Here is a 144179-nt window from a genome sequence, read left to right as displayed (position 1 = left end):
TCACGATAGATCTAAAGGACGCATACTTCCATATTTCCATCCTTCCAACCCACAGGAGGTTCCTGAGGTTCGCTTTCGGGGGCGAAGCGTACCAATATCGGGTTCTTCCCTTCGGCCTGGCACTCTCCCCTCGCACCTTCACCAAGTGTATGGATGCAGCACTGGCTCCGCTGAGACTCCAGGGCATCCGTATACTAAATTACATCGACGACTGGCTCATACTGGCCAGATCGCGCGAGATGGCGGTTCGGCATCGAGATGTCGTTCTGGCCCACATAAGGTGCTTGGGGCTGAGACTCAACACGAAGAAAAGCGTGTTGACGCCCTCCCAGAGGACCACGTTCCTGGGAGTCGTGTGGGATTCCACGTCGATGCGGGCACGTATGTCTCCCGCACGCGTGGAATCCATACTGGCGAAGGTCTCCAGAGTGAAGCCAGGCCGCAGCCTCACTGTGAAGCAGTTCTATAGACTGCTGGGGCTCATGGCAGCAGCGTCCAACGTGATACCTTTTGGCCTGCTGCATATGAGACCCCTACAGTGGTGGCTGAGGGCCAAGGGGTTTTCCCCGAGGGGAAATCCGTTTCGTATGATCAGGGTAACACGCAGATGCCTTCGTTCCCTCGTCATATGGCGGAAACCTTGGTTCCTGTCCCAGGGGCCAGTGCTGGGAGCATCATGTTGCCGGAAAGCCGTTTCAACAGATGCCTCCCTCACTGGTTGGGGCGCGGTCATGGAAGGCCGCTTTGCGAGAGGTCTGTGGGAGACCCGGCATTCTTCATGGCACATCAACTGCCTGGAGATGCTGGCGGTCTACAAGGCTCTGAGGAGCTTTTACCCGGACCTCCGCGGCCACCATGTCCTGATACGCTCAGACAACACTTCGGTTGTCGCGTATCTCAATCACCAGGGGGGTTTGAGGTCGCGCCCTCTATGCAGACTGGCGCATCAAATCCTCCTGTGGTCCCAGGGGAGGTTATCGTCCCTCAGGGCGATATACATTCCCGGGGACCAAAACCAGGGAGCAGACATCCTGTCGAGGCAGGGGCTGAGGCCCGGGGAGTGGCAACTCCACCCAGAGGTGGTGGAGGCCATGTGCGAGAGATTCGGCCCAGTGGAAGTGGACTTGTTCGCGTCTCGAGAGACGTCCCACTGTCCACTGTGGTTCTCTCATGATGCAGACGTGGCCGAGGCTGCGTCTGTACGCATTTCCCCCGATCGCTCTGCTCCCGGGAGTTCTGGAGCGGGTCCGCCGGGAGGGCATCAGCCTGCTCTTAGTAGCACCCCGGTGGCCCACTCGAGTATGGTTCTCAGACATCATAGCTCTGCTAGACGGCTCTCCGTGGCAGGTTCCTCTGAGGAGGGATCTGCTCTCTCAGGCAGGGGGCACAATATTTCACCCCCGGCCAGAGTTGTGGAGCCTCTGGGTCTGGCCCCTGAGGGGGCTCGGTACCTAGAGGCGGGCCTGTCAGTAGAGGTAGTCGAGACCTTACTCAGCTCCAGGGCTCCTTCTACCAGGAGACTGTACAGCCTCAAGTGGAATGTATTTTCCACTTGGTGTAGAGAGCGTGAGGTGGATCCAGTTAACTGCCCAGTGGCTTCAGTGCTGGAGTTCCTCCAAGATCGCTTCTCCGCTGGTCTTACCCCGTCCACCCTGAAGGTGTACGTGGCTGCCCTTAGGGCTTTCCACGCATCTCTAGGTGATGGACCTTTGGGGAAGCACCACCTGGTTGTACAGTTCCTCCGTGGGGCTCGGAGGATGAGGCCGGTAGCTCGCTCCAGAGTCCCAACTTGGGACCTGGCGGTGGTTCTGGAAGGATTGGCTGAGGCCCCCTTCGAGCCACTGGAGCTGGCTGAGCCTAAGAACCTGACCTTGAAGGTGGCCTTTCTACTCGCCATTACCTCTCTGAGGAGAGTGGGAGATCTCCAGGCTTTGGCGGTCACGCCAACCTGCCTGGAGTTTGCCCCCGGCAGAGTAAGGGCCATTCTTCACCCTAGACCGGGTTACATTCCCAAGGTTCCATCTCAGGGAGCCCGGTCTCTGGTTCTTCAGGCTTTCCATCCCCCTCCCCACCTGATGGCGGAAGAGGGGAGACTTCATCTGCTCTGCCCGGTCAGAGCTCTGAGTATTTATCTAGAGAAGTCTTCCCATTGGAGGAGGTCAGACCAGTTGTTGGTGTGCTTTGGCTCACCCAAGAAGGGGCTGCCTGCGTCAACTCAGACGATCAGTAACTGGATCGTCCAGGCTATAGCCACGGCTTATAGGGTGCGCAATTTGCCTTCACCCATGGCCGTGAGGGCCCATTCCACCAGGAGCATGGCTTCATCTGTGGCCCTCCTTTCTGGCGTCTCGCTTCAAGAGGTATGCGAGGCGGCCGGGTGGGCCACTCCGCACACCTTCATACGTTTTTACAGTCTGCACCTCCCGGTGACGCCTGGTGCTCGAGTTCTTGCGTCCTGAGTGTGCCTGGGTCTCCAGCTTCACACTGGGACGTGGGGTGATTTCGGTGTGGCCTAGTGGGTATTAACGTTCCCCAGAGTGTTGTCACTCGACGACGTAGTTCGAGTTCCCTCGAAGGGGAACGTCTCGGGTTATGACTATAACCCTTGCTCCCCGAGAAGGGAACGAGACACTGCGTCTCGTCGCCACACCTATCACGGTTAGAGCGCTTGCTTCATCGCAAAAGAGCTAATGTGTGTTTGCATCATCTTCCTTTTTGTATCTTCCGGGTATGCCGTCATCTACTACGTCATGACGCACCACCAATCAGATTGGCTTGATTTCATTCATACTTCAGATGCGTAACGCTGTGGGCGTTCCCCAGAGTGTTGTCACTCGATGACGCAGTGTCTCGTTCCCTTCTCGGGGAACAAGGGTTATAGTCATAACCCGAGACGTTTTACTGCTAAAGCTTCCTTCTCTATCTAGGCATAGTGTTTTTCTGCTTCTGACAACCCTCAGGAAATGTACACCACAGATTTCCATAGTCCGTTCTCAGGTTGTTTTTTGGTCAGCACTTGGTCAGCGTCATTTTGGTCAGCGTCTGCTGACAGTCTAGTCTCACGTGTTGGGGAGTACTGGCCAACACTGGCATGGAACTGAGACCTTTAGTTTCTGAAAGGCATCTTGCTGAGGTGCATTCCAACACCATTTATTATTTTCTGACAGCAGATCTTTCAATGGACATGTGAATGAAGTCAGGTTTGCCATGCCCATAACCCTCCTAACATCTATGCAGCTGGGCTCAGGCATATCCAGTATTGCTCTCACTTTGCTAGGATCATGTGCAATCTGAGGTAACACTGTGTCCAACAAACATTATCTTGTCCTTGGCAAAGATATTTCTAATTTCTCATTCAGTGTTAGTCCTTTTCAAGTCTGCTCAGGACCTGATGCAATCTTTCATTGTGTTGCTGTAAGCTTTCCCCATACACCAAGATATCGTCTGAATGACAAACTACTCCTGCACAGCCCTCCAGCATTTGTGTCATGCAACGCTGTAAGTATTCTGGGGCCAACTAAATTCCAAACGGTAACCGGTTAAAGGCATACCGGGCCAAATGGCATGATAAATGTGGTCAGAAGTGAACTTTCCTTTGCATCCACTTGTTTAGGCGAGTTAGATCTATGCACAGTCTTATGTTCCCCTGAGCTTTAGGCACAACTACCATCCCTGCATACCATGGAATCAGCTCGGTGACCTTGGATATCACTTCGATGCATGTTGCAGCTCAGCTTTTACTTTATCTCACTTTCCCAAGCCTTTAAAGACAGTTGGATAGTTAGCGACAAAATCTTTTGCTTTAGTCTGCACAGTGTGTAGGTGTGTTAATAACACAGATGTGTTGTTATGTTTGTTATTTCATGTCTTTTTTTGGTATTATTTCATTATTGTTGTATTTTTATGTGTAAATATTTGTATGCGATTAGAATTTGTTAAATAAGCGAGGTGGTGGTTAAGGACTTCAATTCTGACAGAGTATTCACCGAATGCAGTGGATATATGATGTGTATAGTTCATAGCATTTAAGACTAAACAAGGCCCAGATGTACAGTCAATCCACGGAAAGGTCCTAAGGATTTCATAACTTAATGGTTTTAACTCTTGGTTTAAATGGAGAACAAGGTTACAAGGTTAAAAAACACTATCTTTTCATGTTTGTGGGGATTAGTTGTGAGATTAAATGTTTGTTTTTCGAAGGTATCTTGGAAATGATAGTTATGGTTAATTGTACAATGTGCTTATTTGGTTGGTTGGTTTATTTCTTTGTTTCAATATTTATTTTTCAATTTTTATCTTCTAGCTCTTACGTCGGTTCATGGTGTGTTGTTTTGTGACTGATATACAGGATTGTGAACAAATAAATTAACTGTGAATCATCATGGGAGGAGTTGACTATTTTATTAGAACCAGGAAGTTACAAGGTGTGTAATCAAATGTTTTATGTTATGAATGCCACGGGATAAAGACTTTGATTCTGTAACTTCTGACTATTTATTAAGTGAGCACACACATAGCATTCATCCCTCCGGGATGGTGCACTTTCCAGAACTGCCCGGTCCACAACAAAGTACCGGAACCAAAGTTGTTATCAGGCATAACATCGCATTGCTTAACTTCATTGCTTCTTTGATTTTGTTTGCCCCTGCAGGTGTCAACAGGTCCTGGTGGATGGGTAAGTTAGTGCATATCCGTCGACCCATCAGCATTTGGGCTGGGGACAACCCATTTTGAAGCGGAGCACTCCTGTAAATCATTAGACTTCCATGAAAGTCTGTCTTTCCATTGTGACTCTTCTTCATGAGAGCCTTCACAATTTTTACAGAACTCTCCGCTAGCCCGTTGGATCTAGGGTAGTTTGGGCTTGATGTGGTGTGTTGAAATCCCCACTCTTTAGCGAAAGCATCAAACTCCCTACTACAAAATTGAGGACCATTATCAGAAAACACCTCACTGGGAACTCCATGTCTTGCAAAGACTGTCTTCAGAAAAGCAATGACAGCTTGGCTGTATGTCACCTGTAGAGTTGCAACTTATGATGTTTCATTAACAAAGTTCGGGAGGAGCACGTTCAAATGATCTATCCAATCATAATGTCATTCAAACCAGCTGTCAGCAATCAGTAATAAACATGTCTATCCAATCAGCACAAGTGGAGGATCATATAAATACCCAGTCAACCCAACAAAGTTCCTTGACAGGTTTTCAGCATCCCTCCACCACCCAGTCTTCCTCACACTTACCTGGTTACTTTTCTAACCAGAGATACGGGGGGAGTACTCTGGGTTCGGGCCAAATACCGAGCTCAGAGCCCTCTCCTCGGACAGCAGCCCAATACACATACCATTTATTCTATCTGACTTATTTGTAAGTGTGAACTCGTGAACTGGATAGTTGGAGAAATAGTCTGTAACTACAATGTGGCTCTTCCCATTGCAGTCAAACAGGTCTACTCCAAGCTTTTGATATGGACAATCAGGCACTGGATAAGGCATGAGTGGCTCTGCCTGTTGCTTAGACCTGTATGTGAGACATATTTCACATGAAGATGTAGTGTGAGTGATGTCATGGTTTATTCTTGGCCAGTACTTTACCTTACGGGCCCTGCGCTTGCATTTCTCTTCTCCTAGATGTCCCTCATTAACTTTCTGCAGCATTTCTTTGCGCATCGATGCAGGGATGACAAACTTGTTTCCCTTGAAGATGATGTCATTCACCACTGAAAGCTCGGCTCTGCACGACCAGTAATCTTGGATTTGATCATTTTTCTTTACTGGCCATCCTTTCAGGATGGTCTCTTTGAGTTGTGTCATTGTTCCATCCATGTCAGTTGTTTTTCTTATGTTTGGTTTTCTCTGGGGACACAGGAAGAGAGGTTACGATCATGTCAACATACGCTTCTATGTCTGCACTTTTCTTACTGTTATGGTTTTCATTCTTGTCGACTGCCCGAGAGAGTGTATCTGTCGTGAACATACATTTTCCTGGTGTGTAGATCATTTTGACATCGTATTTTTGGAGTCTGAGCATTTGTTGGATTCTCATGGGACAGTCATTTAAGGCCTTGGACATTATGGACACTAGTGGCTTATGATCTGTTTCCACTTCAAAGGACTGTCCATAGACATACTGGTGGAATTTTTCACAGGCATACGTACAAAAAGTCCTTTTCTATTTGTGCATAGTTGGCTTCTGCGCCAGTTAATGCTCTCGAAGCGTAGGCTACCGGCTGCCAGCTTTCACCATGTTGTTGCAAAAGCACAGCATCTAGGCCATATTGTGAGGCATCTGGTGAGATGCGTGTGCTCTTGTGCGGGTCATATCTATATCATAATATCTGAGCACTGGCTCCTCTGTAATGATGCGCTTCAGATTTTGAAAGCACATTTCCTGCTCATGAGTCCACATCCACTCATTCTTTTGTTTCAGAAGACATCTGAGTGGAGCAGAATGCGTTGACAGCTGGGGAATTAATTTGGCCAGGTAAGTGACCATTCCAAGGAATCTTCTCACTTCCTTTTTATTTTGAGGCCATTTCATATTGACTATTGCTGAAGTTTTTCTTGGGTCTGGCCTGACGCCTTCCTCAGACAAAACATCCCCAACAAAAGTTATCTGTTCAATATCAGATTGGACTAAGCTGTAGAACTTGCCTCAGTTGTGCATCGTGTTCTTGACGTTTAGAACCCCACACAATTATATCGTCCATCATAGTCTCTATACCTGTTAGATGCTCAAAGATCATGTGGATTGTTTTGTAGTACACTTCTGGTGCTGACAGAATGGGAGCATACGGGAGACGTAGAAAACAATATCGGCCTTCTGGGGTATTGAAGGTACACAGTTTTGAACTGGCCTTATCAAGTTTCATTTGCCAAAAACCGGACGACGCATCCAGTTTACTGAAGCACTTTGCTCCAGCAAACTGAGACATGATCTCTTCTCTTTTTAGCAGTTTGAAGTGTTCACGTTTTATGGCCCTATTGAGGTCTCTCGGATCAAGACATATTTTCAAAGCACCATTTCAGCACATTGATGAGTAAACTCACCCAGTCTGTTGGTTCATCAATTGTCTTTATGACATTCAACTTCTCCATGCGAGCTAGTTCCTCTTTGAGTTTTTCACGTAATACAAATGGAACCTTTCTGCATGCATGTACCACCGGAGTCACCGAATCATCAATGCTTATTTTGTGCTCCCCAGGAAAGCATCCCAGTCCTTCAAATAGATCTTTGTACTCCTCCATGAATGAAGTTTCCTCTGTTTCAGCATGCGATGTCACAAACACTCTTCTCACCAGGCAGCATCCTTTGCCAGGGACATCCTCACCTGTGTATCCTGTTACTAACATCTTTGTTGAATGTATTTTGTTTTTGACTTTGAGAGTTTTGTAGTCATCCATAGACAATAGGTTAACTTGTCTCATTAATTGTAACTGTAACTAATTGTCTCATTTACAGTCAGTGGAACAATCCATTCAGCTCTGCCTGCCGTGTTTGTCTGAACAGAATCCACAAGGAATTCCTCTGGCTGTTCTTCAACTGCATGTACTTTTTTCTTTGCAACATCAGCTTTGCCACACTTTACATAATGATTATACTTCCCACAGCTATTGCAGGTTTTTCCATAAGCAGGACAAGATCGTGGCATGTGTGTCCCTCCACATCTGCCGCATTTACTTTTTGGAGGTTTCACCCACTGCTGTCTTTGTTTTGTTGACTGTTTTGTGTGCTGCTCCTCTCTTTTTACAGCATGCACAACAGCATCATCTCTATGCAGTTCCTTGGCTTGTGCACATGTTATTTCAGCAGGTCTACATATATTGACAGCAGTCAATCTAATGTCAGAGCTGGTTCACGTAGCAGTCTTTCCCTGAGACCATTATAGGGGATCCCACAGACAATTCTGTCTCTCACTAGTGAATCTCTTAAATCTCCAAAGTCTTGCTCAGTGTGTGCAGTTCAGCAAGGTATTGGTAAAAAGTCATTCCTTGTTTCTGATCAGCAGAGAAAAAAATTGTATCTCTCAAACGTGACATTCTTGCTTGGCACAAAGTTTTCTTCAAACTTTGTCATGAGAACAGTCAGTGTTAAATCTGCCTCGTCAAGTTGAAAGCTATTATATATATCCAGTGCATCCTCACCTATGACATGCAGAAAGATGCCTTTAACTTCTCGTCATCTCCACATGCACCACTGGCGGCAAGATAGATGTTGAATCTCTGCTTGAAACGTTTCCAGTAAGATTACCGACGAGCTGCATAGGCGACGGTGGATTTAACTTCTCCATGATGGAAAAACACTCAGTGTTCTCTTATTGTTTTCTTACTTTTTTTCAACAATGTCTTTTCGACCTGTTTTTGCATAGATTTGTGCGCTGCTCTCCTGCACTCGGCCCACGTGCACTCGTCTCTCATGCTCCCCGCCTCTCTCCGTGCACGTCTCGCTCACCTTGGGTCTGGTCTCGCTGGAATTTTTACACAAACTCTCTGGTGTTCGCCAGTCCCTATTTCTGACACCATGTTATGTTATGAATGCCACGGGACAAAGACTTGCTGTAACTTCTGATTATTTATTAAGTGAGCACACACATAGCGTTCATCCCTCCGGGATGGTGCCCTTTCCAGAACTGCCCGGTCCGCAACAAAGTACCGGAACCAAAGTTGTTATCAGGCATAACATCACAAAATGTAAAGCCTCGATGGCTGGAATCCCAACAGTGCTTCGGACAGTCCTTTCACTACATAAGTGTCCTGTTAGTTTGTTTATTTTTGATGTTCAACTCTGCCCCTGAAAAATCGAGGGCATGGGTCCCATGCCCATAATTTTGCAGGTTGAAGTTTGCCATGAATGGCCGCTGAAAAACTGCTTACTGGGATGTCAGTAACCGCTGCGCCAGTGTCCAGCTTGAACTCTGTATTTTGACCATTCATTCTGACTAGTTCAATCAGCGTGTCTCTATTGAACTCAGGAAAGCAAAGTCTTTCATGCTCTGCTCTTCTCACTCCAGAGTGATTTCATTAACCATTCCATTTTACGCTTTTAGTGACTGTATTGGTTTTGAACTTAAAGCATGAACGTCCCCTGCTATTTGCACCTCACATGAACTTCTACACAGGACAGGCTACTATCTCTTTACAGCCTCGCTTTGCCCAAGATCAAGTTGCAAACTTTCAGACAGTCTTGCATCCTGTATGCCAATGACAAATCTGTCCCTTCTCAGTTTGTCTCCAAATTCCCAATGTTCTGCCAGTGCATGTACAGCAGTAATGAAAGCTTCTATACTCTCCCCTGACTCTTGATTACGTCTGTTAAAACGAGCTTATTCAGAAATCATGTTATGTTTGCTTACACAATGCTGTGTGAATGCCCATTTTCACTGTCTTGTATTACTTTTTCTCCTCCGTGAACAGGGAAAGAACATTCAGGATATCTTCAGCTTCTTCACCTATGGTATACATGAAAGTATTAACCTGATATTCTTGTGACTGATTGTCCGGGCCACAATTCTATAATGCTCAGTGTCGCATCCATTTGGCTCATTCACTCATATCGCTGAAATCCAACTGGCCTGGGAGCGTCAGTGACGGTATCAGATGTGGCACACTTGCTGCTTCATCCTTTGTTACCTTTTTTTTTTTTCCTACTTTCACCAGCTCATCTGTACTCTTTTCTCCATCTCGCTCTCTCGTTACCACTTTAATTTCTGCCTCTTTACCCACAACATGCTTTTCCTCACACTCTCTCCTGAGTATTTATAGTGGTGTCCAGGGTTTGAAATTAACACCCGCCAAATGCGGGTAAAAATTAACATACACGTCACTACGCAACAAATAATGGCATACTTGTTCATTTGCATTGGAGCAATATGGCGAAAATTCCTAAAACCTTAATAATGTGGTGCTCCTTGCCTGGGTTAACTTACCCGAGTGAAAAAATTCAAGCAACGAAGCAGACCCTGGCTTATTCTGAGACCACATGTTTGTTTTGTTCCACGTGAGATCACCAGATCTCAACCCAATAGAGCATCTTTGGGATGTGGTGGAACGGGAGCTTCGGGCCCCTGATGTGCATCCCACAAATCTCCATCAACTGCAAGATGCTATCCTATCAATATGGGCCAACATTTCTAAAGAATGCTTTCAGCACCTTGTTGAATCAATGCCACGTATAATTAAGGCAGTTCTGAAGGCGAAAGGGGGTCAAATACAGTATTAGTATGGTGTTCCTAATAATCCTTTAGGTGAGTGTATATAAAAGCTGTGACGTAGTTAATCGGGTTTATTTATTTTTTGGGTAACACTTTATAATAAGGTTTAATTTGTTAACGTTAGTTAATGTATTAATTAACATTAACCAACCATGAGCAATACATTTGTTACAGAATTTATTCATCTTTGTTAATGTTAGTTAATAAAAATACAGCTGTTCATTGTTTGTTCATGTTACTTCACAGGGCATTAACTAATGTCAACAAATACAACTTTTGATTTAAATAATGTATTAGTAAATGTTTAAATTAAAATAAATAAAGATTAATACAATTTGTAGAAGTGCAGTTCATTGTTAGTTCATGTTAACTAATGTAGTTAACTAATGTTAACCAATGAAACCTTATTGTAAAGTGTTACCATTTTTTTCCCCCATTTGGCTAGTAGAAGGCCGGTAACTTAATGTTGTAGCCAAATTGGCCGGTGAGTGAAAAAGTTAATTTCAAACCCTGGTGGTATCATGACTAACTGGTTTATTTAAACTTCTGACACCATGTTATGTTAACGGGAATCACGAGATGGAACATGGGGAGTAGCCTAGCATAACTTTACTTCCCGTCTGTTCACCATACATATGTGTCCGGGTGACACCACAACTTCAACAATTATTTCCTCTACAGAACCGATATGTATATATTTTTGGTCATCACAACATATGCAGAAAATAAAATTGGAAAAATGTATTCAAACTAAAATTGGAAAAATATGCTTTACAACATTACCTATATCATGTATTGCATGCATTTATGGCAACCCTGCTTTTGCAATTAAAATACATTGATATGATTTGACTACTAAAATTATGATTTTGTTTGGAGACTCCTCAGGGATTCTCTTCTGAAACACTAGAACTGGCTGCATGTTAAGGATATTGGCATGTGTTGTACCTGCAGATACAAATAGGATTCCTGAACTCAGAATAATGTTATTTCTGCTGCTGTAAATGTGGCCCACCACGACACAAAGTCCCCCCAAGAGAAGCAGGATGGTAGTCAGGATGGGGAAGAGACTGGATGCCCGCACCAATCCTGCAACACACAAAGGCATTTTACTGTATTTAAACAGACTTTTAACCTGAAATGTGTCACCAGATGATTCTCATTGTAGAAATGCAAGCAAAGATATGTAGCTCCTAATGGCATACACAAGCCAACATTATTACAGAAATGTCATATTGAAACATGGCCTAAAGAAATGTTCATATATATGACAAATTCAATCTTTGGTGAAATTTAATCAAGTTATGGAATACTAATTTGAATCGTTCTTTGAATGTTATAAAGAAAATTAACTCACGGAGGATGTACTCTGAACTGTCGGTGTCATAGTCATTATCCACAGAAAAATGATTGATCCAGTAGCAGCTCCCATTGTTGATCCCTGTGCCAAACATAAGTGATGCTGAATTTTTTTGTAAAGATTGCATTACCTAATCAGATTCATTTTAAGTTAATTTTCTGCCTCGTTTTTCAGAATTAATCTGCAAAGTCTTAAACTAGCTTCTCAATCAATACTAAGAATATATTAAATATATTTTAAAAGCTAACTCTTTTGTGTGACCTTAGTCTACAATGTCCCTTAATGTAGCCTTTGCAAATATGTAGCCTATGTCTGTTAAATATTTGTACCATAGGTAGCCTATAGTCTTGTTGAGGTCTTTAAATCATATTTTTTTATCATGCACTGCTCTGAGTGACTTTCTTTAAAGGCGCATAAATAGACATAGCCTATTATATGAATTAACATTTAGAAAAAAATCTAATCAATTTAATATTCTATCTAAATCTGACCGTCCGCTTACCTTCGACACAGCATATTCTCCAAAGTCCAGAATGCGTGAGATCGCCTCGTGTTTTCTTTGGCAGCAGAAAGCTTTGGGTTTCATCTGTTGCGTTGCTGGTCGCATTACAGATGTGTGCTCGAGAGTAGAGCCAGTAGTCGGTCCCGATAGCGACAGCCATCAGGCTGATCGCTGCGAACGCGCCCAGGCTCGTCAAAATAATCTGAACTCCACGATCACACCAAGCCATGGCACATAAACTAGACTGAACTGAGCGCACCAAGACAACTTCACAGTACATTTCACATATCTCTGTTGCGTGTTTAAATTTAACCACGCATGATGAGCAGATTAGACGAACTTTTTTTGCGATGGAAACAACGATTTATTATAGCGGAAAAAAGAAGTTGACTTCCAGTAGCGGATCCTGACTGTTTTTAGATAGATCCGTAGCCCACATGACGGTGACATCTGAGTGCAGGTCCTGAACGAATTTTGATCCAATCTCAGGGCACTTTTCTGCACACAGAGACAAACAGTTACTTTCTTGTGCATTCCTGTAGCATTTTGTCGACAAGATAGGCTATACGGAAAATAATTGAATATGTAACTAACTTTCTGTAACGTTCTGATTTTCTTGTAAAGCTAGTGCCCATTGTATTTGGGAACTGTTTGGCTATTTTTGGGTACCACCTTGAATGTTCATTTTGGGTTATTTTTAAATAACTACAGGCTAAGTATAATACAAGTTATTTTAAAAAGACGATTTAGAATGTTCCCTAATGATTATTTTTCAAATTAATTTTTGCAATCATAAAATGCCCAATTGTTATTTTTAGATTGTTTTCCAATATCAGTGTTTTTGTATACCGACCTGTAGAGATTCTGTTCCTGCTTATACACTCACCTAAAGGATTATTAGGAACTACTGTGTTTGACCCCCTTTCGCCTTCAGAACTGCCTTAATTCTACGTGGCATTGATTCAACAAGGTGCTGAAAGCATTCTTTAGAAATGTTGGCCCATATTGATAGCATCTTGCAGTTGATGGAGATTTGTGGGATGCACATCCAGGGCACAAAGCTCCCATTCCACCACATCCCAAAGATGCTCTATTGGGTTGAGATCTGGTGACTGTGGGGGCCATTTTAGTACAGTGAACTCATTGTCAAACCAATTTGAAATGATTCGAGCTTTGTGACATGGTGCATTATCCTGCTGGAAGTAGCAATCAGAGGATGGGGGTCATAAAGGGATGGACATGGTCAGAAACAATGCTCAGGTAGGCCGTGGCATTTAAACGATGCCCAATTGGCACTAAGGGGCCTAAAGTGTGCCAAGAAAATATCCCCCACACCATTACACCACCACCACCAGCCTGCACAGTGGTAACAAGGCATGATGGATCCATGTTCTCATTCTGTTTATGCCAAATTCTGACTCTACCATCTGAATGTCTCAACAGAAATCGAGACTCATCAGACCAGGCAACATTTTTCCAGTCTTCAACTGTCCAATTTTGGTGAGCTTGTGCAAATTGTAGCCTCTTTTTCCTATTTGTAGTGGAGATGAGTGGTACCCGGTGGGGTCTTCTGCTGTTGTATCTCATCCGCCTCAAGGTTGTGCGTGTTGTGGCTTCACAAATGCTTTGCTGCATACCTCGGTTGTAACGAGTAACGGGTTATTTCAGTCAAAGTTGCTCTTCTATCAGCTTGAATCAGTCGGCCCATTCTCCTCTGACCTCTAGCATCAACAAGGCATTTTCGCCCACAGGACTGCCACATACTGGATGTTTTTCCCTTTTCACACCATTCTTTGTAAACTCTAGAAATGGTTGTGCGTGAAAATCCCAGTAACTGAGCAGATTGTAAAATACTCAGACCGGCCCGTCTGGCACCAACAACCATGCCACGCTCAAAATTGCTTAAATCACCTTTCTTTCCCATTCTGACATTCAGTTTGGAGTTCAGGAGATTGTCTTGACCAGGACTGCACCCCTAAATGCATTGAAGCAACTGCCATGTGATTGGTTGATTAGATAATTGCATTAATGAGAAATTGAACAGTTGTTCCTAATAATCCTTTAGGTGAGTGTATGTTTACTTTATTAACATAATCTTAATCTATTTACATGACTGACATTAGTGTCATAAAGCATTAAATAAAATGAAGAAAATAAAAAATTCACGTCAAAACGTGTTTTGGTCTGATCAGTTATTAAACTTTTTGCACCAGTGCACAAAGCAAGGTTCATAAAGACATGGATGAGCGAGTTTGGTGTGGAGGAACTTGACTGGCCTGCACAGAGTCCTGACCTCAACTCGATAGAACACCTTTGGGATGAATTAGAGTGGAGACTGAGAGCCGGGCCTTCTCGTCCAACATCAGTGCTTGACCTCTCAAATACGCTTCTAGTAGAATGGTCAAAAATTCCCATAAACACACTCCTAAACCTTGTGGAAAGCCTTCCCAGAAGAGTTATAGAAGCTATTATAGCTGCAAAGGGTGGGCCAACTCCATATTAAACCCTACGGATTAAGAATGGGATGTCATTAAAGTTCATGTGCATGTAAAGGCAGACGTCCCAAAACTTTTGGCAATATAGTCAAATCACCTTTATTTATACAGCGCTTTTTACAATGCCGATTGTTTCAAAGCAGCTTCACAGTGTTAAACAGGAAAATAATGCAACAGAATTTGATATGGCTATACAGCTGCTCTAGAGAAAATGGTGATGTCGTCCAGCTCATTTCAGTTATCATACAGTGTCAATGCGGGCTGATAAGTAATTTAGTTAAATATTTAGTGTATTTCTGCTTCCAGTTCCATTTTTCACAAAAGCCATGATAGATTAATGTTTAGGACAAATGGAATTTAGACAAATTAATAAAGATTCATGCCAGGCATTCTCAACCCTGGTCCCCGAAGCCCACTGTCCTGCAGAGTTTAGCTCCAACCCTAATCAAACTCACCTGAACCAGCTAATTAAGCTCTTCAGGATTTCTAAAACGATACAGCAGGTGAGTTTGATCAAGATAGGAGCTAAACTCTGTAGGACAGTGGGCCTTGAGGACCAGGGTTGAGAACCCCTTATTTATGCCACGTTTCAGACAAACATAATATGCAGTTGGGACTCCACAAACAGGGAACATTATGATGCATTCAGTAGTTACAATAGTAATATAAAAAATCTATTGGAATGACTTAAGGATTACTTGCAAAACCTTAATAAACTTTATAATCTTTTAGTGTCTGGAGGAAGCCAAAACATGATCAGTAGGAATATTATGTAAATCATGGTAAATGAACACAAACAGAATTATTTCAACAAAAAAAAAAGTTTAATATGCATGCTGGAGCAACATCTGAATACCAATCTTATTATGCTTATCTTTTTGTTCTATAATGTCTGAAAAGAATACAAGGTATTTATTTAATACAAAGGAGAATGGGGTGTCACTGAGACTGGGAGGCTTCACATGGAGTAGAGTGATTTTCTCTGGACATTTAACTATAGTCAAGAGTTAAACACAAAACAGTAATCTTAAGTGCCATGTAAAACTTATGATGGAAACTACTGTGGTTCTCCTTCACCTCGTTGTCAATAACAATTTAAACAGAAGTAATGACAGCAAACGTTTATTTAACATTCGTTCAATCAGATGTTTCAAAAATGTGTACCAAGGCCTCCCTGACTGGTTCTACTGGAGGTTGTGGATCATCTCTTCTTTGGCAATGAGATGAGTGGTTTTGTTGACCAGAGACATGAGAGAGTTCAGTTTTTGAGACCAGTCATTCAGAAGGTCGTTAGGGTCTTTAGGCCTTTGGAAATTAATGATACCAGCGAGCCGGTCCACTTTCGCATAGATGGTCTTGTTGACCACCAGGTTTGATAAGAACTCCTCTGATTCCTACAAGAACAACAACCATGCAAATTGAATACTACAACATTTCTCGAAATGTTAAAATGCTTTAAATTCTGATTAATTATTAAAAGTGAGGTAGGGGTATTACAGCATAAAAAAAATCTAGTCTTAATTAAATAATGTAGTACACCATTAAATCAATTCTTATCACTGTGACTGACAAAAATCCTCCAAACCAAAAATGCTGCATAAAAAAAAAAAATAAATAAAAAAAAAAGTTATTTAATTTTATGACAGAACTCACATCAATTGAGAGGTCGAGCAGTGCTGCCATTCTCCCCATTGTGATGCTGGTGTAATACTTTGCCATTATTCTGATGTTCTGTAAATGGACAGACAAACAAATATCAATTAGCAATTGAATAACAATAATGCAAATAGCTCAAAATACTTAAAAAAAAAAAAAACGGAACTAGATTAATTCACTCATTTATTCACCATATCGTAAAAACAACTGATGTAGAATACACAGGGTGAACAAATTTACAGTTCAATGCATGCAGAAGATGAGTTCATTCCATTTTAACTTTTTTCACCATAAATTAATTTTGCCAGGGAAAAAACACTTGCGATCAAAACTCGGTTCACTACCTATGCTTTTTCAATGTCTTGGCATAATGTTAACCAAATTTGATGACAATGAATTACCTAGGAGGAGCATTTAGAAGTATACCACATTCAAAAACTCCAAAATGTCCAACCTGAGTGAAGCTAATGAATGTGTACAAGTTGTTCTGCTGAATGAGAACAATGTGTACCAATTTAAATATATACAGTCAAAAAAGAAAGTAAACCCTCTTTGAATTTTTAGTTTTACATACAAGGACATAAAATCATCTGGACGTTAGCAGGTTATAAAATTAGGTAAACACAATCTCATGCACATGAAACAACAGCACATGAAATAACAGTGTCATTATTTATTTAACAAAAATAAAGACAAAATTAAGAAACCTTGTGTGAAAAACTAAGTACACCCCATGATTTAATAGCTTGTAGAACCCCCTTTTGCAGCAATAAGTTGAAGGAATCGCTTTCTGTATAACTATCATTCTCTCAAATCATTGTGGAGGAATTTTGGCCCACTCTTTTTTACAACGTTGATTCAATTAATTGAGGTCTGTGGGCACTCTTAATGTTCCGCCACAGCATTTCAATGGGGTTAAGGTCTGGACTTTGACTGGGACATTGCAACACCTTGATTCTATTATTTTTCAGCTATTCTGTTGTAGATTGGATAGTGAACTTGGGATCATTGTCCTGTTGCATGAGCCAATCTTGGTCTCGTCTGTCCAAAGGACACTGTTCCAGAAGTCTTGTAGTTTGTTCAGTTGCAACTTTACAAACCTAAGCAGTGCTGCCATGTTCTTTTTAGAGAGACGAGTCGTTAACATGTAACACTAGGGATGCACCGAATATTCGGCCACCGAAAATTTTCGGCCGAAAATGGCCCAAAAGTGCATTTTCGGTTTTCGTCCGAAAGACTTTTATCACCGAAACAATACTGCCGAAATGTTGTGATGACGCAAACAGAAAACCGCGACCTGCACGTGCTCGTCTGAAGCAACATGTCTGCGGTGTGTACGTATTTCAGTATATCTGAAAAACACCCACGTCTGCTCCATGCACAAGCACTGACAGCGAGAGATCATGTTCTCGATGAGAAGAGGACCAAACTTCACTGTGAAACCGAACAGTTTCCGAATGCAATCTTTAACAGAGGGCATGTTAAGCGCGGACACTTCAATCCGAGTTCCCACACCAACATCGATCAACATGTATCATGAAATTCAAACCATAAATGCCGTTTTGACGCTCTTTAATGTGGCATCACTGATCACATCACAGTTAAAGCGGCGGCGAGCACGCGTGAACGCGATCATCTGTGAGCGCGAAAGATCATCTCTTCCTTAAGAATAAACATGAATGAACATCTAAGATGTGTTGAGGATACAACTTACTGTCATGAATATATGTGGTGTAATCGCTAAATCAGTGTTTCAACGGCGAAAAGACGTCAATATAACTGCTTGTAAACTAAACAATGTCATGTAACTTTAGCATCACATTTACCTCAGGCAGTCATTCAGTGTCCACAGAATTTTATTCACTAGAGTAAATCAACTTTCACTGAATATATGACCTATATTAGCTGTTATATTCATTATATTAGCCGTTATATTCATTATATTCTACTTAACCTGTTAATGATATCTTGATTATTTCATGTATGTTTAAATAAACCTGTCATGAAAATGACAGACACTGTGTATAAATGATTATATTTCAACAACGAATTGGATAAACTATTTTATAATTAGATTTAGAAGTTATTGCAAAAACTGCCTTATGTGAAGTTTACATGTTTGCTATGTTATTTGAGTGTTGATTATTAGACCTAAAAATAAATAGCAACTGAATTTAGGCTAATAGTTTGGGCTCTGTTGTTAACCTTTAATATTAATGTGCAAGTAAGGGCTCCCTATATAGTTTACAGGAATATCTTCAATAAACTTTGTTATAATTTAATTCATTTAAGGACAGATACTTTTTTACCAGTAAACCAATAAAAATAATTGGCAATGGTACTAATGGTACTAATAATTGGCATAATTTCTTTCGGTGTTTCGTTTTCGGCCTTGGTTTCCTCTTTTTCGGTTTCGGCCAAGAATTTTCATTTCGGTGCATCCCTATTTAACACGTTAACTACAGTCGGAGATGTAGCTCTTGGGTTTTTGCAATTTCAATGAGCAGTGCACGGTCTGACCATGGGATGAATTTGCTGGGATGTCCACTCCAGGGAAGTTTGGCAACTGTCTTGAATGTTTTACACTTACTAATCTTCCTCGCTGTAGAATGATGGAATTCAACTTGGAAATGGCCTTGTAACCCTTCCCAGATTGATGGTCAGTAACAATTCTTTCCCTAGATCATTGATGTCTTTCCGCCTTGACATTGTGTTAACACACACCTTAAAGCTCTAGACCAGCAAACTGCCAATACTTCTGCTTTTATAGAGGTGATCACACTTGCTCATGATCAACTAATCAAGGGCATTTGATTAGCAGCATCTGGGTGCTACTTATCCTCTTAATTCATATGGAAGCAGTAAGGGAGTACTTTGGCTGTGTTCGAAATCGCCCCCTATACCCTTAAATAGGGCACTATTTGAGTGAATATCCATTTTTAGGGGTGTCCGAAACAATAGTGGACGTTTTTGAGTGCACTCATTCAATCCCACCATGCACCGCAATAACGAGTGTACATTAGATGTACGCGCTGGAGAATATGCTTGTTCGATGCCCGATCGGCGTATGACAGCAAAGTCCCGCGAGAGCATTTCGAGAGCAAACGAGAAACAACTCCTTATGCTTTTGAAACGTTCTCTCACTCAACCGGACGGTGTACTCTCAACGCACTTTGAGTCGCGCACTGAATGAATGAACTTACCGCTGTCCGATTCGCCCTATTTACCCTCAATCTCCATTACTCCACTACTCCAAAAACGAGCCAACAAGCTTAAAGTTAACCCTATAACTCTTTACTTGTGTGGCACTGAACTTAATTGGAAAGGGGAATAATAAAGTAACTAATAAGCATTTAATTAAAAAAATAACAATAATATTTGTATATACCGTAGTAGGCCTATATATTTCCTATATATTATACTTTATAGTAGGCTACTATTTATATTATGGGCGTCAGAAGCAAAAAAAATGTCGGTGGGTCCTTTAACAGAAACATTTTACTGGAGTAGATGCAATTTACAAAAAATATACGGGCTTGTTTAAACGTCTGGTTGACGTAGACAAACCTACGGAATTCACAATCTTCATCAGCAGCAATAGTGTAGGGGTAAGACGCATGGCATTAAGATTTGACGCAAATTGATCAGAGGTTCGAATCCGCCTTTTACCAAACTCGCACTGATCCTTTTTTCCATCATATATCAGATCGGAAAGGAATTTATTTTCTATGAATATGAAGAAAATATTAGAAAAGTGAAAATAAAGCTACTAACGCGTTTAATCAGTGTTTATCAGGGTATGTAAACAGACGTGCTCAATTAGAGACGATACAAGTGAGTGCGCCCAATATCATTGGTCTTAAAAAGTGTGTGAGTCGATGCCATCTCCTGGCGAAACGCGGGAATTCATTCAATGCACGGCGCGACTCTCGCAGTGCATTATGGGTATTCTCTAGCCGTCGAGCATACATCGGTTGCAAACTCGTTATTGTGGTGCATTGTGGGATTGTATGAGTGCACTTATAACGTCCACTATGGTTTCGGACACCACTAAATGGCTGTTCCCTCAAATAGTGCCCACAGCTGAATCAATCATCCATCCATCTTCCGAACCGCACTGGTCCAGCCCAATATCATGCATACAGGTATAAATGATCCTTTTTAAGATGATTATTATATTGTTTGATTAAGGTTACATGCTAGTTTCCGTAGCAGAGTTCAGGATAAATCTTTTCATTATTACTGGAGCTGCCAAACAGCAAGCACAAACTGCAAAAACGGCAGCCTTTCCGGCGCACTTAGTGTCCGAAATCACTCACTCGTTTTCGAAGTGGACTATATCAGTGGACTAATGTAGGGAATAGTGAATGAGGGTATAGGGGGCGATTTCGGAAACAGCCTTTGTTTTTTTCCACACATGGCTTCTCCATTTTGGCCTAGTTTTTGTTAAATAAACAAATGACACGGTGTAATATGTCATGTGTTGTTGTTCATCTGGGTTGCATTTACCCAATTTTAAGACCTGATTATTTTTATTATGGCCTGATACATAAATCATAGAATTCAGAGTGTGTACTTTTTCACATGACAAGTTTTTTACTTTTATTTTTCTTTAAATTCACCAGATTTATAATGACAAGCCAAAAAAGACCACGCTCAAGTCAAGTATGCTTAATCCGGTTGCTGAAGATCTGCCTTTCTGCAAAATTTAGCTCCAAACCTAATAAAATTCACTTGAACCAGCTATTTAAAATATTCAGGAACACTTGATAATTACAAAATAAGTAAATTTTACAAAATAAAAGCTTGATGGTTTAACATGAAGGCATAAACACTAATTTTAAAGGGACTACATGCAAGGCATTTCATGCATTATCGCTTTTTTATTGCCAGCTTGTAACAAAACTAAAAAACAACAACAACAAAAAACAACTTCCTAGGTTGTCTATGAAAGCCTGTAGACTAATTTATTATGTGAAGGATGTGGATGTGACGGTTATGCGCACTCCCGAGAGCCTCTCTTCACTTCTATGACACATGAAAAGAATGCTTATACAATATTCAGAGCCATTCTGTTCTGTAATGTCAAGTGTCAAGCAAAGGAAAAGGATTAAATCAAACTATAGTTTAATATAGCCAGATCTATATAGTCTCAAATATACCATCATAACAGTGCAATTTAATTGCCTCATCTGTCAACATGATACTGGTGAATTGCAGAGCTTGTGCAAACATATCCACACCAAAATATTGGGAAATGACGGCGTTTCCATTAACTGATGTTATGCGACTAAAACTATTTTTTTCCTCTCATGATAAGTCATTCCAAAAATGATGCCACATATGTTGTCCATTATTTTTAATGGAAAGAGATGTGCGTGTTATCCAAGCACTGACGGCAAGGAAAGCACCTTTACTTGAGCGGCACATATGAGGTGTTTCTCTCTCTTATTTGCTTCAAGGTCTTGATAAATTGTGGCATTTTATATTCTATTGTTTTTTATGAGTTTAATAAAGAACTCTGTCTCGTCTTCTGTCCAAACATACCATCATCTGTAAAGAATGATCGACTTTTACATACGCCAGGTTATTGTGGCGCGTTGCTGCCACATACAGAGAGGAGCAAAAAGTTTGAATTTGGATGGTGGTAATTGAAAGGTTTTTTTTTTTAACCACTTCGTTATTTTGGCTTGGAATTTTGTTTGTTGGAAATATAAACTAAATTTAGAAATGCTTTTGAAATGAAAAACTTAACGTTTAATAAACAAAATATATTTTATAAATGAATAAAGCGTTTGGAGTGGAGTGCAAAATAATCTGTTCCCTGAGTCCACGGTCTTTGCTGTTATTGTGAGTGTACACAAATAAAAGTAGACAGTTTACTGTTTATAATTATATCTTGCACTTATCTGTATGGCTAAAAATTACGGAATATTGTGAGTTGTTTCCGCTGTTATAAAGGAAAAAATCCATCAGAAGGCGCCGACGACTTTGTCGGACAGAGGGTTAAAGAAAACGTAGCCTATTTAGTTTCATAGTTAGGCTATGTTTAAATATTATAATTTTTTTATTTCATATGTTGATTATGAAAAGTGAGCAGCATGAGTAAGGCACATAATCAGATGCGCATATGTCTGGGGACATGGATTTTGAGCACAACATTGAATTTTGTTTTCGAGAAGGTCTTTCTTTAAAATTAATTTCGTTTTGTATAAATTGTATTTTAATTTTGATCAATGTTTAATCAACTATTTGGCTGTATATGTAATAAATAAGAAGCAAACCAAGATCGTCGGGAATGGATTGACTTGCATAACTGGGCTGTTTCCGCGGCCTTTCAGTAAGGCTGAAACTATAACGTCTTTCTGTTTTAATAAATTTTTTGAATATATGTCTTAATTACAGTAGGCCTATAGATAGTTTTGATATTTGTGGCTGCACCAGGGTCTGTCATTAATAGGTTACAGTTACACCACTGTCCTTATTAGGAGAAAATATATGTCGTTTTAACGACCTAAGATCTCGTTATTACGACATACTTGAGTGGAAAAAACAAATATGTAGGCCCTTTGTGGGAGCAATGCGTGACCGTACCAGGGGCCCTGTCAATGCAAAAAAACTGTTTCCATTGCAGTTTTGCAAAAATTTCCTTTTTCGAATTTCACGGTATTGGCATGGAAAAGAGCAACACTTTATAGTCCTTTTGTGGAAGTTTCATGGGTTTGAACATCAACAACTAATAAAAATGTTCCTTTGGAGTGAATCATTATTTTAAGAGTCACAAGAACAGATTTAATAAAGATTTAATAAACAATTTAATAAAGTAAAAGTTGGCTTCCCATATCAGCAAAAATAAGTCTCACTCACATGTTCTACCACTCTGTTTTTCAGATCCTTCCATCTCTTTTCTCCCTCTTCTGAGCAGGTGAAGACATCAGTGTCAGGAGTTCCCATGGAACCCTCCCTCAATTCCTTTCCATAATCCTCCACAACAGATGACCAGCGCATCAGCTCCATGGTGGTGAATTGTTTCAGGAGATCCCTGCCAGGGAAGAACGAAAAAGATAAACACCTATGCTTGTGGCTGGCTGGGTGCTGAGTTATAACTCTGAACTCTTGCCGAAAACTCCAAGTATGTTTTGGCTCATTTACCTGTATTTGGGTATTTCCTCCAGTTTCTTGTCAAGGCTGATTCTATGAACTAAATCAGACTGTTCATTGTCATAAGGAGCCAAAATCACGTAGAGCACCACACTCTTGAGAGCCTGAAATATACATTAGATCTTTTCAGTTTTAAAAAGCACTAGACTGCAAATGAAGTGACTGTAGCTGTGTTACCATCAAAAGTTGTGAGTGTCGGGGAAGCCACTGTGGCTCCTTTATCCTACATCATACTTGCGTCTCAGAGCATGCAGGCAAAATGCAATATAAAAACTGTGTCGTGTTATCTTGTATTCAGATGCCTAGTGTTTGGGAATGCAATCATGTGAGAGACTTCTGGGAGGTTATTATACGAAATATATATACATATATAAGTGCTGGGCAAATTAACGCGTTGACGCGGGCGATTAATTTTTTCAGTTTAACGCATTAAAAAGATTTAGCGTAATTAACGCAGCGCCCGTTTTTATAAAAAAATTTGCCCAGCGTTACATTATATGATCACGCTCTTATTCATGTAATGCTTTTAAACAATCTAAGCACGACAAGACACAAGAGAACACGCTGTATGTCAATGTCCTGTCTGTGTGGGTGCATTTCATGTCAGCTCACTGAGGGACACCCTGACACACACACACGCACACACACACACACACACACGACTAACTCGCGTCAGTCTAATGCACACATCGAGTTTTGCTCTTGAACAAACAATAACAGAATTTTGCCAAAACGCCAGTTTTGTCGCGTATTCTCATATTAGGAGTCTTAAATTAGTTAAATAACGTCTTAAATTAACTTGTGAGAAAATGAGATGCGCGTGATGCGTCATGTTCGGCAGTAGCCGATCTTAAAGTGATAGCAGCACTGATGATGTCTGTCATTAATGTTCATCAAAGAACAACAGGAACGGAGAAAAGTGTAGCTTTAATGATGATTAATCTATATTTCATTTATTATTTATGCAGTTAAGAAAGGTGTTTGATAACTTAATTTTGTAAATGTCTAACAGGGAAGGTCATGCGTAAATATAACATTTATTATAATGGGTTTATGTAAAGATTGTTTTAAGTTCACTTAAACTAATAAATGTTGAAATTGGTAGCTTTCAGTTATACTGTAATATAATGTTATTGATGTTTCATAGAGACATCAGTATCAGTGATACTGACCTTCATTCATAAAAAGATGCCATTACAACAAATATTTAAAATATGCTGTCTTTAAATTGTTTCTATATTAATTTGGAGAGTAACTGAAATTAATACAATATCAAAAACTCGCAAAAAATAAAAACTTTCGATTAATCGCGATTACATAATTTTTTTTAAAATTAATTTGTTAATTTTTTTATCGATTCCCAGCACTAATAAATATATTAATAAATATAAATAAATATATAAATATAAATAAATATATATATATAAATATATAAATATATATATATATATATAATATATATATATATATATGCACATTTTTTGAATTTACACACATAGCCGTTTCCATCCAGCATTTTATGCAGTATCCCACAATGCTCAAAAAAATAGGTGGGTTGAAACATAGCTAATGTTTATTTGTATTACTAAGGTAAACAGCAAAGCTAAAAAGAAAAGGCAAGGATTTATGACGAGACAAGGTACCTGCTGCCATTTGGATGTGTCTTCTAGTATACAAGGAGTGTCATATATGGCTCGGTAATGTTTGCATATGGACAGGTAGGAGCCCTCGTGCAGATCCACTTGAATCATCAGATTATAATATTTCAGTTTCAAATCCTAGACAAGCAAGAAAAGCAAGCGGTTATGTAAATGGAAAAATTTAACGCACCTCCCACCAAGATTATAAACTGAAAATGAAATCAGAGAGATACAAAAGCAGAATAGAAGTATCCTCAAAAAGAGGATGAAAACCTCAGTGCCCTCATCCTGGAAGAACTTAGTGTTGATCTTTTTGCTAATGATCTGTGTGCGAATGTAGTCCTTGACAGCAATGCACAGCCTCATCTGCTCCAGAATGAACTCCGCCTTCTCCTTCTTCTCCATTGAGCCATATGTCTCCACCTGCAGAGAGTGAGAGCATGAGAAATGTCTGTTCAAATCAAGTGCGAAGTGTGAATGCTTCAGGTTAAACGACAAATTAAAGTAAACTGCCTTTTTTATTTTGTAATGCCAAGATTATAATGGTTATATAAATACATAAAATGTTGAACATTAAGAAAGACATCATATAGTTGCATTTTGAAAGAATGTCTAAAAAATTGTAAAACATGTACTGGATCTTGAAATTCCATTGACATTTGAGGTACTTCAATACCCAGAAATACTACAGCAACAGATTACCAATATTCATTTAAAATAACCTTAGTTGCTTCTAGGGCTGCAAACTATGAAGAAGGACAAAGTGGTATGCAAACTGTACGATCACAAGTTCCCATATCACAGCAGCACTACAACTATGAGGGGGCATATTGCAGCTTCTTCATCCAGATGAATAAAAAGACCTAAACCCGGATAGAGGTAGGCTAGTCCTTCAGAGAATTTTAAGTTTTATTTTCAATAAAATAAATTTATTTTCTTTTCATGGGCTACAATCGCCTATGCAGGCGAAATTTGTTTGACATTTCTAATCGTAAACACAGCCATGTTGAAGCCTGCAGTAATGTTTTTCATTGATGTTATTGCAGTCCACTCTGCTGATTATTTTTCGATAATGTTGCACTCCGGTTTGTCATTGTCGGGACTCAAACCGGCGTCTCCAGCATGGGAGGTGGGCACACTAACAAGGACGCTAAAGACAGCAGTCTCTAGTAGGGATGGGGCCGATCCGATCCAGTATCGGTATCGGGACCGATACCAGCTTAATTCACGTATCGGATTTTCCCGATCCAACCTGGGGAGAAATCCGATACCCATGAGCCACGTCTGCGCTTTCCAAAAGTGATTCCCGCCGGCTTGTCTGCAAACTATGGAATGGATTTCCTGAACGGAGGCGCGGCTCAATGAGACACGCCCCACTCAGGAAATCCATTCCGCAGTTTGCAGCAGGATAGCATTGAGCAGCATTGTGGCTAGCCAATGTCAGCTGTGTGGAAATACTTCACACTGGAAACACAGCAGAGAGAGCAAGACAATGTTTACTAAACCGTATTTCAGAGAGGTGGAAGCTCCATCGCGTCGTACAACACAACGAACGCAATCAAACATTTAAAAAAGCAGACACGACTAGGGTGACATTTAAGAGATAATAATTAGGGCTTGACATTGACAATCGCCATCTGCGGTTGTATTTCGGCTGTGTAACACTCACACCAGCCACTTTGAACTTATTATGGTCTTCTCAAAAGCCATCTGTTATAATAACGTTGCGCATTATAACCAATCACACGTGTTTATATTGAGTTTATTAATATAATAATCAGAGGCGTTCAGATTAGCGGAGTCTTGTTCAGAGCGCGCACGGCTCTCACTCTCGCTGAAATCTACACTCAAAGCAGAGATAAACGAGCGATGCACGCAGGAGATTAATTCATCATACAGTGATTGACAGTTTTTGTTCTATTTCAGCACCGAAAATAGTTTCAAACAAAACACAGCAGAACCACAGCGCATTTTATGACTGGCATTAGGTTGGCTTGACGTTCGCGAATCTAGGGACCGTCTCTAAAGTTACATACAACATTGGTAGGCTATACACGTTTCTAACTTAAATGGCATTTGAAGAGAATGACTTAGTCATAAAACTGACTGTAAAGTGTTCATCTAGGTGTTAGGTATGATGCACACCTTTTGGATTTTTGAAATTTAATCAAATAAACTGTCAAATCATATGAAAATGCTTTTTTTCACTAGAATACTGTATGGGCTCTTAGACAAAATATGCTAGATTTAAATGTGTCATAGCTGATAGAACACTGATGAGAATATTGCTTGAGAATATATTTACAGATATAATATTAGAGATTTATGCATTATACGTTGCCATTGACGACAGCCATTATAAGGAAGGAAATCCCACAGAATCTAGCTTAAAAAAAAATGCGTAGAGCTGCTTGATTTATTTTTTGTTTGTTGATTTTCAAATATAAATTGATAACCGTGATAATTTGGGTCACTATTATGTTCATATCATACTTGCCTGTTGAGTGGAGTTTATGTCAGCATCATAAAATCAACAATAATGATAATAATAATATTAAAGCAAACACAGCTCTGGTATCGGAATAGTATCGGTAGATATCCAAATTCAGGTATCGGGATCGGATCGGAAGTGAAAAAATGTGGATCGGTGCATCCCTAGTCTCTAGCATCAGGGGAGAGAGGTTTACCTGCACAGCTCTCCGTTACAGACATGCATGCACAAATTATTAGCAGAAGAGACTGAGGGGGCCATTTTGCCTGAGGGGGCAAATACAAGCAGGTCCAATGCCACTATTCTCTAGTGCTGTTACTGGTTTGATTAAAACCCCTTCATTGCTATGTGCTGAATTGTACAGCAGCAGGTGTCCATCCTAACACTGAACGTTCCAGTTAGTTTGAGGCCTTAAAAAGTATGATGATGATGCAAATGAGTTAGGACTCACTCTTGTTAAGACTCACCTGCAGTTCCTGCAGAATGGCTGCAGCCTCTTTCACCTCTCCATTTTTCTCTTTGATACAGGCCAATGTTTTAGTCAGCCTGGCACGCTCAATCTCCACATATATCTGCAAAAACATTGATATTCAGCATGAATAGAGTAAAGCTGGACATTACAATGGAGTAGAGTGATCCAGCTTTTAAGAATAGATCTGGCATACACAATAATCTAAAAACAGAAGAAATGGAGACCTTTCCAGCAGTGACCGTGCGTAGCGTGTCGATGAGTCGCAGTTTGATTGTCAGGTCACTCTCAGCATCGACATATGTATAGCATTCCTGTACCATCTTTGCAACAGCCTGTAAAGGAAAATTATGAGAATGTTAACCATACATTTCATCCTGGGAAATCAATAATAAAACATCTAAATAGATAATTAGAACACAGATATCAGAGATCAATAATATAATAATAATCAATAATATCATTTTTCAATAAAATATAAAAAATAATGATGAGTGAATTATATATATATATTTATATACCTGCTTCAATTGGCTTCTTCTCTTAGACAGTAGCATGATGTTTTCATTCAAAGCATCCCAGTCTTTGGCTTCATAGCATATCTGAACTATACCCACCAAGATCCTGGAGGTGGACACCATATCTGAAGCCTGGACAGAAGTGGCACAAATGCAAACAAAAAGCAGGGCATTTTAGAGCTAAGAATATTGAACCAACAATTAAACAGAGTACAGTAAAACACTTACAGTTCTTGTTTGCTTCTCTAATGACAGCAGATTCTCGATGGCCTCTTGTAGTCTGCCATCCTTAAAAACAAAAACAGATTATGTTAGGTTTCTCTGTCGCATGTTTTTGCTGAAGCTCATATCATTGTGCATCCAGCAGAAATTATTTATGAAAGGTGAAATATGAGGCATGATCAGTTTAGTATCTAAGTTATGGCTAAAACCCTAGTCAGATAACTAACGTTACTACGACAGCAATTTCCTGGAAAGTTTATGTCTGCATATAAAAAACAATAGTTTTTCATTAAACGCGCTACTGTGGTTTATATTAAATAAACCAATCATATAGTTTAATGCTGAAATGGTTTGATGAACGTTAGCTTTAGCACGCAGCATGACTCAGCCGCTCATTCACACTTACTCTGGCCATTTTCTCAGACTCGGGCAGACGCTGATCTACAGTGACACTGTAGTCAACCTCCATCTTTACTATCCGTCCATCTGATCGTTCAACTCGGTCCTCAGCCATTGTTTCTGCTTACGAAAGAAGAATTCGCAGTGAATCTGATAACTACAACCCGAACAGCTCGCTGTAAATCTTCTTCTGTTTCTTCGATTAGTTTGTTTGGCGGTGGGCATACCGGCTATTAGTGCGCATTACCGCCTCCAGCTGGACAGGAGTGAGAAGGCCCTGTCCCAAATGGCACACTTCATATGCACTTTCGGGCTATGTCTTCGGGCTGTGTCTGAATTCGGATATTCTCTTGCGTAAGTACTTATTTTGAGTAAGTAACTACTTCACAACCACTAAAAAAAAGTGCATTCTATATAGTATTAATGCGTTTAGAATGAATGTTATCGGGACATAGCCATACTACATTCGCCACATGTTGCCCTTATCATGTGACCTACCAGAGTCAGTTGCATCCTGTCACCTCCATTCATAAATCCTCTTCGTGACTTCGTTGCCTACTCTTTTATGAGTATTACTGTGAATTCGGACATAGCCTATTTCTTTTGTCACTTAGCCTACTGTTTTTCGCCTATATGTATAGAAAAGTATGCGATTTCGGATGCAGCCTCGGTATTGTGGACTTACAATGGCTGCCGCGTGCGCATGCCGGCCGCATGTCAATTAATTCCATGACTGCATCACAATGTGCGTAATACTATCCATCCTAAATAGTATGTGACATTAGTAATATTCATTACTATTTAGGCTGGAGTATGCACGTTGGGATGCAGGGTATGAGATTGGCCTTGTCCCAAATGGCACACTTCATATGCACTTTCGGTCTTGTAGACTTACAATGGCTGTTGCGTGCGCATGTCCGTTGAGTCCACAAGACCGTAGAGTGTCCCATTTGTCATTTTAGGTCTCAGAAGGGTGCTCGCGAGCACGTTTGCCAAGCCCGCACTGATGCGAGTGTAACCCCTCCTTTTCGAACTGCCCCGCTCCAAGCGGGACTCAAACCCAAGCGGGACTCAAACCCGGGTCTGTCGGCATGAAAGTCGGACACTCTAACAAGGAGAACCCCTAGCGTCAGTCACTAGAGCATCTCTTGAGATCTCGCCAAGACAGATCTTTTGAAATACTGTAATTCTGTAATGTATATGTGTATATCAGGGTCGTGAGAGGTGTCTTTGTGCGCACGCTTCGGATCTGTCAGTCAGCACGAGTAAGATTGTTTTCATAAACAAAGGAAAGGTACTCCTCTCTTGGAGCATTGGGATCGCTAGACAAGGGCTTAATTAACATTTTTGTGAAAACCTCAAAAAAAAATTACTTGTTTTGCCTATAGCTCGAAATTCTCCTGTCCGCGTTCCGACTCCTACAGTGGCCCAGTAGTGCACAACACAACGAAATCCTTTTGCCAGCACGTGTCACATATGTGGAAGTCTCAAGACCAAAAATGTTCTGTCTAATCATTGCATTCGGTCTGTATTCGGTATCAACCTATGTATTTGCATACCTCCCCGCACCCTGCTCATGTAGACATTACACGTCATCAGCATGCTTCATGAGGCTATGAAGAGTTGTAGACAGTCACTGAGTGCCGCAAACAAACAGCAGTCACCTTTTATAGTTTCTCCAGAACATTAGGTTACTGACGTAACCCCGGTTCTCTGATAACATTTGTTCAGTATCTCACTAAAGGAACGCCTCAGGGAGTGACTGATCGCGGAAGCACCAATACACCACGTCTGCCAACAGTGGCAGATAAATCGCTGCAGTGATCAGGGAGTCCTGTCTCCCTGTATATAAACCACAGCTATCCCTTAGTCTATATCCCATTTCATCATTCTCCACATATCTCTTCTCTGTGCAGGACAGGCAAGGAGGGCAATGTTTGTGAGATACTGAACGAATGTTAGAAAGAGAACGTTAGGTTACTGACGTAAACCCCAGTTCTCTGATAACATGAAGTGAGGTATCTCACAAACATTGCCCTCCTTGCCTGTCCTAAATGGAGAAGAGATATGTGGAAAATGAGGAAATGGGATATAGACTAAGGGATATAGAAAATGTCCGTATTGGCGATATGCTGACAAAGAAAGGCTGTGTAATTATCTGAATCATAGCTCCCGACGGAGGTGAAAACAGAATAATATGAGTAATTCGCCCCTCAATTAATGCTTCGGTTACTAACGTAACCTTGCTTCCCTGAGAAGAGGGAACGAGTATTGCGTTTAGCTAAACGCTAGGGGAATTTCCTTTCCTCGAGATTTTGAAGCAAATTTTTATCCTAAAAATACCATGTAAAACGCAGTGCAGCTGCACAGCTCTCAGCAGGAAGCAGCTGCGTGCTGATTGGCTGTGCCGCTGCAACTACAGGAACCTATGGCGGGAAGGACCAATCAGGTCCCTCTAATATTACCGCCACAAGGGGCAGCAGAATTTGCATAGCCAAGGGTATAAAAGACCCTGTCTCGCCAGGTTCGTCAGGTTAATCGACTGAAGCGACTCCCTGAGCAAGCAAAGCACGGCAAGCAAATGCAATACTCGTTCCCTCTTCTCAGGGAACCGAGGTTACATTAGTAACCGAAGCGTTCCCTTTCGAGAGTACTCTCATATTGCGTTTAGCGAAATGCTCGGGGACCCAATGCAAAACGCCGTGCTCGCTTAACGGCTCTGAAAGCCTGGAGACACCATACCCAGACCGACCTAAGTGGGCCCGTAAATATGATATTCATAGAAGTCCCCAATATGAGCCAGACCTGAGTCGGCCATTTAATGAGAATAACACGCAAAGATACGTGTAGTATATATATATGTATAGACCAGACATGGTCGGGCCAAAGAATATTGAATGACCAGATAATTCGAGTCATGGAAGGAATGTGCTTATGACTTATACAAATACTTAACCCAGACCAGACTGTCGGGCCATAAGGGGTTAATATGTATTACACAGCGAGAAGCCCAGATTGTAAGGCAGGGACATCCTAATTATAAAACCTGATAAAAGTGGACGGGGAGGCCCAGCCTGCCGCTGCACAGATATCATTCAGAGAAATGCCAGTAGACCAAGCCCACGATGAGGCCATGCCTCTAGTAGAATGGGCTTTGATGCCTTTAGGGCAGCTGAGATCTTTAGACTCATAAGCCAGTGAGATAGCATCCACTATCCATCGTGACAAGGTCTGCTTTGTAACCGCACACCCACGGGTGTGGCTGCCAAAAGCACACAAAGAGCTGTTCAGTTTGCCTGAAAGCAGCGGAACGCTCTATGTATATTCTCAGCGCTCTGACAGGACAGAGCAAATTAGCATCTTCCTCATCTAACGATGATGAGAGTGCTGAAAGTGAAATGACCTGTGCTCTGAACGGAGTTGAAAGCACTTTAGGTACATATCCATGTCTTGGTTTGAGGACGACTTTAGAGTCGTTTGGCCCAAATTCCAGACAAGAGGCGCTCACTGAGAGCGTGTGCAGATCACCCACTCGCTTAACTGATTCGATCGCTAGCAGAAAAGCGGTCTTGAGTGATAGGAGCTTTAAGCTCACCGAATACAGAGGCTTGAATGTTGAGCCTTTCATAGCATCCAGGACCGTGGACAGGTCCCATATAGGGACTGAAGGGGGGGCGAGGTGGGTGAAGCCTTCTAGCCCCTTTGAGGAAGCGCACGATAAGATCGTTCTTCCCCAGTGACAGTCCATTCACTTGAATGTGATCCGCTGCTATAGCAGCCACATAAACTTTGAGCGTGGAGGGGGAACGACCCGCGTCCAGTAGCTCTTGTAAAAAAGTGAGCACTTCTGACACTTCACAATTATGTGGGGTCAAGCTTCGTGCTTTGCACCAGTCCGAAAAGACTGACCATTTGTCTGAATAGAGCCGCCTGGTCGCGGGGGCTCCAGCTTCAGAAATAGTGTTTAATACACTTTCAGAGAGGTTCTCATGTACCCGTTGATGTGCCAGACATGAAGCACCCATAGATCGGGACGGGGATGCCAGATCTGCCGTTTCACCTGCATGAGGAGGTCTCTCCTCAGCAGTATTGGCCACGGGGTTGTATCTGACATCCGACTTAGCATTGAGAACCATGGTTGATTTCTCCAAAGCGGGGCTATTAAAAGAACAGTGCATTTGCTCTCCCTGATCCTCTCTATGACCTGAGGTAACATTGAGATTGGGGGAAAAGCATGAAGAGGAAGGTTGGGCCATTCGTGGGCCAACGCGTCCTTGTGCTTGGAGAAATATATTAGGCATTGAGCATTGTCTTGCGAGGCGAAAAGATCCACTTTTGCCTCTTCAAACATGCCCCAAATTGTCTGAATCGTTTGTGGGTGAAGAGACCACTCTGCTGGGGACACTTTGCCCCTGGACAGCATGTCTGGACCCAAATTCAGAATGCCTGGCACATGAGTCGCTCTCAGCGAGCTCAGGTTGTGCTCTGCCCATATTAGGACTTTTTCCGCCATTGTGTGTAAACCAATAGATCTTAGACCGCCCTGGCGATTTATATAGGCTACCACTGACCGGCTGTCCGTTTGGATCAGGACATGGTGGTGCTTTATGTACGGAAGGAAAGCTCTTAGCGATAGTGTGACTGCTTTCATCTCTAGACAGTTTATTTGAAGGCTCTTTTCCGAGTCTGACAGAGACCGGAGACTGGCCTGCCCTCGTGAAGGGCTCCCCAACCTAGGTTGGATGCATCTCTCGAGATAACATTCCACTTCGTAACAGTACCCAAACTCACACCCATCTGATACCAGACAGGATTTTTCCAAGGAGCCAGAGCCAACACACAGCTGTGGTCTACCTTGATTTTTAATCGGACCGAGAGCCATGTGTGAGCTGGAACGCGGCGATTCAGCCAGCGCTGTAGGGGGCGCATGTGTAACAGACCTAGTCTGAGAACTGCCGCCGCCGAGGCCATGTGACCCAACATCCTCTGAAAGTGTTTGAGAGGAGTGTATGCACCGGACCTGAGAGAAACCGCTCGGTTCCGAACAGAGAGCGCGCGCTGTGACGTCAGTCGCGCGTTCATCTGTAGTGAGTCTAACACTGTTCCCAGAAACAAAACATTCTGTGTGGGAGACAATGAGCTCTTTGCCACATTGATTCTGAGGCCCAAACATTTCAAATGGTTGAGAAGCCAAGATCTGTGGTTCAATAACTGTATCTCTGACTGAGCTATTATGAGCCAGTCATCGAGATAGTTGAGAATTCTCATTCCCCGAAGCCTCAGCGGGGTTAGTGCCGCTTCCATGCACTTCGTAAACGTGCGGGGAGCCAGAGATAGACCAAAGGGTAGCACCTTGTATTGGTAAACTTTCCCCTCGAAGGCGAATCTCAAGAATGGCCTGTGATGGGGGGCTATTTGTATGTGGAAATAGGCATCCTCTAGGTCTACAGTGAAAAACCAATCTGCCAGAATGTGCGCGAGGATTTGTTTCATTTTCAACATTTTGAACGGGCGCTTCATAAGGGCCTTGTTCAGATGTCTGAGATCTAGAATGGGCCTGAGACCACCGTCCTTTTTTGGTACAAGGAAGTAATGACTGTAAAAGCCTGACTCGCTCTGTGAGGGGTGTACGGCTTCCACCGCCCCTTTCATTAACAGTTTTGATATTTCGGTTCGAAGCACGTGACTTGTGCGGTGGTCTGCGAGCAAACTGTAGTGAGTAACCTTGTTCTATTGTGTTCAACACCCATTTTGAAATGCCGGGAATGGCCCGCCAGGCCTCGGCCTTCAAAGCCAGGGTCTGAATTAATTTGTGGGGCGAGTCGCTGGGTAACAGGGACTCGGTGGCCCGATAATGTTGTGTTAGAGTGGCGTTCACCAGAGCGCGTTTGTTCACGGGCTCTCTGACTGGGAGGGAATTGTTTCCCGCCGCCTGAGTGCAGGGGGCCGGGGGACATAGAATATTGGTGCTTGTGTACAGGCGAGCAAAGATGTCCCTGCCTTACAGGCTGGTCTGGGTTAAGTATTTGTATAAGTCATAAGCACATTCTTTCCATGACTCGAATTATCTGGTCATTCAATATTCTTTGGCCCGACTATGTCTGGTCTATATATATATATATATATATATATATATATATATATATATATATATATATATATATATATATATATATATATATATATATATATATATATATATACTACACACGAGTTTGAATACGGGCTCGTAGACTGTGAGGATAATGTTTCCAACCACCTGAGTGCAGGGGGCTGGGGAACATGGGGGAGTGATTGAGTGTAGGGGTACATGCTTTAATGCTGGCACACTGCCTACAGAGAAAAAACCCTTTTTGTGATTCATATGGGTCGCCGTGAAAACGGCGTTTGTGTACAGGCGAGCACACTTGTTTGCGGGCTCGTTGGCTATGTATGTAGTGTGCCCAGCCGCCTGTTTGAAGGGAGCTGGGGAACGTTTTGGAAGAAAGTGAGGTGGTAAACTGTGAGGTGGTAAACTGGCCGAAGTGGGTATTATCCACCTTCTCTTTGTGCCTCTGGCTAGGACGGCTTCGGCGGCTCAGGTTTCGACACATTGCTGGGTCGAGGACCTCAATGCTCCGGCGGTCTGCTGCGGCTCGTAGAGCGTGAAGGCTGTCTGGCCTTAGAAGCCGTGCGAGGCTGGTGAGCTGGTGGCGCCGCCTTGGTGGGCTGGTCCAGCCTTAGCGTGATGGCTAGGGGAGGAGCTGGAACGCTTGGGCAGGAAATGTCTCATTGCCTGTGAGGCCTTTTGAGCCTCGGTGAAGCTTTCTGTGAACCCAACCACAGAGGGACCGAATAATCCTGAAGGCGCATGGGCGCATCCAGAAAAGTGGTCTTGTCCGAGTCTTTCATCTCAGTTAAGTTAAGCCACAAATGGCGCTCCAACACGTCAAGTTAGCCATGCATCTGCCGATCGCCTGAGCGTTGGCCTTGGTCGCACGCAGGGCCAAGTCAGTGGCGCCGCGCAGGTCCTTCAGGGCTTCGGTATCAGGGACAGACTCATCCAGGGAACGGAGGAGTTTGGCCTGGAAGACCTGAAGCACCGCCATAGAGTGAATCGCTGAGGCCGCCTGGCCGGCGGAGGCGTACGCTCGACCAGCGAGGCTGGAAGTAGTGCGGCAGGCTTTAGATGGGTGTACAGCCTTTGACTGCCATCCCCTGGCGGAGGGTGGACAAAGGTGTGCAGCGACGGCTTCCTCGAGGGGAGGAAGAGTGTGATATCCCTTTTCCTGAGCACAAACGACCACCGAGAGCGCGGTAGAAAAAGTGGATTTGGTGCGAGATGAAAATGGCGCCTTCCACAACTTGGATAATTCCTCGTGGACTTCTGGGAAGAAGGGAGCGGGTTTTTGAGCGGTCGGGTGGCGGCGGTTCTCGAAAAACCACTCGTCCAGTCTGCTTCTCGTGGGCCCCTGGGGTTGAGACCAGTCAATACCGAGGTCGTCCACAGCCTTAGTGAGCAGGCTGATAAGCTCAGCGTCAACTGAGGTTTTGCCGCCCATGGCAGTCCGCGTCGAAGTAGCGTGCTCCGAGACGGTGTCCGACCACCCACTTTCAGATGAAGCAAGCGAAAGGCTGTCATCCTCCTCCTCTTCTGGTCCGCCGAAGGAAACAGTAGCAGCCGCCAGACGAGGGGAGCTGTGCTCTTCCTCTGCGAACATGACAGGCGATGGCGAGGCACACGGGGAAATGACCGGTGTGTGCTCGTCAGAGCGCTCTGGGGGCCTCTGGTCGCGGTGTTTCTTCTTACGCGGCTCGAGAGGTTGAGCGCAAGGGACGGGATTCGGATCACAACTGGCTAGCCGAGCCCGAAGGGTCTGCAGCGCCAGTTCGTCGCACTCCGGGCAGCCGCCCTGGCTGAGTGTGGCCTGCGCGTGGTCTCGCCCGAGACATGAGACGCAGATGATGTGTCGATCCTCGTCCGGGAGAAAGCCTCTACACGAGGCGCAGGAACGAGACATTTGCAACAACGTCTCGGCTCTTTTCGTGAGTGTGTAGCAACGGCAAACACACGGATTGGTATAAAAGGATATGTGCCGGATGGCACAGCTGGAGGCAGGCTGAAGGCGGAGAATCCGACGTCCTCAGGCTGCAGAGTTCTGCTGGGTGCGTGTCGACGGCAGGCTTCAATCCAGAGCTCAGAGAGGTGAGTCGCTGAAGAAGAAATAATATGACAAACCTGGCGAGACAGGGTCTTTTATACCCTTGGCTATGCAAATTATGCTGCCCCTTGTGGTGGGAATATTAGAGGGACCTTTTTGGTCCTTCCTGCCCAGCGGGCTCAACATAGGTTCCTGCAGTTGCAGCGGCACAGCCAATCAGCACGCAGCTGCTTCCTGCTGAGAGCTGTGCAGCTGCACTGCGTTTTACATGGTATTTTTAGGCTAAAAATTTGCTTCAAAATCTCGAGGAAAGGAAATTCCCCTAGCGTTTAGCTAAACGCAATACGAGAGTACTCTCGAAAGGGAACTGCATTATACCCTAACTACTCACCAGGACTGAGTGGGCTAGAGAGGGTTCTGTCACATCCAGTCTACGAGCAAAAATGTGCACATTTTTTTTATAGAGTTGCCTCTAAACAGAGCCCAGGAAGTAGCCATGCCTCTAGTAGAGTGTGCTCGTAGTCCTATTGGGCTCTAAATTCGCATTATTGTAACATAATACGATAGCCTCCACTACCCAGTGAGAAAGGCGTTGACAGGAGATAGGTCTTTTTCTGTAAGAGTCAGCCCACGAGACAAACAGCTGATTGCTCTTACGAAGTGAGCGGGTTTTCTGAACATACATATGCAAAGTACGAACCGGACATAAACTGTGTAACCCCTCCTCCTCTGGGGATTGAAAGGGTGGTGGATGAAAAGCTAGCAGGTCCACAGATTGGACTGCAGCAGCGTGATCAAACACCTTGGGTACAAACGCAGGGTTAGTTCTAAAAGTGACTTTTTGGCCACCCATAGCGAACATCATATAGGAAGGGTGAACTGATAAAGCATGTAGTTCACTCACCCTTTTTGCTGTAGTGAGAGCAAGTAACAGAGCTGTCTTTAAAGCAAGTAGCTTCAAGGAAATTTTATCAATGATATCGAAAGGGGCTTTTGACAGCGCGTTCAGAACCACGGACAAGTCCCAGGACGGGACCAGCAGCTTCAATACTGGGTGTAACCGACGTGCCCCTCTCATAAATTGACAGACGAGAGGGTGCTGGCCGATAGTACCCGAGTTAAGACCCACATGACAACGCTGAGATAGCGGACAGATAAACCTTAATCGTAGCGGTAAAAGGCTTTGCCCTTATCTAGAAGGTCCTGTAAAAAAAAGACACATCCGAAACTGAGCACAAAAAAGGAACGATGTTCATATCTGCGCACCAGTCCTGAAACACCCTCCATTTGAGATCATTTAAAGAATGCGTTGAGGCAGCCCTCGCGTTTTGAATTGTCTCAATCACTTTCGGAGGTAACCCAGCTGTATTTAGATTTAGCCTCTCATGGGCCAGACCCAGAGAGCTAGTTTCTGAGGGGAGGGATGAAATATTTCCCCCGGTGCTTGTCAGAGGAGATCCCTGCCATGGCTGGTTATAGAGCAGTTGTGCAATCTCCGCAACCCACAGTCTCCCTGGCCAGTATGGCACGATCAGAATAATTACAAGTACGCGTATAGTAACCTGTCTGGCCACACGTGGGCTTGAGCATCCACACCCAACGGTGCATCGATGCCAACCAGAGAGAAGAACAGGGGACATTGCGCGTCTTCGCGCGATGCGAAGAGATCTACGGCTGCCTGGCCGAATCTCTGCCTCACCATGAGCATAACTTGGGGGTGGAGTTTCAGCTTTTACAGCTGAAATTCTTGGAATAACAAGAGAGGAATAACATGGATAGAACTTTTTTCTTGGCAAGGATTAATGGATCACAATCAGGTACAAGGAAGGGAGATGACAGCTTTACGTAGGCTGAGACAAAAAGTTATATTTTTTTATGCAACTTGTTTATTAACTTTTTAATAGCAGTTTATTGTGGAATATGAGACAATCGGGTCCAGTCGGGTCTGTGTCTTCCCGCCGGGTTCGGTTCCAGCTATCATATAATAGACGGTCCAGGTCGGTTCCAGGTACTATATATTTGACATTTCTTGGATCTGCACGGGTCCTGGTCCAGCTTTTGAAATAATAGACGGGTCCGGGTCGGTTCCGTGTAGCACATTACGGGTCTCTTTGGGTTCGGGTTCAAATTTTTTAGACCTCTAGTCTCCACTCCCCATACAGAGGATTCCCTCTGGACAGTAAATCTGCTCCCCTGTTTATTAATCCTGGAACATGCGTCGCGCATAGGGACAGGCAGGTCCTGCTGCTCCACATAATCAGGTCTTTCGCTAACAAGTGAAGCTTGTGAGAACACACTCCTCCCTGTCGATTTATGTAGGCTCTGACCGTTGTATTGTCTGTCCTGACCAATACATAATGATTCTTGAGAAAATGCACAAAATGTCTCAGCGTTAGTAACACTGTCAGTAGTTCTAGAAAATGTATGTGCTTCTCTCTCAGTGCAGGAGACCAAACTCCCCTGACTGTTCTGCCCTCGAACACTGCCCCCCAGCCCATGAGAGATGCATCTGTTGTCCCCACTTTCCTCAATACAACAGGACCCAGAGGGCATCCTGTCCTGAGAAAAGACGGGGCTCTCCAATGACAGAAAGCACTCATGCATTCTGGTGAGACGCGCACTTGGCGACTGAGACAGCTCGTGGGGCAAATGCCCTGTGACGCTGTCCAGTTCTGAAAAGTTCCCAGGGGAACCACTGACACTGTTGAGGCCATCAGACCCATTAGTCGAAGACACATTTCGAAAGAGACTAAACTAAAAAAGAGGGAGAGGCAGCTGAGAAATGTCTTGATGCGTTCCTCTGATAGGAACGCTTGAAACATCACTGAATTCAACCTGAGACCCAAGTAGACTATTTCCTGTGAAGGAATTAGACAACTCTTTGTCTGGTTTGTGTGTGTTACCCAGCGACTTGGGCTAGTGTGTATGTATCGCTCTCTGCTTGCTGTGGGGACGGTGCACAGATGAGCAGATCGTCCAGATATGATGAAACTCTTACTCCTCCATTCCTTAACGCGTCAGAGCCGCTTCCTCACTTTGGTGAAAACCCTGGGCACTAAAGCAAGGCCAAAGGGGATTTATATACTCGTCTGCTGTGCCCTGATAAGCAAACCTCAGATATTTCCTGTAAGCAGGAAAAATATCTATGTGAAAATATGCGTCCTGGAGGTTCACTAAGGTGATCCAATCCACTTTGAAAGTTCTGAGTGAAAGCATTTTGAATTTGTATATTCTGAGGATTTTGTTGAGGACCCGTAAATCTAAACGCGAGGGGTGGCCGACTGATGTTTCGCTGCTGCGGCTGTGAACGACTGTTTCCGTTTCACGAAACCGGGCTTTGACTGAGCCTGCACTTCTCGGCTGTTGTGGTGGAGCAGGACAGGAAGGTTGATATTCAGAATGACCTCCTCTACTTGAAGGCCTGAAATTCGGACGGCTCGGGTGATAAGGTTTTCTGGGGAGACAGACCTTGAATGCTTCTCCCTCTTTTTTCCGCAAGTCACATTGTTGACGCATAGCTGAGACCATCGCGCCCGAAAATGGCCTTTGGATCGATAGGGGCATCTAAAAACTCCACTTTTTCTTTGTCAGAGAGGCCTGACAAACCCAGCCAAATCGATCTCTCTCCCACAACCGCTAAGCCCATATTCCGACCGCAACTTTGAACTACTCCGTGGGACGTGCACAGGTTTAAATCTGCAATGACGCATATCTCCCCCCAGAGCGCTGGGTTGGGAGAACCTGAGTCCAGCTTACGACCCATCTCCTCTAATAACTCCTCTAATAGCTTGATAGGCTGTAAGGAGGGACATCACGTTCAAAGCATGGACGGTCAGTGCAGAAGATTTATAAATCTTTTGAAAAACAGAGATGGCGAAGCGCTCTGTTTTCCCTGGCAGTGAGGCTCCGGCTGACGAGAGTGCTGCCCTGCGACAAGGATGCAAATTATTTGCCACAGATGATTCAACCGGGGGAGGGTCCGCCATCCCTAAATCCTCCATTCCCTGAACATCCAGCCTCGAGAAGCCCTTGACAGGTCCTCGTGGGAAAAAGGCTTATCCCAAAAACTCATCACTTCAGCCACACAAACCGGGACGGCTGGAATAGCCTGCCTCGCTGGAGGGAGGGAAGTCTCTTTCCATCATACACGAGCTGACGGCCTGTGACATGGGTCCGACTTCCCAGCTACTGCAACACGAAGCCTTGTGTTGACGCGTTAGTTATCTTGCTCAACAAAGGTTAAGAATATATTGCGTTTGGGACATTACCTTATGGCTCCGTCTGTAAACTTTTAAAGGTCCCATGGCATGAAATTTTCATTTTATGAGGTATTTCAACTTTAATATGAGTTCCCCTAGCCTGAATATTGTCCCCAAGTGGATAGAAATGTTGATCGGTGTAAAACCGAGTTCTGGCTGTCTTTCTCTGCCTTTGAGAAAATGACAGGCCAGACGAGCCAATCCTGAAGTCTCCTGGTTTGACGTCCAAGCAGGAACGGTTCCCTCCCTTTCCTCCGCCCAGAGAATCTGGCACACCCATGCAAGCGCGAGAGATCATTAACGTTACTTGTGAACGAGTGAAAGCTGGCAGTTTCTCAGTGTTTGGATGTACAAATGAAAACAGAAGTCTTTCTTCAGTTCCTTCTGATCTGTGATCATTGATTTCTTATGTGAAGCTAATTATTTATTATTCTTGCACACACTGCGGCTTCTCTCTCTCCCGACAGAACGGTGTTTTCGTGTTTTCTATCTTGTGAGTCAGTGTTTTTGTACGTCCTCGTCGCGTCTATCTGTTCTTAAATGTGCATACAGTCGTTTCTGCTCAACATCAGCAGAGTAGTCTGTACTAGACTGTACAGCAGCATCTTTAGAGATAAACCTCACACACGCCGAAGCTCGGCCTTCAACATCCCCGACCCCCAGTACTGCATCTGGCCCACAGCGGAGGCACCATACGCGGCGCGAGATTAAGCAGACGGGGGTAAGCGTGAGGGTATCTGGGCTAGGCTAGCCAGCTATCCCCACAATAAACTGGATTACATTCGATTACTGCTGTTGTGTCTTTGTTTGCGCTGTGTAAGTTACTCAATGCGCGTCACTGACGCTTTTCATATAATCGGAACATATCTAGAAATACTGCTTTAATCAACACTTACTAACTCGTTCATCTCGACAGCTGTAATGGTACATTGCATGTGTTACAAAGTTGGTAGAATAATGATGAAGACGATCTCTGCGTGACTGGGACTCGTGTTTATTCAGAACTCTCAGATACAAACACAATAAACTCGCGCTGACAGACAGCGCTCTCACAACTCAGTAGTTACTATAAATAACTTTGTTAGCAATCGCTCCGTCTCCGTGATGTCCGGTTCGCGAACGAATCATTCTTTTGAATCGGTTCTTTTTAGTGAACCGAACCAGTTCACCAAATCGGACTGAATCATTTTAAACGGTTTGCGTCTCGAGTCAGCGCTGATCCATAATTTACTAAAGTTACTAACTTTCTGACATGAGTGACAGCCCCTCCGACTAGAAATAAACTAATAACCTGAAGTATATGCTGTAACTATAACAGTTCACTGAACTGAGACTGACAGAACTGATGTGAAGTGAACTCCGGTCCATCCGTCTCTCTGGCAGCAGCTCGTGCGTCGTAGACCTAATTAAACCACGCCCCCTCCGCTCATTTAAAATGCAAAGATGTCAGCCAATCACAACAGTGGGCGTTTTTACTGAAGTCTCACAGCAGACACGCCTCTTGAATCAGGGCATTCAGCCACAGGGCAAACAGCAGTATAGAAAAAATGCCTTTTATTTCTAAATTATGACATTTTATGATGTAAAAATCATACTAACAATATAAGTACACCTCAGGAAACACTATAAAATAATAGAAAAATGCCATGCCATGGGACCTTTAAGCAATAATTCCCAAAGTCTGCTGAGAACAGCTTCCAAAATCTTCACCAGGAAGAGAGCGAGAATGATGAAATGGCAGGTAGCTGGTTTATATACAGGGAGATGGGACTCCCTGATCGCTGCAGCGATTGGTCTGCAGACGTGCTGTTATTGGTGCTTCCGCGATTGGTGATTGGCTTTGGAGCTTGCTATTTTGGCTTGCTATTGCTAGCCTCTCCGAAATTGCCTACTCTACCTTAAAATGTTTTAATCCGGGGTTCTGAACTCTGGCCCTCGATGTCCACTTTCCTGCAGAGTTTAAGGGTTGGGAAAAAAACATGTTTGCAAACTCTCTGAAGGAGTGACATAAAACAAAATCATTATGTCGTTAAGGTTACTTAAGCCTAATAAAACATAGAGTGGGTCCACATGGGGGCCGACATGTAAAGATCTCATGGCTAGATGAATACCAATTTAGCTCAGAATGAAGAACCCTGTTCTACAATGACATTGGCAGCTAAAATATTTAATTTGTGCAAGACTGCATCCACACTACTTGTTATATAAGTCCAAGAGGATTTTCATATCAGCCAAGGCTGTTTCCCAAAATCTTATAATCCTATAGATCACAGAAACCATTGTCACCCATTTGCTTTTGGGAAATACAGACCTGCACAACAAATAAAGATGTGCATCTGTAATACATTTTGCTGGAATTTTCTGGCCATTCATTTTGCCATATTTTGAGGTACAGTGTCAGTATCTTTGAGGAAATGGCAAAACCCTGATAGAAGCATGTCATGGTCATGTTTGATCATTTCTTTTCAGAGACTTTGATTTTGAAGTTTTCTATTTTGTTTATATCATTTCTGAGTTTGAGTTTCCTGTGTTTATTTCCTATGTTCTTTGTTTCCATGGTGTCTAGTATGTGCTCATCATTGTTAGGCTACCCATTGAGTTCACCTGTCTAGTTGCTTGTTTCCTTTGTGTATTTATACTCCTCAGTTTCCTCTGTTCTTTGTTGGTTATTGTCTTTGTTTAGCTGTGTATTTTCCCCCTCATGCCTGATTGAGTTTTGAGCAACTTTAAACAAATCTCAAATTTTCCTTTCTTAGGCAAGATCATTGAAAAAGTTGTTTTCAGTCAGTAAAATCAATTCAAACAAACCCCAAATAGATAATTGTATAGTTTTGTCAATCTTTCTGACGGCATCCCAAATGGTGTTCATAACGGTAATGATATTTGCTTGAATACAGATTCAGGCATAATATCTAATATAATGTTTTTTAGGGAGATAGCCATGGAAGTGGCTTGTAGAGGTTTTGATCACCATACTAACTTTCATGTGCACGTTCTCCATGAACTCGGGATCAATGCCTGAGTTGACAGAGAAAGTTGATGATCAGCATCATGTTATAAACTTGAATTGGCTCAGTTTTGTCAACTTATCAAACTAATCTCGTAACCTTGAGTTTGTTGAACTACTATCATAGGCCTCAGGTCATACTTGGAAGGGAGGGGAAAGTGGACATGTGTGGAGAGGCCCACAAGGCTCACTTTCTTGCGAAGCTCATGTTCAATTTGTACAATGTTCTACTGGACAAAATGATGTAAAATAAGCATAAAATAAACATCTACCTAACCCTATTGTCACAGAGTCAGCCACACCGTCACAGCCACAATCATGACCGACTCACCAAGACCCGCCCACTCGTTCATAATCTCCAGAATACTGACTCGCTGTACCTGCACCTCATCAGAGACTCACACTCTATATTCACCTGGTCACCATTCACTCAAGGTCTCGTCTCATCTCAGTATACGCGGTTACAACAGACTCCTTACCTCTCAACCTACCTGTGATCATCCCGTTTCATCTCCTGTCTTCCGTTCATCAGCCTGGTTACCGATCGTCATTCTCCGAATCCACCATCACTCTTGAGTTTTCACTGGCTAAGTCACCATTACCATTCCGCAAGTCACCATCTACTTCAATTGCCTGGTTCACGCTGCTACAACCACACTCTAATTTGAATAAAGATCACTATTACTTACCTCTTTGCCCTTCTGTTCCGTGACACCTATCACCTAATGACAGTCTGGTGCATAAATAAATTTTAACAGTTTGTTGTGTGTCTCAACCTACTTCAGTTAAACATTGTAGGCAACAAATATGAAAGTCTCAAGGTGAACACTTGACTCTAGGTCAAAAAGAAACACACACACACACACACATAGAGGAATCTTAAGATCTTGGAGTCTATATTTTTAGTAGATGTGTCAAAACGGTTACTAAATCTGCATACTAGTATCTGCATCTAATGTCAAAATTAGATGTTTCATATGTCAAGAGAAACTTGTTGATGTTTTAATCACCAGCAAGGTGGATTCTTCAATAGACCTTCCCCAAAAGACCAGCAGCTCATACAAAATGCTGCTGCCTGGTGGAAAACAAGGTTATATAAATCATTACTAAGTGAATAAGCACTGTTACTGCACTCATGTTAGGGGTGTGTGATACCTCCAAAATCCAAACAAACGACAACATGTTCTGCTATCAAATGTTTAGCGACACATCACACATCCCTAGGCCAGACCCTCATTTACTCCTCAGACACCAAATACAACCTTTAGAAAACATAAATGAAGAAACAAACAATCAGTGGTTCTACTGATTAAGTAATATCATAACTGGACAGAATCATAAAAAATAATATAGGAGGATAAATATTGATTAATGCTTTGATTATAAATTTTATTAGGATATATATATATAGGTATATTGAAGTGGCAGTGGATTTCAGAATCTGCACCCTTCACTAGACATAAATACATCTCAGATAGGATCAATTACCTAATATCACTCATCATTATGATCAAGTCAGTTAGAAACACCAAATGTTCACTCAAAACATAATCAGATGTGTAGCTAGCCACATTCAAATTATTAACAAAACCCACACACCTGCATGCTTTGCATTTACTGACTGTGCTGCATCCTTCTTATTAAAGGGGTGGTAAAACACATTCTTTTGAAGGCTTGACTGTGTTTGTGGGGTGCACTGTAACATATGTTCATGCTTCGTTTAAAAAAAAATTGCCTTATTTTTCATATATTTGACCTTTATTCTACACTGCTCTGTCCCTCCTTGTAAAACGGTCTGATGCTTTCCGGGTTGAATGAAGCCAGTCCCTCAAAAATACGCGATGGGCTCAGATTGGTTAGCTGGCCCAGTGTGTTGTGATTCGCTAAACGCCCAGTGCACGTATGTCGGAAACGTCACGCCCCTTACCGGAGGCTGTGCTTTGGTCAGTGTTAGAAACAACGGCGTCAATAAAACCATACCAATCTGAGCCCGAATCAGACCCAGAACATTTGAGTGAAGATGATCGAGCAGAACCTGTTCAGTCCTCAAGAGTAAAGACTGCGGATCTATAATGATCGCTACTGAATGGCACTTTAACTTTTGTATTTTTAGAACGATTATAGCCAAATATCTGTCGCAAGAACTAACCCAAAACAAACACTAAGCACTGGCTTTAACTAGTAAGTTAGCCAAATCACACACAGAACCATGTTTAGCATGCCTGTAGATAAACAATACATAAAAGGTCTAATCAAAGAATCATTTACACTAATGTCAGGTTCGCTGTTGAGATTTTAACGTTAGTGTTTGTAACGTTAGGTGTTCGTCGGATAACGTTAAGTATGAATGAGCATTTAACAGACTGGTTTGCAGAACAGTGTTGTCATCTGTTTACTTCCTTGCTACAACCTATTACAGGAAAACACATTGATGAAAAATAAATCAGACTTACAGGTTGTGGCCCGTGAACAGCTTCTGTTTGTAAATCCAGCTTTCAGGACAAGCCGTTGTGCATATCCTGTATTGAACTCGCAAAGTTTGTGGAAGTTTGTGTTGTCCTCCGTGAAATGTGCAGCGCGCGCGTCATGCATCCACGCACCGGCAGTGTTTTTTCACGCAGCTGACGTTGTGCAAATCTGGCATTGAAATCGCGAAGACGGTGGATGTTTTCCTCTGTTAGATGTGCTGCAGGGAGCCCTGCGCGCGCCTGATTCCCCGCTGACTCAAACACACGTGCATATAACATGCTGTATGTTAAACGCTCTGCAACGCACCCCCGTCCCAAGGAAGGCTGAACAGAGCAAGTACCCCAGACCTGCAATCCGGATGAAAATAACAGCGTTTCCTCGGCATCGCGGCAACAACACTCCAGCCTACTATACCACAACAGCACCGCGATACAAAATGGCCTCACCCCCCCTTATTTAATATTCTCGGAGGAGGGGTTTATGTAAATATTGAGCCTGTTGATGTCACCAACCCTGGAGGAATGTGTGTACGTTTGCTGTAGTTCTTAGAAACTGATTTCTTTAAAAGCAAATATCTCCCTTTGCTTTAAACTTTGAACGTTGTAACTTTGCAGATGTTGTTTATGCTCAAGCAGCAACATTACACGTTAGCTAAAGTTAGAATAGTGAAATCGTGGTTTACCACCCCTTTAAAATCTATCACTTTATTTATGTATTATTGTCTTTCCTTCTTATGTATTTTAATACAGTTTTAATTCCTTTTTTTGTTATGTCATTGTTTCTTATGTATGCCTATCTGTATAAATATAATTGTGTTTGAAATGTGCTAATCGTGCTTATTATTATGATTATTGTTATTATTATTCGTATTATTATTATTATTATTAGGCTACCATGCCTATTACGGAGTGTCTTTTTATCCCATGCATTATTTTTGGACCCACTTTATATTAAGTGGCCCTACTTAACTACTATGAAACATTTTAATTAATCATTTGATACAATACACTTATTGTGTACATATACATGTTTTTATACTGTACTTACATTTTTTAAAATTAGCTGCATGTAATTACGTCTATTATTAATTTCAGTAGTTACATTTATTATTACACTGTTGACACTTCCCTTACACCCTTAAACATACCCATACCACCACACCTGTCCCTAACTTTACCAGGATCCCACCTCAATATCAGCAAAAGTGTTTTGAAAAACAATATGAACACAATAAGTACATTGTACTTTTTTATGTAAGTAGCCTACATATAGTAGTTAATGGAATAGCCTTAATATGATAAGTAATAGACCTACAATAGAAATGCATAAATTATGTAGTAGGCTGTGCATGTACTATAATGAAACGAAATACATTCTACGATTCATTTTGACTGGTTGTCCAACGAGAAACATTACTTTTGCCATTGGTGTGTGCTGTACAGTTAGGCTATTTGTTGTGTGTCTGCAGCACGGTAGGCCCCTACGTCAGCGGCCGTCAAAAAAAGATATGCGCCCAACTGCCATGCATAGCCTACATGTATTATAACTTTGGAAAAAAATATTTTCTAGGGACAAAAGAGGGGGAGTGATATGGCTGAATCCGAAATCGCCCCCTAAACCCTCATTCACTATTCCCTACGTTAGTCCACTAATATAGTTCACTTTATGGAGTGAATGAAAATGAGTGCGTGAAGTACACTATGGTATCGGACACCACTACAACTACTGCTGTCCCTTCAAATAATGCCCTATTTGATGGTATATGGGGCGATTTCGGATTCAGCCAGACCAGAGTCTCAGACGTCACGCCCACGGACTGACGGCGCACACTCCTTCACTGACTGAACGTTTGATGCTAAATTTAAGAGGAAAACACTTTCGTGAGTCTGGCTACGCGAGATATAGTAAAATAATTTTCACTCGAATAATAAAATATTTTTCTTTGTTTATACCATCACAGTTTTAACGTAAAAAAAAAACAGAATTCGTTTTTGATGCACCATAATTTAAGAATAAAACGATTATTATATTATATTATATTATATTATATTATATTATATTATATTATCTTATATTATATTATATTATATTAATTATTATATTATATTATATTATATTATATTATATTATATTATATTATATTATATTATATTATATTATATTATATTATATTATATTATATTATATTATATTATTGCTGCTGTATAAATAAGAATAAAAACAGCATGATACAAATACCCATCAAGCCAGACTAGACTAAATAAAATCGTTTGGTTTAAGGTTGGTGTAAGGTTTTGTTTTGCATCAAATCGGACATGACTTTTATTTTGACAGTGAATTTCTTGGCATACGAGTCTAAACGCGTCTGTACAACAAATTCGTCAGTAGCCTACACGTTACGCCTAAAAGAGTATTTAACTGTTAGGCCTATTTCTGACTATGTATCTTTTTTTTAATTAAACGTCGAAGTATCATTGCTTTCTCATTTTGAAAAACGGACAGTCAAGCCTGTAACTCAAGTTAGAGTTTGACTCCATTAGTGTGTTGATTTTTTTTTGTTTTTTGTGGACAGTCCGGTTAAAGCTCTACTGACCATTGCCAAACTGCTTACTTTGATCGAATGGAATCGGAGACATTTCAGACACCGAGATCTAACTGTACCGGACAGTGACATGTGGAAAAGGGTTTCTCATGAACTCTCATGAGTCTTCATGTGTATTTCAAGATCCGGATCAGACTAAGTGTGGACTTGTGATTGAATCTCGACCATGGGCTCCCTAAAAGCTTTGCAGGACTGGTGCAGGAACCAGTGTGAAGGTTACAGTAATGTGAACATTACAAACATGTCTTCATCCTTCAGAGATGGACTGGCCTTCTGTGCCATCATCCACAGACACAGACCTGATCTCATGTAAGCATCTTTGACATTCCATCTTTCATTTGTTTGTATTTTCCACTTCTCTGAAGATGACATACATCCTGAAATATAATAATCTTTAATAAGGCAGGACATCTTTAACAGTTGGAAACGTTGTTTCTTTGCATGATTTGTGGAGATGTAGCTTGTATTGTGCTTATGTGCTATTGTTAGGTGTGACTTGAAATAAACAGGAAGTGACAGGCTGTCTGGTTCACATTAGGAATAGTTCAACCAAGGTGGAAATTTTGTCATAATTTACAAATCCTTATGACGTTCCCTTTTCTTTCTTCTGCAGAACAGAGGAAAATGTGTGAACAATGTATTAATTGTTTTTGTACATCCAGTGAAATTCATTGTGTTGCAAAAAGTAATAAAAATTAAAACGGTGAAGTAAAATTAATTCCAGTGATTTAATCCAAATCTTTGTATGATGAGAACATGCAGGTTTATTAGATTTAAAAACTAAAAATGTAAAATGTATATAAAAAAACCTTAACATAATTTAATAATTACTATTGTTACATGTTATTTCAACTCTAAGACATAGAAGCAGATAAATACAAAATGATTAATACAAAAAAGGAGAACGTTTATAATTAGCAGGTTATTTATTGTGTTATAATTTGTGTCCCAGCCAAACAGGCTTTTAAAGAGATATTTAATATATAATTGTATGTGAAGTTCACTCCAATTTGATTAAAATTAGAGTTTTGTCACTTTTAGTCAGTCGATTTAGTTGTATCTGTTTTCGAGTGTAATTCTAAACACTGACAAAATCAGCTTTTATATGCAAAATTTGCTTTTAGACAAAAACATTAACATAAGTCAGACACAAAAAAAGCCAAATCATTTGTCACTTATTGGAGTGAATTAGCGGTTATTCCTGTATATTTTCAATAAACATTGGGATGTTTGTGATTCATGACTTTGCACTTGCTAAACAATTTTTTTTTTTATTTGTCCCCTAGAGATTTTGACTCCCTCTCAAAAGAAAATGTCTTTGAGAACAATCGTCTGGTGAGTATCACACAAACAGCTGACCAAAAATGAGATTGTGAGGCTTTAATAATTATTACTTATGTTGTTGATATGAATCATTATGCAGAATCAACTGCTTAAATTGTGTTTTAGTGTTTCAGAACAGCTCTAGAAAGAGGAAGTGGTTGCAGCAAAGCACCTCTATATGTGTCAGTCACATGATAGAGAAATTCTCACTTTTTTCCCCATAAATCATCATTGTAGAGACCATTGTGACTTTGCATAAACGGTGATGTAAATGTGTACACTGGCTAAAGTCATACTAAAACCCATTTTTTGGTTTAACAAATAAATGCATTTTCCTTAGTGTTTTAAAATAAATTCTTTATTAAAACATGTAAGTCGACATTGACTGACTATAGTTAACTGTAAACTGTAGAACCAGATATTAACAGCCAATGTAAATATTCGTTAAGTGTTTTTTTATAACGTCATGTGGTTGTTACTATTGTAAAAATAATAATAAAAACTTTCTAAGCTTATGGACAACATAATTATGGACAAAACATGCTAAATTTTCCTGTATGGCTTTGAAAAAAATAGGGTTTTTTTGCCCAACAGTAATTTTTTACTGTATTTGTGTATTTAGTATGACAGTATGTGCCATAATGAAGTTTTTTTTGTGTGTGTGCTGTATTTGGCTGTTCATAATTGCTGTTATGCAACCTTTCTCTTTTATTTCTCGAAGGCATTTGAGGTTGCTGAGAGTGAGTTGGGTATTCCAGCCTTGCTGGATCCGGAAGACATGGTGTCCATGAGAGTGCCTGACAGATTAAGCATCATCACCTATGTATCTCAGTATTATAACTACTTCACCAACAAATCTCACAGTGAGTATTAAACTCCGCAGATATAACAGATATGCTGACTTATACCAATATTTTATTAAACCCACAAGCACATGCGCCCGGTGAGACAAGTGCATGTCCAAGCGCTCTGTGCGTCTCTACACAGACAGTGAAAATGGCCTTATGGCATTTATTTATTAGGGCAGTTATTGCAACGTTGCCACAAGTAAACCTACTACTTTTAATGAGAAACCGCTCGAGAATTTTATCATCATGCAATTAAGTGGTGGGGTATAAGTTTGTCATCATGAGATGATATTTTGGGGTATGATTTTCAACCATAATAAAGCCACAATAATTTTACATTACATATTACAATAAAGTTACTATTATGAACATCATACAGTATATATTATGTAGATAATAGTCTACTAACCTCACCCCTAAACCTAACCACATGTCAACAATATACAAGTAACAGGCAGATAAATGTATATCCGCCTTCCAAGGGCGAGCAATCGCTTTGCAGGAGGAAAAACTGTTTATCGTCTCCAAATTGTCCAAAAACACATCCAAAAATTGCCATTTGAAGAAGTGTTATGCAAAATAAAATTAAGTTTGCCATAATTCTTAAATTGTAAATTGAAAATTTAAGTATGCATTTTGCCAGAATTTAATTTGACCAGGTTATAAACTTCTCCTTGTCGTAACATACAGATCAACCATTCTTTTTAGCGAATCAAATACTTTTTAGTGTGTAGTTCCATTCACATACAAATGACTTGATGAGCCGATCAACATGATTCAGCGTACATGGTAAACTGTGGCATATTTCAGTTATAATGTCCATTTTACTTGCATCCATCCCTTCTCCAAACCTCTTATCCTTTGTAGTGTCATGGGTTTTATAAATTTGCTACAAGTTTGCCCAATCTATGCAGTTAAATGTATATTTATTTAAGAGATACAAATTTCAACACAACCAAACCCTCTGTAGAATGACACCACATATCTCATTCAAATCTTAGGCGCAGATGTGAACTAACTGCAGTGTTTTCTGCTACACATATTTCTGTATGCAACAAGTGGATGTGATGTTAAAGACACAGTGTGACTGAAATTGCAAGTGACTATCTGAGGTATTGTCACACTTGCTTAATTTAAGCAGTCTCGCATTGCATTAAACAGCATAAATGGAAAGGGGACGCATACGTTTCAAAGTGCACCAAAAACAGATCAAAGGCCACTTGGACAATGAAAAACAGAAAGAACTAGGTTATTTTTCTATGTTTTTGGACTGTTTTGAAAGGTCTGAATTTGGTTATTTTAATGAAAAATCAGATGCGAAAATGCATTGAGATTTGAGATTTTGAGTTTTGCTTTTCACATTTGTTTAATTTCATATATTGTGTGTACACTGTTTTGCCAAAAGTTTTGGGACGTCTGCCTTTACATGCACGTGAACTTTAAAGGGGCTATATGCAACTTTTTCCCCAAAATAAACGTAACAATAGCCTTTTTATTTTACCATTTATGACTCAAACATCTCCTGATGAGCATACTGACACCTTGTCCGCTCACAGTGGGTGCACCTATAAGCCTGTATCCTATTTTTCCTATTTTCTGGCGGGTCGTCTTTTCCCGCGCTGTCTGCGGATGTGACGTCACCACCGAGAGTGAGCAGAAAATGAGAGCAGTTCTGTTTTTTGGCCACAGGTGTCAGTCGCGAGTTTAAATTTCAGAAAAACCAATATAGCCCCTTTAATGACATTCCATTCTTAATCCGTAAGATGGAGTTGGCCCACCCATTGCAGCTATAACAGCTTCAACTCTTCTCGGAAGGCTTTCCACAAGGTTTAGGAGTGTGTTTGGATGTTGGATGAGAAGGCCTGGCTCGCAGTCTCCACTCTAATTCATCCCAAAGGTGTTCTATCGGGTTGAGGTCAGGACTCTGTGCAGGCCAGTCAAGTTCCTCCACACCAAACACGCTCATCCATGTCTTTATGGACGTTGCTTTGTGCACTGGTGCGCAGTCATGTTTGGAACAGGAAGGGGCCATCCCCAAACTGTTCCCACAAAGTTGGGAGCATGAAATTGTCCAAAATGTCTTGGTATGCTGAAGCATTAAGAGTTCCTTTCACTGGAACTAAGGGGCCAATCCCAACCCTTGAAACCAAATTTTACACTTGGCACAATGCAGTCAGGCAAGTACCGTTCTCCTGGCAACCGCCAAACCCAGACTCGTCCATCGGATTGCCAGACAGAGAAGCATGATTGGTCACTCCAGAGAACACGTCTCCACTGCTCTAGAGTCCAGTGGTGGCGTGCTTTACACCACTGCATCCAACGCTTTGCATTGCATTTGGTGATGTAAGCCTTGGATGCAGCCGCTCGGCCATGGAAACCCATTCCACAAAGCTCTCTGCACACTGTTTCTGAGCTAATCTGAAGGCCACACGAAGTTTGGAGGTCTGTAGCTATTGACTCTGCAGAAAGTTGGTGACTTCTGTGCACTGTGTGCCTCAGCATGCGCTGACCCCGCTCTGTGATTTTTACGTGGCCTACCACTTCGTGGCTGAGTTGGTGTTTTTCCCAATTGCTTCCACTTTGTTATAATACCACTAACAGTTGACTGTAGAATATTTAGTAGTGAGGAAATTTCAGGAATGGACTTATTGCACAGGTGGCAACCTATCACAGTACCACACTTGAATTCACTGAGCTCCTGAGAGTGACCCATTCGTTCACAAATGTTTGTAGATGCAGTCTGAATGCCCAAGTGCTAGATTTTATACACCTGTGGTCATGTAAGTGATTGGAATACCTGAATTCAATGATTTGGAGGGGTGTCCCAATACGTTTGGCAATATAGTGTAGGTATGTATACTGTGTGTATATGTATATGTATATGTATATGTAAATGTGTGTATATATATATATATATATATATATATATATATATATATATATATATATATATATATATATATATATATATATATATATATATATATATATATATATATATATATATATATATATATATACAGGGAGTGCAGAATTATTAGGCACGTTGATTTTCTGATCATATTTTTTTTCCAGGCACATTTTACCAATTCCAAACCACAGTAATCCTAATAACTACTATTGATTTAGTATTTAATAAAGTATAAGTGATATATAATTGTTCATGAAGGCTGGAAATGAAAATCACCTTATATTCAGGTGTGCAGAATTATTAGGCATGTTTTCTTTTACAGATAAATTGAGCCAAAAAAGAGATTTAACTCAGACTGAAAAGTCAAAAAGTATTAAATGCCCATGAGAAGGATGCAATACTAGACATTGCAGTTAAGGCATGACCATTGGACAGTGAAATGCTCGTTGGGTCAGCAGGATCTGACAAAAACAGGTGGTGAAGAAAAGACACCTGTTAACTGCATAAGAATTAAGGTGAAGAATTAAGGGTGAAACCATCAGGAACCCTTTAGTCTCCAGCGCCACCATTTTCCAGAGCTGCAACCTACCTGGAGTCTCCAGAAGTGCAAGGTGTCAGGATCTCAGAGACTTCAGTTAGGTAAAGAATCCTAAAAAATGACCCCCACTAGATAAGAATCACAAGCTGAAGTGTTGTAAAATACATGAAGAAGGTTTTTTTATAGGCTTTATGGACAGATAGGTTGAGAGTGACTCTTGAAGGACCAGCACCACATCCTCTAGTACCACTGTTTGAAGAATTCATCTTCCAGAATCTGGCAGTACGTTTTGGGAGTTCATTTTTAGTCCATCTCTGCAAAACGGACTTCAGGATGGACTAAAATGAACTCCCAAAACGTACTGCCAGATTCTGGAAGATGAATTCTTCAAACAGTGGTACTAGAGGATGTGGTGCTGGTCCTTCAAGAGTCACTCTCAACCTATCTGTCCATAAAGCCTATAAAAAAACCTTCTTCATGTATTTTACAACACTTCAGCTTGTGATTCTTATCTAGTGGGGGTCATTTTTTAGGATTCTTTACCTAACTGAAGTCTCTGAGATCCTGACACCTTGCACTTCTGGAGACTCCAGGTAGGTTGCAGCTCTGGAAAATGGTGGCGCTGGAGACTAAAGGGTTCCTGATGGTTTCACCCTTAATTCTTCACCTTAATTCTTAATTCTTTTGCAGTTAACAGGTGTCTTTTCTTCACCACCTGTTTTTGTCAGATCCTGCTGACCCAACGAGCATTTCACTGTCCAATGGTCACGCCTTAACTGCAATGTCTAGTATTGCATTAGTATTGCATCCTTCTCATGGGCATTTAATACTTTTTGACTTTTCAGTCTGAGTTAAATCTCTTTTTTGGCTCAATTTATCTGTAAAAGAAAACATGCCTAATAATTCTGCACACCTGAATATAAGGTGATTTTCATTTCCAGCCTTCATGAACAATTATATATCACTTATACATTATTAAATACTAAATCAATAGTAGTTATTAGGATTACTGTGGTTTGGAATTGGTCAAATGTGCCTGGAAAAAAAATATGATCAGAAAATAAACGTGCCTAATAATTCTGCACTCCCTGTATATATTAGTGGTTTTTATGCTGGAAAAATAAAAGAAATTGCTGGAAAAAAGTTATTATTTTTCACCCACTGTGTCTGTTGGACAAAAAAAAGTCCCTCCCTGATTGTTTATTGAATAAGAATTTTCTAATTATTGATTATGGTGTGGTTGGAACTTGTTACGCCACACTAACCATTTGGTTGTGCAAGCAAACAAACTAGCTTTGCGCAAATAACTCATCCATTCTGCACAGATTTTATGTCTAGTTGTATTAGTTGCATTTTCATTAAATTAGTACATTTAATGTAGAAAGAAATGCTGGACACATGCTACTGAATAACCTGTTTTTATCCTCTATTCAGCTGTCCCCACATGCATAAAGAGCCCTGGTGGTCCTGGCCGCATTAAGCCAGCCATAAAGAGGCCATTTGCTCCTCTAGAGGACCGTGACGATCAGACTGAGGTAAAGAAGACAGCATTGTGCTTTTAAAAACAGACCTTTTCTTGTTCAACTTCTATTTCTTCTTAAAATCTGATTCTCTGCATAGCTGTAGACCCAACAACACTCTGTGCACAGACAAATTATCCTAAAATTTGCAGTTGCAGCATGAGTAGAGTGGAATGTCATTACAACACAAGATGGAGAACAATGAGATCCATTTTGGCCTGATTCCATGTTTTCAGAGCAAAAAGTTAACAAATCAGCCAGCAGAGCCAAATTATGTATTTGTTTTTTGGCAGATATTGGTGAGCTGTATAAGTTAGAGGGGACCAAATCTAATTTTGCTTCTCCAGAGAGGGGTAGTGGACAAAAGTTATGTTTAAAGGGCATGTATTGTTTCTAACTACATAGAAAAACAAAAAGCTCACAAGAAAAAGCATACATTGACTACAACATAATCAGTTATTAATATTTTGTTTGTTCTCTCTTGTTTTTGTATGTGTTCATTATTTCTTTGTATGACAGCCTGGCCAAAAAAATATGTCTGCACAATTTTACATATTTCATTGCGTTATCACAAATAAAACCACAATCCAAGCACAACTACGCAGTATGCTTACAGCATCTTCATTTTGAATAAAATTTGAATAAAAGGTGAAGATGTCAATTATCCTAGGCCAGACATCACTTTTAACCACCACTGTATCTCCTTTTCATGGACAGAATTCTGCTCTCTCCTTTTTTATCGTCTTTGTCCCTCTTTGACCAAGCTCCTAGCCAATAAAATAGGTTGGTCAGTAAATTCATCACATCATTTTGAGATGAGTACCTGTTTGCGTGTTTTCAAAGTAAAACTTATTTTTACATTGTTTGCTTAAGACAATTTGTACCAATTTTCGAATACCAAAATGTTATACATATTTATACAGTACAATGTATTAACAAAGTAGAATAGGCATTAATGGATCTTACCATCATTCCTCCTACCTCTCCCTTTTTTTTATACCTTCCATCCTCGTCCTGGTACTTGGTGCTACACAGTCGGGTGCAGATAGCCAATCAAAACGCAGTACTCTGAGCAGCACGTGTTCAGTCTGTGGGAAGCATGTTCACCTGGTTCAGAGGATCCTCGTTGATGGCAAACTTTATCATCGGAACTGCTTCAGGTGCAAAGTTGTTTCTTTTTTGTTGTCTCTTGATGTAATGCTGCCCAGATTTCCTCTCAGGATAATGTTCTGAATTTGCATTTTTTGGAATAAGAATGAATTATGAAATTATCTTTTAAAGCTTATAGTAAAAAAAAAAACAGTCCTTCCTTCTGTTGTCATCAATTCGAGTGAATATTTCTGCTTTCATTTCAGATGTAGGGAATGCAGCAGAACTTTACTGCCTGGTTCCTACAAGTTCACAGAGGATCCTGGATCATTAGTTTGCACACACCACTTCACCAGATCTGTCTCCAACAATAAGAATGGTCATTCAAATACGAGTAATCGACTAGTCACATTAAACTCAACAAGCCCAAACGATTCACACAGTGAGAGTTTAGAATCTAAAGCATCACACAGTGATGTTGAGATAACCCCAGAAAAAATAAAAGAAGAAAAGGAAATAAGTGAAATAGAAGAAGCAGTAAGAGAGCAGCCAGATAGCAGGTCAAACGTTGAGATGGAGCACAGTGAACCTCGTTCTTCTAGTCCACCAAATCCTTTTGATGAATCTGAAGAGGAGGATCAGGGCACACAACAAGAAGACCAAAAGCTAGTCACTATTGTGGCCAATGGCGATGCGCCAACAACCAAAGTGAAGGGTACAGCAGCAGAGGGTCGACCAGTACCAGCACCTAGACGGGTATTTGAGCCCACCCCTGCACCTCGCCCTATCCCGAAGCTACGCCGACCTAGACCCTCTGAAAGTCCTACTGTCAATGGTGAGCAAAAATGTCAAACATATAACAAGTTATTTACATGTTTTAAATCTGTAAAATGTTTTTTATCTATCTGTTGTTTGTGGCTCTAGAAGATGCTGACACTCCAATTCCTCAAGTTCCTGTGCCAAAAGAAAGATTGCACTCACCTGTTCGGTAAGATAACATCTCATCTGCTTTATCTCTTATTATGCACTTGTGTCTTTGTTTGTTGTTCAGGTTCTTTTTCATGTACACTACCGTTTGAAAAGTTTGTTTGATCAAAAATACAGTAAAACAGTGATATCGGAAACATTGTTGCAATTTAAAATGACGGTTTTCTATTTGAATACATATTAAAATTGTATTAATTTATTCCTGTGATGGCAAAGCTCGAGAAAGGAAAATTCAGAAATCGTTACTTGAATCATTACTATGAAATAATTCGAACATGCTCAGTTATTAATAATGGTTCATATTAATATAAATGTGGAAAAGATATTTGCTGATTAATATATTTGTGGAAACTGATCATTTTTTTTCGGGATTCTTTGATAAATAGAAAGAAGAAGAAAAACAGAATTTTGAATTCAGTGGTTGTAATGCATTTCTTTCCCAACTCTAGCAAGGCGAGCGACACTCCTAAACCAAAAGACCCACCCTGGCTGGCACTGGTGCAATCAGAAACAAAGAGGAAACCAGCACCTCACCCCCCCACTGGTATAGTCATACCTCCCTGCACTGGTTCATCTCCTTCTCGAAAGGAGGAGGGATCAAGACCATCCTCTCCTCCAAATCCCTTCGATAATGAGAAGGAAGAAGAGCCAGAAACAGGCCCTGATGATCCCTCTGGTCCAGTGGTGGCTAGTCATCCCTGGTATGGCATCACTCAGGCTGTTGAAGCCGCAAGTGAGGACACAAAAAGACAAAGTCCTGCCCCTTCAGAAAGTCCTGTTAGTGTCAGAAGAAAGAAGCGACCAGCACCAAAAGCCCCAAATTCTGCTACATCAGGTTAGTGTCTGACACATACATTTTGCTTTATGGGAAAGACTGAATTTTAATTCCAATGTCTAATAAACCAAACACTTTGCCATGCTTGTCATAGTCAGGTGATGTTACAACAGTGGTTGCCCATTGTCCCAAAATAGGCTTCTGGTAAAATTTTAATTCTGTCATCATTTACTCACACTCAAGTGTTCCAGATCTGTTCCAGACCTGTAGGAATTTCTTTCTTCTGCTGAACAGTGAACACGAACAAAGATATTTTGAAGAATGTCGGTAACCAAACAGTTGATGGACCCCATTGACTTCCATAGTATTTTTTTTTTCCATACTATGGAAGTCAATGAGGCAACTACCCCTTTAACCGGTAGTTTTTCAGGATTTTCATGGGTCTAATAAAGTCTTAATTTGACCTTCCACAATTTAAGGCCTTAAAAATGTCTTAAATTCAATATCATGGCATTAAATTAGGGCCCTATGATTTCTGCAATGCAAAAAACAAGGATGGAATGTCACGAATTTGTCAAATTTGGATGAAAAAATCAAAAGTAGGTCAGTACACTACACTCAAAGGGATATTTCACCCAAAAATTTTAATTCTGTCATTTACTCACCCTAATTTTGTTCCAGACCCGTAAGACTTTTGTTTATCAAGACAATCGAGTCTTGATTCATTTGGATTTTACAATCTCTTTTTTTAACTTTTTTTTGCGTAGTTGCGTAGCTGTCAATGGAGGGACATGCATCCTTCCGATTTCATAAAAAATATCTTCATTTGTGTTCCGAAGATGAATGAAAGTCAGTAAAATTTTATTTAACCATTAAAGCAGAGTCCCAAAATTTTTTTTTGTTTTCCAGTACAAATTCAAAACACCATTAAATAAAGTTACATTTACTTGACATGCAAAATGAAGAAAGTCTTGTTTTCTGAGAAATTGAACAAAATTAAGTGAGTTTATGCCTAAAACAAGAACAAGTATCTGTCATTGGGTATGAAAATTACTTTGAATTAAGTTGAGATATTTGTTCTTGTTTTAATCATAACATCACTTTCACAAGATTTTATTATCTCAAACTTTAAGCTATTTTTTTTATTTTATAAAAAATATTTAAACGTTATGGAGATCTGTTGGAAATTGTATTTTTGAACATATTGATGTTTTATGTTCCCTTCAATTTATTCCTTATATTTTCGTTAATTGGTCTCAAAAAAGTCTTAAATTTACAAGCCATGAATCATTTAGTGATTCCTAAAGTTTCAAAAACTGTATGTTCTTCTGAGGGGTAAAAATAGGAGAAAAATAGAGTTTTCATGCAGTCACACTAATGCTATATTGCAGCTCAAAGAAATATAGCATTTCAATTTAGAGTATAGAATTAGAGTATAGAATAGTTTAATACACTACTGATAATAATTAATTTAAATACTTTCAAGTCATCCTGCAACCCTGCAAAAGTTTGCTGAGGACCCTTGTGGGCTCTGGCCCCTGTTTGAGAACCACTGTGTTACAGGATATTGCAGTTGTCTAACTACTCACATCTGTATTTTCTGTTGTATATTTTTTTTTTCTGGGTTGTCTCTTTCCTGCTGTTCTTTAGCTTTTCCCTCATCTGAGACTTCCTCTCCTGCTTCTTCTCTAGCTCTGAGCACAGAGAGCCTTTCCTCCTCTTCCTCAGACCACAGCGCAGTCCCCCAGCAACCTGCTTCTAGCGAACAGGACCATTTGTTCACCAAGAGTGTTTCTGAACCATCAATCAACACTCCTACTTCTGCCCTGTCCCCAACAACTGAGCTTCAGCCTCACTGTTCTCCAAACCTGTCTCCTCCACCACCACCTACCAATACCAGCTCAGCACCCGCCACCCCACAAACCAGTCGCAGTATGAGACCACCTCCATCCTGCCTCTCTGCTGGGCTAAAACTTTCACCTTCTTCACAGACACCCAGCACTCCAGGCAAGGTTAGATTTACTGTCAAGATGTACACTGCTGTTTAATTTTGAAACAAAACATAAAAATGCATAGTGTACTTGATCACGAATAGTCTTGTTTTTTTTTTAGTTTGAATGAACTATTTTTATATTATAAATTAAAATGATCAGTTAGTCTGCTTATGGCAGTTACCATCTAAATTTTTTCTTTTGTCTTCCCCAGCTCTTATGTGTAAAGCCCCTTTATTATGACAGTGATTCAACATCCCAAACCATTATTACTAATTCAAAAGCTTCGAAAGTGATACAATAAAGCACACTTTGCATGTTTAATTAAGTTTTTGGACAGTGGCTAAGAGAGGAAGTGAAATGTACCTTTGTTTATTGTGAGTGTGACTCTAAAAGTGTTGGCCAGTAATGACACTTTTAACTGCTTTAAAATTAGCTGAGAAATGTAACCACTTTTTAGTGGCAAAAATATTTTATTGATTAAGTAATGGGGCAGCGGAGAAAACAAGGGTGTGTCAGATTTCATCTTGTCTCCTCCTGAATCCAGGAACTTCCCTATCTTAAATATTTCTTTGTTAAATATCTTTGTTTTATGCTCTCTCATCACTGTCATCTTCAGCGCACTTGTAAAGAGAATCCATTTAATCGGAAGACGGCCACCTCTGTCAGCTCTTTTGTATCCAGACCCCCGAAAGGGCCCCGTCCTGCACGACCACCTGCTCCTGGACATGGATTTCCTCTCATTAAACGCAGAGTGAGGAACAACAGACGTCCCTTGCTTTTTTTTTTAGTTTAACATCATTCATTTGTTGGGTTTTGTTTTGACTATTTTAAGAAAGGAACTATAACTGGCATATATAATTTATAATTAGTTGTCCTGTCATCATATTTGGTAGGTTCAGTCAGACCAGTATATCCCAGTAGAAGACATCCATGTTGAGATGAGTGATCTGGAGAAACGGTTAGATGAACTGGAGCGGAGAGGGGTGGATCTGGAGAAGAGCTTACGAGAATGTTCAAATGGTAAGAGAACCACATGCTACAGAATAACTGTGATTTGTCCACGAGGAGCTCATGATCTGGTGTTTTCAGTGTTTGGGAGCGGCTCGGTCCACAGTGGAGTGAAAGTAAATAATCAATGGCATTTTATTTTTATTTTTTGTCAGTGTACTCATTCAGGGTGTCTACAGACATGAAGTTAATTTTAAGACTTTTTAAGGACCCGTGGCCACCCTGTCATTACCATCTTTCATTTTATGAACAGTAATTGCACTCAGCCAGGTTATCTAAAGGTTTCTTGCCTGTAGCTCACCTAAAAAAAGAGGTTCATGAGACTGAGCCCCAGACTAAGAACTCCAAGCTAATCTAAGCAAATTGTTCCATTTCTGGCTGTGTTTTTATTGATTTGATTTTCTGTCGTTTTGTCATTTTAGACGATGAGGAGGAACATCTACTTGTTGACTGGTTCACTCTGATTCATGAGAAGCACTTACTGGTACGGAGAGAGGCTGAGCTGGTCTACACGTAAGTGCACTATTGGCAACATCAATAAAAACATGCTATATTAACATACTATAGCACAATTTTTCATTGTGAGGCCACCCTTATGTATGTCATGGTATGATGTGTGTCAAGTTTATTAAAGCTGCAGTCCATAACTTTTTTTTTGGTTAAAAATGATCCAACATTTTTTTTGTGCATGTACATAATCAGCCAGTGTTCAAAACTATTTCCTTACCTTAGCCCGATTGACAACGGTAAGCTTGTAATAATGTGTTATAATTTGAGTGGTACTGGTAGACGTATTCGAGCATGGCGGCGTTCGTCTTTGCCTCATTATGTCACATCTGAATACATAAAGGAGTCCGGCTAGTAGGCTATCGCATGTGAGGATGCTTCTGGTGACAGATCATTTATAGCCTTTTCTCACAGCAGCTGGAATAATTAAACAAATCATTTTGAAGGCGGATTGTAATCTAGAAAGGTCCAAACGACAATCATCAGTGAAGATTCACCCATAGTCAAAATCAAAAGATTAGACTGTACAGAAATGTAAATCTACAGGTAACGCTAATACGTACTAAATACATGCAATGCTGATGTTGTTAACATTACAAGAATTTGAGAACAAAGTATAACAATAATAATTTGTTTGATGTGATATGAGCTAAGCGATTGTTAGATTTAATCTCCATTGGTAGTGCAATTTATTGTAATACTTTTTTTTCTCAGTTGGGCAGAACAAAAGTGGCAGACATGTTACTTGTTCAGATGACATTTTCCAGTGAAAATTCTTATTTTGGTCATACTTCCAAGACGTAGAATCTGTGATTCCGAAGTACAGTATCCACACCGGTGCGGTGAATGAATGAAAGCCTCACGTACTCTTCAAACCAATAGATTAATTTGCGTTGAGGAGCCGTGCCGATGCATAACCCAAGTAAAGATGATAATTCACTGTGAAAAAAATAATAACTGCAATTGCAGCTTTCAAACAGAGATGGCAAAGAGGCAAAACTTACGGACTGCAGCTCTAAAATGAACTTATATAATGCTGGAAAATCAATTTAGCAACACTACAAATGCACACAGCTAGACCTAGAGAGAAGAGTAAGACTGTCTTTACAGTACTTTTTTCTGGTTTCAATACATAAGATTTTTTTTTTGCACTAGGCTCCTGTATTATTTAATTCTCTTAAGCTAAAAGACTATGTCTTTCTATTGAAACACTTAAATGCTCTTAAATGTTCATTCAGTGTATATTTAGCAATGTATCTGATGTCTCTGTTCAGTGACATTTCAGCTAAGGCTTGTTTTATATACAGTGCAGGAGCAGTAAGTGAGCGTTTTCTTTTTGGTAACCTTATTAATTGATTACAGCACACATGTTGCATCCCAGAACCGGCGGTACACGTTTAGTTTCAGCGCTCAGACAATTTTTTCCCACATAGCTCACGCTGAACTCAGCAACTCAGCAGCATCTGTCTGCAGACTCGAAAAGACATGGAAGCTAATCAAAAACTTTTGACCTCTGAATACACACAGTTGAATCAGAAACACTCTTGAAACACTCACACAAGATTCCATTACGATCAACTTTGTACTAGTTATCAATTTCCCTCTCTCAAAACCATTTGATAATTTTTTTTCACAGTGTGAAACTGACGTTAATATGCAGGATAGCACAAATTTAATCTGATTTTATTGTATTCATTTTTCCCATTTTTTTGCACACCATCATTTTAACCTTGACATTTCCATTTTGTGTATATTTATAATTCATTTTTAAAATTTAGAATTTTAATGCGGCCACATTGCATTTGAAGTCAACAATGATGCCAGTTCTTGTCCATAGAGCTGTCAATATATAATAATATATGTAACACCTGATAAGGTCAGGACCTTTAAACAGAAAGATGGAGTTCAGTTGGGTTAAAGTTAACAATAAATCTGTCTGATGTCTGGATTTTAGAGCTAAGCAGCAGAACCTGGAGGAGAGACAGGCCGATGTGGAATATGAGCTGAGATGCTTACTTAACAAGCCAGGTATGAAACAATGCAAAAATTGTGAGAATTTACAGATTGACCTTTTCCTGAGAATAAATCCTCCTCCTTTCTCGAAATAACTGTCCTTTATTCTTATCCCTCCTTTATCTCTCTCCCAACCGCTTGCATCTCTGATAGAGAAAGAATGGACGCCAGAAGACAAAGACAGGGAAAAGCAATTGATGGCAGAACTTGTCACTATAATTGAGCAGAGGAACCAGATTATTAACAACATTGATATGGACAGACAGAGGTAATCGGTCAATGCAAATGCACTCTTATTAACCTGAACCGAAGTATCTGTGCTATTTCTTTCTTAGCTGAATTTACGTAAATCGGTAAGAAATAGTATTAGTATCAAGTTTGTATGCTGTTTTTGAAGAGTGCCATCATTTCTTCTTTAGGGAGGAGGAGGAAGACAAACTAGTAGCTGCTATGCTAAAGAAAAAAGGTCAGTGTTATTTTGTTCTCCGACTTTCTCACTTTACACCTCATTCATACTAATACATCTTGCATTGATTCTTTTTTCTTTTTTGTCAGAGTTTCATGGACCGGGTGAGCAGAAGAAGAAAGCAGGGAAATTTAAGCCCATGAAGGTTTTGAAGAGACTGAGCATCAAGAATGAAGGAGTAAAGGACAACAGTCCCCGAAAAGAGAACAGTTGAAGAATGGACTGACTGAAGGAGAGAGAAAGAAAAAAGTATCTAAAAAATTTGCTAGATGTAAAAGATTTACTTATGTCTAATTAACGCTTTTGATTATATTGCTATAAAACAGAGCCAGTTATGTTAAATATGCCTTTGGGGTAGTAGCAGCTGAACTGATACACTGCACTACTGCGGTATATAAGAGTGAAAAATTAACACTGTCTTGATCAAAGCTTTTATGACTTCAAAAAAAATCTCTTGAAAGGCTCAGCCACTATATAATCTTACTATAACTGTACAATTTGAAGTAACAAAAAAAAAAAAAACGGATACTAAATGTGATTGAGAAAGACATCAATGGAAAGTTTCACACATACCTTTTTTTAAAGTCATTTTAACCGTCATAGGAAGCTCAACAGTTTTTAATCCTAATTTAATCCGGTTTTCCGAGTTTTTATATATTTATAATTTGCATATAGGTACTGCTACTTGCATTTCTGTCCACAATGAAGAGTAAAAAAAAAACAATCTGTAGTTGTGAAACTTTTCAAGCCCCATCCAGCGCTTTCATCAATAATTTATAGAAGTGTTGCTGAGATGAAAGCAGATATGTAATTAATTATCTTGCAGTTTAAAATAGTACTGGGGAAAATTATATTATGATTTTGTGAGTAACAGGGATTCAGAATGGCGATTATATACCATATTTTTTTTATCTGCCTGGGTTCGGTTGCACCAGCTGTGCTTAATAAAAAAAAGCCTAGTTGTAAATAGGCACTGAATTACAATTTGCGCAGTATTACATATTTGAGCATTGCACCATTAAATGTAACTGTATGTTTGTAATCTTTAGTATACTAAAAATTTACGAAAGCCTCCTACCAGGAGTAACAAAATGGCAGATTCAATAAGCTCATGCTTTATCCAATCCAATCCTTTAGACCTATATCATTGTTTACATTTTTTTGAAGAAAGAGAACATTGTGAATAAATTACTTGGAGCTCTCCAACATGAACCTGATCTAAACAGCGCACCTCTCAGTGTATTACTCTGTGCCAAAATAAATGTTAATTGTTGTTGTTTTTAGTTTTTTTTGCATTAGCATTTAGTTATTGCTTCCTATTAATTTGTTATTAGTATTTACAATGTTATTTATAATATTACTTAAAAAAAATCTATTATGTTATTTTGTGATTAAACATCGTATTTCAACGGAAACATAACTTTACCGTTAGTTACATGAGGCAAAAGAAGTTAGAATCAACTTAAAGATGATAAACTGAAATTCACTATTGCAACATTGACGGTAATTGTAATATTATGCGACTATGCATTACTTTACGACTAGCTTACGTCTAGTCGTTACTAAGCCTCTAGTGTGGAATTTATGTTCCAATTTAAATAAGATCTTACAAACAGCTGGTGCAACCCTACCCCGGACAACATTTTTATATACATATATTATTTTTAGTAGTATGATTAATACTGATTCATAGACTGACTGGCTAAAAAAGTATTTTGTGGGACAGTCTTTAGATTTGATTACAGCCTATATTCGTCATGGCATTGCTTCAACAACCTTATGCGATATCACAACATTTATTTCCATCAAGAGATGTGTATTAACAGGCAAAACACTGTACACTCATTACTCAAGCACATCCCAAAGACTTTCAATGAGGTTAAGGTCAGGACTCTGTGGTGGCCAATTCATTTGTGAAAAGGATTCCTCATGCTCCCTGAACAACTCTTTCACTGTTTGAACCTAATAATTCTTGCCATTGTCATCCTACAATGTGGCCATGATGATACATGTTCTGACATTGTTGTTTAAGAAATGAAAAGCTTCACTGCATCAGTTAGAGTTAAAAGAATTGTTACCAAACATATAACATGCCTGAAATATACTGATCACTGCAATAATTATCCAATCCTAGATGTTTTTGGTCAACCAGTGTATTTAATGATTAATATAAAAAAATTAAAAAAGATTAATATTGAAAAATATTGCAAATATGCTAAAAAGATATTGTTATAGCATTCAATTTTAATGGTATTTACTGACAGAATATTAGTTCATAGCAGAAATTTCGAAACAGATGTGGTTTGAATTCCAGTGCATATTTTAGGTTAATGTACTGTACCTACCTAAAGTGTAAGAAATTATCAAACTTGTGAATTAACCTAATGACCCTCTGAAATGTCATTAAGCTTGATACAGAGAGAAGCATCAGTGACAGATAAATGTTAAAATGAGAGAGAACATTAAAATGAGTCTAAACCCTTTTAATCAAAGAACAAAAAAGACTGTAACTCACACAAACGGTAACTGTAGGCATGTTTTTAATGTTATACAATAATAGATGTTCCTCATTCTTTTAAGACCTGACAAGAAGAGATTATGCAATATTACGTTTGAGTTAAATAATGTTCAATGTAGAATGTTGTATGTTGGGCCTTAATCTCTGTAAACCCAAGCAGGTGTGTATTTCTGAAGGAGTGCCTTTGATCTGTTTAATTTATGTGTATGTTCTCTCATTGGAGATATTTTGTTGACATTTCAGTTTGTGTGTCATCTGCAAGTATTTGGGTGTTTATTTGTATTTATCAGATTTCAGTATTGTGTTTGTTTGGTCAGAGTGTGTGTACCTGATCAACTCTAAGGGCTTTTCGTTGTCTCTAAAACAGTCAGTGCTTTTAGGATGGAGGACATCACAAATAAAATGACTTCATGAAACAAAAACCTTCCAAAGTTTTGGGATTTAAAAATTTGTATTTTTTTAATGCTCATACTTGTCTAACACTCAACACTATTATCACCTTCTCTTTCTCCATCCCTCTCTTTGCTTTGTAGTTCCTCTGTTCCATTTAACTTGAGGGTCCTTGAGAGTTCTTCACTGCGTGTCCTGTCAATCTCTTCAAGTTCACAGATTTTCTGGAAGAAAATATACCATTAACAGCAGGTCTCACTGCATCCACCAGATAGTTTAGAACAAAGTAGCTTTAGTTTAAGACTAAGAAACGGCTAATAACGAACAAATAATAAACCAAGGCCGTAACCATGTCTTAGACAGTGAGGGGACCAACGTTGGGGGGGGGGGGGGGGGGTGGGGGGGGGGGGGGGTTGGGTATTGGTCTTATTAGTATATTTAAAGGAATTAAATTGTTAATGGATTAAAAGGAATTTAAGAAAATAAAGAAAAGGAAATAGAACAGTAAAAGTTCCAGTTCTATTGTAGTTATGAAGTGAATGATTTACAAAAAAAAATTTTTTTTAAATATGCACACATTCACTCTTATTTTCACCTGCCTAATATAAAAATGCAAAACGTTTCTTGTCAAATATGAAATATATATATATATATATATATATATATATATATATATATATATATATATATATATATATATATATATATATATATATATATATTATTTAGCTACTTACATCTTCCAACGCACTCTTTCACTGCTATAACTAAAGTGTCGTGTTGGAATTTGCACTAACAGTAAGCCCTGCCTTCTTTGATTTGATTGGCCATCTCACTCATTCTGACAGTGATGAGCTCTGTTAGACCAGCGCTGAGGCAGACCAACCTAAAAATTTTACATTTTAATTTTGTCATCCTAGCAACAAACAGAGCGGTGTGTAATGGAGTCTAGCAGGGCAGCATCAAGAATATCAACTATTGGGGGGGACTTGTCCCCCTCAATGTCTATGGTGGTTATGGCCCTGTATAAACTATAAATATACATACAAAATTTAATAGAAAAACAGGACATTTCATTGTGGTACCATAAAACATTCATAAATAACTCCCTAAATTCTCAGGTTTTTAGACTGAAACTGCAGGTGGAGTTGCATATAAAAACTGATGATGGCTGGTGACGTTGCTTGAGAGTATTGGCTGTTATGTGCTTTGAGCTGTGTTTGTATCTTCACCTGGGAAATCTCTGTGTTGATGAGGTGCTGGTATTGATGACCTTTTCCCAATGCCATCATCTCCTCTAAAAACTCCCTTCTGTCCTCGATCTCATCCAGAACTGTTGGTAGGAAATTCCATTTAATTATATTTTTCATGTTAATGCTTACTACTGAGCTCCTTATCAAGGTAATTTAAGTGTCGCTGTAAACACAACTCTCCCTGTCTCTCTAAATTATGAGTAATAAACTGAAATAAAAAAGTAATTAAATAAATAAATAGAACATATTTTACAAAAACAAAAAAAAATCAATATACAATCAGATCTCTCGAATGAGAAATTAACAGCAACTGTTGTCTCACCCTCTTGGAATCTGTCTATTTGTTGCTCTTTTCTGTCTGTGGAGTCTCTTTGGGAGTGAGTTGGCCCAGCATCCTTTTGACCAGTAGAAAGAACATTTTGTAGCCTTCTCTTCTCTTTCTCTAGATCCCCTAGAAAGAGAGCAGAATCAGCAGAGGAGGAAGGAAAGATCTTTGTTGGTACACTAGTAAACACTTCTGCAACAAACACAGGTTGAATGAATACATGTAGGCTGAAATATGTACTGTATATAGACATTAAAGTACACTTGATAGCTCACACTGATGATGACCATGGATACTGTATTGCAGGGCCGTAACCAGCATAGACATTGAGGGGGACAAGTCCCCCCAATAAATAGAAATGGCCAAATTGTCCCCCCAATATTTGAAATTCTTGCACTGCACTTCATTACGCAGCGCTCTGTATGTTAAGATGACAGAAAGGTTTTATAAAGTTACATTTTTAGTCTGGTCTGCCTCAGGTCTAACGGCACTCGTCAATGTCAAAATGATTGAGATGGCCAATCAAATCAAAGTAAGCAGGGTTTACGTTCTCTTCTGGCTCATGCACAGTCTTCACACAGACGAGCGCGTCAATCTATCGCTTAATGCCGTTGCGGAGACTCTATTCTTTCTGGTGAAATCACAAAACAAAATGCACACAAATTGATTTTAGTGAAGAAGAAAAAACTCTATGAGGGCGGATTAGAACCTGTAACCTTTGACACGGTTTACAAAAATGTCTACCTCCAGACAACTAAGGAATTTTAATGTTATCAGCAGATCGATGTAATTATTCACTAACAGGGAGAATCTCGAGCCTAACAAAATATTTGATGCAAATTAATGCAAATATTACTTGCAAATAGTCCCAAAATGATTATTTCCCAACTAGAATTAGATCTAGAGTTTCGTTCACTGTTCTGTTTCTTTATGCTTTATAAAAACAAACAAAAAATTCCACTTCTGATGTCATTTCTAGCGAGAAATTACTAATGTAGTTATTTAATATTTGTTTAGTTCTCACAAAAGCTCTCTCTATTTTGCTATAGATCATTAAACTGTTACGCTGCCTCAGAAGTCTGTCCGAAATCAGTTTCGTGAGGGGCCTTCATGCACAAACGCTGCGAGGCAACAAGTCAGCTGCCTAGGTTTTTGGACCCAGTCAAAATGTTCACTTGCTGCCTAATATATCCCACCCACTAACAGGTGCTGTGATGAAGAGATAATCAGTGTTATTCACTCTTCACCTGTCATAATGTAATGCCTGATCGGTGTATATTGAAATAATAAGTGACAGTGAAGTTCAGTTCAATGCAAATGTCTGTTTACATGAGTAGGGCAGAGCACAGTGCTGCATACATGAAATGAAATGCATCACAGAAGCTACTGGGGAAAATGGCAGAAGAAGAAAATGAAGGAACAGAAATAAGTTTAGGAAAAGAAACTATACATTTAAAATTAATGGTATATGTTTGTGGAGAATATGAAACGGGTGATAAAGAATAGAGTATAGGGAAATGCTTAATGTTTTGCACTCACGTGTTGCACTAGGCTGAAATTGTTCTCGTTTGTAATTATCTCCAGCACTGCATCTTTCTGCACTGCGCTTCTGCTGGTGACCAATCAGTGAGGTCACTTTGGAGACTCTGGGCACTGACTGCACTTTTTTCTGCTCAAGTGGGGTAAAGGATACAGGAAGAGCGCCACCATCTGATAAAAAAATAATAATAATAATGGGCATAAAGCGTGAAGTCCAGCTGTCAAGACAGTTGAAGGATATTATAAAATCTGTCACCTGAACTCACTTTTTAGCTGATTATTGATCTGTCTCTGTTGAAAGTCCGTTAGACGTGACTCTTGCATCATTACTACAATGAAACAAAACAAATTTACAGATAGAGCCAATAAAGATAAAAAAACAAGATGATTGGCACGCGCACACACACACACACACACACACACACACACGCACATTGTATTAACTGTCGTGTCTCAGTTCTGTAGTTAGTGACTCTGGACTCCTTATATTTTGATCCGCTGGCCATTATTCCTGCAAAACAAAAACACTTTAACGTTACTTTCCTGTCATAAACAAAAAAGCTGGTATTTGGACGTCAAAGGCAGCAAAGGGTTACTCACGTCGCAAAAGCAGCAAAACGGTTCCTATGGTAACACGCGCAAAACATAAAACCGGGGATAATGCAGCAAAGCAGAGACCAGTCTCACAAAGAAAGCTGAACAAACTCTTTGTGCTTTAGGGTGTTTAGTGCTGCTTTCGAGATGACAAATCCAAATCTAGATCTGGTTCAAGGTTTTGCAAAGCTCCCATAAACGTTCTCTGTCAACTCAGGTGGTTTTGATCCTGAGTTGTTCACAAAGTGTGACGTTTCCAGCGAACATCCAATCGCGTGAAGCAGGCAAGACAGTCAATGGACCTTATTCAGAGCGGCGCCATGACAGGTATGAAAGCGAGGCTGTGAGGGATAACGTTAGAGACTTACCATGTTTTCAATGGCATCCGCTGTAAAAAAAAAAAAAATTCTGTATAAAACTCCTAGATGATAGTTCACTTATAATTTTCCACAGCTCATATTGTCTGGATTTTTTTGGAAACTGAAATATATTTTTGCAGTGTTTCGTCAGCAAAACAATCCAAAAACACATAATAGTAGCCTACAACACACTAGCATGTCAATCCCTCACAGCCTCGTTTTCATTCCCGTTAAAACTCAAAGATAGTGCTGCTATTTGAAATATATAAGCAGAATGGAATTAGAAATGAATAAATAAATAAACAAACAAAAGCTTGAGGAATGCTGAAAATAATCAGTAATTCTGAATACCAACGAATTATGTGAATTATAGTTTAGTCGACAATCAAGAAAACAACTTATTTATATTGTGTATTACTTAAAAATATTTACATTGAAAGTGTAAAGCCGAAAGTATACATCGTTTATTACGCGAGAGCTAGTTCAACGCATGCACAGTTTTGAGCAATCTTACATGAGTTACAACCCATGTAAATACTGTAAAAAACAAAAAAAAAGTCATGCGCATGTGCAATCTGTATGGACAAAGAAGACTAAAAACATATGGACGTAGTGTCCGTGACGTCACCCATAGGTTTCTGAAGGGAGTTTTTGAAGCCTCAAAGTCGGATGTTGCCATCTTGGCAGCGCGTGACCTCTGCCAATGGGCAAAGAGGAGGGGCGTGGCTGGAGCTGAGGTGACAGACAGCAGACAGACGGCAATCCACCTGCCCTTAATTACGCAGAAATGTAAGGCTTTATATAATGTAAACGAATGAGTTATAAAAAAAAAAAATCACCCCCCTCACTGTTGTCATGAAGGGCAAAATTAGCCATATAGACCAAAACCACAATTAGTTTTTTTCTGCTGTAAAGTTGGGCATTTTAATATGGAGCTCAATGCGATTCTGCTCCCTTTTGGAGCCTGTCTCTAGTGGCCAGTCGATTGCAGTTTAAGTCACTTCCGTATTGGTTTCAAGAGAAACTGGGGGAGGTTGCAGCCTGGGTGGTTACAAAAATCCGGCAGTGAGCGTTCATTGCGCGCATACTCTTCTGATGACGAAATTCGCTGACCCTTGTGTAGCCTACACGTTAAAAGTGAAGTATGCTTTAGACTTAAGCTGTGATAACCCAGTAATTTCCAGAATTTATCTTGCTGGTGTGGAAGCTTTAAAAGAAAAAAAAGAAAATTGACTTTTTATCTCACAATTATGATAAAAATTCAGAGGAGAAAAAAAATCACATTTTGAGTTTTTCTCAACTTTATAACCTGCAATTTTTCTGAATTTTCTGGGATAATTTACCCAAAAAATTTCATCATTTATTCAGCCTCATGTCGTTCCAAACCTGTCAGTCTTTCTTTCTTCTGCTGAATACAAAATAAAATATTTTGATGTACGGTTAATCTGAAGACATAAAACTTTTAAAGAGAAAATTTTACTTTTCCTCTCCCTTTAACATTGAACAGTTATTGTCCTTTAATTACAGTAAAACTGAACTGTGATGTTTGTGATATGCCACTGTTAAAAAAGAGTTGCTGCCTTACTAAAATCTTACACATTAAACGAACAACAGCAATGTTAGACTTTTTTCAGTGTATTTTCTCGTTGAAATAGCTTAAAAGTTTTAGTTTTTTTCATTTAAAGTAAACGTTTTAGTTTATATTTATGGTTGAATCAATTTTTTTACATGGATACAATATAAATTGGCAGCGGGACATTGAACTGTATTTTTATTAGATTAAGTATGATTTGAACTGACTTCAGCCACAGCCTTAGATGAAATCAACTGAAGATAAAAGAAGACATTAAATCTCTGAAGATCTCTGCAGAGGAGGATTAAACAACTCTACAGTACTACCAGCTTCACGCATTACTAACCAGACTGACTTTATTTCTGTCATTTCTGTTTCATTGAAAATAATAGTTTAATTTGAAGTCACTGTGATGGAGATGAGTGTTTGCTTTAGTTGTGCTCTTGACCCTTAAATCGTTAACTTTTTCTCTGGCTGCTTTTACTGTGTGTTTATAAAACAATTTTGTTATGGAAAGAGAAAATGTGTTCAGATGATGTTTGTTATTTGTAGTGACCAGAATCACTGATCCCATTCAGAGTTTAATGCTCTGGTTATAGAGGTAATGTGTTATTCATTTTATAGTATTTATAATTATAGTCATGTGATTCTACAGTACGACATCCAGGACAGTTGGGGTAATCAAATAACATGCAGATTAAAAAATAAAAATAGTGCAAAAAAGGTTTTAATTGAAGCTTCACACAGACATCAAGAATCAGTGTATGAAACAATGGTGACAATCAAAAAAAATTGTTTTGTTCCAACCTAAAATAATACGTTTGGTCAACCTTTACAAAGTGGTTGCATGGATTTAAACTTTTCAGGTTAAACTCATTTAAATTATTTACTTTCAGTCAATGTCAAATATTTCGTGTGATTGATTACATAAATTTTTTTTAAGTTGATCCAAGGTTTTTATTTTTTCAGTGTACTGCCTTAGGCTACAATCAACTTGCATGTTTAAGTAAATTCAACTTAAATTGCATTAAACTGAGTTGAATCTTATATAACTCAAAAAAAGTTATTTTGATGAGTTAAAGCAATATAAAATGTTGATATAACTTATTGATCAAACATTTTTTTTACAGATGATGCCAACTCTGAAACAACATACACCACTGCCAAATTATAATCTAAATTATATAGCTTATCTTCACAACTTGTAATCTTTATTTTAGTTAATGAATTAATTAAATTAATACATAATGTGTTAGCTAACTGTGTGATTTGTATTATCTTAGAACTATACATTTCTGAAATACGGACATTACTTGGACAGTCTCTTCTGATAACGGATCCCTAAATTGTAATGTAGACACATGTATTTTCTGTAAAGCTGCTTTGAAACAACGTGTTGTGAAAAGCTATTTACAAATAAATGTGAATTGAAAATGTGCATCTTTAACGTTTGCTCTAAATTGACATTTTCTAAGGTGCCCTTCGTGGTTTACCTTCCATTTAGAGAAATTGGGTGCAGGGTGGCCACTATACCAGCAGTCCTGTCCTGTCAGAGGCTGTCAAGGCCTAAAAATATGGGATGAACTGATGGAGGCCACAACTGTATTTGACACCACAATTAGTAACTAAATACTAATAAGTTGATTAATGATTGTGAATGAAGGAGTAAGTTACTGAGTGAATGTTATTTGATTTGTTTTTACGGTTTTACAATAAGCTGGTTTTTAATTGGTTAATAATTTATATGTTCAGTGATTTACTAATGAACTGACGCCTATTTAAGTCTTGGATGTTCTGCTATTGGTTAGCAACTTGTCAGTTGTATGTAATGAAGAACAGGAATAAAATGTAGAGCTGAAATAAAAGATACTAGAAAAATATTTTTTAAGGCATTTTAACATTTGAAATTAGTAGGGCATTAAAGATGAGTGTTTCAACTGTACCTGGCATGGGTGCAATTGGCACAAAAGATAATCTTGTATTTATAACTGTGGAAAATATGAATTAGTAGAGCTTCTTTAACCTGTCCTAGAGACCTCTGCACATTTTGGATGGCTCCCTCATCCAATTTAGGTCTTGCAGTCTGAACTAATGAGCCGAATCAGGTGTGTTAGATGAGGGAGACATCCAAAATGTGCAGTGGTTTGAGAAGCACTGCACTAGTAGGCTAATAAAAGATTCCTGAGTTTTTTTTTTTAAACTGATCCGTCAAAGCCATGCAGACCATGCCCGACTGTTGTCTCCTGATCCCCTCTGCTCTGCTGTGGTACGCCTACCCTGTTGCGCCGACTTCACCATGGTCTCCAGCTCAGTTGGCTTCCCCATGGTGGTCCTCTTGCTCCAACATGGTACCTTGTTTTGCCTTGGTTCCATGCTCAGCTGGCAGTCCTGTGGTTTCTAGGTCAACTTCCACCTTGCAGGCCTGACCACACACCTTTCCTTTGCTCTTCGCAGCCACCTCCCACCTGTAACATTTTGTTTCTTGTTTTTGTGGTTTGGGCCTTTGGGAGCAGCCCCTCAATTGGGAGGGCTTTGCTGTGATCTCTTGTCTTTACTACCATCTGTTAGTCTTATTACCCACTGTATCAACCGTATTTTGCAATGCAGAAGTAAGCTATTTTCGGTGAATTTGTGAGACTTCTGATTCATTAGCTAGGTAAATAACTAGAAGAAAAACAATGTGCAGTAAACGGTGAAACTATTTGCGCTACACAAAATAATTATGACAATACATTAAAATGATATGGAAAGAAATACCAGTTTGCAATATCAAAGCTGTTTTGTACAGCTAAAAATCGCAGCTATTTTAGGTTACTCTCAGGTTAAAGATAAGGTTTATAACACTAGCATTTCCCCTGTTCTCTGTGAGGTCTTGTCCTTTTTGGGACATATTACTTCATTATAATTGCGTCTTTAACAGACTCTGTCACAAGCTTCGCAGGCTGCATTTGAAGGCCGAATGAGTCACAGCGGCGAGTCAAAAGCTATTTCTGCTTACTCTGATATCTAACAATACAAGTGTTTAAAAAAAAAAATCTGTTCAAATGCTGATTTATCTTCTTACCTAGATGTGAATTTAAAGATTTAAATTTTACTATCCCATGAGGCCACAGGAGAGGACTTATGAATGGCAGTGAAGCAACACTGGTCACTTGATGATGACAACATGTTGAATGTAGTATGTCCGGATTACATTCATATTACACACATTCATGTTATTTGTAGTGTCCTTTTATAGCGGTTGTGAAGAAATTATTCAAAACAAATACCTACTCAAGAGTATGATTAAAATGTCATTGGTTACACACTTCATTGTGAATTTGTATGTTTTATTGTTTTGATACCACCCATTTCTGACTAGCAATAGCAATTAGTAAACCATGACTCATGGATAAATTTCAATAGGCTTATGTCCCAATCCAACTTCCTGTTTCAATAATGAAATACATGAACACTTTTTGTAATAAGACTTAGTTAAGGCTGGTATGAAATTGCCCTGTGATGTTTCCCAGGATGAATTTAATTAATCATACTGATTAATTTTAATTAAAGGCAAAATATGTAATTTTCGCCACAAGAGGTTTGTTCAAAACAAAGGCGTAGCTTGATGATGCCTTGATTTCACGGAATCATGGGAGTTGTTTTTACCTCTAAGCCCTTGGAAAATAATGTGACCGGATGTGACAGAAATCATTCATCATCATCATGATCATCATCATTAATGGATGAGTTAATGTACGAAGATTTACTAACGTTACTGTATTATGAAGCAGTGTGGGGCTGAAAGCTGTTGGAGCGGAACACTGGAGCGATTGCTAGAGACAAGCGCAACACGGCTCGAGAGCAGTGGACTTTTTATTATGCCCCAGACGACCGCTTCTGATTCTTCCACTCATGCGTATGTGGGGTAACCCAGCGCTGTTTTATCATATTACATACATTTGAGTGTGTTGAAAGTTCTGTTGTAATGCTACTCCATGCATTCGCTCGGCAGCTACTATGAGACACTTGTTACACACTGCAGTAAGCTAGATCAATATTAGGCATGGTAAAACAGGGTAGTCGTTGTAAATCAAGAAAACAAGATTTAAACATCAAGACTAACTGTGTTGAGCTGTATAACGATTCGTATTATGATTATTTTTCTGTCGATGAATGTATTCAAACAGTTGCTCATCTGTCTAATAAAACATAATATATTAAAGCATCTTTGGTGTTTCCATGGTTTCTACAAAACGGAAATTGAGGGTAACGCGGGTATGATGTCATTGATAGGCGACGCACAGACACGGTCCAAGTCCTGGTTAAAATTGCTTATTTCTCTGGATTTAAACATTCTTGGAAACATTTGGGATAATGGAAGTACACAAGCCAACAAAACATATAAACATTGTTCTAGTGGTTTTTGGATATTTTAATCCAAAACTCTTACATATTGTGCCTTTAAATCAAAATCAATACATTTTCACAAGGAACCACACATTTGTCTACTACTTACATCTTATTTCATTTTTCTACCACTGCCACTAATGGGAAATCAAACCTTTGAAATTAATGTCTAGCAAGCTGCTATTTATTTATGAAAGAGCTAAAAGCAATGGTGCATAGACCACTTCAATGGTTGTTAAACAACCATTTGAATTGATATTTATTGGTCAGAGAAACTAACTGACTCCATCCTTTTTAACAAAGCAACAGATATATATAAGGCACATTTTTGGCAAAATACACTTGCTGGATGAACAAATGCTTAAGTTCTGAAAGCAATAATTTGAGGGAAAAACAAATAAACAGTGGTAAACTTTAAAAAGCTTTGACCTATGGCGCCAGTTTGGTTTAGGACAAAACTCATAGTCACAGTACAAAACACTTTGTGTCTCTTCCTATTAAAAAGAGATTACACCACTGGCAGAACACAACAGCATCAAAATTCACCATATATAATATTCATAAATACGCGATAATAGAGAAATAGATTCATACTAATGCCTGTTTGGTCCAAAGAACAGTAGTCAGCTAAAGTACAGTGTTAATCTAGATACATACTGAGAAAAAGACACACAACCCCAAGATCTTCAACTGTCTCACCAAGAGACCCCTGAGCAATGTCGTTACTGTTTGGCACATTTTTTTCTCTTACCATTACAAGAAATATTAAAAGAATTTCTTAAGCTAAAATGATGGCGGCATTAGCAAGCTAACATTGCCATGACATTAAAAAGCTCAGTTTAAACATTTGTAAGTTTGGTAACACTGCAATTTCAGTAATAAGCCTTTAACAAATATTAGATCATGCTTAACAGATCAGTACTTTATGTACATTTAAATATGAATGCATATGAAAATATATAAAATTAAATTAAATTTCTATTTCAATGTACATTAATCTGATCTGTTAACATTACAGATCTATGATCTGTAATATATATTTTTTGTTATTAATGAACTATATTCTATTCTATATTCTGTATATCATAAACTCTTGATTTATCTATCATTGCAGGTTTTTAGAGGTACCTGCTGAAAGGCAAAAGATGTTGCAATGTCTAAGTGAAACTGAACAGTAAACCTGAACTGAAACTTAAAAGTATCAATAACTTTGTCATCAGTGCATCCCAGTGTAATAAGGGTACAATAAGGGCGTGAACTAAATTAATGAGATGGCTAGTCTGCAGAATTTTAAGAAACATTAAAGCTGCAAGCTTAATCTGTGCTAACAATGAAAAGCAGCAAGCACATTGCACAAAAGAAATCAATAGCATTACAAATGACACGAGCACCCTGAATCAGAGCTCGACACCACAATCTAGAGCAGCTGAACGGCAAATGGCTTGAGTTCTAGAGTTGTTGAAAATTCCAGCTTTGATCTAGAGTGGCAACTAAACAAGGCCTTACATATGTACATATAAATTTCAAGAACAGTAGTTTAACCACCCCAGGCAGAGGCATATGTCCCAGAGATGAGAGAGGGAAAGAAAAATGCCGTGCAGTACTTTGGACAGACAGTGGCACAGCAAGTTTCCCAAGGAATTCAGGAAAACAATGCAAAGAGCCTAAAGGTTCATTTCGACAGCTTACTAATGACACGAATGAGAGCTGCATTTTCATCCTTCAGTCTCTGGTTATCAGAACGCAAATCCACAAGCACCTAGAGAAAGAGGGGTGGGGTGACAGAGAGTGAGATGAGCAGGCCCACATGGAAATTTGCAGAAAGCTCTGCAGATTTGGCATGATCATCATTTCACAAGTTCTACAGAGCTCCCACCTCTTGTATGTTTGTTTATTTATGGGTTTCCACTGAGCGTACAGGTTCAGTACAGTACAGTACAGTTCAGTTTGATACGGGATGCTAAACCCTGATCCGGCTTCCGTTTCCACCGCCAACAGCACCCTTACTTGATAGGCGGGGTGTAGTGATCAACGTCATTCTCATTCTTAGACGAGAGCGACACCGTAAACAAAAGTGGACGACTTACAGCAGATCTTGTTCTTGCTTCTATGCATGTGGGTGTTTGTCACAAGAAGATGACATGCCTTGTTTGAGTAAAGGCTGCAAGGAAAAACACAGCCGAAAAAGCATGCCCAAGTGACAATTTTCTGTCAACCAATCAATGTTCTGCAGTGAGTATAGCTCCACCCTTTAGTATCAGACTACTGTGCTAGGTACCCCAACGGAAGGGTGCCAAAAAATTGGTATGGTACAGTTTGGAATTAGGGTACCATTCAAAACTTCTGACAATGTAAATGGAAAAATGGCGTACCATACTGAACTGTACTGAACCATACTGCCTGTTGGAAACAAGCCATAAGTTGTTTGGCTAATCTGTCAAAAGAGTGTAGTAATCATAGCCCTTTTTAACAAATTTGACCATGTTTGAATCTATTCCTCAAAATGACAAAATGTAAAAAAAAGTAAAAAGTCCTGACAAATTTTAAAGCTCAAGTTCTTACTTTGAGTTCATCTTCTAACTCAGATGCTCTCCGCTGAAGAAGTTTCTTTTCCTGTGTGGAGAGCAAATGAAAATAACACGTTATAATAAGGCTCATATCATTAACATTTGTGCATTAGTTGAACTAACGACAAATATTGTTACATAATTTCTTTTACATTTACATTACATTTTAACATTTCAAGTCTGAAAAAGTATGTTGTTTGCTTTTCTTTTTTTTTTTTACAGGGTGCGAACTTACAAATCTTTCCAGCTCCAGTAGGGCTGGTCTGTCTGATCCATTCTCTTGATCCTGATTACATGCAAACAAACAGAACAGATAAAGAATTCTCTCTCACTTTAGTGGTTCAACATATCCTTCTCCTTCTTCCAGGCTCAGGACAAGAAAAAACACCTCTCACCTGTTTGAGTTTCTCCAGCTGAACTTTACTCTCATTTAACTGCAGTTGAGTTCCCTGCAGTTTCTCTTTTAGATCTCCATTCTCTTGCAACACCTGCAGATACAACTGAAATAACACATATAATAACATAAGGGTGTGAACCAGCTCTTATACTACTCATCAGTATCTTAATGATTGTTGTGTAAAAAAAAAAAAGTCATTACCTTTCTATAATACAGAGAAGAGTGTCTGGAATTGTCTAACAGATGATCACTACAAAAACAAACAACACTGTTAAAAATATTGCAAAAGCCTCAACATTGCTCTCTCAATGTGAGCCTATAAGCAGCTTATTTAAAACTGTACACGTATTATTCTGCCAATTCCAACAGGCAAACCCGAAAGCCACACGTAAATAGAGAGTTGACACAAGCAGAACAAATAAAAAACAAAAACGCAACCCAAACCACTCAAACAAAGCTATACACCAGGGGCCATATTCACAAAACATTCCATCTTACCACTAAGAGTTCTCCTAAATAGCAGTAAAAGTAAGAGCTCTTGGGTCAGAGTTTTCTCTTAAAACCTATTAACAAAGCTGCAGAGACCAACTTTTACTAAGGAAAGCTATCAGCCATCAGCATCTCTTCTTCCGTAAAAACTCTCAAACGATTTTACAGCAGTACTGTGGAGAGCATCCATACTGGTTGTATCATCACCTGGTATGGAAATTGCACCGCTCTCAATCGTAAAGCCCTGCAGAGAGTGGCTCGGACGGCTCAGCACATCGTTGGAGGTGAGCTTCCCTCCCTCCAGGATATTTACACACAGCGATGTGTGAGGAAAGCACAGAAGATCATTAGAGACTCCAGCCATCCGAGCCACGATCTGCTTTCACTGCTACCGTCTGGCAGGACCTGTACCAGCAGACTACGAGAAATTTCTCGCACAGGTCATTAGACTGCTGAACTGTAATACATCATAGCACACTTCACTTACCCTCGTACTGCACTTTACTAAATGTGTTTATTGTTTTTTATGTATATTGTTAATTGATCATACTGCCATGTAAAAGAGACCTGCACCTAAGCATTTCACTGCCAGTACACTTGTGTATATGATATGTGACAATAAAAGAGAATTGAATTGAATTGGAATATAGAGGTCTTAAGCTAAGAGAAAGGACAGGGTTGACCACTCTGGCTAAGTGTGATGAATTAAAAAAGTATATGTTCAACTAATTGTCAGCCTCTTACATATCTACATCTCGAGAGATTGCAGAATTCAAGAGACAAATTAGGTTTTTTATAAACAAAGCTAGGAGCGCATATAATGGTATATATAGGCATATAGTGGTGACCCGAAACATTCTTCGAGCTATTGCCGGAACTACCTGCGACGGAAGGAATCTGCTGGAATATTGAAAATTACGGATTGGTCCCCTCAAAGTCCAGACCTCAACCCCATCAAGCACATTTGGGGCGAGTTGGAAAATAAACTGGACAGATCTATTGTACATTCAAAAGAAAGCCTTTGGCTTCAGTTGTAGAAGGCATGGGATAACATTAGTGTTGAAGTTCTCAGAGGAAATATATTGATACTATGCCAGAGAGATGTGCTGCTGTAATTGCTGCAAAAGGTGGACATACCAAAAATTAAAGTTAATAGTGGATAAAAACAGTACGACTCACTTCATCTGATATTTGATGGTCAGAGCAACCATCTGCATGTTTCATGAACATTATGAAATGAAATCATGTTTTGGTATTCTGGGATTGGGCTAAATTCTGAGCTTGGAGCCCTTGATCCCCTCAGACAGCACGCCAAATAGGCTTATTTTACTTGTTTACTCTAATCGATAATTTGTAAGTGTGAACTTGTGAAAACAACTGCCACAGGGAATCGGACATTCTTTTCTTTTTTTATTTATTGATTTCTTTTTGCCATTTTTATTATGATAGGACAGTGAATAGACAGGAAGTGAAGTGGGAGAGAGAAAGGGGGAACTTGACTTGGAAAGGTCCATGAGCTGGAACTCGAACTCAGGTCACTTGAGCTGCCCACAAGGCTTTCGGTGCCGAAGATGGGACATTATTTTCAACTTGATTGCAATGTTTTATTCTCCATTATTCAATGCATTTTGCCTGTACATAAATTAACCTTTATGTTATGGCATCGCAGATTCAAATCTATAAATCAAAACATTTATTGCATTTATGGAGAAAATGCTCAGCACCCAAGGCTCTATCGCCTATTGCCTCAATGGTGGACAGTGTCTTTGGCCGGATTGCTGAGGCAGATTGCCAGCAACAGCCATTTTAGGATTGTTTGTCATCTTGACTACTCCTAACTTTTCACAGATTTAAGAGCTGGTTTTGTCCTAAAATTAGGAACATTGTTTAGCCTTAGGATGTTTTGTGAATACGTCCCAGGAGATGCAGAAAACCTTTTAAAAAAAAAAACACAAACCTTGTGCTCTTGTCTTGTTCAGCGTCTTCATTTGCATCTAAATCATCCGTCTGAAAAAAGTAACATGCCAATAAAAGTCAGTCCTTTAAAAACATTTTATTAAGGAAAGTCTTTGCCACTAGTGACACCAAACACAACTGCAAAAATAATTTACAGTAGGAGTGTAAAAATGTCCTCACTGTACACAGCAATCAACTCTGCAACAAGACTACAATAATATTGATTCTGAAATCCTCTGGCAATTTTTAATACAATCAATAACTAAGATGCAAAATGGCACCCCTTGCTTTTGTATGAAACAAAAGAGAGTTTGCAATGTGATGCGAAAGACACAAAAGTAGCACCAGATTCAGGTACCCAGTTGTTTCTTCTGATATAAATGTTCTGGGATTACCATGTCATTAAAAAGTTGAGGTCTTTGTCAGGGTTCGAAATTAACTTTTTCATCAAAGGGCAATATATGCCCACAGGAATAGATTTACTTTTTACCTTCTAGGGGTATTTTTTTTTTTAATTACCTGTGTAATTTTTTTCAATTACCTTTCAATTACCTTCAATTATCTGTGTTGTTTTTTATGTCAAATACTTAAATTTACCCAATTACTTAAATAAGAATACAATACTGTTACCAATAAAATTTGATCATGATCATTTACACTGCAAAGGTGGAACAGAAACTGTATCTGAAATGGCATTTATGTGTAATTACACAAATCTTAATGCTGCTCAAAGGTGGAATACATTTGTATACAACTATTGCAAATATAAATGGCACAAAGTATATATTTATATACTACATAAAGTAGTATATAAATTAAATTAATATACCACATAAAGTAAATATATAAAAAAGCAGGAACTCATTGGAGGTTAGGGCTGCAATATTATGACAAAAAGATCATTATTGTTGATTATGAATGTTGATTAATAAAACATAAAAAAGCTAATATCCATTTTTGAATTAGGTTAACTCTAAACTAATTTTTAGCGGTGACTAATCTAAAGGCTTGATTGACCATTGCATTCATAAGCTCAACAAAAACATGTGTGATGGTTTATAATGGGGAAAAAATTAGTAAAAAGAAATCTGATGCAACGTGAGCAGATCTAAATGTAGTGCGCAATCAACACTTTAAATTAATTTTCACATTTCACTGTAATTGCAACAGCTTTAATAGATTTAGTTATTTGTGCAGGGGCATTTTTTCAACCTTATTTTGAATATGGGGGCATTTTTGTTTATTTTGGTAGAATTTTTGCCCAAAGTCTCCATTGATTTCCAAACACTCTTCATATCATAGACCCTTTGCCATGTACGGTTCGTGTTTGCATATAACGATAAACTTCATAAACTTGGAATCACTTTAGCTACTATTTTAAAACAAAGTCAAAAAGGAAACAAACTCCTCCTGTTCTATAACATGGTTGTGGCCAACATCAGCTTAAAATAAAGGCACAGATGCACACTTCTAAAATCTATTGTAAATAATAAAGTACCATCCTGATACCAAAGCAACAAAGCTACTGATTAGATGGTTTTTTTTTGGTGTTATATTCTGGTAAGAAGATGAAAAAAAGCATACTTTTAAAGTATATTCATATTGAAAATAGGGATACACCGATTGTTCGGCAACCGAAATTTTTCGGCCGAAAATAGCAAAAATTGCAGAATAAGTGAAAAGACAGAATAAATTTAACAGAACAATGAGGTTTTTGATGACGCGATCAAATATAGCAACCAGCGCGTGTGAGAGAGAGGCCCTCGTCCACTTGGCACTCTGCGATGATATCATTTTTGCCACGCGCACACGATCGCCCTCGTGCGAACGCATCGAGTATAAACAAGGCTTAAAGAAAGCTTTAAAGTGTCCGAGAAAGACGCAGAAATGGCCGTTTGCAGACACTGTTTTGCTGAATTGTCTAAGCACCCTCAAATGCAAGCAAGAGTACCCTCAGTTGATACTGTAATAATATATTGGCCAATGTTCCAGTATCCATTTACAACGTGACATAGTTGTTGATCTCTTGTACGCAATGGCCAATATGTTTTAAGTTAGACTCCACTCACTGCTCAAGCCGTCAGAGTTTTTATTCAGTGCCGAGTTATACAGGCTTGCAAAACCTCTCATGAACAAACAAACTAAATTTGATTATGATTTGATTATGATACCTGTAGGCATAGGCCAAAGATAAGACAAGATGGCCAAATAAAAATATATATATTTTTGTTATATTGTGCTTTGTTTGTATAATGTCTGCTGGAATGCTAAAAATGTTCAGTGTTAAATAAATCTTTTTAAATTATAGTTTTGTAAAAAAAAAAATTGTTAATTTATTTTAAAAGCAAGACAAAATAGTAAAAAAGCAAATTTATGCAATGGTGAAAAAATTGGCAAAATAAATGGAAAAAAATAGAAAAAACGCATTCGGTATTCGGCTTCGGACATGTGTTTTATTATTATTCAGCTTCGGCCAAGAATTTTCATTTCAGTGCATCCCTAATTGAAAATGCACTGGGAGTGAGAATGCACTGGAGTTTATATGAATGTGTGTAGCTCACCTCTTCAGCCAGCTGAACGATACCAGTTGAGCGTCTCTCTTTCCTCCCTTTCCTGCGATCTCTCACTCCTAGTCTTGTCTGCGCCTCTCCAGATTCCTTCACTGGCTCTGTGTCTATTGCAGAGAGAAAACTTTCAATATTCATACAGAACTCATAATGAATCCAAAAGATCAAAGATCATTACTCTCAACTTCACGCACACTTGATAGTAATAATGCTGCCTTCACGTGCTATCGGAATTATCGTAAATACGAGTTTCCTAGGTAAAAATTGCACATGAACGCCCTCTGATGTCGTGTTTACCACTGGGAAGTTCGGAAATAATTTTGATACCCCAATTCCCGAGATGGGCGTGTCATAAACTTTAACGTGGTGGCGGGGAGAACTAGACTGCTGTGGCAGGTGTGATTTTATTGTTTTTTTTCCAAAACAGCTAGGTCGTCTTGTCTTGACATTAATGTAGTGCATATTTACATGTAAGAGTAATCATATGAAGCGTATTGTATGTTTGGTACACAGCGAAAATAGCCTGCATTTGACTGAAATTACAGAACCAGCAGAAAGCGGACTATCTGGAATGGTTGTCAGTGCATGGGACACTACAAATGATGTTGGTTTTAATAAGATTTTCCCAATAAATAGGCAAGAATAACCTGGTGTCCACCATGATTCCTGTTCACTCCGACAACAAAGCACTTGAATGCAACAAGCTCGTAATCACGACTTCTAAAGTGGGAATTAGGAAATTTCCGATAGCACGTGAAGGCAGCATAAGACTCACCTCTCTCAGCTGGTGTTATTGTGATGTTGGGGCTCACAGACTGAACACTGATTTGCTGAGGTTCATTGCTCTTAACAATACTCCGTTCTGCTTCCTTAAGATCTGTCAGTGTTACTCCCTGAAAAAAAAAATTAATAAAAATGGAAAATAAGCATTTATTGTAGTGTGCACAGTGTGTGTGATTAGGGGTGTGAACACACACCTGTGTTGATCGTCGTGACTGCCGCATGAGACGCGAACGAGCTTTCCTCTGAAACTCTGATTCCTCGTCTCTCACTGGAGCCTGAAACCTGAAAAACAATTGAATCATTATTAATGAACATTATTCGTCTAACTGCTGTAGAGAAAAAAATATTATACATTTTAATCATGATTATAAAACAAAAAAAGATATAATAAATTGAAACTATGTTCTATGTAATCAAGAACGAAATATAGCTTCAAAACAAACAAGTAAATAGTAATAAAGAAGAGCAACAACCATCATAACATTAAAAGCAACAAACAAAATGTGCTTTCAGTATTTAGCAGTAGAGGGCTTTTTCAAGTTACTGAAGTTTACATTGTCATATACATTTTTATTTTAATATTGACTTAGTAGTAGCGGTACTTTTTGACATAACTAACACTGCCTGATCTTGAAGAATAGAGTAGTGCAGGTATGGCATCACTTTGTAGACCAAAACGTGGAAGCGAGTTAGCATTTTAGTACTTCTGGTTCCCTCATCCATAAGTCAATGGTTTTTTTGAATGGGAGTTTGGTTAAATGGCTGTAATAAGGTCTGTGGTGAACACAAGCTCAAGACACTTTCACGTTTTATTCTACGACAAAAAATACATCAGTGTTACCCCACTCATTATTTTTTGAAGCGGTTACATGTCTTGAAAAAGACGGTTGCTAAAAAATGGCTAAATAAGACTACAGAGGCTGTTCGAGGAGATTAAGTGTCATCAGGCCGAAAAGGTTAGCTCAGTCCGCTTTTACAGCCTCATTATGCTCATAATTGTGCTCTTATAAACTAGTCTAACTCAAACGTTCTGGGAAAAATGTTTTGAGATAAAAACTGAAAGAGATGTCGGAAGCTTAGTGATGGTGACGTTGAAATCACGGGAACATGGTGTAGTTCGTTTATAGCCTACCTTTAGCCTTTTCCTTCATGGTGACTGCATTTAGGCAAATTAAAATTAATAGAGGTTGTGCTCATCTGTGATAATTATCTTGATGATCTTGTATCATAAACTTTAGTTGATCACAGAGCTTGTTTTTTGCGATAATCCAAAAGTCTATGGGAAAATCCTATTGGGTTTTTCTCGAGGGAACCAGTGTGATTGCCACATTGTAACTGCCGATTGGCCTACAAAGTGACGTCATACCTGCACCACTCTATTTGCACTTCAAATATTACATAATGTGGTAACCCTTTACAATAATGTTAAATTTGTTAACATGAATTAAAAAGGAAAACTACTTCTAAAGCATTTATTAATCTTACTGTTCATTTAAACATTAACTTATACATCATTTAAATCAAAAGTTGTATTTGTTAATACTATTTATTGGACCTGAACTAACATGAACTATCAATGAACAGTTGTACTTTTAATAACTAACGTTAATAAAGATAAATAAATACTGTAACAAATGTATTGCTCACTGTTAGTTAATGAACCTTATTGTAAAGTATTACCCATAGGATTTGTACAGCAGTAAAATAAAAGCATGAAAATAAAAATAAGTGTTCTTGTTGAATCAAGCGATCTTACTTCCTTCCATCACTAGAGGCGTTACTGGGGCTCTCAACAGGTGACTCTCGCCTCTGAGGGGTGGGCTGCACAACTGCTGTACGACTCGCTCTGTCCTGATCATTCACCTTGACTTCTTTATCCTCACTGGCCTGAAAAAACACAAACATACAGTGATTAATCTCAAGCACCTGCAGAGACATTCTGACAGTGAAAGCTAAGACAGATGAGTGTGTGTCTTACCCCTGAAGAAGGAACAATGCTCTCTGGAGACGATACTGTTGAACTTTCTAGAACAGAGAGAAAAACAAACATCATCAAACAGATTGTACTCTTGTACAGGTATGTTTCATATATGTAAATATGATAATGCTACAGTATATGTTTGAGAGAGAGAGAGTAACAAACCTGGGCTACTTTCTCTCTCATCGTTGATTCCCAGGCCACCTGAGACCCCTCGCTCTTTAGATTGGTCCTGTACACTAATTTTGTCCCTGCTGCTCATCCGGCACACAGAGCTTCTAAGAGAGAGAGAGACATGAGTGAAGATGCCCGTGACAGACTGACAAAACTGAAAGACTGAAAGACAAATCATCTTTCTCACCTGCGTTTCTTGTTTGCACTGTTGGCATTTGAGATCTGTGAATTTTGTTGGTCTATAAGTGCCTGTTCAGTCCTCCACTAAAATAAACAATCACAAAAATGTATATATTCATCACACCTCATTAATATTGGATCAAAATATAGCATTAATTCATGTTCTGATTAAACATCAAACTAATGAGCTTAATGAGTGACATTTCACTAGGGCTGAGTCTGCCACAAAATCATGCCTTAGGTAAAAAAATTATTAATTTTACGTTAACAATGTATTAAATGTATTTGGTTAAGGAAATAAAATATATATATCTTTAAGTACTGGATTACCGTGTGTATATCTACAAGGCCTTAAAAATCTTTAATTAGCCTCATATTATGAACTTTAGGAAACATGGACAGATAATTCGAAATGCTTTCCTGTCTTTCTGGGATATATAAAATGATATTTGGTATATTTCGCTTGCCAACTTTTTTTTCATAGTAAATGATGAGAAAAAGTGAAGAATAGGGGAAAAATTTATAACTTTGTGAATACAGCCTGGGACAGCAATGAGAGTGATGATTTACAGAAATGAAACAGATTCCAAGTGTAGTCTATTGGAATAATTCTGTGGTTATTATACAGCCGAACAGATTGCAAGACTGCAAGTGTCTGTTCTCTTTCATATGGCCAGAGCAAAGAAAAAGAAAGCAGAGCACTTGTAAGATAAAAAAAAACTCACTGTAGAAGTGCTTGTGTTATTGATGTCACAAAAACACACTAGGGTGTTAATATAAAAATGTAATCTCTTCACCATTTTTTTTTTTCAGTCTAGGAAGAATAACTGACAACAAATAGACCGGATTCGGCCCACAGGCCACCAGTTGAAAAGGCATGCTATATCACATGCAGTGTGCTGTGAATTTCTTCCTTTTGTGTGTCTAAAATGACTGATTGGTTTAGATAGAGTTGTGTGTCTGTGTGTGTTCTCACATTAGCCTGTCTTTGTGACAGCTCTTCTAGTAAAGACACAACACTCTCGTCCGCCACATCAAATGGAGTCTGACCCTTAAAAAACAAACAAACAACAAAAAATCATTTCCCAAACATGCATGCACACCCACACACACATTATGAAACAGAATTATGGCTAACTGCAGTGCTGCTGCTGCCTGCAGAACTGTGGTGCATTTTGACACAGAACAGTAGCTCCACACTTCCTCTTCCTTTAAGAGCGCATGAGCCCTCTGCCCTTATTTCTTTCTATTGCTATTCTATTGCTTTGACTTTCACCATTTAGAACTATGTTACATTTCTGTGTACTGTTTGATTACAGTATATTGGCTATTGTTACCACATTTCTTGATATGAACTGAGTAGAGCACATAAAAATAAGAATAGTCCTGAAATATAAATGTGGCCCAATGGAGGATTTGACCATTATACCTGTCTGATGAAGACAGCTTTGTTTCTCATAAACAACAGTTATAAGCAAACAGAATTTGCTGCTAAAATACGTTTAGCACATTTGTTCTCAATCAGTGCACTCTATCCCTCTATCACTCACCCCATTACTATGGGCCTCCATGTCACACAGCTGCTCAGCAAGCAGACGGCACGCCTCACTTTGACCCCAGTGAGCCGCAGCATGGAGAGGAGTCCAGCCATCATAGTCTTTAGTACTCACATCCAGACCACACTGACATAACAATCTGAGAGAGAGAGAGAATGAAAGCAGTATTAAGTCAACTGTGTGTTCAATATAATGTAAAGACACACTCTGTTCCAAAACCTAGTGAGCATTTTAAAAGGGTAATGTAACACAAAAACACGTTATTTTAGATGTCAACAGATATGCACAGTATGCATTGCACATAACTGAAAATCACACAATGAATATTAAGGGGAAAGTGGTTAATTTTTCAGTTATTTTCAGTCACAGAATGTGAGGTATTAGTTAAGTCTAATTTGTGATATAGATTATCATAAATTATGAATAGATGCTGAGAACAGCGGTTTCTGCACAAGGAAAAATGTTGCTACTATTAATGTTTTAAACCATTTATAGTTACTTTTTTTTTAATTACATTATGAAGAAAATAAAATTAGAAAGTAAAATTAATAATCTAAGAAATGCCCCCTTTTCTGATAAAGTGGATTTTGCAGGCAACTTCCAAAAAATAAAATAAACAAAACCTACATTTTGAATCCAAAATATATGTGTATTTGTGTAGAACCAGTGGTGAGAAATCAGTCCAAAATTCTATGCAAATGACTACTGAAGACCCGTTTAATTAGATATTTATTATTAATACACAGAAAAGTCTTTTTTTCTCAGCTGATACCATGCTTAGAGCAGTGTAAGCACAAGCATTTGCACTCAGGGAACCTGCATCTAACACCCACTACGTGTTTCTGAAAGACCACAGATGACAACAGATAACAGCCTCTTATTTATGAAACAAGCTTCCACTAAAAAAAAAAACAGTAACTAAATTATAATTAAAACTAAAATAATAACATTTTAGGATTCCAAGGCCCGGTTTCACAAACATGTCTTAGATTAAGCCAGGATTAGGCCTTAGTTCAATTAGGACATCTAAACAACGTTTTTTAAACGTGCCTTAGAAACAACATTACTGGTGTGCATCTGGAGACAAAACAATGGCACTGACCTATTTTAAGATAGGTCAGTGCAAGTTGCTTTCAGTTAAAACAGCTCAAATATGCATTTTAGTCTGGGACTAGCTTAAGCCTTGTCTGTGAAACTGGGGGCAGAAGTTTAAGGACCTTAAAATGTTCTTTTTTTTCACCAATGAATTTACACAACTATTCCCATTGCTTGTTATTTAATGACAAAGGATTTGAAAATGTTTAACTCTTTACCAAAAATGTAATATTGTAGAGCTTAGAATAACAAGTAATATATATGTTTATTAATAATAATAATAATAATAATAATTTTCCACTTTTAGGCTATAATTATTACAAATAGGCTACCTCATACAGACGTGGACAGATTTGTTGGTACCCATGAAAAAAGAACTCACAATCTTTTCTGAAGTAACAAAAGTAATTAGAATCCATCATTTTTTATTCCATATTTAATAGTAAATAAAAACATAATTTGCTTTGGATTTTTGATATTGTTGTTTGAACAGGTTATTTTAAATAATAAAACAACTGAAAATGGCATGGACAAAAATAATGGGACCCGTAACCTAATATTTTGTTGCAGTCTTTAGAAGCAATCAGTGCAAACAAGCGATTTCTGTAGCTTCTGTTGACAGGTACTTTGGCCCACTCTTCGTGAGCAAACTTCTCCAGCTGTCTCAGGTTGGGTAGGCGGCTTCTCCAGACAGCATGTTTCAACTCTTTCCATAGATGTTTGATGGGATTCAGATCAGGGCTCACAGAAGGCTACTTCAGAACAGTCCAGTGTTTTGTTCTCAGCCATTCTTGGGTGTTACCAGCAGCATGTTTTGAGTGACTACCCTGTTAGAGGACCCATGAGCTGTGACTGAGACAGAGCTTTCTGATGCTCGGCAATACACTACAAACAGTACAAACTATTCCTTGATAGTTTTGAGACTTCATTTTGCCTTGCACAGATTCAAGTGTTGAAAAGTTGTGTCTTGCCAAAAAGCTCCAGTTTTGTTTCATCTGCCCAAAGGACATTCTCCCAAAAGCATTGTGGGTTGCCTATATACACTATACTGCCAAAAGTTTTGGGATGTCTGCCTTTACGTGCACATGAACTGTAATGACATCCCATTCTTAATCCGTAGGGTTTAATATGAAGTTACCCACCCTTTGCAGCTATAACATCTTAAACTCTTCTGGGAAGGCTTTCCACAAAGTTTAGGAGTGTGTTTATGGGAATTTTTTACCATTCTTCTAGAAGCGCATTTGTGAGGTCACTGATGGCACTGATGTTGGATGAGAAAGCCTGGCTTGCAATGTCCGCTCTAATTCATCCCAAAGGTGTTCTATTGGGTTGAGGTCAGGACCCTGTGCATTCAAGTTAAGTTCCTCCAAGTTCCTCATCCATGTCTTTATGGACGTTGCTTTGTGCACTGGTGTGTAGTCATGTTGGAACAGGAAGGGGCCATCCCAAACTGTTCCCACAAAGTTGGGAGCATGAAATTGTCCAAAATGTTTTGGCATGCTGAAGCATAAAGAGTTCCCTTTCGTTCAGTCACTATGACGTAACGTTAGTGACTAACAAATGGGGGTTTCGCTTAGAAGCCTATCATCTTCAAGCTTTAAGAAAACGCCCCATGGCGTGCCAATGCCATGGGGCATGCGGAATTTGCATCCGTAACTCCGCCTCACCGCGTGAGTATAAAAGGAAGTACGTGGCAATATCGCATTATGTTTCTGCTTTCGGAGCCAAGAGTACCTACCTCTTCACTCCTCACAAGCCTTCTGAGACTCTGTCAGCCTCTTCGAGACGAGCGGCTTTCCAGTCGGTGTTGGTGTGACGGCGCGTTCCAGTGATCGCATACTTCCTGCCTGCTGATCTGTGCAGTTGTCTGCTAGACGGCTGGTGTGTATTTCCCTGGGCGCTTCGGCATCGACTGCGAGGCTTCCTCTCACAAAAAGAGCTTGCGCATGGCACGTCTTTTTCAAGACGGCTCGCCCGTGCACTTCCAGGTGCAATCGATCTCCGTTGCTGTCTATGGGCACTTTCACTGCTCGACGTGTTTGGGCTTCAGCACGTTCGGGCAGTGTTTGTGGATGTGTCATGTTTCCATTGCGGGAACGTGACCACCGCAATGTCGCGGTCGAGACTCAATGACCTCCGTGAGGAGAGAGTCCCCTCTGCCACACCCCACTCTACCGTCCCCGAGTGAGATGGTACTTTGGCTGGTGGCCAGAGTGACCTGAGGGCGGTGCGTGGTCCTCGGGCCACGCCCCCTCTCGCACATCGCCTCCCGCGTGTTGGACTGAAACAGCGGCCCGTCTCTGACGCCTCGTTCGTTTCGTTCACACTCCAGATAGCAGTGAGATGTCGATCGCCGCATCCCAAGGTGGGCTGGAGTCCTTTGGGGATGACGATTAGGTTGTGCTCCGCCTCCGGGTGTGTCAGCGCTGCCTGATCCGACCTAAAGTTGACAGCCATGTTATCTCGGGCAGCCGCGAGTCTCGCGCTGGTGTGGAGCTCCGCCCAGTCGCGAGTGCTCGTGGTTGCGCGATTGGTTTTTGGGGGAGACACCTGACAGCTGTTGGGCCCCGCCCCCAATCCGCCCCCAATGCCTTTCGCTCCCGAGGTGCATGAGGAGATCACGCAGTCCCGGAAGTCCCCGTGCTTCCCGCGACCGTTTGGTGGCCTCCTCCGCCTTCTCTGCGGCCTAAGGGTACACTGGGGCCCCCTCCCCCCACTGTTGAACTCTCTGTTGCGCACTACGGTGTCCACAGAGGGCTTTGACGTGGCGTGGTGTGGCTGTCCTAAGCACCCTCCCAAAGCCTGTGGGCTCGTCTACTTCGTGGCGTGGTCCTGCAGAGCTACGGGGCAGGCCGCCGCCCCTTTGCACATGCGCAAGGGTGGAGCCGACCCAGGGCTCTTCTATGAGCTGCGTGCCGCCACTGTTCCCGCCCTCTGGGCGGTGAAGGTGGCCACACGCTCCCTCGGTCGGGCGATGTCCACAGCTGTGGTCCGGGAGAAACACCTGGCCTTACCTGGTGATGTGGGGGGTTGAGTGAGCCCGCCTCCTCAACTCGCCCACATCCCAGGCTGGCCTCTTCGGCGGCGCGGCTGAGAACTGCACCCAACGGTTCTCGGCCGCCCTAGAGCAGACTGAGGCTGTAACATGTACTGCCCCGGCGGCCAGCTGCTGCACCCAGCCGCCGGCTCAGTCGCCTCAGTCCGCTCGCCGCCGAGGGCGCCCTCCCTCCTCCCGCCCGGCCCCAGCAGCAGCCTTCACCTGGGCTCGGCCATGGAGGTGGTTGAGGATGACGCCCAGTCAGCTCCCCAGCCTGGTTAAACGCCAGGCTGGAGGTGGACAACTCAGAGATGGGTCCCAGGTCTTTCCAGTGGATGGTAGCAGGGCCTCTCCTTCCCCCGGTGGAGGGCCGGGCGGAAAATCCTTCTGCTGCTGGCCCCCGGGCTGGCGCACTTGGAAAGAACTGGTGTCCCCATCCCTGCTTGCGAAGGGTGCGATCGAGCCTGTCCCTCCGGCCGAAATGAAGTCGGGGTTCTACAGCCCTTACTTCATTGTACCCAAGAAAATCGGTGGGTTACGACCAATCCTGGACCTTCGCATCTTGAACCGATCCCTTCACCAGCTTCCGTTCAAGATGTTGACTGCGTAACGCCTTTTCGAATGCGTTCGTCCTCACGATTGGTTTGCAGCGATCGACCTGAAGGACGCCTACTTCCATGTCTCCATCCTTCCTCGACACAGGCCGTTTCTACGGTTTGCTTTCGAGGGGCGGGCATGTCAGTACGCGGTCCTCCCATTCTGGCTCTCTCTGTCCCCTCGCGTCTTTACGAAGATTGCCGAGGCAGCCCTTGCGCCCCTACGGCAGCACGGGGTTCGCATCCTGAACTACCTCGATGCCTGGCTCATACTGGGCCACTCTCGAGAGCAGGTTTGCGGACACAGAGATCGGGTGCTCCAACACCTAGCCCGTCTGGGCCTTCGGGTCAACTGGGAGAAGAGCAAACTCTGCCCAGCGCAGAGGATCTCTTTTCTCGGTATGGACATCGACTTGGTCGCCATATGCGCGCAGCTTTCGAGCGAGCGCGCGCAGTCTCTGCTGACTTGTCTCCGTCAAATCGAGAGCAAGAGTGCGGTTCCACTGAAACTATTTCAGAGGCTCCTGGGGCATATGGCATCTGCAGCCGCGGTGACGCCGCTCGGATTGCTTCATATGAGACCGCTTCAGCATTGGCTTCGCGATCGAGTCCCGAGATGGGCATGGCAGTCTGGCATGCTCCGGGTCCAAGTGACTCGGGCCTGCTTACAGACGCTCACCCCGTGGTCGAACCTCAGTTTTCTATGGGCCGGTGTGCCCTTAGAACGAGTTTCCAGGCATGTTGTCGTATCGACGGATGCCTCTGCCACGGGCTGGGGTGCCATGTGCAATGGACAAGCAGCCGCGGGCTCCTGGACAGGACCTCAGCGCCTTCTGCATGTCAATTGCCTCGAGTTGCTGGCAGTACGGTTCGCCCTGCACCGCTTCCGAGCGTTGCTGAAGGGTCAACATGTGCTTGTCCGGACAGACTACATGGCCGTAGTAGTGTACATCAACCACCGCCAGGGCGGTCTACGCTCCCGCCGTATGTCTCAACTCGCCCACCATCTCGTTTTATGGAGTCAGAAGCGCCTGAGGTTCCTTCGTGCTGTCCATATTCCGGGAGTCCTGAACCTCGCAGCCGACGAGCTCTCGCGGTTTCAGCCTCTCCCGGGAGAATGGAGACTCCATCCCCAGACGGTCCAGCTGATTTGGGAACAGTTCGGGGACGCACAGGTAGATCTGTTTGCCTCCCACGACTCTTCCCACTGCTGCCTGTTCTATTCCCTGACGAGGGCACGCTTGGCACGGATGCTCTGGCGCACAGCTGGCCGCGGGGCCTACGCAAATATGCGTTCTCCCCAGTGAGCCTACTCGCACAGCTCTTGTGCAGATCAGGGAGGACAAGGAGCAGGTCCTTCTGGTCGCCCCGTACTGGCACGGCCAGACCTGGTTCCCCGAACTCATACTCCTTGCGACAGCCCCTCCCTGGCCTATTCCTCTGAGAGTCCTCACTCAGAGACGGGGCACCCTATGGCACCTGCGTCCCGATCTGTGGAACCTCCATGTGTGGCTCCTGGATGGGACGCGGCAGGTTGAGTGGCCTGCCACCTACGGTGGTCGCCACCATCACTTCCGCTAGGGCAGAGTCCACTCGGCATGCCTATGCATTGAAGTGGAACCTCTTCGTCACCTGGTGCTCTTCTCGCCTAGAAGACCCCTGGAAATGCCCGATCGGGTCCGTGCTTTCGTTTCTCCAAGAGGGGTTGGAGCGAAGGCTGTCTCCCTCCACCCTCAAAGTTTATGTGGCCGCAATATCTGCCCACCACAATCTTTTGGAGAACAAAAAGGTAAGTCAGCACGACCTGATCATCAGGTTCCTCAGGGGGGCGAGGAGTCTGAATCTTCCTCGCTCTCCTCTCGTACCGTCTTGGGACCTCTCAGGAGTTTAAGTGCTCTGCAGAGGCCTCCCTTTGAGCCTTGAGGTCGGTTGATATTAAGTTCCTGTCGATGAAGACAGCTCTGACCGCATTGGCCTCCGTTAAGAGGGTCGGGGACCTGCAGGTATTTTCGGTTGACGAAGCGTGCCTGGAATTCGGGCCGGCTAACTCTCACGTGATCCTGAGACCCCGGCCTGGATATGTGCCCAAGGTTCCCACCACTCCGTTCAAAGACCAGGTGGTGAACCTGCAAGCGCTGCCCGTGGAGGGGGCAGACCCAGCCTTGGCACTGCTCTGTCCAGTACGCGCTCTCCGCGCTGACGTAGACATGACGCAGTGTTTCAGGACCTCAGACCAGCTCTTTGTCTGTTATGGTGGAGAGCGGAAGGGAAGTGCTCTCTCAAAGCAAAGGCTGTCTCACTGGATAGTGGACACCATTGTTTTGGCTTACCAGCAGCAAGGTCGACCATGTCCCCTTGGGGTTCGGGCTCACTCCACTCGGAGTGTCGCCTCCTCTTGGGCTTTAGCGCATGGCGCCTCGCTAACAGACATCTGCAGAGCTGCAGGCTGGGCGACACCTAACACATTCGCCAGATTCTACAATCTCCGAGTGGAGCCAGTGTCCGACTATGTACTCGCCCCCCCGAGGGGCCGGTAATGGGCCAGGCTCAGGTGTCTTCGCTTGCTCGCCATTCCACTCCTCGGACTGGATACGTGCAATATCTTCCTCAGGTGAGCTCCCCGAGAGCCCTGAGTCCCTCCAGCACTGCTTACGCCGATACCTGTGTGTCTGCCCTCTAAGCAAGCCCAGACCCTCGTGTCCGGCCAGGTGCCCCGTGTGCATGGTTCCCCTCCGGCGACCCCCACACGTGTATTTCCACCGTAAGCCTCCGCAGTGAGCAGGTGTCTTTCCCTTGGCAAGTCCCTGCCACCCCTAGGGTTAAAAATCCACCTTCGGCTGGTACCCTAGAGTTTTCCATATGCAGCCCCTAGCGGGTCATATGTGTACTCTTAAGTCCTCCCTACGGGTAGGCATCTTGGCATTTCCTCACTGGAATATGCATCCCAGTGTACCTTGGTATTCCTGTGATAAGTGGGAGTCCTTCGTCCGTACTAGTCTTACGACAGGGTACTCACACTTACGCAGGGCACTGGAAGACAGCTGAGTGGCGGGATTATATTGGGACCCCCATTCGTTAGTCACTAACGTTATGTCGTAGTGACTGAACGAAAGGGAATGAGGGTTACATCCGTAACCGAGACGTTCCTTTCACTGGAACTAAGGGGCCAAGCCCAACCTCAGAAAAACAACCCCACACCATAATCTCCATTCCACCAAACTTTACACTTGGCACATTTTAGTCAGGCAAGTAACGTTCTCCTGACATCCGCCAAACTCAGACTCATCCATCGGATTGCCAGACAGAGAAGCGTGATTTGTCACTCCAGAGAACATGTCTCCACTGCTCTAGAGTCCAGTAGCAGCGTGCTTTAAACCACTGCATCCGACAGTTTGCATTGCAATTGGTGATGTAAGGCTTGGATGCAGCTGTTCGGCCATGGAAACCCATTCCATGAAGCTCTCTACGCACTGTTCTTGAGCTAATCTGAGGGCCACATGAAATTAGGAGGTCTGTAGCTATTGACTCAGCAAAAAGTTGCCGACTTCTGCACACTGTACACCTGCAACAATCTCTAAACCATGACCATTCTTTTTCTCTTCAGTCAAGTTGAGATATTGAGCAGTGGTATCTCAAGAAGCTGATGTGACTTCTGCTCTAAACAGCTCAATGTAATGGAAACAGTGCTGGAAGTACATTGCCACAAGCCTCCACTCATTCTACACTTTGCACAGAGACAGAAAATAAACAATGGATATTCTGTGAACAGAGAACTTCCCAATGGCGTGGTGGAATACCTTGCATGAGTAATGGGTATTAAACTGTTCAAATAAGGGTGGATTGGTCCCTAGGGTTTGAGACATATCAAACACTACAAAATTCATTAAATCACTGAGATACTAGTAGTCTAAGTAAAAATCTCTGCTGAGAATAAGACTATTTAAAAAAAAAATTTGCATTATAACATGTTACCACCATATGAATGAAAATTTTGGATTTTTCACATTTCCTGTTTGCATTCACACTTACTTAATGGCCTCCAAATATCCTTTAGCTGCTGCTACATGTAAGGGAGTAGCACCAGTCCGGGGGTGGCAAATATTCGCAGGTAGCCCATCTGTGAGCCAATGGCGGGCATCTTGCATGATCCACTCCTCTTCTGCTCGCTTAGCTGCTTCCACATCCATGCCTGATGAGAGATGGACTGATTATGTAACATAGATAAGTGTATATCTCCTACACTTCTGCATAAAACAACAAAATATGCAAGATTCTCTGAGGAGAACTACCTACTGAATTTGAGTTTGAGTGGGTTTGGAAAAATGAATTGAATGTAAATGTACTAATCAAGTTATGTGTGAATGAATATAGGGTAAATATATATATTTTTTAAAAGTTACATAATACATTGTGTAAAAATGCCTTTTTTTTCTTTGATTTGAGCCTGCACATTAAGGGGATAGTCTTCCAAAAAATGAAAATTCTGTTCTCATTACTTATTTTGAAAATGTTGGTAATCAAACAGTTTTGGTTAGCACTGACTTGGTAACCAAATGTAAAATGTATATTTAAAATAATTTCTAAAAATATATTTATTAATAATAGTCATACAGTTTTGGAAGGACATGAGAGTAAGTAAATCTAATTTTTTGAGTAAACTATATTTTTAGTTTACTCTATACATTAAGGTCTTCGTCAGGTGACTTTTTGACTCAGAGAGGTCAAAAGCTTGTTGAATAACTTCAGGGTGCGGACATTTGTGCTTTACATTACTATACATTACTACTCCAACCAACTTGAATTGGATGATTATTCTTAATAAATGTGTCAGGCTTTAATTTCTGCTACCTCTACACTATTGATTTTTATACAATTAGATTCATGATGTGACATCTCATACTGTATGTTGTGTTGTCTAACCCAGTGTTAACGTGTGTTCCTGCAGCAGTGTCTCTGTGGCCTCATCCTCTGCAATGTCCAGTGGTATATCACCATCACAGTTCACAGAACAGAGAGATGCACCATGGTGGAGCAGAAATCTGAAACACAAATGTAATCTTACATTGTGAACTCTGGAATGAGCCTAAAAGTTTACAGCAGTCAGAAAAGTTTGTAGTCCACAAAGATTGTAGTGTTGTGTGTGCAGACAATGTCTGAGTGACTGTTCCATTAAATAAGCACAGTATAATACATGCTAATGGGGTTCATAACAGAGTTCTTGAAGCTCCAAAAAGTGCATCCAGCCATCATAAAAACAATCCATACGACAGCAGTGGGTTAATAAATGCCTCATGAGAAAAGCAATGGGTTTTTGAAAGAAAAATTTATATTTAAAACTTTATAAACTGAAATCACTGGCTTCTGGCAATGGCCGTACGTGCTTTGACGAGAGAGTCGAATTCTGGCGGAATGTTTTGCCAAAACCCACATTTAGGACACCCACTTGTTGCAGTCTCTGTCTGGCTAACCTGGTTGATTCTACCAGTAACGTGTACATCTCAGATATTGAGCCAGGTAGGTATAAGTGAAAGTGTGATTGGTCCATTAAATCATATTGAGAGGAGAAATCCTTGCATAAAAAATAATAGATACACTGTTTTTAACTAACGTTTTGTATAATTATTTATTTAAATATAATAGCAAATGTAAGTAGTTTTATAATGGGTTTATGGCCTTAAAAGTACTTGGTAACAAGATGCTAATGTTTTTAATTTTTCTACATTTATCTAAAAACAATGAATGACTACACATTTTAATATTAGGTGCATTTAAATCACAACATCACAGATAGTTAAATTAACTGATTCATAGTCATAATAATAATGGTTTATAATAATGGCATAATAATGAAGTAATAAGAACTTAATGAATAATGAAGTAATAAGAAAAAATATATTAAATCTCATAGCATATTTCAATCACACTCAACACAATCTCAAAGCTAGCTAATTGCTAAACATAATAGAAAACCTTGGGCAGACTCAATCTAAACACGTATTCATTAAATTTAGTCATACTCTGTTATCTCCAGGTTTCCACAGGATGCAGCCACATGAAGAGGAGTCCAACCCTCACTGTCCACCTGGTTAACTTTGGCACCCTGAGACAGAAGAAATGCCACCATCTCCATACTGCCATCGATGCAGGCCTGGGAAAGAACACCATGTACAATCAGATTTTTATAGAAATGCACCAACATTAAAGATAGAATGAAACAGATTTTGTAATAGTCTTCCCTATTATGATGTATATCTGACTGAAACTGGCTTCTCAAACAAGAAAGAAATGTACTTTTGGACAACTTTTGGCCATCATATTGTCCATAATTATTTATAGCCTATGTTATATGGCCAATAAACAATGTTAAAATTCTGTACTACTTTGGGTAAATAAATCAAAAGTAAGACTCTAAAACATAAAACCAACCATGTTGGTTTATGTTACTTAAAGGGTAAACCCAAAAATGAAAATTAGCCCATAATTTACTCCCCCCCAAGTCATCCTAGATGTTTATGAAATTTTTATTTTAGACGAATACAATCAGAGTTAAATAAAAAAATGTCCTGGCTCTTCCAAGCTTTATAATGGCAGTGAATGCTGTTTCTGTTTTGAAATCCATAAAAGTGTATCTATACATCATAAAAGTAATCCATAAGGTTAATAAAGGCCTTCTGAAGCAAAGTGAAATCAACTTTCCCTTGAGCTTTTGGTATATAAAAGGTCATCTTAACATAAGAATATCCTCTAAATTTTTGAGCAGAAAACTTCAAAGAAAAGTCAAAGAAAAGCTTTTATTGACAGCTGGCTCAGCAAATTATTGATCTGCGAATGTGCTTACCTGTGACGTCAGAGTTCAGTGAAAAGCCACCTTAACCGAAGAAGACGAACGCCTAATTCTGTAGCCCCGACCACAGATTCGTGCCTGGCATGCTAGATAAATAACATAGGCCTACGCGAAGCTAAACCGGATCGAACTTCCAAGCAATAAAGCTTATGGCATGTTTCAAACAAGCTTCCTTCGGATTCCAAAATGCATGGTTGAACTTTATTTTTGATGAAGATCCAGTTCACGTGGGGAAGACATTGCATTTGTTCTCTTGATTTCCCCCAAATTTGTTTGTAAACAAGATACTGGATTTTCAGACAGAATTAGATTAAAAAACAATGTTGTGGCTTCTGGATCTGACAGGAATGATGCAACAATTATGCGAGTAAAAAAAATTTTTTATATGTGATAGTATTGCATTACGTTTGATATCTACTGATTATGTACGTGTCTAACTAAACATAACTTCCACACTTTCACAGGCTGGAGTATCCTTTGTATTTAAGGTGTTGTTGGTTCATTGTCCTGCGATTCATGATCAGATACAAACATCTCATTCCAGTTGCCGTTTCTCCACATTGGAAGTTTTCAAAACAATTCCTCACATGTAATGACTGGGGAGCCGAAGCTCATTATAATATGCAAAACTTTTATCCAATTATGGCAGTGGGTGTTTACTTCCAAGTCTTCAATGCGGCACGCCCATAAAAACTGAGCGTTTCAAGAGCTAAGCTCAAAACCAGGATAGATAACCTATACTTATTCATTATGATGTTTTTTAATGTAAAAATTGCGCCAACGTCATACGTTGACCTCAGACAACAGTATACTGCCTTCCTGAGATCGCTAGAACACCCGAGGCTATGCACTCTGCCCGGCCGGGCGGAAGTGCTCGCAGGCGGCGCCGAGATCGTAAACAAAGGCGGGGAATACGCGGTGGTCTGAGAGCTAAGCTAAGGCTAAAGCTAAAGCTTACCCCACATCGGCTCTCTTTACCCAGTATTTTCCTTGCCAATGTACGGTCGCTAGTGAACAAAATGGAGGAGATTCGACTCAGCATCACACACAGTAAGAAACTTTTGAACTGTAACGTCCTAATCTTCACGGAAACCTGGCTAAACGGCGGAATACCGGACACCGCTATTGAGCTAGCGGGATGCCACACACTCCGGGCGGATAGAACATTAGATGGCTCCGGTAAGACCAGAGGTGGTGGATTGTGCATTTACATTAACAAAGCCTGGTGCACAAACTCTGCTATTGTTGGGAGTCATTGTTCAGCTAACCTCGAGTTTCTCATGGTTAAATGTAGACCGTTTTATCTGCCGCGAGAGTTCACTTCCACCATTATAACTGCAGCCTATATTCCCCCGGATGCTGATGCCAAGCTTGCTATGAAAGAACTTCATGCAGCCATCAGTAAACAACAGACTGATCACCCGGAAGCTGCTTTTATTGTTGCAGGTGACTTTAATCATTCAAACTTAAAGTCAGTGCTACCCAAGTTTCACCAGCATGTTTCCTGCCACACCAGAGGAAACAAAACCTTAGACCATGTTTACACAAACATGGCTGGTGCTTACGTTGCGACACCCCTCCCCCACCTGGGACAGTCAGACCACATCTCTTTGTTCCTCATCCCCAAATATTCACCCCTCATCAACCGTGTGAAGCCATCAGTAAAGACCATCAAGGTGTGGCCTGCGGGGGTTGATTCCACACTCCAGGAAAGGTTTCTACACACAGACTGGAGTGTGTTTGCTTCTCAAGCCACCAGTGGCGCTCACACGGACATTGACTCCTACACCTCCTCTGTATTGGATCATATCAATACCACCATTGACAGTGTTACAACCCAGAAACAGATCACCACATACCCAAATCAGAAGCCATGGATGAACAGGGAAGTGCGACTCCTGCTGAAGTCACGCAATACTGCCTTCAGATCAGGAGATGCACAAGCCTACAGCGCATCCAGAGCTAACCTGAAGAGGGGCATCAAAAAGGCCAAGCACTGCTACAAGCTAAAGATAGAGGGTCACTTTTCCAACTCTGACCCTCGACGCATGTGGCAGGGCATCCAGGCCATCAGTGATTACAAACCCCCCCACTCCACCCCCGCAGCCACTGATGTCAACTTCCTGAACGAGCTAAATCACTTTTATGCTCGCTTTGAAAGAGACAACAGAGAAACTGCCACCAAGCTCAAACCCTCAGCTGACCCACCAATCACACTCTCCTCCACAGATGTCTGCAAGTCACTGAGCCGGATCAGCGCGCACAAGGCTGCTGGACCAGACAACATCCCTGGTCGTGTTCTCAGGGCATGTGCGGAGCAGCTCGCTGAGGTTTTTACAGACATTTTCAACCTGTCTCTTGCCCAAGCAGCTGTACCTTCATGCTTCAAACGCACGTCCATTGTGCCAGTGCCAAAACACTCTAACCCGAGGTGCCCTAATGACTACCGCCCTGTAGCACTCACACCCATCGTCATGAAGTGCTTTGAGCGGCTGGTCCTGGAACACCTAAAAGACTCTCTACCATCCACATTGGACTCACACCAGTTTGCCTACCGCAGCAATAGGAGCACAGAGGATGCCGTTTCCATGGCACTGCACTCTGTGCTCACTCACCTGGACAATAAGAACACTTATGCACGCATGCTGTTTGTTGACTTCAGCTCAGCATTCAACACTGTCATCCCAACCAAGTTAATAGCCAAACTTGGAGACCTGGGCATCAATACCTCAATGTGCAACTGGATTTTGGACTTCCTAACTGACAGACCCCAGAATGTTCGTTCAGGATCCACCTGCTCCACATCCATCACACTCAACACTGGTGTACCACAGGGCTGTGTGCTAAGTCCGTTTCTCTACTCCCTCTTCACCTCCGACTGCAAGCCTGTGTATGGATCTAATTCTATCGTCAAGTTTGCGGACGACACAACGGTGATTGGGCTCATCAGCAACAACGATGAGACTGCCTACAGGGAGGAGATCCAGCACCTGGCCACATGGTGCACCGAAAATAACCTGCTCCTCAACACCACCAAAACGAAGGAGCTCATCGTGGACTTCAGGAAGGAGCCAAGAGGCACACACGACACCATCCACATCAATGGAATGGCTGTTGAACGTGTCTCCAGTTTCAAGTTCCTGGGGATCCACATCTCAGCGGACATGTCGTGGACGACCAACACCTCCAGCCTGGTCAAGAAGGCTCACCAGCGCCTCTTCTTCCTGAGGACACTGAGGAAGAATCAGCTCTCCTCGGCCATCCTGGTGAACTTCTATCGCTGCGCAATAGAAAGCATCCTGACCAACTGTGTTGCAGTGTGGTATGGGAGCTGCTCTGTTGCGGAGCGCAAGGCACTGCAGCGGGTGGTGAAAACTGCCCAGCGCATCACAGGGACTCCACTGCCTGCCATCGAGCACATCCAGAGGAAACGCTGTCTGCATCGAGCTCGCAGCATCCTCAAGGACTCCTCTCACCCAGCCCACAGACTGTTTTCTCTCCTGCCCTCCGGCAGGCGTTTCAGGATCCACCGGACCAGGACCAGCAGACTTAAGAACAGTTTTTTCCCCAGAGCTGTCTCTTTATTGAACTCAAACCCCCGCTGATCCACTCCCCTCATATACTGATAACTCTCCTACCTCACATCCACCTTCACTTTGTTATTTGCACTACCGACTCTTTATTACAGTAACAACTGTTTACTTATTCATCTTGCACTACCACACCGTAACTGGATTATGCTCATTTGCACTGCCGACTGTTATTTACAGTACCTACTGTTTACATTTGTATTTTGCACCGTACTTCTAACTGTAATATGCAATCACTTCCACTGCACTTTACACTTTTTTTCGGATAGCTTCTGTCCATAATTTATTGCACTACCTTAATCCACTGCCATATTCCTAATTTTAGCCTAACATATCATTGTATACCTCTATCTGTAAAATTCTGTTTATAGTAATAGCCATCTGTATATTATATTATATTCATAGTACATATCCACCTGTAAATTCTGTTTATAGTATTAACCATCTGTATATTATTCACTGTACATATTCACCTGTAAATTCTGTTTATAGTAATAACCATCTCTCTATTTATAGACATATTTATATATACTCAGTACATATCCATGTCCTGCACTTATGCAAACGTTGTATATCCTGCACTTGCTGCTATTGCACTTCTGGTTAGACCTAAACTGCATTTCGTTGCCTTGTACTTGTACTTGTGTAATGACAATAAAGTTGAATCTAATCTAATCTAATCTAATACATTTTTTTTAAAAACCCAGTTCACTAACTTCCGCTAATCATCACGAGAGACTTCCGTTCCAGCGTATGACGTAGGACGCTCCGGTGAGAATATGTTAGTTCTCGTGAGAACCAGTTTTTGTTTTGCTCTATCCTTGGCGTTTCCGCGTTTGTCACCGGAACTTATGCTACGCCTGTGTCCTACGCTAGAACGCCAGTCTCTCGTGAACGCGCGTACAACAGTTAGCGGAAGTTAGAGATTACAGTTTGTAAAGTTTTAAATATGGATAATATTCTTACACAAGGCCTTTACTAACCCCCCGGAGCCGTATGGATTACTTTTATGATGGATAGAAACACTTTTTTTTGGACAGAAACAGCCATTCACTGCCATCATAAAGCTTGGAAGAGCCAGGACATTTTTTAATATAACTCCGATTGTATTTGTCTGAAAGAAGAATTTCATATACACCTAGGATAACTTGAGGGTGAGTAAATCATGGGCTAATTTTAATGTTAAGAAAAGGTCCTAAAACCATTGTAGCAAAGAAGCACTGCAGCATGAATATGGAGCCATCAGGAAAATTATCTTTTCACTTTAACAAGACAATAAAATGGCTTAAAGGGTTAGTTCACACAAAAATGAAAATTCTGTCATTAATTACTCAACCTCATGTCGTTCCAAACCTGTATGACCTTCATTCATCTTCGAAACCAAATTAGGATATTTTTTATGAAATCCGAGAGGTTTCTGAACCAGCCATAGGCAGCAACGTCATTGCAACTTTCAAGGCCCGGAAAGGTAGTAAAGACTAGACTGGGTAAGCCCAGCCTGATCTGCTGGCGATTTGATTTTGCCCTGCAACTCAGTCTGGAAACCTGTACATTAATTTCTACTGCTTCTGTTACACTTTTGCAGGAACCAATCACAGACTGGCTTATCCACCTGGCATGCTATTGGTGGGTTTAACACGATGACGGATAGAGAAGCGATGGGTTGTTGCCCATTGATTACACCTCTTGTGGTCTGATTGGTTGAAGGACTATCCAATTGCGTACAGAGTCATTTAATTTATGCTCGTTTATCACACCTCTTGTGCAGTAGAAAATACGTAGCAGATTCCCCAGACTAATGTTCAATCTTAAATTGAGCTTGGTCTGGTGATAGCTAGGTTTGTGAACAAAAAGTATTATCGTCGCTTCATAACATTTAGGTTGAGCCACTGCAGTCACATGGACTATTTTACATGAGGAACGACATGAGGGTGAGTAATTAATGACAGAATTTTTGGGTGAACAAACCATTGAAAATACAGCAAAATTCTGACCTGGTGTAAAGCTGTTATTCCATCTGCATTGGCACAGTTGACAACATCGTCATCTCCATTCTTTACTCGTACTTCTCTCAGCATCTCGTTTGCCTCCTCAGTGTCACCAGTAGCACACACTGCTAGGAACTCTGCAGTCTTCTCAAATCTTACCCGCAACCTGAGAAAGGAGAGACATGCTATCTGGATTGGTGTTGGCATAATTGTGACACCTCAAAAACTATAGTGTTACATTGTAACAAGATTTGACAAATATTGTGTAATTCAGGAGTGTCTGCAACTGTAACATTTAGCTTCAGCAACCATCAGCTCTAGAACAATATTTTCAAATTGTGCTGGTTCTTTGATCCATTAAGAATGGACTAATCAGGAAACACATTCTAACAGGATAGTAATCCAATGCATGGCAGATGGTCCTTGACACCCAAAATAGCTAACTAAATCTGGAGATCTTCATTAAAGAGTTAAGCTGAGAAACACAGAAACAGATTGTATTCGGAAATGCTTGTTTACATCGATGAACTACATTACTAATTAATAGTAAAATGTTCTCTGTGCTCTGGTTTTGTCATTATCTTGGTGATAAATCTCCAAACCTGTTTTTTTTCTGCTGCTCATTTGTGTCTGTTCTGCCTCCATCAGGAGCTCGGGTGATCGTCTCTCCTCTCCAGCGACTCCGCGGCACCGCCGGCTCTCTGTCTGTACTGGAGCCCGACCAACGCGTCAGCTGCTCCCGACGCTTCGCTACCGCCGCGTCCCCCATAATCCAGCACTAAAGACACATATTTTAAAGAGAAATCGCCATGATCACAGCTTTAGGAACATATATGACACAGACACGCCCTCCATGCGCGCTGTTTACACTTCCTCATCACACTCACAGGAAGTGACTAAAAACATATAACCAGTCATTAACGCTCACTTCTGTCCCACTAAAAATACCTGCCGATCCGAGATTTCGACGACCAGTAATAAAGTTCAAGAACCAGAAAAAGATTTTATGTAATTGCCATGACGTTTAAGGCTTTAGGTCAGAGATCAAAACTACAGTTCCACCTCCAGGCTGCAGAGGGCATAGCAGCCAGAGATCCTTGCCAGCTTCCGGGGTTATACACCCCAAGGGATGATTATTATTCCTCAAAAACGTCATGTTTTAGCATGTCCCTTTTTCATTCTTAGTTTACATCTGTATGAATACGCTGCAGCTCAATCAATGTGAGGAATTTAGGCAGAGAATGACAGGCAAGTTCTGTGTAAGATGAGGTGTTTACGCTTTTAGTTTTTTTTCCTTTTTTCAAAATATTCTTAGTCTTGTTAACTATATCATGAGCTATCTGATATATTGCAATTGTTAGATATGTGTAAGTGATTGTGTTTTATATTTGTGGGATGGAGAAATGAAGCCTCGTGAAGGAAAAGATTCGAAGTTTCGGAGTATTGATTACAGTGCCATCTAGTGGTTAATGAATGTACAGCAGCCAGTCCTTGAGATGAAGCTTCCTCTTCATTGAGGTGACCACCACCAATATTTTTTTACGGTCTATGCACCAGACGCGTTTTCCGGAGCGGTCCCTTGAAATGTCCCCATTTTACAGGTCGTTCAAAACAACCCGCAAATACATTGCAAAAAAAAAGCCTGACGAACATACAGGCAATCGTATAGTGATTATTTTCACCATCAGATGTCGCTGCAAGCTGCTCTGACTCAACTTGGTCGCGCGCGCCACTACTTCACGAAGATCGTGGACCAGAGCAGGGCGTCATTATCGTCAAATATCTAAAGAAACATCGTAGTAACCTACTAACTATTCATATTAAATGAAATAATACTGTTTGTATGTGCTTTATAACAGGGCCTCAACAAGGTGCAGGACTGTTTTGCAACGTCCTAACGTCCTCAAAAGTGAGTCGCAGAGCTGCATTTTCACCCTACCCACAGCAGTTTTGCCCGCGCATGCGCATTTCCTCGTGAGAGTTTTATGTCGATGAGATGCATGTTATTGTTTCAAAATGCTCTTCTTGCTCTTATTCATGTCAGAGGTTAGGGACAACAAAAACGTTAGCGTGCCATTCTTTTATAACCCTGAAATTTGAAAGTTATGTTTTATGTGTGTGTGTGTGTGTGTGTGTGTGTGTGTGTGTGTGTGGTGTGGGTGTAATTGCTCTTGTATAATTTTATAGTTCGTGATCAATGGTAATGGTAAACTATTGGTAGGCTATGTTTAACATGTAAATTGTAAATGTAATAAATAATGAATAAATGTAAATTAAATTGTATTCTAGGTTATGTCTCCAACAAATTAATAATATGCTCACTCTTTCAGCCTGTTTGAAATTAAGTTTTATTTGTGTTCATATTTATGCATTTACCCCAGGCAGAATTAATCAACTTGAGGAATTATATTTATCTTGACTTTAGACTAATAATTACCCTTTGAATGTCTATTCGAAATTTTGATTGTTATACCAGGATTTGAAATAAAAAGTGTGTTTATTATACCCGACATTTAGTTTTTGGAGGGAAAACTTAAAATATTAAAGTGTTCATGACACACAAGCATTGTTTTATTTCAGTAAAGGAGCCTGAAGGCCTGTGAGCAACAGCATATGCAAAAAATAAAGGCAGGAGCAACAATAACCATTAGATAGTTTTAGGACAGAACAGTCGCTAAGATTTGAAAATGAAATGTGACAAAGGCAAAACTACTGTAGTGAAACTGCGCATGCGCGGGCAAAACTGCTGGGGTAAAACTGTGGCTCTGCAGACAGATATTATTGAAAAGTTTTGTAGAAAATTCGTTATGCTTAAAATTAGCATAAAATGCAAAATATTAAGCTTAATTAAGGATAGTTAGTCATTTCCAAGCAAAAACATTTGAAAAATTTAGAAAAAGTTTTGTACAATTGCTGTATAATCACAGTTTGTAACAATTCAAATATTAAACAATTACACAAAACAATAGTTTTATTTAATTATCATATTAATTATATTTATTTTGCTTTATTTTTAAAATATGTTTTTGTAAAGACGTAATTTTGTTATAATATAACATTGTTTTGAACTGCTTGCTATTTACAGTGGTTACTATTAACTGTTTTCATATTTTTGGGGGGTGAATTGTATTAAAACCAGACCAAAAATCCTAATAATCTACCGTAAAACTTCAAATAATAGCCGAGTCCCAAATAGACGCCTGTCTCTTTTAAACGCCTGGTGTGACAACAGGTTTGGGTAAATAAAGGCCGGTCTCAAATAGAGGCCTGGGGCCTCATTTATAAAACTTTGCGTAGGATTTGCGTCAGAAGTGGCGTACGGATGAAACATAGGATGTGCGTACGCACAGAAATATACGGATTTATAAAACCGTGCGCACGCACATCCTACGCAGTTTTCCCTTAATAAATCACAATCACTTCTAAATGTAGCGCAGCTTATGCGGCTTCATGTCACGGCCATAGTTGCCCATAAATAGTCCGTGAAACGCCCACAAGTTAATATTCATCATTTGCAAAATCATGGCAAACACAGAGAGGGAAAAAAAAAAACGTAACTTCACTCAATGTGAAGTAGAAATTATTGTTGGCGAGGTGGAAAAGAGGAGACCAATGTTGTTTGGAGGGCACAGTGTGGGCATTACTAATGCCAAAAAGGCACTTGAGTGGCAAAAGGTTGCAGACGCCGTAAATGCTGTAGCCTCACAACCTCGGACCATGGCCGAAATAAAAAAGAAATGGTCGGACATCAAAGTCGAGGCAAAAAAGTAGCGCTCCATCGCCAGAGTGTGTCTGCTACGGGTGGGGGAAAGGGGACACCGGAGCTGACCCCTCTTGATGAGAGACTGGCGGCAATTATTGGAGAATCCCTATTAATCCCTATCCCTATTATCTACGTGGAAATGTGAAATAGTTCAGTGCAAATGTAATTTCTTGCAGTTTTCTGAATGGTTGAGACATACGTCATACGTTATTTTATCAAAAATAAAACAAACTAAAGGCATTTGCATGAATACCATGATTCCATAGCTGATGAATACATTTTTACTATGAAAACAACTTTCCCCAGCGGACAATTAATAAATCTATCTATCTATCTATCTATCTATCTATCTATCTATCTATCTATCTATCTATCTATCTATCTATCTATCTATCTATCTATCTATCTATCTATCTATCTATCTATCTATCTATCTATCTATATATCTCCCTAATTATCTATCTATCTGTCTATCTAATTGCATCTAGACTAGGCCTATATCTGCTCCGCCAGACGGACACATTGACGAGAATATCAGTTTTGTACATTATTTCGTTCTGTTTACCTTATTATTTATGAGGATGAATTGCATAACATGCCAATATTATTGCAGAACATATTTCACTTTTCTTTTTGCAAATATGTGTTAATTTGCATTTCTGTTGTAATTTTTGTTTGTTTTACACTGCAGATCGATCAAACGGGTGTTCGTGTAGGCTTTTAATTGTAAGACTTGCTTTGTGAAGTCTTCATGTTATTTATGAGAGGCAGTATAGCCATTTCTTTTACACAACAGTCTACAGTTTCACACACTTTCACGTGTTTCTTCCATCTGCCGATGGTGTCGCCATTTCTCATTTCACCTGTTTTTGTGCGTATGCCTGGGTCAGAGCTTGCGTGAAGGACCGCACATTTTCCCGTCAAGTTTGCTTTTTATAAATATCAATTATTGCGTAGAGAGCGGCGTACGCCTTCTTTTGTGCGAACGCAACGTTTATAAATGAGGCACCTGGGCCAAATAATTGGTATTTATAAAAAGCAAACTTGACGGGAAAATGTGCGGTCCTTCACGCGAGCTCTGACCCAGGCGTACACACAAAAACGGGTGAAATGAGAAATGGCGACACCGTCGGCAGATGGAAGAAACACGTGAAAGTGTGTGAAACTGTAGAACGTTGTGTAAAAGAAATGGCAATACTGCCTCTCATAAATAACATGAAGACTTCACAAAGCAAGTCTTACAATTAACAGCCTACACGAACACCCGTTTGATCGATCTGCAGTGTAAAACAAACGAAAATTACAACAGAAATGCAAATTAACACATATTTGCAAAAATAAAAGTGAAATATGTTCTGCAATAATATTGGCATGTTATGCAATTCATCCTCATAAATAATATGGTAAACAGAACGAAATAATGTAGCCTACAAAACGTACTCGGTTACTTAACGTAACCTCGGTTCCCTTTCGAACGGTCAGTTCGTACTGCGTCTTAAGACGCCATGGGAATTCTCCTATTCTCGAATATACTGAAGTAATTTGTAAAATCACGCAGTGCTACTGCCCAGTCAAAACAGTGTCGAGACATCTCGCACGCTATTGGCTGGCCAGTGGGAACTGCATGAACCAATGGCAGAACAGCGTAATCTGAGCGAACCAATGGGCACAAAGCCCGCGAAGCTGAGCGCAAGAGCCCGCGAAAGGGGCATATAAAATACGCTGTAACTGTCAAAAACGTCAGGTTAAATCGACTGAAGCGACGATCACCCGAGTCAGCGCCATAGCACGGCCTCTACGCAGTACTCCTTCCCTTATCTCAGGGAACCAAGGTTACGTTAAGTAACTGAGTACGTTCCCTTTCGAACGGTCAGTTCGTACTGCGTCTTAAGACGCCATGGGAACCTGTAAAATCCCGCCGTGCTATGATAAGCGCAGTGACATGTACTCCCTCAAGTTTGAACACTTATTAGAAAGGGCTCAAGACTAGAGTTACTGACAAATCATTTATATATATAATATATATGTACACACGTCTTATACTACTGGGCTCATAGAGGCCGGTAACTATAAGGAATGTGTAAGCATTGAAGCATATAAAGGCCCCAATGCCAACTTATGACGGGGACGGGCTTACAAGGCCGTCTAATATTCGTTAGGCCGTCTTAGTATTTTTGTACAGCGAGGACTTGTGCCTGCAGTGCAGGGACATCCAGACTGAAGAATCTGGTTAAAGTAGATGGTGAGGACCAACCTGCCAATCTACAAATGTCACCCATAGAAACTCCTCTAGACCAAGCCCAAGAGGAGGCCATGACTCTGGTGGAGTGAGCTTTGACACCTATGGGGCATTGGAGGCCCATAGTGTCATATGCTAACGCTATCGCGTCCACTAGCCATCTTTGAACGGTGTTGAAAGCACTTTAGGTACATAACCATGCCCTGGTTTGAGGATGACTTTAGAATCGCCTGGGCCAATTCTAAACATGACGCGTTCACAGATAACGCTTGAATGTCACTGACACGCTTAACAGATGCCAGTGCTAATAGCAGGGCAGTTTTCAGCGAAAGTGGCTTTAATTCAGCCGTCTGCAGCGGCTCGAAGGGAGGTCTTTTTAGTAGGGGTGCACCGATCCGATATTAGGATCGGATATCGGCCGCGATACTGACAAAATAGCTGGATCGGGGATCGGAAAAATGAACAGATCCACAAGCCGATCCAGGTGTTTTTTTCCGTCGCAGCAGAACCGACGTCATTCGTCAGCTTCACGTGTGTCGCATGCTAGAAGAGACTCGGCTGTGTGGAGGAGATATTTCACGCTTGCCACGCGAACTAGTTCGCAATGTCTGCAAAGTAACTTAAATGTTTCGAGGGGAGGTGGTATTACTGCAAAGTCAGGGTTTTTCCTGCATTGAACATTTTTTGACGGCCGCCAAAGCCTAATTTGATGAGTTATTGTGATTTACGAGCGATGTAGAACAGATGCTGCGCTTGTGACTGAGTGACAGAGAGACCGATCCGAGAATTCCTCCCCCGCGCACACTCTCTGGGTCTTCAAAATAATCAGCGTTAGCTCTCTCATATTTCACATATTAATCCAAATCAAAAGGTCGGAAGACCGAAACCATGTTGCACGTGACACATTCGGACAAATTTGTCCTTAAAATATCGCTGGTTGTGAATTGCGCTCAAAAAACATTGCCTCTTCTCTTACCAGCTGACATAAAGCATACTTTCAATAAACGGGAGACAAATTTTATTCAGTTATGAAGTGTTTTCTTTGTGTTGACATCTTTCGCGATGTTCTTACAGACGGGATTCACACACAACGTGTCTGCTAATGTCCGATTCGTGACCTGATGACTCATTTGAACAGAATCATTTTTAACGACTGGTTAGAACAACTGATCTGTCCAACACTGAACTCATGAATCAGTTTATTAATTTACTCAGAACGCATCTGAAATGAGAACACAAGTGCTTACCCAATTAAGCAAGAGTGGGTAGTAAGAATTATTTTTAATTATCGACAGTATTTCAGCTTATTTCTGTTGACAATGTGTAGTAAAATAAATAGGCCTAGCCTACAATCATTTAGACAGGAGTGAGGTGAAACCAGAACAAAGTTCTTATTAGCTAGCTGATCATTTTTATTAAATTGCATATGGCAGAAAATTAAGACTATTTGTTAATTTGTAATGCTACTTTTTAATATTGATATGATTATATACCAAAACAATGATCTGTAGTGTAAAAAATGTTTGGTAACTGTCAGATTACTATTGTATGTTTGACTGTTTTTTGTTTCCACTGCTACATTTTATTTATTTAAAGAAGTTTGATTACATTCTATTTTAGATTTGAAAGCACAATTGTTTTTTAAATAAATAAGAATTCAACACTTTACATTCATCTGTTATTTTGTCTTAGTTATGTTTAGTTTGTAAAGTCTGGTGCCTTTAGTCTCTTCAAGGAAGGTATAAGGTGGAAGATATACAGTTTATTATTAATTCAACAATAGTATCGGATCGGTATCGGGTATCGACAGATACACAAAGCCCAGGCATCGGTATCGGTATCGGGACTGAAAAAGTCGGATCGGTGCACCCCTACTTTTTAGTGCTCTTAGGACCGATGAAGGTCCCAGGATGGCACCGTAGGAGGGAGAAGGGGGTTAAGCCTCCTGGCTCCTTTTAAGAATTTTATGACCATGTCGTGTCTGCCTACTGATTGGCCAGCTATAGGCGTATGAGAAGCAGCGATAGCTGCCGTGTAGACTTTGAGTGTGGATGGAGTGTGTCCTGCATCCAACATCTCTTATAGAAAAACAAGAATTTGTGATATCTCGCATGACACTGGGTTATAGTTCCTGACTGAACACCAGTCAGAGAACACTGACCATTTAAGGGCATAGAGACGTCTAGTAGACGGAGCTCTAGCTTCACTGATGGTGCTCAAGACACTCACTGGGAGGTTCTCGAGCCCCCCTTGAGTGGCCAAACATGTAACGGCCACAATTTTGGGGTGGGGGTGCCGGATTGTCCTGTTCGCCTCAGAAAGGAGATCTTTCCTTAGGGGAACAGGCCATGGGGCTGCTGATAGTAACTGAATCAACTCGGGAAACCTGATGTGGGTTCGCCAGAGTGGAGCCACTAGCAGGACTGTGTGCTCGCATTCCCTGATCCTTTTAAAAATCTGGGGAATGAGCAGTACTGGTGGAAAAGCATAAAGTATGCAGCTGGGCCATTCGTGGCCCAGCGCATCCTTGCTCTTTGAAAAATAGATTGGGCAATGACAGTTGTCTTCGGAGGCGAAGAGGTCGACCTCTGCCCTCCCAAAAACACTCCATATCATTTGAACCGTTCTAGGAATGGAGGGCCCATTCCCCCGGGGACACGAGGCCCCTGGAGAGCATGTCTGCTCCCTTGTTCAGTCTGCCTGGCACATGCACTGCTTTTAGTGAATGTAATTTGCCTTTTGCCCATAGGAGGAGATGTCTGACCAGTTGGTTGAGCCATCTCGACCTGAGCCCGCCTTGGCGGTTTATGTAGGAGACCACAGTCGTGTTGTCCGTGCGGACTAGAACATGGTGACCTGAGAGACGTGGTAAAAAAGTATTGAGGGCTAGCACTACTGCCAGCATTTCTAGGCAGTTTTTGTGCAACCGTGACTCCGTGCTCGACCATGAGCCGAAGGCCGGTTCGCCTCGTACAGAGCGCCCCAAACCGAGTTGGAGGCGTCCGTGGGGACCACCATCCGTCTGGAAACTGTTTCCAAGTGACCACGGGGCCAGGGCTTTGACACAGCCGCGGCCCACTTTGATCCAAAGTTGGACTGAATGCCACACTTGGGAAGGAACCCGTGATTTCAGCCAGTACTGCAGGGGGCGCATGTGCTTCATACCCAGCGGAAGTACTGGAGAAGCTTTTGCCATTAGGCCTAGCATTCTCGGAAATTTTTCAGGGGTGTGTTGGTTCCCATTTGAATGAACATGCAAGCTGCTGTGTAGTCAGAGCGCGTTCGTCCAATAGCCACGCCCTCATTTGGGCTGAGTCTAAAATCGTTCCCAGGAAAGAGGTTCTCTGCCTGGGAAGCAATGAGCTCTTGGCTGTATTTATTCTGAGACCCAGGCATTCTAGATGGCTGAGTAGCATAGATTTGTGAGATTTTACTTATTCCTCTGACTGGGCCAGTATGAGCCAGTCGTCGAGGTAGTTCAGAATGCGCATTCCCGCTTGGCTTAAGGGGGAGAGAGCTGCATCCATGCACTTCGTGAAAGGACAGGCCAAATGGCAGGACTGTGCACTGATAAGCCTTCCCATCGAACGCGAATCTCAAAAACGGTCTGTGACGTGGGATAATTTGGATATGAGAGTAAGCATCTTTCTAATCCAATGAGAAAAACCAGTCCATCGGGCAGATTGGCACGATGATCTGTTTTAATGTCAGCATTCTGAAAGGCCTTTTGATAGAGCCTTGTTCAGGTGTCTGAGATCTAAGATGGGCCTGAGGCCGCCATCTTTTTTTTATTTATTTTTTTGGGAACAAGGAAGTAGCGGCTGTAAAAAACCCTGACTCGCTCTGAGCTGGAATTTTTTAATTCACCTTTATGGCGGTCGAATGCAGGGGAGCACGCATTAAAACGGACTCGTAGTTTACATTCATTGCATGAAAAACATTCAGAACAGTATTTTTCTCCCTGACCGGAACAAAAACGGGCCGAGGGGAGAGATGTGACACTGTGCGGACAGCACTTATGTGTAGCGGCACACACCTGTAGTGGGCGCGTGTTCTACATATAGAGCGCTCTCGGCGTGAGCAGTAATCTGTGAGAACAGTGCTTATGTGCAAGGTGCATGTATTTTAGTAAAGCTTTTACCCTCTGATAATATATTTTATGTACCATAATGTCCCAATACATGCCAATAAAAGTCAATATTAGTCAGTTTAATACAATAACATACTGCTTAACTGTGTTGTGGGTGCCCAGTAAGCAAGCAATTGATTGCTTTATATAGCTAAAAGAGTTGTATATGGCATGCATTTGACATACAATTAGTGGGGACACTAAATATTCAAGTATTTTACTGATCCGTCCGCATTGACACTGTATGAGAACTGAACTGAGCTGGACGATGACTTTGCTGTTTTCTCCAGAGCGGCTGTACAGCCAAATCAAACTATCTTGCATTATTTTCCTGTTATCACTGTGAAGCTCCTTTGAAACAATCAGCATTGTAAAAAGCACTATATAAATAAAGGTGAAATTATTTGTATAGTAATAACATCATCTGTATTATTTATTGAACTTGAATAGCATTATGCAGTTAAACCAAAATGTATTCAGACACATTTTCTCACATTATCAGTTTATTCTCACTGTTTATTCAGGCCAAAGTGTCTGAATAATTTTGGTCCCCAATTTTTATCAATTTTACTGGTAGTCCAATGTATGAAGAATGTGTGGGTATAATATGTCACAGTTTACTTTATTTTGCTATCGTCACTTACATCCTCTTGTATTGATTTAGGCGCTTTATCTATTTATGGTAAACCCAGGGTAAAACATTTAGGGGTAATTAAGAACTTTGGCAAAGGTCAAGCCATTTGTGTCCTCATGTTTGGATTTTTGTAATGCCCTCTATGCTGGGATTAGTCAGTCAAACTTGACTCAACTGCAAATTGTTCAGATTGCTGTGGCAAGATTATTGACAGGTTTTCGTAACTCATCTTTTCTCACTGGCTTTTCTGTCTAACTCTGCTTGCTGATATGTTAATAGCTTGTTTTGTTTTTATGTGATTATGTATGTGTATGTGTTGTATAACATTAGTGTTTTGTGTATTTTGCTCTTTGCAAATGTATATGAATTGTACAGCACATTGGTCAACTACCCATTTTAATTGTGCTTTATAAATAAATTACCTTACTTTACCTTATCTTACCTTACATAAATGAACTATAGTGTCCTGCACCCACTAGTAAAAAATTATATCTGTCTGTGTCTGAACAAACAAACAAAAATCATCCATTTGCTTTTGTTACAAAGGTGGAAAAATAAGAACATAATGTGTGGGGAGACCAGGGATCATGTGGTTTTTAAATGTACTTGTGTAATTGTGGGTGAAGAAGAATATAGGCACAAAAGGAATTTTAAAATGTTTTTTTAATGAGAAATAAAAGTTGACTGTTTGGGCTGTTGAGTCTATTTCTCTTCTTGAACAATACTTTTGAATCAACTCAAAATTCACAGACAGTGCGTTCTCTTTTATCTTTTTGTGTTTGAATTAGTGCTGGGCGGTATGACCAAAAATGTATATCACGGTATTTTTCTAAATTATATCGGTTTCACGGTATATGACGGTATTTTTTCCCCTATGCATGACCGGGTGTTAATCACATTTTCTACTGATTGAGAGAGGAAATACTGCAGTAGATTGACTAGAATGCACTATTTTACTGTCATGACAAGAGAATTGTAGAAGAATTCCACACTAGAGTTAATACAGGTTTGCAAAGCCCCACAAAATAATGCTATGGAGAGACAACCAATAAAACACAGACCTGCAACACACTCATTACAGGCACATGAATATTAAAATATGACCACGGAGAGAAAATAAACAGAGTTAAGGGCACCGTAAGCATTTAAAAAATCTTATCTTGTTGTTATAAAAATCCTATATAACAACAAACGGCCAAAACGAGGGAGAAAGGCGGATATTTGCAATACATTTAAGAGCACTCTCTGAACAAATGACACACTTCAGTTTAACACAAAAAGAATAAAGCAGTTACTTTTTTGCCAATTCTTCTTTGAATTGTCAGTTTATTTATTAACTTACATCATTCATTGTCTTTTGTATAGCAGAATAATCCATCGTGTCATTGCGGTCGTGATCAGATGGGTGTAGCCAAATCAGTGCACATTTCATTTGAAGAAGACGTGATGATATATGTGCGCATACACGCTTCGAGTTCACGTTTAGAGCACTATAGTATATGAAATATGTCCATAAAAAACTTAAACGCGCTCGCTCTGGTCTATATCAGATATATGATCCATGTGGTGAGCGTTGTTAATCTCATCAGGCGCTCCGCGCAGAAACCGCTCTCTCACGCGCGCGCCGCGTGTAGTTTGAATTCTGCACTGTGATCAAGGGCTGAATCCGAAATCGCCCCTTATAACCTCAAATAGGGCATTATTTTAAGGGGACAGCGCTTAGTGGTGTCCGAAACCATAGTGGACGTTATTGAGTGCACTCATTCTATCCCACATCGCACCGCAATAACGAGTGTACAGCCGATGTACATGTACACACAACGGTTGTCCGACTTTACGCACTCATTTTCATTCACTCCTTCAAATAAAGTGATAACGTAGGGAATAGTGAATGAGGGTATAGGAGGCGATCTCGGATTCTGTCATGTGATCTCAGCGGTGCTCTGACTGCTCTCACTAGTACAGTGCAACAGTGAAATGCGTCCCCTCTCAAACAATGACGCGCTGTGCCGCGTTCCGAACGTTGTTTAAGCGACATACCGGTATTGCGGTATCATCAAAATTCATATCATAACAAAAATAAATACCGGTATTCGGTATGAACCGGTATACCGCCCAGCACTAGTTTGAATGGTTTAAAAGCATTTGCATGAACGTGATCCAGCCAATCCAAAGAATGACAGAAAAAACGCCTTGGTTACGTATGTAACCCTTGTTCCTGAGGAGGGAACGGAGACGTAACGTTAGTGACTAACGAATGGGGGTTTCGTTTAGAAGCCAATTACCTTAGAGGAATCTAACAGCGCCCAATGGCAGTGCCAATGCCATGGGCATGCAGAATTTGCATGTGTAACTCCGCCCCACAGCGTACGCTGGCAACATCGCATTATGTTATCTGCTGCCGAGCCAAGACTGAATTCCCGGCCGTTCCAGCAGTACAGCGGATGTGGCAAAGGGACGTTACGTCTCCGTTCCCTCCTCAGGGAACGAGGGTTACATACGTAACCGAGACGTTCCCTTTCGTTCAGTCACTACGACGTAACGTTAGTGACTAACGAATGGGGGTCCCAATACAGTGACGCCACTTGGCTTTCTTCCAGTGCCGTGTTGCCCGTAAGACTAGTACGGACGAAGGACTCCCACTTATCACAGGAATACCAAGGTACACTGGGAAGCATATTCTAGTGGAGATATGCCAAAATGCCTACCCGTAGTGAGGACTTAGAGAGTATACATATGACCCGCTGAGGGCTGCATATGGGAAACTCTGGGGTACCAGCCAGAGGGGGGATTTTTAACCCCAGGGGTGGCAGGGACTTGCCAAGGAACAGACACCTGCTCATTGAGGAGGCTTACGGTGGTAATACACGTATGGGGGTCGCCGGAGGGGAACCATGCACACGGGGCACCTGGCCGAACACGAGGGTCTGGGCTCGAGAGGGCAGACTTACTGGTGTCAGCGTCGACAGTGCTGGAGGAGCTCAGGGCTTTCTGGAAGCTCACCTGAGGAAGATATCGCACGTATCCAGTCCGCGGAGTGGAATGGCGAGCAAACAAAGACACCTGAGCCTAGTCCTGAGCCGAGTACATAGTCGGACACAGGCTCCACTCGGAGATTGTAGAATCTGGCGAATGTGTTAGGTGTCGCCCAGCCTGCAGCTCTGCAGTTGTCTGTTAGCGAGGCGCCATGCGCTAGAGCCCAAGAGGAGGCCACACTCCGGGTGGAGTGGGCCCTGACCCCAAGGGGACATGGTCAACTTTGCTGCTGGTAAGCCAAAAAAATGGTGTCCACTATCCAGTGAGACAACCTCTGCTTTGAGAGAGCTCTTCCCTTCCACTCTCCACCATAACAGACAAAGAGCTGGTCTGAGGTCCTGAAACACTGCGTCCTGTCTATGTAAGCACAGAGAGCGCGTACTGGACAGAGCAATGCCAAGGCTGGGTCTGCCCCCTCCACGGGCAGCGCTTGCAGGTTCACCACCAGGTCTCTGAACGGAGTGGTGGGAACCTTGGGCACATATCCGGGCCGAGGTCTCATGATCACTTGAGAGTTAGCCGGCCTGAACTCCAGGCACGCTTCGTCAACCGAAAATGCCTGCAGGTCCCCTACCCTCTTGATGGAGGCCAATGCGGTCAGGAGCGCTGTCTTCATAGAGAAGAACTTAAGATCTACTGACCGCAAAGGCTCAAAGGTAGGCCTCTGCAGAGCATCTAAGACTACTGAGAGGTCCCAAGAGGGTACGAGGGGAGAGCGAGGAGGATTTAGTCTCCTGGCACCCCTCAGGAACCTGATGACCAGGTCGTGCTGACTAACCTTTTTGTCCCCCAAGAGATCGTGGAGGGCAGATATTGCAGCCACATAAACTTTAAGGGTGGAGGGAGACAGCCTTCGCTCCAACCCTTCTTGGAGGATTGAGAGCACGGACCCGATCAGGCATTTCCAGGGGTCTTCTTGGCGGGAAGAACACCAGGTGACGAAGAGGTTCCACTTCAACGCATAGGCATGCAGAGTGGACTCTGACATAGCGGAAGTGATGGTAGCCACCACCGGAGATGGTAGCCAACACACGTGGAGGTTCCAGAGTTCGGAACGCGGGTGCCAGAGGGTGCCCCGTCTCTGAGTGAGGAGGTCCTTCCTCAGAGGGATAGGCCAGGGAGGGGCTGTCGCAAGGAGTAAGAGTTCCGAGAACCAGGTCTGGCCGTGCAGTGTTTCCCACAGATTAGAAATCAATTTGTGGTGGTGGGCGGGGGCATGGGGCGGGTGGAGGGGATGGGTTCAGTGATTGCCAAAAATATCGATTTCGATCTTGATTCAGTATCAATTCATATTTATATAGCCTACTGTACATATAAGGAAAAATAAGTTTAACTATTTTAAACTTTTCTTAAATTATATTTGCTCACATTCAAATAATATTCACTTTTGTGTGCTTATATAAGTATTATTCAAAATATTAGGATGTAAGTTATTAACTTTTTAAAATTTCACATTTAAAGAAATCTAGTGTTTATCATGTATAAATATTTATTCAAATGCAAAACCTAAAAATAAGTAAGAAGATATGATCTGCAATACTTTGAGCAACTAGATACATATTTTTTATTAGTACTGTATATTTATTAAAGAGCCATACAGGCCTCTTTGCATTGGAATTCTCTATTTTAACCTTAATTACTACACTAATTGTAATATAAATAATACAAAATATTTTAAGTGGTCATTAATGGACCACAATTATTGCACAAATAGTAGGCCTATTTAGTACAAAAAGATATCCTCAAAATATTCAATAAATATTATTAAACTAAAATATATAACATATAGGCTATTTAATTGAAAAATAGTTAAGGTGTATGGTCACATTTGACCACCAATGAGTATGATGTGAACAATTAGTAAGCAATGAGGGCTAAATACAAGAAAAACATTGACATTAATGTAACAATGTTGGGTCTATCATCACTCTCCATAATAAAATGCTCCTGTAAATGTGGTTGACGTAATAATCAATGCACACTATGCTGTACTGTACCAAAAGCTGCTGCAAACACCTGTACAGTGAAACTGTTGTGTATCCACGGCTTAAGCCATTCAAATGTATTGACAGCGCGGGTTTGTTTATATTGAGCGCTCCGTGAACAACGTGATCGCACGCGCGCGCCGAGAGAAGAGAGCAGGTTGCAACTCTGTTTTTCAACGCCTCTGGCTTTAACTGTTACACATTAGCGCCAAAACGCTATTTATTGTTTGCATTTCGTATTACATTTTAAAAGCTTAGACTTTAATATCAAAAGCAGGTTTGAGAGAGAGAGAGAGCGAGAGAGACGCATGAGTGACAGAGAGAGATGGAGGGAGAGCGGGGGAAGGAAATGAACAAACACGCTGCGTGTTTTAAATAGCGTTAAACAGTTAATGAATAATGACACGCAATATGTGGCGGCCGGTGTTGATTCTGTGGCGCACCGCCGAAACACTGCCATGCCAATATGGGGCAACCAACATGACCTGCTCCTTGTCCTCCCTGATCTTGCACATTACTCGTGCGAGAAGGCTCACTGGGGGAACGCATATTTGCGTAGGCAGTGCATCCGTGACGAGCGTGCCCTCGGTCAGGGAATAAAACAGGCTGCAATGGGAAGAGTCATGGGAGGCAAACAGATTTACCTGTGCGTCGCCGAACTGTTCCCAAATTAGCTGGACCATCTGGGGATGGAGTCTCCATTCTCCAGGAAGTGGCTGAGACCGTGAGAGCTCGTCAGCTGCATGGTTCAGTTCTCCCGGGATATGGACAGCACGAAGGGACCTCAGGTGCTTCTGACTCCATAGAACGAGATGGCGGGCAAGTTGAGACATACGGCGGGGGCGTAGACCGCCCTGGTGGTTGATGTACGCTACAGTGGCCGTGTTGTCTGACCGGACTAGTACATGTTGACCCTTCAGCAACGCTCGGAAGCGGTGCAGGGCGAACCGTATTGCCAGCAACTCGAGGCAATTGACATGTAGGCGGCGCTGGGGTCCTGTCCAGGAGCCCACGGCAGCATGTCCATTGCACATGGCACCCCAACCCGTGGCGGAGGCATCCGTTGACACAACAACATGCCTGGAAACTCGTTCTAAGGGCACACCAGCCCGTAGAAAACTGAGGTTCGACCACGGGGTGAGCATCTGAAGGCAGGCCTGAGTTACTAGGACCCGGTGCCAGACCGCCATGCCCATCTCGGGACTCGATCACGAAGCCAGTGCTGCAGCGGTCTCATATGTAGCAATCCGAGCGGCGTTGCCGCGGCTGCAGATGCTATATGCCCCAGGAGTAGTTTCAGTGGAACCGCACTCTTGCTCTCTATTTGACGGAGCCAAGTCAGCAGAGACTGCGCGTGCTCGCTCGTAAGCTGCGTGCACATGACGACCGAGTCGATATCCATACAGAGAAAAGAGATCCTCTGCACGGGGCAAAGTTTGCTCTTCTCCCAGTTGACCCGAAGGCCCAGACGGGCTAAGTGCTGGAGCACTAGGTCTCTGTGTTCGCAAACCTGCGCTCGAGAGTGACTCATTATGAGCCAGTCGTCAAGGTAGTTCAGGATGCGAACCCCGTGCTGCCGGAGTGGCGCAAGGGCTGCCTTGACAATCTTTGTGAAGACGCGAGGGGACAGAGCTAGCCTGAATGGGAACGGTCTCTGTCGAGGTAGGATGGAGACATGGAAGTAGGCGTCCTTCAGGTTTCACGCATTCGAAAAGGTGTTTTGCTGTCAACATCCTGAACGGAAGCCTGTGAAGGTATCGGTTCAGTACGCGCAGGTCCAGGATCGGTCGTAATCCACCGGTTTTCTTGGGTACAATGAAGTAGGGGCTGTAGAAGCCGGACTTCATCTTGGCTGGAGGGACAGGCTCGATCGCACCCTTCGCCAGTAGGGTGGCAATCTCCGCACGCATGACAGGGGCATTGGCCCCGACCATAGTGCAGCGGACTCCCCGGAAGCGGGGAGGAGCCTGCGCGAACTGAATCGCGTAGCCGCGCCTGACGGTCTTCGCGACCCAGCGGGACAGTCCCGGAAGCTGAAGCTAGGCTACCAGGAACTGCACCAGCGGGGTCATTCGGACCACAGACATACCCAGGGTGGGGCAGCGAGGCAGCATTACCGGCCCGGACGTAGGAGGCGGAGCGTCCCGGTGTGGGGGCACAGTTAATGGCTGCGTCCTGACAGAGGAGACCAGGGAAGGACGCACGTTCCACTGGGGTCTGCTCTGAGAGGAGGCTGGCGACAGAGAGGGACGAAAGCGGCGTGGCTCGGGGGCGACGCACACTCCCGTCATCAGTCTCTGGGGGCTCAGGGATGGGAATGTTAATTCTTTCTTTAACCACATTAGGGTGCTGCTGACCCGGGGGCCAGCAGCTGAACAAAAGATTCTCCCCCAGCCCTCCACCGGGGGAAGGAGTGGCCCTGCTGCCATCTCCTCGAAAGAATTTCCCATCCCTGAGCTGTCCGCATCAGGAGCGTCGCTTGGCCTGGCATTTAGCGGGGCGCGGAGCGGACTGGGGCGCCTTCCTACAGCGTCCTCCGCGACCCGGCCCGGGTGAAGGCTGCTGCTGGGGCCGGGCAGGAGGGGTGGGAGCCTTAGGAGGGCGCCCTCGGCGGCGGGCAGGCTGAGGCGACTCTGCCGGCGGCTGGGTGGAGGCAGCAACTGGCCGCCGGGGCAGTATATGTTTGATAGCCTCAGTCTGCTTCTGGGCGGTTGAAAACTGTAGGGCGAAGTTTTCAACCGTCCCGCATATCAGCCAGGTTTAGCCACAGGTGTCGCTCCTGGACCACAGCTGTGGACATCACCTGACCCAGGGAGTGTGCGGTCACCTTCGTCGCCCGGAGAGCGAGGTCGGTGGTGGCACACAGCTCGTCCACGAGCCCTGGATCAGCTCCACCCTTGTGCATGTCCCTGAGCATCCTGACCTGGTAGACCCGAAGGATGGCCATGGCATGCAAAGAGGCAGCAGCCTGCCCCGCAGCTCTGTACGATTTCGCCACCAAGGTTGATGTGAATCGACAGGCTCGCGGCGCCCGAAGGCGGCAGCACAGCCGAGTCATCATCCTCAGAGGACTCTAGCCCACCTTGTGATGCGGCGAACGACATTGCATCATCCTCCGGAGCGCCAAACGAGATGCGCGGGGGGGCCGGAGCCGGGCCCGCGATCTCCGTCTGAACACACGCGGGTTGCAGTGCGCTAGAGGGGGGTGTGGCCCGAGGCATGAGCGTCGGGGCTTTTTTCCACACCGTCACTCTCAGGTCACCCTGGCCACCAGCCAAAGTACCGCCTCTAGTGTAGATGGTAGATTGGGGTGTGGCAGAGGGGACTCTCACTTCTTTACAAAGATCCTCGAGTCTCGACCGCAGCACCGCGATGGTCATGTTCCCGCAGTGGGAACATGACGCATCCACAAACTCTGCCTGAGCATGCTGAACGCCCAAGCATACCAGGCAGTGATTGTGCCCATCGGAAGATGAAAGCAACCGGCCGCACCCAGAAGTACACGGAAGTACACGTGTAAGCTCTTTTGTGAGAGGAAGCTTCGCAGTGAAACCGAAGCGCCCAGGGAAACACACACCAGCTGTCTAGCAGACCACTGCGCAGATCAGCAGAAAGGAAGTATGTGATCGCTGGACCGTGCCGTAGACACCAACGCCACTGGAAAGCTGCTCGTCTCGAAGGCTGACAAAGACTCAGTTGCAGGCTTGAAGGAGTGAAGAGATACTCTTGGCTCCAAAGCAGAAGCATAATGCGATGTTGCCAGCGTACTTCCTTATATACCCACGCTGTGGGGCGGAATTCCGCATGCAAATTCCGCATGCCCTTAGACTCCTCGAAGGTAATTGGCTTCTAAGCGAAACCCCCATTCCTTAGTCACTAATGTTACGTCGTAGTGACTGAACGAAATGGAACAGATGCTTCATTAATTGGGTTAAATATTTGTAACGCTTAAACTGGAAAAAAATTGATCGCATGCATTAACATGTTAACGTTGACAGCCCTAGTTAAAACATTTCAAAATACACCTGCAGACTATTTTTTCCAGTCCAGACATTTCATAAAAACCCAGTGCAAAATTCTTGTCTCGTTCTCGTGAACCCAATCTCGTGTCTCGTCACACCCCTATTAGTGACACAAGTGCACAAATAATAAGGTGAAGTGAGGGATCTCCAGAGCTGTCCGTAATGCTCAGTGGACACACAGACCACCTCTGATGCAGCGTCCACATCGGACGGGGAACGAGACAAGACTGAGAGAACAGCCAGGAAACAATCAGCTGTTACTCCTTGTCTAAGCATCCTGGGCACAGTGGCAAAGAAAGGTTTTTCAGGTACGTCTAACATTAGTTTTCAGGTACAGAAATTGATCAAATGTAAAATAACATTGCATGTTTGACTGTATAAATTAAAGATTAATCCTATTAAGTTTACAAAAGCAATTCAATCAAGAGCAGTAAGTGATGTCCTTGTCTTTTGTTGTTTGACATTAAACAGACAGCAGTAAAGGCTACTGCCCCTTTAAGACCTAATGCACGGAGATGCATCGTCTTTCTCGACTGTATAAAGTTTACTTACGGCATATACAGACTATGTCTGCTAGAATACACATCAAGATGGACATGTTGACATACTTTTTGTGAGTTTGTCCGTTCAAGAGCAAGACTTGAAAGAGAACTTAATATTTGCGCGCTGTGCGACGTGTGCGCGCTTTCGGATGAGTGCACAGAGACACATTTTCTCACAGCGTGCGCGACTTCTCATTTGTGTCTTCTGGCACTACACCTGTGTGATGACGGCGAAAATGACTGGTCATATTCGAACATACGGCATGCAATGAACAAAGTTTACAAAGAGAATTATTTGAAAAATTTTAACAAAATAACAAATATTTTAAGGACTTTAACACGGCACCCCTGCTCTCGTCAGACTGCACCCCGGTTGGGAAACACTGGCCTATGTCACTGTCTGTGTACTGCCACCTGCTTGACTGGAGGTCTAGCAACCCAAGTGCAAGCCACTTCACAGACACAGATAGTTGCGTGTTCTGAGTTAACACAATCAGAGCGTAGAAATACAGGATATTTTACGGGAAAATACTAAAACGGGAAGACAGCGGGAAAAGAGCTAAAATACGTGAGAAACCTGGAAAAAACGGGAGGGTTGACAGCTATGCCGTAGACGAGACCAGGAGGGAGTTATGCACGTACTCGATCATGGTTAATCTGGAACTCCAAGATGATGGTTCTGCAGACGCCACACAGTGCAAAACCCTCTCCAGATCCTGGTCAGCACGTTCGGCCTGACCGTTAGTCTGCAGGTGATACCCGGAGGAAAGACTCGCAGCCGCCCCCAGTTGTCGACAGAACTCTGTCCAAAACTTAGACACAAATTGGGGACCCCTGTCAGAGCGACAGCGACTGTCTTAGAGTTGTCTAAGACAACATTTGCTGTCTCCCTCGCTGAAGGCAATTAAGCCACCTTCGAGAACCTGTCCTTCACAGTGAGGACTACCGTGTTGCCACTAGACTGAAGTAGGCCAGTAACAAAGTCCAAAGCTTTGTGTGACCAGGGTCTCAAAGGGACAGGCAGCGGCTGGAGTAGCCCTGCCGGGGGTCGATTGGAGCCCACAGCACAAAATGGACAGGCCAACACGAATTGACGAGCATCTCATGCCATGGACGGCCGCCTAAACCGCTGCTTAATTAAACTGCACGTGTCGCTCCTAGGTGGCAAGCTAGTTCGGATGAGTGACCCCACTGATAGGAGATGTTTAAGTTGAAATTTAAAGTTAATGTTGAAATTTCGTCGTGTAGCGGTGCGGATGTACTCTAACTTTTTATGATCATTCCAAACAATAAAAGCGACCTCTGCATCCTCTAACCAGTGACGCCACTCCTCCAGCGCCAATTTAACACTCAGTAACTCCCTATTCCCAATGTCGTAATTCCATTCCGAAGGGGTTAAACGAAGAAAAAATTTGCACGGATGTATTTTTTTGTATTCTGTATGTATTCTGTCGTCCGAAGGTGTATTCAGAAATCGCTGGACCGTTCTACAACTATCTGGGGTGGGCCAATCCGGAACTGCCTTTACTTTGGCGGGATACATTCGGATACCCTTGGATGAGAGAGCAAATCCCAGAAACAGAACCGACTGGACGTGAAACTTGTACTTCTCCAACTTGGCGAATAGGCGATTCTCAAGCAGCCGCTGGAGCTCTCGTCTGACATGCTTGACATGGTAGCACTCGTTCTAGGAGAAGATCAGGATGTCGTTGAGGTACACAAATACAAACTGGTCGACCATGTCTTTGAGCATGTCATTGACGAGTGCTTGGAAGACTGCCGGGGTGTTTGAAAGCCCAAAAGGCATGACCAAATATTCAAAGTGCCCCGTAGGGGTTTTAAAGGTGATATCTAGGTGATAAGCATCGCAGGGGTCCAACTTCGTAAAGATGGTTGCCCCCTGCAAGAGTTCGAAGGCCGATGACATCAATGTCAAAGGATAGCGATTCTTCACTGTGATGTCATTCAACCCACGATAATCTATACAGGGGCGCAGCGATCCTCCTTTTTCCCCACGAAGAAGAACCCCGCCCCAGCAAGAAAGGAAGAGGGCCAGATTATGTCAGTTACCTAAGAATTATGAATATACTTCTCCATGGCCTCCCTCTCAGGGCCAGAAAGAGAGTAAAGGTGCCTCCTAGGTGGAGAAGTGCCAGGCAACAGATCTATCACACAGTCATATGGGCGGTGCAGAGGAAGAGATGAAGATCTCAAGTCATGGTAAGTCTCCGGTACATTTGCCAGGCTCACCGGTTTCTCCTGCAACACAGAACATAACATAACAGGGAAAAACACAGAACCCAAACATTGGGATAAACAGACAGGGCTCCATGCCAACACAGAATTAAGAGCCCAGTCAATGTGAGGGTTATACTTGACCAGCCAGGTGTGTCCCACTGGAGCGGAGGGAGAGTGAATGAGAAGAAAGCTAAACTCCTCAGCATGATTTCCTGAAAGGGTGAGTTTAATAAGCTTAGTGCAGTGGTTTTCAAACTTTTTTAAGAGCGCCCCTCTTTTTTCTTTTTTTTTTAGTTGTCACGACCCATATATAAACCTACAACCATTTACATAAAAAAAGTCAAGCCAAGCATAAGAATAATTCTATACAATGGGCCATTTGACTGTATTCTCCATTAAACCACAAAAAATGGCACAAATTCAGGTCTGCACTTTTCCACTCAACCACTTTTTATCTTTGATGTGTTCGCAACTCAAAGTTGATTCTGCACTGATTTGATAGTTAGACCTATATACGGGATGCTAATTAATTGGTTAACTGTTAACCAACAAGAATTTTAACCAATGAATCGTTTGCTGCATGCTTCAAAATACACTACCATATATATATATTTGAGAGAGAAAAAAAAATGGTAAATCACGTGTAAGTCGCATTTGATTGCATTCAGAAATAATACCGGTAAATAAAGCAAAATGTTATAATGTACTACAAACATTATAAACACTACAAACATAGCTATAAGTTATTTTAGTTTCCCTCGCTCCACAACAAATCCTTTAAATGCTGGAATATGTTGTGTGTGCGCATATACACTCACCTAAAGGACTATTAGGAACACCATACTAATACTGTGTTTGACCCCCTTTCGCCTTCAGAACTGCCTTAATTCTACGTGGCATTTATTCAACAAGGTGCTGAAAGCATTCTTTAGAAATGTTGGCCCATATTGATAGGATAGCATCTTGCAGTTGATGGAGATTTGTGGGATGCACATCCAGGGCACGAAGCTCCCGTTCCACCACATCCCAAAGATGCTCTATTGGGTTGAGATCTGGTGATTGTGGGGGCCATTTTAGTACAGTGAACTCATTGTCATGTTCAAGAAACCAATTTGAAATGATTCGAGCTTTGTGACATGGTGCATTATCCTGCTGGAAGTAGCCATCAGAGGATGGGTACATGGTGGTCATAAAGGGATGGACATGGTCAGAAACAATGCTCAGGTAGGCTGTGGCATTTAAACGATGCCAAATTGGCACTAAGGGGCCCACACCATTACACCACCACCAGCCTGCACAGTGGTAACAAGGCATGATGAATCAATGTTCTCATTCTGTTTACGCCAAATTCTGACTCTACCATCTGAATGTCTCAACAGAAATCGAGACTCATCAGACCAGGCAACATTTTTCCAGTCTTCAACTGTCCAATTTTGGTGAGCTCGTGCAAATTGTAGCCTCTTTTTCCTATTTTTAGTGGAGATGAGTGGTACCCGATGGGGTCTTCTGCTGTAGCCCATCCGACTCAAGGTTTTGCGTGTAGTGGCTTCACAAATGCTTTGCTAAAAATGTATAGTTACCTACCCAATGTGTATCTGATATGAATAATCATCAAATTTTAATTTAAAAAAAGATTATTATTGCTGCTTCATAGACATCAGTGTGTATTTAACAAACTGTAAATGTTTTTTTGTTTTGCTATTGCTTAATTTAAATGTCTATTTACACGTCTGAAACCTAAAATAATCATTATGTAGTTGAAAACACTGAATATGTTACAAGCACGCCAGGCTCCACCCTCTCCCAGACACAACAATCCCAATCACCCGAGTACTGAGCACACACACCTGCACGTCATCATCACTGCAATCACCACCTGCACTTAAGCCCTACGCACACACTCTGTCACTGTCCGGTATCGTTTGCACTTGCTCACGCTATTGCCAGCTTCCACGGACTCACCCGAAACCTTACCTGATCTCCATCGTCTCCTGAGTGTCTCCTCGTCTTGTCTCGTCTCCTGGTTCTGTGTCTCCTTCGCTCCATCGTCCCTCTGACCTGCAATCAAGAACGTATAGTATCTTCCATTGAAATCTCCATTCACCTGAACTGCCATTCCTGATACTCACCTCATCTGCTCACATCCTGGTTCTGTCAATAAACTCTGTCATCATCCACCTCTCACTGTAAAAAATGTAAGGCCTCTCCAATTCAAAATTTTCAAGTGAGCGATCACATCTACATTTTTCAATTGGCGAAATTGAATTTCTGTGAATTGAATTTTATCCATTGTGGCAACAGCCTGTTAACATGGGCTCAATTAGAAATAATATGTTGAGCCAATGGAAAAATGTAATTTACCAACACCGTAAAAAATGTCAGGCCTCTCCAATTTAAAATTTTCTAGTGAACGATAACATCTAAATTTTTCAATTTGGCCAACTAAAAAAATTAGATGTGATCGCTCACTAGGAAATTTTGAATTGGAGAAATGTTTTACAGTGAAACTGTGAGGTTGGTCCAATTAAATATTTTAAATTGTAGTAACAATTGTTTATTTCTCACTGTCCCAAAATACAAAAATGACTAAAAACATAAATATATTACGAAAAACACAGAACACAGACAACAGGGTTGACATTTTATCACATTACTTTATTAACAAGTAAATTACAACAAAGGATATTTGGTGAAAATACCTTATTTTCAATAAGGAAAAACTCTGAATATTCAAGAAGTCTTCTGCATAACAGGATGTCTTAATGTGGTGAAGAAAACGCGGCATAGGCTAAAAACAAGCAAATAAAAACAAAAACTAACATTAATGACAAAGTTCCCCTGCATCACATCTGGCAAGTGACAGAACAGAAGTTCTTAATTATATAATGAGGATGAAACGAATGAACGGACGAATAAGAAAACCATGAGCTTGACGTGTTTGATATTAAAAGGCAATAACTTAAGCCCTGAAAGAGGCCGGCGACGCCAAACGCAATCTAACAGCACCGTGTTCAACGGTCGCATGGCGCACATATCATCACACAAATGACTTAATTTACTTATTACCTATTATTTTAGACATATTAAGACATGAGGAAAATAAAAATATTGGCTACCATTTGACAATTATGTGGTAAACGAGAACACACGCATGAAACCAATGAATGCATGAACTCGTGATTATACAAAATGTCTTTTAAACTTCATACCGGGTTATGAAGCAAAACTCTGGAGAATAATTTCAGTGCTCAATACTCACCAACGTCTTGTGACGATGAATATCTCTCTATTCTCTTGGGAATGTTTGTTTCGTTCTTCAGCACCGGATGGTCTGGCTCTGCAGTCTGCTCGCGCTCACACTCCCGCGCACCGCATTTGAAATCTCCACATGAACGGTTTTTCTCAAGTGCATTTTGCGCATGCATAGACAATTTTTCGGACGTAGGACTTGTTCGTCCAACATGGATTTTTCACTTCGACTTCATAGATTGACTGAGCACAATTAAATATGTTTGGTGAATATACAATTTTAATTTTGAGTGAAGACCTTAAGCTATGATTAGTTCAATGCTAATTTTTGCATGGGGATAATTATTTGGAAGTCATTTATTGGGCCAATATGTAATGATCAATTTTCACAATTTTTCCCAAAACATTTTTTTTACAGTGCTGTTATCCGTGTCACCTCTGCTTGTAATTGAATAGTTGTTATATACAAAAAACGCTGAGCGCGTCTGTCTCTGGATAGGATCACTTGACGCACTGAAAGTTCTAATCACACCAGTGTGATTCGTCGTACACATCAAAGGGATAAAATCAATCGCTGAATGGACAAATTGAACTGAGGGGGCAAAAATCAGATCTGAGGGGGCAACGCCTCCTTTTGCCCCCCTTGGTGGTGACAGGCCTGACCTGACCTATAGCTGCTAAAGAATTAACCTCAATGACAACAATGAAATGTATTTTTTTTTTTTTTGTAAACATTTTATAAATGGTTTCACAGAGACTTAGATTAAAGGGGTGGTAAAACACATTCTTTTGAAGGCTTGATTTTGTTTGTGGGGTGCACTGTAACATGTGTTCATGCTTCGTTTTTAAAAAAAATTCATTATTTTTCATATATTTGACCTTTATTCTACACTGCTCTATCCCTCCTTGTAAAACGGTCTGATGGTTTCCGGGTTGTATGAAGCCAGTCCCTCAAAAATACACGATGGGCTCAGATTGGTTAGCTGGCCCAGTGTGTTGTGATTCGCTAACCGTAGTGCACGTTTATCGGAAACGCCACGCCCCTTACTGGTAGACTGTGCTTTGGTCAGTATTAGAAACAATGGCGTCAATAAAACCATACCAATCTGAGCCCGAATCAGACCCAGAACATTTTAGTGAAGATGATCGAGCAGAACCTGTTCAACCTGTTCAGTCCTCAAGAGTAAAGACTGCGGATCTATAGTGATCGCTACTGAATGGCACTTTTGTATTTTTAGAACGATTATAGCCAAATATCTGTGGCAAGAACTATTAACCCAAAACGAACACTAAACACTGGCTTTACTAGTAGCCAAATCACACACAGAACCATGTTTAGCATGCCTGTAGATAAATAATACATAAAAGCTCTAATCAAAGAGTCATTTACACTAATGCCAAGTTCGCTATTAAGATTTTAATGTTAGATGTTTGTAACGTTAGGTGTTTGTAACGTTAGGTGTTTGTAACGTTAGGTGTTCGTCGGATAACGTTAAGTATGAATGAGCATTTAACAGACTGGTTTGCAGAACAGCGTTGTCATCTGTTTACTTCCTTGCTACAACGTACAATTAACCTATTACAGGAAAACACATCGATGAAAAATAAATCAGACTTACAGGTTGTGGCCCGTAAACAGCTTCTGTTTGTAAATCCAGCTTTCAGGACAAGCCGTGGTGCAAATCCGGCATTGAACTTGCGAAGATTGTGGATGTTTTCCTCCGTGAAATTTGCAGCGGGAGGCGCGCCCGTCGTGCATGATTCACACTGGCAGTGTTTGTCTCGCTGAACCGCTCATGAATTGCAACGGACGAATATTGTCCATTATGTCACATTTTCCAGTCTTCTCCTCCGACCCTGTCTGTATCGTGCTTTATGATGGGCAGCATATATCTGAGACCTGTTCCCCTCTGTCTCAAACACATGCATATAACATGCTGTATGTTAAATGCCCATCCCCAGACCTGCAATCCGGATGAAAATAACAGTGTTTCGTCGGCATTGCAGCAACACCACTCCTGCCTATACCACTATACCACAACAACAGCGATACAAAATGGCCTCACCCCCCCCCCCCCCCTTATTTAATATTCACGGAGGAGGGGTTTATGTAAATATTGAGGCTGGTGATGTCACCAACCCTGGAGGAATGTCTGTAGTCGCCTACCGGCCGTTTGCTGTAGTCCTTAGAAAATGATTTCTTTAAAAGCAAATATCTCCCTTTGCTTTAAACTTTGAACGTTGTAACTTTGCAGATGTTGTTTATGCTCAAGCAGCAACATTACACGCTAGCTAAAGTTAGAATAGTGAAATCATGGTTTACCACCCCTTTAAGCAAGGATTAGACCTTAGTTCAATTAAGACATTTAAAGAGCACCTATCATGGAATTTTGAAATTTACCTTTCATGTAGTGTGTAACATAGATCTAAGTGAACAAAAACATCCTGTGATAGCTTGAAATATGACAGTGCACCGTATATATAGTTATTTTCTTTCAAAAGTAAGAGTCGACTCTGAGTCATTTTTAAGAATCGTTAGAAGACCGAAGCTTTTTCTCTGACTAGATGACGTCAACTTGTCAAGTTATTTGAATACGATACGCCCACTTATTGCGCTCCAAGACGCCAGTGAAAACTAGAAAACATCATGGCCACGAGACGCTGTGTTCTGAAGTGCGACTCAAAAGCAAACTTTTTTCATCTGCCCAAGGATGAGCATTTGAAGACTAAGTGGCTTGAAGACAAACCATACATCGTCACGATTGAGTGTTTATTATTAGTCGTCAAATGTATGTTTCGCGATCTCAGGAAGCTTTTATTATGGACTTTTATTATGGCACATGGTATCTTCTTCGTCTGTCTGTACCATATATGGATTACATGTGCACAGAGCGCCCTCCGGCTGCCAGTATGAATTGAAAACAACACATAAGAGACTCAATCGCTCATGATTAGGCTATTTGTGCCCATTTTGAGGAAGTATTGAATAAAAAATACTCCTCTGTTTAGAAATTTGACAGACATCTGAGAATCTACCAATATTTCTCCTCATCTGCACACTTTTGAACTAAAAGCCCTGAGGGATGTTGATTTGTCGCGAGTCTTCGTGAGGAGTTTTTTTATGAATGAGATCAGCTGAGGCTCATATTACAATCAAACAGTACCGACGCGGTTTTCATATTCATAACTCCTGACACATATTAACAAATTACTGTCATTATAAGACTTTGATGGGCGTTCCGTTTCCGAGAATATCTGCACAGACTATACCAATCACAACTGACTGGGTCATTGGACCAATAACCGCAGATTAGCGTCACGTAAAGGCGGGGTTTTGAAAAGTAAATCACTAAAGGAATCATTTGAGAATCGCTGTCAAAACAGGTAAAAATAAATGCATATTATAAGAAAACTAAAGTCTTTTTTGTCATTGCATGCATGCAAAACTGTTGTTGGGGACTTCTAAAACAATATTTGGAACATTTTAAATGCCATGATAGGTGCTCTTTAAGTAGCTTTTATAAACATGACTACTGGTTTATAAAAACTGGTGTGCATCTTTAGACAAAACAATGGCACTGACATTTTAAGATTTGTTTGTTTGAAAGTTGCTTTCAGTTAAAACAGCTCAAACATACATGTTAGTCTGAGACTAGACTGAAGCCTTGTCTGTGAAACCGTGGTTAAAGTACTAAGATATATAATTAAGTAAAAAAAAAATATGTGTGTGCAAATTACTAATACTAACTACAGAAAATACACATATCTTGTAGATCAGGGGTGTCCAATCCTGTTCAAAGTTTAGCTCCAACCCCAATTAAACACACCGGAACCAGCTATTCAAGGTCTTGCATACTAGAAACTTCCAGGCAGGTGTGTTGAGGCAAGTTGGAGCTAAACTCTGCAGGACAGTTGCCCTCCAGGACTGAGTTTGGACACCTGTTTAACTATTTCAACTATTTGCAATTTTAAATAACAAGACATAAATCCATAATGCTATATAAACAGTATATCAAATATATTCAGAATATAAAACAGTACACCCATCAAATATTAAAACCATTTCCATTCAACATTTAATTATGGTTCTTTAAAAACATGATTTCTACTTTGTAACAAAAATATATAAATATTCACGTCTTTGCGTATTACACAGTTAATGTGTATAACAGCAATGCACAATAAAAGTATCAAACTTTGTTTTGAAACTTAATGTGTGAAGTACATTAAGTGCATACATTCAATAAAAAATTTATATAAACAAAAGCAGATGTTAATGTTGCTCATTCCTGAAGATGGTAAGATGGCGCCGCCGTGCTCGGTCGCCGTTCAGGTCGCTCCGCTAAGACTTTGCTTTTATTTATTATTCTACTCTCTTTTACTCTCTATTTTTTCCAACGGATCATCTGCTTTGATCTGTTACGACAGCAAAACACTTCTGGAAATTGGTTACCGCTACACTGACCTGTTTCAGGACACTTTCTCCAATCTTCCATCTGATATTCGCCGGGACGCCGAGTTGAACAATGGCCACTCGAGTCGACGGCGAAGATTCAAAAAACACCGCGGGAAACGCGCTGGGATCCGCAACAGACTGAGAAAAAGAGCATTCAGTCCTCCTCTCCCGAGCATTTTGCTCGCAAATGTCCAATCCTTGGAGAATAAGATGGACGATCTTAGAGCCAGGATAAGTTTTCAACGGGACATGAGAGACTGCAACATCTATTGTCTGTCCGAAACATGGCTCACGCCAGCGGTCCCGGATACAGCCGTGACGCCGTCCGAGAACTTCTCTGTTTTTCGGATGGACAGAACAGCCGAGGCTGGGAAATCTAAAGGCGGTGGAGTGTGTTTCATGATAAACAAGAAATGGTGCGATCCTAGGAACATCTCCATTCTTTCGCGATCCTGCTCGCCTCACTTGGAACATTTAACTCTCATGTGCCGGCCTTTCTACCTGCCGAGGGAGTTTTCCTCGGTCATCGCCACTGCCGTTTATATTCCACCACAGGCAGACACGGGGCTGGCTTTATCTGCCCTCCATGATGTGACCAGCGGCTTCATAAACAAACACCCCGACGCTGCTTTCATCGTCGCGGGTGATTTTAACAAAGCTAACCTAAAGAAAGTATTGCCAAACTTTCACCAGCATGTCTCCTGTCCCACACGAGGAGCAAACACACTGGATCATTGCTACTCTCCGTTTAAGAACGCCTACAAAGCTCGTTCACAGCCAGCTTTTGGCAAATCGGACCATGCCGCCATTTTCCTCACACCGGAATATAAACAAAGGCTCGTTCAAGAGCCCCCGGTGAGGAGGGAAGTCAAACGCTGGTCATCCCATTCAGAGATCACGCTACAGGCAGCTCTTGATGACGTCGACTGGGACATGATCCGCGCGAGTTCTGAAGACGTCAGCGAGTTCACAGAAGTGGCGCTCTGCTTTATCAACACACTGACAGAGCAAGCCACACAAACAATAACTATAACGTCCTTCCCTAATCAGAAACCGTGGGTGGACAGTTCAATCCGCACTGCAGTTAACACGCGCACTATCGCGTACAATGCCGGTCTCCAAACGGGGGATATGAGGGAGTACAAAGCTTCATGTTACGCCCTCCGGCGCGCCGTTAAAGCCGCAAAACTCCGCTATAAAGACCGAGTGGAATCTCATTTCCAACTCAACGACTCCCGGCGGATGTGGCAGGGACTGAGGACCATCTGTGCTTTTGGAACTAAATCCTCTGCAGAGGTGAGAGCTGATCCGTTGCTGGTGAACGAGTTAAACTCTTTCTACGCTCGCTTTGATGGTAATCGCGGCAGCGCGACTCCGGCGAGTGACGCGTCAGAGAGAGTCCCTCAGAGCAGCAACAGTCACGTGATCTCTGTCTCGGAGGAGGAGGTTCGGAGAGCACTCAAACGTGTGGATGTCAGGAAAGCTGCTGGGCCGGATGGTATTTCAGGTCGTGTTCTGCGGTCCTGTGCTGATCAGCTCGCAGGGCTCTTTACATCCATATTTAACGAGTCCCTTGCTACATCTGTTGTCCCCACCTCCTTCAAACGATCCTCCATCATCCCTGTACCTAAGATCAGTAAACCCTCTTGCCTAAATGACTATCGTCCAGTGGCTCTCACATCTTTAGTCATGAAGGTCTTTGAGAGACTCATTAAAAACAACATTTGCTCCTCCATTCCTGACACTTTGGACCCTCTTCAGTTTGCCTATCGTCCCAATAGATCGACTGAAGATGCCATTTCTCACGTCCTTCACTCCTGCCTCACTCACATCGACAGCAAAAGTGGGAACTATGTCAGGCTGCTATTTATTGACTATAGCTCAGCCTTTAACACCATAGTTCCTATTAAGCTAACACACAAACTCCTGGATCTAGGCCTGAATTCTTCTCTCTGCCTCTGGATTGAAGATTTCCTCACTGGCAGACCCCAGGCGGTGAGAGTAGGCCAGTTCACCTCCACCTCCATCACCCTGAGTGTTGGAGCTCCACAGGGCTGTGTGCTGAGTCCCCTGCTCTACTCTCTCTACACCCATGACTGTTTGTCCACACACAGCTCCACCTCGATCATCAAGTTTGCTGATGATACTGTTGTCCTGGGTCTCATCTCCAACAACAATGAGACGGCATACTTGGACGAAGTGGAGCAACTGACATCATGGTGCCAGGACAACTGTCTCTCTCTGAATGTTAACAAGACCAAAGAACTGATTGTGGACTTCAGGAAGAGACAGCATCGGTCATACTCCCCTCTCATGATCAGCGGGACACCGGTAGAGAGAGTGAGCAGCTTCAAATACCTGGGTGTGAACATCTCCGAGGATCTGACCTGGACTACACACATCCAGACACAGGTGAAAAAAGCCAGGCAAAGACTGTACCACCTGCGCCAGCTGAGGAAATTCAGGGTTTCACCAGCCATCCTGAAAACTTTCTATCGAGGGGCGATAGAAAGTGTCCTGACTCAGTGCATCACAGCGTGGTACGGGAACAGCACCAGTCACGACTGCAAAGCCCTGCAAAGAGTGGTGCGCTTATCCGAGCGCATCTCAGGCTCAGCTCTCCCGTCTCTGCAGGACATCTACACCAAACGCTGCAGAGGTAGAGCTACTAAAATCATCAGAGACATTAATCACCCTGCAAACTCTCACTTCACCCTGCTGCCATCTGGTAAGCGCTTCCGTAGCCTGATGGCAAAGACTGAAAGACTCAGGAGGAGTTTCTTCCCCCAGGCCATCAGACTCCTGAACTCAGTCACGTGACTTCACTTCACCCCCGCACACACATAAACATCCAGTTTATACATTAACATCCACATACTGCCATTGCACTGCACTTTACTTTCCTATTGTTACTGCGTAACAACCTGTAATAAACCTTGCACATTATACTTCTTTATATATACATATATATATATATTTATGTTAACCACTTATTTCTAAGTCTACAGTTTATCTCACTTATCATATCCACTTATTTTTTTATTTTTTTATATTTTTATATTTTAATTTTTATATTTTATTTTTATCTTATTTCCTATTTTTATCTTTTACTTGATTTATTTATAATTCTACTTATGTTAATACTTTTTATTCTAATTTTATTCTATTTCTATTTTAATTTCTTGTAACTGTTATTTGCACTGTCCATGGAGCGGACCTGTTTACATTTCACTGCCAGTTGTATATTGTGTATATAACTGTGTATGTGACAAATAAAACTCTTGAATCTTAAACATAGCTGTTATGTTAAAGGTCAGAACTGATTTGATGAAACACTAGAAGGCTTTTAGAACTGATAGATGAACCCAGAGGTTACAACGTTTTTGAAGGAAGTAGAGACGGCATTTGGAAAATCTGTTAACTATTTGGTTTGAAAGTGAGTTTTTGATCGATGGTGGTTCCCAGATATTTATATTCTTGCACCATCTCTATTTCCTGACTGCTGACATCTAATGCTTTGACGGTGAATGGTAGAGCTTTCCTTATGGAAATCAATGACCATCTCCTTCATCTTTGAGGCATTCAGTTCCAGATAATTCACCCTGCTCCACTCAGGGAACTCATCCAATTCAGGCTTAAGTTGTCTATCCGAGTTTGTATTGCAATGATGATTGTGTCATCAGAGTATTTGATTCCTCATTCCTACAGTCATAAGTATACATGGTGAACAACACAGAGAACACCAGAATAGATTCAGGCATTTGATTGCATTTTACACTTATAAATAAATTGTACATTCATGAACAAATGGTTAGATAAATGTTGCAAGTTCAGCAGTAAGAAAAGACTTTGCCTGACATGGTATTTTATAATATAAAAACTGTGGATGTACACTCTTCGCCAAACGAAATGCAAAGAGATGTGGTTGAAGGCCCTCAGCCTTCTTAACGTGTTCAGTTATGCTGCCTTCACGTGTAAATTTGATAATTCTCACTTCTGAAGTCGTGATTACGAGCTCATACCTTACAAATTTTGAAATTGGAGGGCATTCATGTGCAATTTTTACCTAGGAAACTTATATTTATGATAATTCTGAGAGCACGTGAAGGCAGCATAAGTCTGGCAAAACTGAAACGATAGAAGAAAGTTAAGAACCAAGTTGCCTCACAGAGTCAGACCTTCAGACTGATGGCAGAAGGTCTAGACTAAATAACAGCTTTAATTGGCTAAGTCTCCTGAAAAAGTAGAATTCAAATAATCAGATGATGGCTTCAAAACTCCCAAATTGTTTCCCATTTTGTGTGCCTTATGCATGGTCCATGGGCTTGACTTCTGAGACTGAAACTAAGGACCAAGACTGACACATGTTGCATAAAGGTGCACATGATGCATAACATCTTAATAGTGCTTTCATCTAAAACATTATGAAACTACTATGTTACTTTTTCAACTTTCTTTAGTATGTAATGTTTCTGTTTGTGAATGAAAGAGTTACAAAGCACAAAATCCATTCCAAAGATACTTATTCTCTATATCATAAGCACTGTTTCTAAACTCCCTTGATTGTCTTATGTTTTCTTCCTGGAACGTATTTTATAATATTCCTATTTAAATCATTCCCACACAGGCATATGCAAAAAAAGATTTCATCCCATGCAAAAGCGTCACTATTGCTCTCAGTCATCACATTATAAAAAAAATTAAAAAAAATATATAAATATAATGTAAATTCTCTATTTTGTAGAATAAATATCACTACAGCCAGAAGACACATTCTTTATAAAACAAATTTTCAAATGAAGGTCATTTTCATACCGTAAGCCTCCTTTAAAATCTTCCAGCAGCTTCTGAGTAGCATTTACGAGCATTGCCATTTATTGCAGCAGTCAATAAGTTAAAAATAGCAAATTTTCCTTACCTTGCAAAGTTAAAAAATCGTTTCTTCTCAAGGAGGCAGGAACAATGATATGAGATTCTCCATGAATCAATTTAGAAAGGTGCACATAATGATCAAATGTGTGGGTACACACACACACACACACACACACACACACACACACACACGTTAGAGGGCAAAGGGGGAGTTATGTCATATACAGTATATATATACTGTATATAATAATAGATGTTACAAAACAATGCAAATATCCTTTTTACATTATTTAATTCAGTTGGGAACACACAGAGTAACAGTTTGTTACGGAGGCAGAATTATGTTTCATGGATATTTCTGCCCTCCAGACTGCAGTAGTGTTTCTACCAATATCATTAATAATTCAAATAGTGTTTAGATTTAGCTTTTGTTTTTGATGGGGGTTATATTTCTCAGTTGCCTGCAGATTAGCTTTTGAAGGTCACAGCAATACACCTTGTTTCTTTCTATAAATGTTAAATCAGAATATAATGGAGCTACATCTGAAGTTACATATCATAATTCATGGAATTTTAAATACCATATCCATTGCATACATTTATACAATGCATACATTTATACAATATATTTGCTTTGCATGTTTAAAATGTTTGAGTGAAATATTTAATATAGCAGATGTACATTAGAAGATGCAAT

General features: G+C 41.3%; 5 protein-coding genes across 9 annotated transcripts in view; 1 reads left to right on the top strand and 4 right to left on the bottom strand.

Moving 5' to 3' along the window:
• The window catches only part of cacng4a (calcium channel, voltage-dependent, gamma subunit 4a), a 19415-nt gene extending 6891 nt beyond the window's left edge, over window positions 1–12524 (bottom strand). The window contains exons 1-3 of the mRNA XM_079841893.1: window positions 12073–12524; window positions 11568–11651; window positions 11159–11299 (exon numbers count right to left, since the gene is read on the bottom strand). Coding sequence (XP_079698019.1) covers window positions 11159–11299; window positions 11568–11651; window positions 12073–12352 — 505 coding nt within the window. The 5' untranslated portion in view covers window positions 12353–12524. The remainder of the gene's footprint in view (window positions 1–11158; window positions 11300–11567; window positions 11652–12072) is intronic.
• Window positions 12525–14652: 2128 nt separating this feature from the next.
• psmd12 (proteasome 26S subunit, non-ATPase 12) lies at window positions 14653–29342 on the bottom strand. Its single transcript, XM_079840998.1, has 11 exons — window positions 29131–29342; window positions 28731–28790; window positions 28506–28634; window positions 28212–28319; window positions 27983–28087; window positions 25298–25447; window positions 25028–25162; window positions 23376–23488; window positions 23091–23265; window positions 16221–16298; window positions 14653–15961 (listed from the first exon to the last, which is right to left on the bottom strand). The coding sequence occupies exons 1-11, from the start codon at window positions 29236–29238 to the stop codon at window positions 15752–15754; spliced, it is 1371 nt and encodes a 456-aa protein (XP_079697124.1). The 5' UTR covers window positions 29239–29342; the 3' UTR covers window positions 14653–15751.
• Window positions 29343–49356: 20014 nt separating this feature from the next.
• micall1a (MICAL-like 1a) lies at window positions 49357–68525 on the top strand. 2 transcript variants are annotated; one of them, XM_079840851.1, is made up of 16 exons: window positions 49357–49910; window positions 50888–50936; window positions 51646–51787; window positions 56656–56756; window positions 57777–57901; window positions 58097–58665; window positions 58755–58818; window positions 59267–59652; window positions 61285–61604; window positions 62203–62337; window positions 62480–62606; window positions 63017–63107; window positions 65056–65129; window positions 65268–65382; window positions 65534–65580; window positions 65670–68525. In XM_079840851.1, the coding sequence occupies exons 1-16, from the start codon at window positions 49768–49770 to the stop codon at window positions 65792–65794; spliced, it is 2613 nt and encodes an 870-aa protein (XP_079696977.1). In that variant the 5' UTR covers window positions 49357–49767; the 3' UTR covers window positions 65795–68525. The 2 variants fall into 2 exon arrangements, with proteins under 2 accessions (XP_079696977.1, XP_079696976.1); XM_079840850.1 differs by having other exon boundaries at window positions 61243–61604.
• Window positions 68050–72439, bottom strand: cUnh22orf23 (chromosome Un C22orf23 homolog). Its single transcript, XM_079840852.1, has 7 exons — window positions 72206–72439; window positions 72039–72116; window positions 71872–71934; window positions 71606–71776; window positions 70064–70192; window positions 69721–69821; window positions 68050–68712 (listed from the first exon to the last, which is right to left on the bottom strand). Exons 2-7 carry the CDS (start codon window positions 72109–72111, stop codon window positions 68575–68577), a joined length of 675 nt encoding a protein of 224 aa, XP_079696978.1. The 5' UTR covers window positions 72112–72116; window positions 72206–72439; the 3' UTR covers window positions 68050–68574.
• A 5002-nt stretch (window positions 72440–77441) lies between these two features.
• ppp1r12c (protein phosphatase 1, regulatory subunit 12C) lies at window positions 77442–109406 on the bottom strand. 4 transcript variants are annotated; one of them, XM_079840848.1, is made up of 21 exons: window positions 109266–109406; window positions 108920–109095; window positions 108324–108483; window positions 101913–102043; window positions 100816–100934; window positions 99925–100084; window positions 91162–91306; window positions 90588–90662; window positions 89619–89695; window positions 89423–89532; window positions 89258–89304; window positions 89036–89166; window positions 87474–87561; window positions 87272–87389; window positions 86491–86603; window positions 83931–83980; window positions 81686–81734; window positions 81483–81587; window positions 81323–81373; window positions 81083–81133; window positions 77442–80279 (listed from the first exon to the last, which is right to left on the bottom strand). In XM_079840848.1, exons 2-21 carry the CDS (start codon window positions 109084–109086, stop codon window positions 80193–80195), a joined length of 2034 nt encoding a protein of 677 aa, XP_079696974.1. In that variant the 5' UTR covers window positions 109087–109095; window positions 109266–109406; the 3' UTR covers window positions 77442–80192. The 4 variants fall into 4 exon arrangements, with proteins under 4 accessions (XP_079696974.1, XP_079696973.1, XP_079696972.1 ...); XM_079840847.1 differs by having other exon boundaries at window positions 89423–89535; window positions 109205–109397; XM_079840846.1 differs by having other exon boundaries at window positions 89423–89535; window positions 109266–109390.
• Between the last annotated feature and the right edge of the window lie 34773 nt (window positions 109407–144179).

The sequence above is a fragment of the Gobio gobio genome (genome assembly GCF_949357685.1).
Source record: "Gobio gobio genome assembly, chromosome: 17".
Lineage (NCBI taxonomy): Eukaryota > Metazoa > Chordata > Actinopteri > Cypriniformes > Gobionidae > Gobio > Gobio gobio.
Note: the sequence above shows the minus strand (reverse complement) of the source record. Positions and strands in the feature narration are given on the sequence as shown.

Excerpts from the sequence above, each read along its gene's own strand:
- psmd12 (XM_079840998.1), bottom strand. The coding sequence starts at position 29,238 with ATGGCTGAGGACCGAGTTGAACGATCAGATGGACGGATAGTAAAGATG. Across the intron at positions 25,448-27,982 it reads CCATTCTGCAGGAACTGCAG|GTGGAGACATATGGCTCAAT; the intron begins GTGAGTCTTAAC and ends CACTCTCTGCAG. Across the intron at positions 23,266-23,375 it reads GAGGAAATACCCAAATACAG|GGATCTCCTGAAACAATTCA; the intron begins GTAAATGAGCCA and ends CTTCCCTGGCAG.
- micall1a (XM_079840850.1), top strand. The coding sequence starts at position 49,768 with ATGGGCTCCCTAAAAGCTTTGCAGGACTGGTGCAGGAACCAGTGTGAA. Across the intron at positions 61,605-62,202 it reads CACCCAGCACTCCAGGCAAG|CGCACTTGTAAAGAGAATCC; the intron begins GTTAGATTTACT and ends TGTCATCTTCAG. Across the intron at positions 65,581-65,669 it reads TGCTATGCTAAAGAAAAAAG|AGTTTCATGGACCGGGTGAG; the intron begins GTCAGTGTTATT and ends CTTTTTTGTCAG.
- cUnh22orf23 (XM_079840852.1), bottom strand. The coding sequence starts at position 72,111 with ATGGCCAGCGGATCAAAATATAAGGAGTCCAGAGTCACTAACTACAGA. Across the intron at positions 71,935-72,038 it reads GACACGACAGTTAATACAAT|TAATGATGCAAGAGTCACGT; the intron begins GTGCGTGTGTGT and ends GTTTCATTGTAG. Across the intron at positions 68,713-69,720 it reads TCAACACAGAGATTTCCCAG|AAAATCTGTGAACTTGAAGA; the intron begins GTGAAGATACAA and ends ATTTTCTTCCAG.
- ppp1r12c (XM_079840847.1), bottom strand. The coding sequence starts at position 109,086 with ATGGGGGACGCGGCGGTAGCGAAGCGTCGGGAGCAGCTGACGCGTTGG. Across the intron at positions 100,085-100,815 it reads GGAACACACGTTAACACTGG|GCATGGATGTGGAAGCAGCT; the intron begins GTTAGACAACAC and ends ATCTCTCATCAG. Across the intron at positions 90,663-91,161 it reads TGGAGGCCCATAGTAATGGG|GGTCAGACTCCATTTGATGT; the intron begins GTGAGTGATAGA and ends TTGTTTTTTAAG.